Genomic DNA, 127996 nt, shown 5'->3' with positions numbered 1-127996 from the left:
GAAGTGAGACCCTACAGAGGCGATGGGGTGACACGAAAGTCATTTTGCAGTGTAAAGAGTGCAGATGCTGATGGTTTCCTGGGCTTTTTTGGGATCCTGTTGGGAAAGCACGCTGCTGGCACTGGGGACATAGCAGAGAAGGCATTAGGGAGAGAGCAGAGATACCTGGAAGGTCAAGGTGAAAGCATTACTTTTGCCTTCCACTCACCTCTCAGGATGCATGTGCACAGATGCCACTATAAGAGGGAGTAAATGCACCCAGATCTGCATGTCTGGACCCTGTTCTGGGGACAGTGCTTTGCAGGTCTAACACAGCAAGTGTGTAGTGTAAGTGCTTTGGGGCAGAGTTTAGGACAAGCTGATACGGATATTATCAGAATTGAAAGTCTATTCAAGGGGGGAAGATGGACATTTGCCATTAAATGCTCTCTGGTGCTCAGGAGTGGATTTATCTGGTGTCTCTCCACAGCCAGATGTCCACAGCACATGGTAACATCCGCATCCATGACCATAAAGACACACACACACACTTTACTATATTTATATATGTCACCTCCAAAATAGCACATTCTCCTATAGATGGGCAGACATCCTATAAATGGAGAACTTGCAGGGGCTTTTAGCAATTGCTGGCAAGCAGTTCATTCCCATGAACGAGTTGACATGATCGCTTCCACTTACAGCCTCTAACCCCTTGAAAAGAACCAGAAGGGAAAGAAGGATTAGTCTGGAGGTTTACTGCCTCTCCATCCCAGTTCCTTACAGACCTATGAGGGAGAAAATGAGGATAAAGGCAGTTTAAGCACACATGCATACACACACACATAAATGCCCAAACTGGCTTATTTACTTGCTGCATCTGATCTGGCACTGAGATATACCCTAGAAGATGCTATAGGGAAGTCTTGAGCTCTGCTGTGCTGCATTCAGGCAAAATGTTTGTTTCTCACCTAAGGTAGAGCCCCCTTTTCATTTAGCATCTTGCATCAGAAGAAGTGATGCCAAGACTAGACCCTGAGGCTGTTCATGTAGAGCTTCATTGAGAGTAGACAGGATTGTCTTTGCTGGCAGGGGAGGAAGGACAGTGCTGTATAGAGGATGACCTGAGCATCTAAAATTGTGCATTCCTCTTTGATTCTCTTTATCTCCAAACTCTCCAAGCTTGGAAGAATGGGCTCAGACCTTCAGGAGGTAAATCTGGTCTGATCCCACTCACTTCTCTGGGCCCACAGTGGTGTGACCAGCTGAGGGTATGGCCCTGTTTCTCCAGCTCTACCAAGCATGCCATTCCCAAAGCCCACATGCCTTGGTTATCCAGCAGCTCTCACCTCATTGCACTGGCTTTGTGTCACTAACATCATCATCAGACCTCGCTGCTTCAACAGACCAAGGGATGAGGATGGTGAACATCAGCTTGAGTGTCAATAGACTCTTGCGAGTCCTATTTCAGGGGGAAGGAAGGTCCCTGTCAGCCTGAGCTGGACTGCAGTTGGGTTGCATTCCTATTGTTTACAGTGTGTATATAAGTGTACATTTTCTTTAGCAGACATTGGGATTTTTTATGTCTAGAGTTTTATTTTTCATCCCCAGATGTATTTATTAGCCAGCATCTTTCTGTTTTGTGATTCAAGTCCTGTCAGATTGATGTAAGCTCTATGAACCAGAATGCACATATTTTTGTTCGTTTGTACCAAATACATGCACAAACCTGTCTAAAACCTTGCCATGAGTTGTGGCTGTGTCTTATTTTTACAACAGAGGTTGTGGGGGATGAGGGAGGAAGGGAGAGAAACCTGCAAATTATCCAATATTGGTTTTTCTTAAAGACTTTTCACAAGGACAATTGTTCCTACATGCAAGAACTTATGGTCAGAATACAACAGAAGAGGACACTTTCAGCTTTATGCTGTACAGGGATGAAGGGATAAAGCCACAACATATCTCAGATGCTTTTTGGAGCAGGAGGAATCTGAATGCAGCCATGAGCAAGAAGGCAGAGAGAGGGGAAGCTTGTTGTGTAGCTGGTGGTCTGAAACAAGCTCTTGTGAAAGAATTTCCATGAAAGTAAGGTTTTTAATTGAAAACTGAGATTTTAACTCTTTGAACATCTCATCTTCCTTCTAACGTTAACATCTGAGCATCACTCACAAAACCACTACTCATGGTGAAATGGAAATAACATTTCCTACTCACCCATCTCACTCTAAGTGATTCACAAGACATAGCCTGATGGCACCTCTAGATACAGGCACTGGTGTCTCAGGACTGGGTGTCATGGAAAGGACTCAGAGTGGAAAGCCCAAAAGGGAGAATGGCAAAAGAAGACAGATCACCTCTAAGATGTTAAAACAATGTCATAAACTGCTTTAAGTAAGGGGAGAAACAGAGCTCTGGAAACATCCAACAAGTACCCCATGAATACCTCTTTGCAAAACAAACGACACACACAGCCCAAGCATGGCTCATCCTTCAGGGATGGCTCCAGGCAGAGGCAAAACGAGCACCATATACAACTACAAATACCAGCTCCAGGGAAGATGATTGTCATGACTTCACCCTGCATTTTGTAATGCTCGTATGTGGCTGAGTCAGACTGATGCTGAGGAAGGGGGATGGATGCTGTGTTCCCTGGTGGGCCTGCAGCAAAGGATGCCTCTGACAAATGCTGCTCTTGTAAAAGGGATTTCTTTCCCTCCCATATCACTGTCAAGCCAGGCTGCTGCCTTGCTTGGATGCCATGAGGAAAGCCCCAGGTGCTTTGCTGTTGAATTCTCCAAGGGTATGATTAGAAAGACCCATGCCATGGTCACAAGGACTGAATGAGCCTTTGGAGCAACATGGGCACGTTGCTCTTGGCATCCCTCCTTGTCCCAGGTTTAATGCATGAGAACATTGTATGGCCTGAGCTATGCAGACAGGATGAGGGGCCATGGCTACACAGTTCTGGTGTCTGTCAGACCCTGGGCTGGTGCTGGTCTGACTCAATCCCACCTCACAGCAGCCCTCAAAACCCCATGTGTCTGTTAATGCACCCATCCAACCTGGCCTTGAGCACTGCCAGGGATGGGGCAGCCACAGCTTCCCTGGGCACCCTGTGCCAGTGCCTCAGCACCCTCCTGTAATATATGTATTTATAATAATATGTATGTTTATGGTACATATCTGAGACAGGAAAGGGAAAGGCAAAGGGGAAAACCATAGCCAATATAATATAGAAACATTGGATCAGTAAAATGGAGAATGGAAGAGATGGAGAATTACCTTGAAAATATCTTTGCATCTCTGAATAGATTGATGACGTAGATGTGATTTGGCTGCTGTTTGCTTTTCTGATCAGCCCAGGTCAAAAATGATAGAATGGACTTAGAAAGGGTTCAGAAAAGGCTGACGAAGATGACCGAAGATACAGGAGAGTTTCCATCCAAAGAACAATTAAATCAAAGGGCACTTTCCTGGAACATAGATGGCTGTAAAAGAACACAATGGAAGTCTATAAAATCTGGATTGTCAGGGAGAAGACAAGCAGTGGATGATCATTCAGTTTCTCATAATACAAGAGGAAATGACATCAAATCCAATTATCAAAATGAACAAAGTGAGGTAATTCTTCACACAGCACACATTGAAAGGGCCCAATGAGATACTACATCTGCCAAAAGTCTATAGGGGTTGGAACAGCAATTAGGTGCCTTCATGACTGAAAGTTCTATATCATCTCTGAGTGCCTGAGGCAACAGTTCTCAGATGGGAGAATATTCCAGGGGATAGTCCACTCTAGGCTTTTTCTTTACTTCTATTCCTTCATGACGTTTCCATCATCAGAGAGCAGGGACTCAGATAGAAGGAACCAGGCTTTGTACTCGTACAGACCTTTGCACACCCTTCATCTTCATGCTGGGTAGCCCATCCATGCCACAGCTACATCATTCAGTTCTCTGCCCATAGGCTAAAAATCAGGAAATCATAGAATCATAGAATAGTTTGGGCTGGAAAGGACCTTAAGGTCATCCAGTTCCAACTATGCCATGGGCAGGGGTGCCTCACACTAGACCATGTCACCCAAGACTCTACACAGACAGCCCAAGGTTAGTCTCCAATGTGTATTAAATGAACGAGTTCACACCATTCTGCCATCATTATGTGTCAATTCCTGCTACTGAACACCACTCATCAATTGAAAACCATCTCCTCAACAGACTGACTTTTAAGATCTTTCCATAGCAACCTGGGAGCTGCCCAGAGATTTCTCAAGAAACTTCAGTCATCTTGTGCAAAGGTTTAATTTCTTTTCCACATTCAGACATCTAAACGTCCCTCCATAGAGACACACAACATTAATGGTGACTTTAAGGCCGCTGACAAGTAGGTTTGCTTTTCCTAGGTACCTTTAGAGGGATTCAGCTCACAGACTGGGACATCTCCATTCCAATAAGGTATCCATGTATGAGCCAGATATTTAAACATCATCATGGAGTTCTAGAACAAAAGAACACTGTTCCCTGATTATAGCTGTTTCATGCTATTTGAGTCATCCTAGGCTATCCAAGACATCTGCACATGGCCAGGAACCTCTTGTGCAAAATTTACTCAGGAATATGACAGAAAGACCTATCTGTATACTGGGAGCAGAAGTAAATGTTGGGCAAAGAACAAGCAGGAAGTGAAGGTCTGATCCCCCCTTTTCCCTAGGGAAAAAAGGACACGGGATATCTACTGTGGTTGAATAGATCATCAAAAGTTAGATCAAGGCTTGACTTGCAGGAAGGACCCCACCACTCAGTCCCTCCAGCATCCTGGGAGACAGAGTCCTGCCAAGAGCGTGGGGAGATGAAGTCAGAGTCAGTGACCTATCCTGAAGTCCCATGGGGCCAGAAAGAAAAGGGTTTATAGCAAAATGTCCAGTTCTGTTCAGTTCAATAAACCAAACTTAGCCAGCTGTAAAGGCTTCCTGTGTGCCATGCTGGTGGATAACGGATGTCTTGGGGTTTGAAGGGCAGGGTGTAGGCATCAAAAATAATTTTAATGCATTTTCTGGAAACATTATTTTGCATTTATTATGCCCAGCTCTCCAGTTGAATTTTCACAACAGTCCCAATCAGGACATTTCACACAGTTTGGAGATTGCTGGGCTTTCTGAGCTTCTTTCCCTTCAAAAAGGCTGAGGCAAGGAAGGGGCTTTGGCCATGACAGGTCCAGTTGACCAGTGCTAAGTGTCTCACTAAGACATTAAGGAAAGTATTTGGGTATTTCAGAATCAAAGCCCATTCCACCTCCTGTGATGAATATTTTCTCTCTAGATGGAAAAGTAAAATCTCTTAAGGGCTATACTTATTTTAGTTATTATACTTATCTATATATACATATATTCAGAATAATATATTTTATATAGATAAATAATATAATATATATTAGATATAACTGTATATAGTGTATATGTTCTAATATCTAACAGTATCTGAAGGGGCCTACAAGGATGCTGGGGAGGGACTCTTCATCAGGGACTGTAGCGATTGGCCAAGGGGTGATGGGGTCAAACTGAAACAGGGGAAGTTCAGGTTAGATACAAGGAAGAAGTTCTCCCCTGCAAGGGTGGTGAGGCACTGGCACAGGGTGCCCCAGGAAGTGGTAAATGCTTCATCCCTGGCAGTGTTCAAGGCCAGGTTGGACAGAGCCTTCGGCGACGTGGTTTAGTGTGAGGTGTCCCTGCCCATGGCAGGGGGTTGGAACTGGATGATCTTAAGGTCCTTTCCAACCCTAACCATGCTGTGGTTCTATGATTCTATGAATATATATATTCATAAATCTCATTGAAATCTGACCATAACAAAGTAGCAGCATCACTGCTCAGAGAGCCGGTATTGCCTGTTCAAACCTTTCTGCTCTTTCCTAGCAGAGCTGTGGTTGTTTTAAAGCCTGACAGAATAGCACATGGATCAGAAATCTGAGTTATGCTACAGCAGGAGGGTGTTCTTGGAAAGTGAAGGTTCCCAAAGCCTCATCCACAGCCAAGAGGCTTCAGGTGGCATGGTTAGAAGTGGAATACCACTGCAAGAGCCTTTCTCCTTGTCAATAGAGGCTTTCCAGTTCCAGAATTTCCCAAAAGTTGTTTGAAATACAGAAACCTGATAAGAACCCAAGACAGAACAAGGGATGATGGGTTCAAACTGAAATAGGGGAAGGTCAGGGTAGATATAAAGAAGAAGTTGTTTACTGTAAGGGTGGTGAGGCACCATGGAAGTAATAAATGCCCCATCCCCAGCAGTGTTCAAGGCCAGGTTGGACAGAGCCTTGGGTGCCATGGTTTAGTGTGAGGTGTCCCTGCCCATGGCAGGGGGGTTGGAACTGGATGATCTTAAGGTCCTTTCCAACCCAAACCATTCTGTGATTGCATGAAAAGACCCCCAAAGCCCCAAAACCAAGCATACACCAATTAAAGCAATCAAAGCAAAACTCCAGTTACATCGAGTCATTCCCAAAAGCTCTTTGCCATTTACAAGTTGCCTTGACAGATTGGAACTTCACAAATCCTTGAAAACATGGGAATGCCCTTGGGTAACCTTTGTTTTTTATCACACAAGATAGTTTTATGGATTTAAAAGGTTTGCTACTTTGACAGCACTAATATTAATCCGCGAGTAAATTGCCACTGGTTTATGCATGTTTATTACTACAGCCTGCAAGAGATGATTCACAGCAGAAATCCAATTTAACTGTGATTGCTGCAGTGCTTTCATTTCTAGCCTGTTTTAGACTTGCAAGTTTAAATGACTTCTCAAAGCTTTATGCTATAGGGGGTTTGGCAGGGTATAAATATGGGTTTATGCAAGTGAATATTCATCTATATGCATTAATAGGTACGGCTATGTAGATCTATAAAGATACACATATAAATATGCATAAATTTTATCCTTCAAATACTTTTTTGTGCTCTCTCTTGTTGTCTGTGGTTAACTTCATACCCAGGCTGTGTCCCATGTCCTCCGGAGCCAGAAGCTACTACCCCAAAGCTCACATGAGGAGTGCAGGTGCTGAACGACTTTATGGTGATGCAGAAATCAATAATGAGTCATCTAATATTCCATTACTGAAATCAGGTACCCAGAACGGATGTGGCCTTCCCATCACTGGTGTTCAGGCAAATATTTACCTTAGGCACCATTTTGGATACAGTACTGAAACAGAATGCATCCTGCTGCAGGTGATCGGGTAGTTTCAGCCTTCTGAGGCTCCATGGAATCATAGAAGAGTTTAAGTTGGAACAGACCTTAAGATCATCCAGTTCCAACCCCCACCACCTCCAGCTTCTCAAACCAGGCAAGGATGAATAATTGTGCTAACAAACTGCCTGTAAAAAGGAACAAATATTCCCCTGCTGATTCATTTGCTAGTAGACATGGTTTAGCTTTTCTTTCCAGTCTCCAATTTCTCCTATTAGCCTGTAAATGATCATCATAGCAGCCTTCCAAAGTCTGAAGGGGCCTACAAGGATGCTGGAGAGGGACTCTTCATCAGGGCCTGTAGGGACAGGCCAAGGGGAATGGCTTGAACCTGCCCGAGGGGAGACTGAGCTGAGCTCTTAGGCAGAAGCTCTTCCCTGGGAGGGTGCTGAGGCGCTGGCACAGGGTGCCCAGAGAAGCTGTGGCTGCCCCATCCCTGGCAGTGCTCAAGGCCAGGTTGGACACAGGGGCTTGGAGCAAGCTGCTCCAGTGGAAGGTGTCCCTGCCTGTGGCAGAGGGCTGGGATAGGATGGGCTTTAAGGTCCCTTCCAACCCAAACCAGGCTGGGATTCTATGTTCTTTCCTCTGGCACAGTGCTATTTCTGACAGCCTCACATGCTTCAGCTGAGCCCCTCGCTCTTGCAGAGCACACCTACAGCAGTGACATCTTGGGATCTGGTTCAGCAGGTCTGTCATTCAAGGACAAGGAAATCCACTGGCAAGAAGGTGAGATTGGGCAAACCGACATTAAAAGCAGAGTGAGCACAGGGAGTATTTAACACATGGAGCAAATGTTCTCCAAGATGTGAGGAGTTCCTGAAGTGCAGAACTTGGGAGAGATGAAAAGAGAGAATTACTTTATAATGCATGATCTGGCTCAGGGAGAAGTAATGGGATCGATGTAAAAGTTTGCCCTCGTGCCCTGCTTGGACAGGAGGTCAGCCAAAATTATCAAAATATGCTGTCTGTCCTTAAAAATAAGTGGTTCTGTTCTGCCTGACTTGGCAAGTCCTGATGAGCTTAAAATACTGCCCAAAGGGTGTACCTGGTTTGCTGAAAGGAGAAAACACAGTGTGTTGAATTGAAGGAACATGAATGGGAAACGACCTCTTGTCTCTTCTCTTCTCTTCTCTTCTCTTCTCTTCTCTTCTCTTCTCTTCTCTTCTCTTCTCTTCTCTTCTCTTTTCTCTTTTCTCTTTTCTCTTTTCTCTTTTCTCTTTTCTCTTTTCTCTTTTCTCTTTTCTCTTTTCTCTTTTCTCTTTTCTCTTTTCTCTTCCCTTCCCTTCCCTTCCCTTCCCTTCCCTTCCCTTCCCTTCCCTTCCCTTCCCTTCCCTTCCCTTCCCTTCTCTTCTCTTTTCTCTTCTCTTCCCCTTCTCTTCTCTTCCCCTTCTCTTCCCCTTCTCTTCTCTTCCCCTTCTCTTCTCTTCGTCTCCTCTCTTCTCTCCTCTCCTCTCTTCTCTTCCTCTTCTCTCCTCTCCTCCTCTCTCTTCTCTCCTCTCCTCTCCTCTCCTCTCCTCTCCTCTCCTCTCCTCTCCTCTCCTCTCCTCTCCCTCCTCCCTCTCCTCTCCTCCTCTCCTATCCTCTCTTCTCTTCTCTCCTCTTATCCTCTCCTCTCCTCTTCTCTCCTCTCCTCTTCTCTCAGTAATGTTTTATTCCTTACTTTATTATTAGCATCCTTTTCCTTGCATTACGTGTTTCTACCAAGGGCCCCTGCAGTCATTTTTAGCCAGTGGAAATTGGCCAGACAAGTCGTTTTTTCACTCTTTTCACATTTAGCTATTTGTTTTGGAGGGATATTTTACCTGACTGACAGCCTGAGAGGTCTCTCTTTGTCCTCTCTTTAAGCCAAGGAATTGGATAGTGGCATGCAGGGCATGTAGAGACGTGGTCAGCAATGGGCATCAGATTGCTGGATTCTTCTAATTCCCTTCTTATCCCATGTCTATTTTCAGCCTCCAAGATACCCTCTGGCATTCACTTCTGCCAGTCATAGACGGGCTGCTCAGTGCTTCTCCACTCGTGACCTCCGACATGAGATGAATCACTGTTGCTGCCTGATAGTTATAGATGGGTGTAATTTCACTGTTTATACCATCATGTCCTCCCTCACCACCTCTTTTCTGATGAAGGAGTCCTATCCTGTTCAGTCTATCAGAAAATGATCCAGATCTCTTGATGCTCCCCTTCCTTTTCCAGGTCTATCACATCCTTTTTGAGAGTGTGTGGCCAAAGTTAACCTGACTATTTCTCTTGTAGTTACACCATGGATACCACTGGGTGCATACCATCATCACGCAGAGAGCATACTGATATTTTCCTTTATTTTCAATTATTTTCCTAGTAATTCCTAACATTTTATTGGCCTTTTTGACCACTGCTGAGCACATTCCTGCTATTCACATAGATTCAGCATCTCTTTCCTGAATCCTGATGGCTTCTGTTTTGAGTTCATGACCCCCTATGCATAGTTTTTTCCTCATCTACATGTTTTTGCATTCATCAGTATTAAATTCACCACCTGCTCATCCAATATCATGACATCTCATCAACAAATACTCACATTAAGCATTAGCACTGACTGCTCTGGATAATGAAGGTTTGACAGCAAAGTGTCACCAGCCTATTTACACCTTTTCCCAGATCCTTTTTGGAATACAGTGACCCAGCACCAGAATTGCATTAAAGAAATTCACAATAAACTGCCTTCATTGTGAGAAACGACTGTTTGATCACACTTCTTTGGCTTTTTCCCTGTTCATTCTGTGAGGGTGCTGAGGCGCTGGCACAGGGTGCCCAGAGAAGCTGTGGCTGCCCCATCCCTGGCAGTGCTCAAGGCCAGGTTGGACACAGGGGCTTGGAGCAAGCTGCTCCAGTGGAAGGGGTCCCTGCCTGTGGCAGGGGTTGGAGCTGGAGGAGCTTTAAGGTCATTTCCAACCCAGAACATCTGGGATTCCATGGTTCTATTCCACTCATTATTAAACCATAGGAATTTTTACCTTATCCCCTAAAATCTTAGAGAGATGGGAAGTTTATCAGAATAGACTGCTGATAACAGACACAAGACTAAACACTATATAACACTTCATAAAAGAAGGCAATATTGACTGCATGGGAGAGAGACGAGGAAGAGGAATGGGTGATATCACTGGAGGGGAATGTGCAAAAGCCACTAGTGCGTGGATGCTGTGTACAGTATGTGCCGCATGCCAATGTCACCAGAGCAAACACGTTTTTCCATGGGAGCAATGGACAGTCTAAGAGCAAAAGTCAATGTGACAGGGAACTGCAAAGGAAAAGGGTCATGCATTGGTTTTAAGCAAGAAAATTATGCTTGTGCCATTGTATTCCCAAAAATACTGTTAGCAGCAGAGAAATAAATAAGTCCTGAGCATTGAAGAGATGCAAGTCAGGCTTTGCATGAATTAGTTTATTCATATTAATAATTCAGGTAAATATGAGATAACAAAATCCGTAATAGCAACAGGTTAGAAATGCCTAATGCAGCTTAAAAATATTCCAACCCTTAGGACTCTTTAGGAGGTAATATCCAATGGGGAGATCAGGCACCAAAACAACTGAAACAGTACTTGGAAGTATCTCCAAATGCAACTGGAATCTCAGTTGAGTGCAGAACACAGACAAAGCTTTCCTGCTCTATAGCTTACTATGAGAGAGGCTGAAAGAGGAGCTGGATGAACCTCTTGCTTTGAAAGTCTTGGATCAAGCAGAGCAGTCAGAATGTCACCAGTAGTTGAAAGGAAAAGGGGAAAAAAGTAAAAAGAGAGAAAAAAAGTGACCTTTGAACATGAATAATTAATCAAGGAAAGGAAGAGTTAAACGAGTATTGTGGTTCCTCATCCAGGGCAAACATTGATCCCGAGGCATCAGCAGATGTCTAGGAGATGTCCTTGGGATCCATCAGTTAGGGGAGGGCTGTGAATTCACTGCCCTGCAAAGGGACCTAAACAACAGAGACCAGGGGAGGCCACAGTAGTGGTCTGGGGTCTGGAGCAAGCACACAAGAAGATGCTGAGGGACCTGGGTTCATCCGGCCTAGAGCAAAGAAAGGGTTTAGGTTGCTCTGCTCTAATGGGGTTGCAGAGAAGACAAAGCCAGGTTCTCTTTGGAGGATGCAAATTCCTCTACAGCGATAGCATCCATTCCTCTTCCCTTTTCCATAGCATCAATATCCCATTAGATACCAAGTAAAAAAAGTACACTCTAAGTAGAGTGCATCCCTGGACCATGATCCAGGAAGGCTGTGCAGCCTCCATCCTTGGAGAGACTTGAAACTAGGCTGAAGAAGACCCTGAGCAACCTTGAGATTAACCCAACGCTGACCAAAGGGCTGAAACAGAGACTTCCAACCTTGGTTATTCCTCAAGATTCTGCAGAAAACAGATCCCATACGTGTAAGGTTTCCAGCTGTCCCTGTCAGGAGATGCTTTTTTGGTAGGCTCCCATTTGTGCTGGGTTAAATTCCACTGAGGAACACCAGCCTGTTTTCCATGGCATGCAGAACACAGAGCTTTATAGCAGTCATTTTGTTCAGGAGAGGAGCAACAGAAGGATGTGATTAGAGGCTCTGAACAGCCTTAGAAGAAACAGCTCTTATCAGGCTCCAGAGTAACCATAGGGACACCCCTCAAACAGCCTCAGAGTTGGCTGGGCACAATTTTTAAAGACATCTCATTGGGAAACATTGAATATCCAGAATATTGAAAACATCATAAAACCTAAAAATGCTGGTTCGGGTTGGTTTGTACCAAGGGGAAAACACAGCCCTTGTTGTTTCATTTCAGATGTGCTCTGAACATGGGCACACCCTGCGCTCCCATGTTGCTCATCATCTTTAATGACCTAAGTTTTCATCACCCCGCCTTTGTTCTGACTGATTACAGCTCTTCATTACATCTGTCCTGTCATCAGAAGGGCCAGCAACAAAAGGGACACTGAGGTCAAGCCATGTACTTCCAAGGGAAATCCTTTTCCCATCCTGACACCCCAGGTTTTACCAGTTAAGTCTCATAAAGGGGGGTACTGGGAGAGAGGAGAGGAGGCAGCGATGCACAGCACAAGCTGGTTGTGACCCATATCTCCAGGACACCCCACATGGGTGACAGCCAACATCTCCCAGAGCTCATGCTTCTAAGCTTAGCAGAGCCTGGGAGTCATTTGGTGGCATAAATAGTATTTACCCAGATAACAGAGAAACTTAACCAAAAAAGCCAGTTTTTGCTGAACTCACTCCAAAAGTTGTGTAACTATCATCAGTCAGGCAAAAATTGCTGATGACTGGAAGTGAAATTTGCCATTAAAAGGGGAAAATAAATGGGCTGTACTCACAGGAGTCACTTTTATGCTGATACATCTTCATCAGCCCTCCCCAGGGAATATGCGCAAGGGTCTTACTCTTTGCCACTGAAGTTTATGATAAAAGAGCTTTCATTTTCTTTATGTACACAGCAATTCAGAGAAAAAACTCGTTTTCTCCCCCTTTTTGTTCTCTGTGACTTCTCATTCTTTTCCTTTTGGGAAGTGTTGCTTTCAAGCAAAGCAGAGGTATCTGCTCCGCTGTAGAAAGGCAGAGGTTGGCTCAGGTGGGTACCACACCTCCATCTGCCTTGTCCCTGGTCACCTGTGACTGGGGTGACACTGGTTGTGCCTCGCTGCTGAAATGCACAACTCCATTTTTCATGGCTTTCTTCTCTTCATCCTCCTCCTTAATGACTCTGAGCAAAGAAGAAGAAAGTTGCAGTTACTGGAGAGCTGTTATTCTCACATAAAACAGTTCTGGTTTAATAGGGTTGAGTGCAAGATGCACCTAACTTCAAAACTCCTTGTTCTACAGTGGCAAAATCAACTCCAAAGGAAATAGACATAAATCCTACAGTTGTTCTGACCTGCTTGGGGGGTTGCCTTGAGCATTCCCGTGTTGGAGTCCACTGATCCAGCAGCTGATCTCTCCTAATGCTCTGCATCTCTTAGTTGTGGCTGGCTCAGATCCCCTTCTAACCAGGAGCGCTATGAACCCCATCAGCATCAATCCTCCTCTCTCTACCTCAATCTTGACTGTGGTCAGAGTACCCTTGATTCATGCAGGGATTGGGAAAACCTCCCCACTCCCAAACCCCCTTCCCCACCATGTCATTTAACTGTCCCCTCCACCATAGCAAAGACATCTGCTCCAGGGCACCATCCCTCCCTAAAGACCACATTAATGACCTGGAATTTGTTCAACCTTGAGAGATTTATGGTCTCCTTGTACCACAGCCCAAACAACCCATGGACAGCTTGGATGAGCATGGAAACAGCCACCCTTCCAAGTGCTAAAGGTGTGTGCGATCCCCTGACAGAGGTGATCCCACTGGGATTCGTAGGTCCAATGAGGCCTTCTGGGATCCTTCCTAACATGGGCATCACCCTTGGTGATGGACTCCCCATCATCACCATGCACATTGGGTATGTTTCCAGCTCAAGAGCAAAGATGTCCGAGCATCTCTGCTCTTTGCCCTGGCACAGAGTTGGGATGAAACCAGAAGATACAGCAGTGCCAGGACCTGGAAAGCTGTCTTGTGTCTCTATTGGACACAGATGTCTCTCAAGGGCCTGCTGAAGACCTAATGTGACATGGACTTCAGAAAAAGCCACCAGATTAAGCCGGAACTGCTGCGTTCCCTGCCAAATACGTGTGAGGGATTTCAACATTTTGATTGCACCCACATAGAATCATGGAATATTCATGTTGGAAAGGACCCATCAGGATCATCGAGTCCAACTCCCTGCCCAAATCCATCAGTGAAGGAAGCTAAATAATCACACATGAAGGGACAAAATCAAGAGCAGATCCACCACTAAGCGCCTACACCAGAAAGAAAGAGCCAACAAAGTGCATTTTTATCCCTCTGGGAATGACTTTAAACATGCAGAGAAGCTGTTTCTTACGGTTGTTCCTATCAGAGGTTCTGATTTTCTGGAAGAGGGACGCTGTTTATGGCCAAGCATTTAAAAATGGAGTGTCTATGGCTCTTCTATGGCTTTGCAGCTTTCAGAAGCAAACAGGCTGGATCAAGGAGACATAGAGATCCATAGGGGTTGCTGCCATCAGTGTTTGGAAGCTGTGAGACACCAAATCCCAGCACTCCTGTGCTCTCCAGCATCCTGTGACCCCAGGAAGTCTGCATTATTTCATGTGTGTTCACAAAATACCCCCTTATTTGTGTTGTAAATAACACAAATGCTTTTAGTCTCTCTGTGTGAGTTGTATCTAAGCCCTGGATTCCAGTTACCAAATCTGGGTGACTTTGCCATTACTTGAGGACGACACATTGATTTTTATGTGAAAGCAACATCAGTATGAGTCAGCATCTCAGCATTTATGAAACACACTCTTCTGCTGGCTTTCTTCACTGCAACTATAGAGTGGAAAGAGGTTTCGATTGAACTGTCTGTCCTGATACAGAGGTGTCACTCTTGACCAATGTGCTGAGTTTGGTTAGGATAGAGTTAATTTCCTTCACTGTAGCTGGTGTGGGGCTCTGGTTTGGATTTCCAAGGGATGCTCTATAGCATACAACATCATGCTCAGCATATAAAGCTGGGGAAGAAGGAGGAAGGGGGGTACATTGGGAGTGATGGTGTTTGTCTTCCTAAGTCACCATTGCTCATGATGGATCCTTGCTGTGCTGGGTACGCCTGACCGCCCGCCTGCAATGGGAAGTGTTGAATGAACTCCTTGGTTTGCTCTCTTTGTGCACAGCCTTTACCAGTTCAACTGGCTCCACCCCAACCCATCAGTTCTCTCACTTTTACCCTTCCCATCTTTACCCTCTCCCCCATCCCAGAGTAATGGGGCAGTGTAAGTGAGCAGCTATGTTGAGCTCAGCTCCAAGCTGGGGTTAAACCACAATAACCAGGCACAGGTTATCTTTATCCGAGAACCCCATCCAGCTCAGGCTTTGCTTTATCTGGAGCATTGTGTGCAGTTCTGGTGTCCTCAACATAAAAAAGGATATGGAGCTGTAGGAACAAGCACAGAGGAGGCCACGAGGATGCTCAGGGGCTGGAGCAGCTCCTGTATGGAGACAGGCTGAGAAAGTTGGGGCTGTTCAGCCTGGAGAAGAGAAGGCTGCGTGGAGACCTCAGAGCAGCTTCCAGTATCTGAAGGGGGCCTATAGGGATGCTGGGGAGGGATTCTTCATTAGGGACTGTAGTGATAGGACAAAGGGTGATGGGTTTAACTGAAACGGGAAGTTTAGATTGGATATAAGGAGGAAATTCTTTCCTGTGAGGGTGGTGAAGCACTGGAATGGGTTGCCCAGGGAGGTTGTGAATGCTCCATCCCTGGCAGTGTTCAAGGCCAGGTTGGACAGAGCCTTGGGTGCCATGGTTTAGTGTGAGGTGTCCCTGCCCATGGCAGGGGGGTTGGAACTGGATGATCTTAAGGTCCTTTCCAACCCTAACTGTTCTATGATTCTATGATTCTATCTCTCCTCTCTTCTGTGCTAGTTTGCATTTTACGGCTGCTTAATTTCCTCTGTCATGGTGATGCTAACTCCCATAGCTTGCCTAGGTATCCCTGAAGCTCCTCTTTGCCCTTGACTACTTGCATTAGTGCTGTGTCATCAATGGATTCACCTGCCTCTATCTCCAAGCCACCTATCAGCACATTAACCAGCACAGCACACATGGGACTAAGCACTGAACTGTGACCTTGTGCCATAATCGACCATTTAATCCTCTTTGCTTCTCCTCAAATAACTGTAGACCCATGGCAATAGTTTCCATCTCATCCCATGACCCCTGAGCTGCTGGGCCCATGCTCTGTCAAGAGCTGAATCCCTGAAACATCATTATCCTGCTTTTAAATATGATTTCCAACTCATTTCCCCAGGACATGTGTAGGGAGCGATGACCTCTAATTCTCCCAGTCTCACCTTAAGGCTCTTTGAATACAAATGTAACCTTCCCTATATCCCATCCCTGCTTCCTTTCCTTAAAATTCAATCAAATCCTATTTAAATTGCTTAAAAATGCCTGCCCAGACAATGCTGACCTTAGGAAAGGCCTCCTGAGATAATCCGGAGATGTTTGAAGCTCACGGCTGGGTTTCTCTCTGATGGTCTAAAGGCAGGTCTACAGGGCAGATGTGTGACATGCCCACTTCATCGACATTTAACCCCAAAATAAGAGCCAAGAGTGAGCCAGCTCATCCCAGAAACCATGCTGGAGCATTAGTCTAGAGCAACGCTCCTACATTATCTTACTGTTTGGTCTGTCTTTCCCCTTACCCACAGAGAAACGCCTTTGGTGTCCCCTGGAATGATTTGCCACATCCATCCCAACCCATACCCTTTAGCACAAGGGAACTACCCCAACCCAGGATGAACTGAGGTGGGTGGCTTTAGGATGAGAACACATCTCAGTTCCCCTCAGGGCAGCAGCGATGGGCAATGAGCCTCACTTGGCTCATCAAAGCTCCTTCTCTCCCACTGCTGCCTTTCCCAGTGGAAGCGTTTGTCCTGGAGCAGGCACGGCTGCAGTGATGCTACCGCAAAGCAAAGGCATGAGACAGTGCACGGCTGGAGGGAGGAGGGTGGGCAGTGCAGGGCTGGAGCTGGCGTGGGGAGGGAGGCTCATGGACAATGAGTTCAGGGAGCCCTGAGGAGTTCAAGGTCAGGCAGACACTTTAAAGCCCACTGTGTGGGATAGACGCTGCTTAGGAGAGGCCTGGGAGTGAGGGTCATGGCAATGATATATGCACATACATATACACACACGCGTATATACATATATACACACACATATCTAAATATCAAATTATCCAAACACATAATTATATAAATATATATGAAATAAAACAAATATTGATTAAAATATAAAGAAATATATATTAAAATATAAAGATACATATAAAATACATAAGTTTATATGAAGAGAGGCTGAGAAAGTTGGGATTGTTCAGCCTGGAGAAGAGAAGGCTGCGTGGAGACCTCATAGCAGCCTTCCAGTATCTGAAGGGAGCCTATAGGGATGCTGGGGAGGGACTCTTCATTAGGGACTGTAGTGACAGGACAAGTGGTAACAGGTTCAAACTGAAACAGGGGAAGTTTAGATTGGATATAAGGAGGAAGTTCTTTACTGTGAGGGTGGTGAGGCACTGGAATGGGTTGCCCAGGGAGGTTGTGAATGCTCCATCTCAGGTGTCCCTGCCCATGGCAGGGGGGTTGGAATGAGATGATGCTCAGGTCCTTTCCAACCCGAACTATTCTATGAGTCTGATTCTATATGAATATATTGGGGCTTTATATGTGTATATATATACATAATACATATTTAATATATATATGCATCAAGATGTTTTAGTTCAAGGAAATCCAACTGTGACTCAGCTGCAGTGATAAATGTGTGCAGGCCCAGATAACTTTAAGGGCATTTTACCCACATCCACCCTTTCCACCCACCTCTGACCTGTCTTTATCTATTCCACCCCTCTTCCTACCCTGCTGCTTCTTATTCATGCACAGATTACCAGAGAGGACAGTTCAGCTGAAGACGGGCACCCCATAGCAGCTCTCTCATAGAGTCAGGCTTTGTGCAGCGTTCCAAATGCAGCTTTTCCCCCTAAAAATGTGGCTCTATGAGATGCAGGCCAGAAATTGGTCTGCCCAAAGGAGCTGCTCCTTGCCACACACAAAACAGCAACCGCATTGCCTCCAGATGTGACTCAGGCAGAGGACACGGTCAGCCTAAAATGAATCCTCGTGTTACAGGTAAAAGCTGTCATTCCTCTGTCCTGATTGTGCTGAAAGCCTGGCCCATTTAGAGTCAATTGTGGCAATAGGCAGCCTGATGGTCCTATTGTTTGGGGATGGGAAAGTTTTGTGCTGTTTAACAGTTATAGGAGAAGGGTTTCCTTGGGCTCAGCGTCACCAAATGACCCAGCGCTTCCCAGGAGCCCCATTGAAGGCAGCTACATGGGGGTTAAATCAGTGTTTGAATTGAAAGTGCAACAGGAATTGGAGGAACAAACCTTTGTTTCTTCGTTTGTAAGATGTAAAAAGGATGCTCTGCTTGGGAGGGGGGAGAGGATGCACAAATGTTCCTGTTGGTGTATACATGAGTCCTGGCCCTGCAATGAAGGTGATGGGCCTGGGCATAGAAGGAAGCTATCAGGATCTGACAGAGCCTTGACGTGTGATGGATGAGCAGGATGGGTGCAGCCCCATGCACAGGGACCAACACACATCATTGTGTGTGCCCAGCTCATGACAGTGGCAGCCGTGTGTCATGCTCAGACATGTGATGGGACATTCCTGAAAGGCAGGATCTGAGCGCAGCTCCTGTAGGATACAGCCCCTTCCTTCCCCATGATGGATGGGGCAGCCACAGCTTCTCTGGGCACCCTGTGCCAGCGCCTCAGCACCCTCACAGGGAAGAGCTTCTGCCTAAGAGCTCAGCTCAGGCTCCCCTCGGGCAGGTTCAAGCCATTCCCCTTGGCCTGTCCCTATGGATATGCCCAGGTTAGGAAGGAGCAGGCAGGTATGGTCCAGATCAGAGCAGGCAGCAATATGGGAGTGAACAGGAGCACAGCTTCTGCTCTTCCCTTCCTACCACAGAAAAACACAATGGTCGTCATCACAAAAAGAGGTACAAATTCCACCCGTTCACCTAGGATACAGCACCATAACCAGGAGTCAGCAGGCTGCTGCACATAGTATGAGCAATAGCAAGTCCAGCTGTTACCAAGGTGGTCTGAACATCCCCGGGTCAGGGAGAAAGCATCAGTTTGGGCTTTGAAGCTGCTTAAGTGTGAGCAGTAAACTGAGGGCTTCCTGCCGTGCTCTGAACGCAGGGAGCGGGCAGGGAGGAGGCTTTGCCCTGAATTCCTGGAGACCGAAGGCCCTCAGCTGGTGAGCCCCAGCACAGCGCTGCTGCAGGCATCCCGCTCCCATCGCAGGCTGCGGGCCCGCTCCGTGCTAAGCTGCCACCTCCTGCATCCTCCCCTCAGCATCCACCAGCGCCTCCCGCGATCCTGGTGCCCCTCCTGCTGCCCAGAGAGGGGAGACTGAGCTGAGCTCTTAGGCAGAAGCTCTTCCCTGTGAGGGTGCTGAGGCGCTGGCACAGGGTGCCCAGAGAAGCTGTGGCTGCCCCATCGCTGGCAGTGTTCAAGGCCAGGTTGGACATAGGGGCTTGGAGCAAGCTGCTCCAGTGGAAGGGGTCCCTGCCCGTGGCAGGGGTTGGAGCTGGAGGAGCTTTAAGGCCCCTTCAACCCAAACCAGGCTGGGATCCTGTGGATGTTTTAAGTTAACATTTGAATGCCACAAGATGGCAGCAAAAAATCACCTTTCCCTGCTCTGCCTTCTGTTCGCTCCCCTGACCTCATGCTATGGAGAAGTCAGCAAACACCCAACCCCACCAGAGCCAGGACCCACTCTTCATCACTTCACCATCTGCAATGACAGCGTCCACTCCTTGCAAGTCCTTTTGCTGTTGGTCCATCATGCACCCGAGCACTCTAATACCTCCTGAGTGACTCTAAGCCTGGTTTGGACACTCAGAGACCCCTCATTCCACCCCGCAGCATTGAGGTGCTGGAGGAGCCCAGTTTGATGTGCTGTGGGGTGTGAGTCACTGCAGGTGAGGCAACCAAAGGCCAAGGGCATTACTGTGCATGGGCATTACTGTGCAGGACTTCTCAGCATCATAGCATCAACCAGGTTGGAAAAGACCTTTAGCATCATCGAGTCCAACCATTACCCCAGTGCTAAGTCCACTGCTAAGCCATGCAGATCAGCCCTGAGGACACCCCAGGAAAGCTGCAGTTCTCACCATAATGGGTTTTGCCTTCTTTTTCCCAATTTTCCACCCTTATGCAGGAAAAAAATCCTCCAAAAGGGGATTTGGGGGCTCAGAAAGAGGAGGTGAAGGCTGCAGCGAGCCCTGAGCAGCCGCATATACATGAGAGCAGAGGCATACACATGAGGCAAGGCAGTGACATGGTGTGGTCCCACACAGGGGTTCACACCACCCCCTCCCACTGCAACAGAAGCTTTGAGCACCCCAACTGCTCAAACAACCCCTTCTGAACTGCTCCTTGCCACCGAGTTCGAGGATCAGCAGGGAATGGGCAGACTGGGGCAGATGTGCACATCCCTCCATGGCACCATCACCTGTGGGGCTTTGGAGACATCTCCACCAGTACCCTGCCCTTCCCACCACTGCAGTCCCAACCTCTAATTACTGCTGGGAAAGCAGAACCCAGGAATCCCAGTGGAATGGACCTCAAGGATCATCTCATCCAACCTTTCCAGGCAAAGCATCACCTACACTGGATGCCCCAGCACCCTGTGCAGCCCAGTCTTAACAGTGTCCAACGTTGGGGACTCACCACTTCCCTGAGGAGATTATTCCAATGGTTGTCCTCACTGGGAAGCATTTTCCTCTTGTGTCCAGCTGGAATCTCCCCAGGAGGAACTTGTGCTCATCACCCCCCATCTTTTCTATGGGACTCCAAAGGCAGTCTCCATTGTCTCTGTAGCCACCCTTTAGATACAGAACAGCATTTATTAGGTCTCTCTTACCATCGCAGCACCACGTCTGTTTTGTGCCAGCCTTCATCCTGATGATGTTCCCAATGGATGCTCTGGAGACATGCTGCAGGCTTTGGAGAAGGGAGAGCAGGGACCGCTCCCAGAGGCTGTCATAGAGCCCTGTGGTGATGCCACCTCTCCTCCTCACATACTCACAGTGGCCTCTGCTGCTGATTTTAAGCATCCCTTAGCAAACAATTGCTAAATTTAGGGCACCTGTGAGAAACAGGAGCCTCATGTAAAGGCTGAGTTGGTGGTGATGGAGGCAGAGGTGGAATTGTTCTGCAAGGCTGAGCCTGAGACACCAGGCAAAGGTGGGTCCATAGAACTGGATGCTAAGAGCAGCACATCACCACCCATGGGGTGAGTGTTGCTCATGGGGTGTACACCAGGACCCAGAGCTGAGAAGCCACAGAGAGAAAACCCTGCATGAAAAGCCATGGTCCAAGGACATTTGACTCTGAGTGTCTGAGGTGCATCAACTGAGTGAGCACTGACATAGATCCCTCCTTAGCGAACCCAGGCACCACCATCATACTGCCTGCTCAGAGCAGAAATAGGAGCTTTGAAACCCTGGTTACCAGCACAGCAGTTGTCTGGGATATATCCCATGACAAAGAAGCCATAGGAGAAAGCAACCCTTTGGCTTGCCCTTATAGGCCCAAAAGGTTTGGTTTCCTCCTGTGCTTCCACTCTACAATAGATCTGGCTGCTGGGACATCAACTCTGGCCACGGGCAGGGGCACCTTCCACTAGAGCAGGTTGCTCCAAGCCTCATCCAACCTGGCACATATGGCAGTGCACAAGGCCAAGAGCTTGTTGTTGTTGGTCCCTTCCAACCCCAACCTTTCCAGGATCCTATCACCCAGAGAAGCACGCTCTGCGATTGCTGTGGCTGCTGAAGTGGGCAGTGCCTAGGAGGCAGAAGGAGTTATCCAAAGCTTTCTCTCTCATCCCACACAGCTCAGGGGCTCCCACCCTGATGGTGTGGGAAGTCTGTGAGTTTCCCAACTCCTCCTCAGGACACATTGGAAATCGGCTGCCATTGGGCTTATGGTTTATCAGAGGAACATATGTCTTAGGAAATAGGTGCCTACATAACCAGGGAACTCTTTGAAGGAGGCAAACCCTGCACACACACACACATGTGCTTCAGTGACTAACACTACAAGTTAGCTTCAGGAAGCCTATTTGGGTCAATGGGGAATTCTGCCACTAAACCAAGGTGCGGTGTGAACACAGCACACGAGGGGTTCCCATTTAACACAGTCCCATCAGTGTTGCATTAAGCAGTGCTCTGTGGTCCAGAGCACCCTGCTGGAACAGGGTAACTTCAGCTCTGAGTGATTCTGTCATGCAAACACCATTTATGTGATGGAGTTCAAGGCCAGGTTGGACACAGGGGTTTGGACCAAGCTGCTCTAGTGGAAGGTGTTCCTGCCTGTGGCAGGGGGCTGGAGCTGGATGAGCTTAAGGTCCTTTCCAACCCAAACCATTCTATGATCTCAATTCATTCACCCCAAGATAATTTTCAATGATTTTTCCTGTTAATTTCCCCTTTTTCATCCATTTTATTCATAGCCACTTTTTCAAGCACCTCTGAAGGCATTTTCAAGCAGTTCTCAGCCACTGCAAGTGGCATCACTGCCAGAGATGCTCTTCAGATGAAGATGTCCTCTCCAGCACACACGAGGAGCTGGAAGGCTCATGAACAGACCTTGACAAGTATTCCTTACCTTTGGCACTGGTGTTTAGTCCTCTTGTGGTTCGTCAGCATTGAATATGGCCAAAACATGGATGAGAAGCTGCTTCCACTCAAGCAAAGGAAGTGAGGACATCAACTAAATGAGCATTCACTGTCCCCTCAGTGTCCCCCAGCCTTTCCCTTTACTGCAGATATAGTTTAATGTAAGAATGAACCTTGCTGATAAACCAAGCACATTTACACATATCTAGGTCCAACCTAGGCCAACAAAGGAAGGAACACTGGGATACACAGTGTGTATGAGAGGTTCTGGGCTGTTATCTCCTCCCAGACAAAGTAGAAATCCTTTTAGTGTGAGATGCAGCATCCCACAGGGAAATTGAGCTTTCCAAGCTATATCCTAAGGTCTCAACTCTTCAGGGATAACCCAGCTTCTATTTGGACTAAGAATAAATGAGGGATACCTGCGTTTAGGCAGTTTCAACTGAAGGCCATGTCAGGTACTACAGGTAGGCTCCATGGAAACGTATACCCACATGTAGTATGACTGAGTCCAGCTTTCACATTCCTTCAGAATTCCTTACTAATGGGAATGGTTTTGATCTCCCTGTGGAAACTTCAATATCAGTGGTGATGTTGGACCTTCTTTTCTGGAAATAGGGGGTGAAAACCTCACCTGTTTCGGGTACTGATGTCCAAAAGATGGAGTTTCATCACAGAGGCAGTTCAAGAAGGCTGCTTCATGACTCTCCTTCTTGCCCACACCACACTGCATGCTTTCTCCACTTGGATTAGCTGCCCCAATTCCAGTGTAGAGTCCACTACAGCTCTATCTGCATTACCAAGGCAGTTTGGGGCTTTACTTTGCACTTTGATCTTGTGCATAGACATGAACACTCCTTCCACAATGTGGCTGTGGCTCAAGGATGGCTGGAATTTGATGTTCCCTTTAGAGACCGCACCAGCTCCCAGAGAAGCTCTCCTGGTTTAGCTTCCTTAGAGAAGCTTAATTCCCGCACACCCAAACCATGCTGTGACCCAAATCAAGCTTTAAAAAGCAGGAATGACTGGGGCACTCCCTTCAAATCCAAGATACTATCCCAGACCAGACAGGGACACTGTTTCCGATGCCATTTTCATCAAGGCTGTTTTATCTCTCTGCTTTGCAGCGCTGTGATTCCTTTGACAACTTTCCATGGATTGAGAGAGCCCAGAGGGAAGATAAATTCCTCCATGAAATCATAAGCAGGCTTCCTGAAGCACAAAGGCCCACAGGAGCTGACAGGCAGGTGACACACAGAGTTATAGATAGCGTGAGACACATTTCTGTGCTAATCTGGACAAGGGAAATGACTGTGGCTTTAAGGTAGAATTCTTGGTGTGAACCAAGATCAAGCAGAACATTGAGTACCCACATTTACCTTAAGATTCTCCTACTCCAAATGTTCTAGGAAAGGAGAAAATCCCTATTATTATAATGGGTGAAAGAGTTGCAAGTCACTGAGTGAAGGGTCCAGGAAGTATCAAAGCAACCAGTGTTTTTATAACATTTATTTTAGTATAGAAGGCACTTACAATACAGAAAGAAAACAAAAAGTAAACTAGGATAGGCACCAAAAGTGAAGTTAGAATTCAAATGACAAAGAAACGGTTTACCAGACAAAAGGAGCACCCTTCCCTGTTAACAATAGAGCACACGGAATGAAGCTATTGATGACTAACTCTTTAAACAGATAGGACTTTAATAGAAAAAGATAAAGGCTGTTCTACTGAAATTAAAAAGGAATCCCTCCACACCTGCACAAGGGATTGGGAGGAGGTGGTGGTGGTGGTCACAAACATGGGGCTTTTTAGCTCCGGCACTGCAGGAGGTCCTGGTACATCTCGATGAGGTGAGCGGCCTCTCTCTGCCCAGAAAGCACAGCACCGTGGGTAGTGGAATAGTACTTCCTGTGAGTGGCCTCCCCTGAAAACATCACCTGCATTGGCTGCAGAGGGGAAGAGAAGCAGAAAGCTCAGCAGTGCCCGTGGGAAAGCTAGAAGGAGACAAAACTTTAGTGTCCTCCTACGTCCCCATGAGCTGATGGTGGTGTTTTTAGAGCGCTGGCTCCTGACATCCCAACAGGGTGCACTACGAGCACAGCGCACCTCTACCTATGTCATAGAACACAGAACACTTCAGGTTGGAAGGGAGCTTAAAGCTCATCCAGTCCCAACCCCTGTCATGGGCAGGGACCCCTTCCACTGGAGCAGCTTGCTCCAAGCCCCTGTGTCCAACCTGGCCTTGAGCACTGCCAGGGATGGGGCAGCCACAGCTTCTCTGGGCACCCTGTGCCAGCGCCTCAGCACCCTCACAGGGAAGAGCTTCTGCCTAAGAGCTCAGCTCAGTCTCCCCTCGGGCAGGTTCAAGCCATTCCCCTTGCCCTGTCCCTACAGGCTAATGGTTATTAAAGAGAGAGATCACAATTCCAAAGCCACATGGATGACTGCTCTTGATAATTCCAGAGATACAGGAATCCCTGAGATGTTGGCATTCCAAACAATTAAAGAGGTAAAATCCTACACACATCATTTGGCCAAATATTACAAACCTGAAAAACACATTATTGGAGGCCTAACCAGAGACTGTCTCTTTTGCCCTCCCTCCCTGAGAACCCACCACCCAACACCATGTTACCCTTATTGCCACAGAACTCATTTGGGCCATACTTACAGTAGTTTTGGAGCTTTCAGCATAAGGCAGTGGTTTAGCAAGTTTCTCTACATCAGCCCCACTAGACCCAACTTGGGTGTAAGAGTAGGATCCCCGGAAGTAGGGATTGCTGCCCCAGGAGGACCGCAGGATCCGGCGAGGTTTCGGAATGTTTGGATTCCCTGGGTGGAAAGCAGAAGACAAGAACTAAGACCATGGCCAGAAGAAAACACAGCAATGCCTGTGCAACGTGTGGGTGGCATGATTTCAGCCTGGTTTATTGAGAATACAACCTAGCAGAGCCTGCAGGCTACAGGGAAGAGGCTCTAAACCAGACCTCTTTCCTATTACTAAGGATCTATACAACAGAAACAGCATCCCTTTAACTGTCTTCCACTATGGGGAAGATTATTAGCCTGGTGAGAAGTGTGCCTCCAAAGAGGAACAGAGATAAGGGGTGTTAGAAGGCAAATCCTCATATGCAGGGGGACAGGAAAAGGTGTCAGGAAGTTCTCAGAACCTGTATTATTTACTCCAATTGCTACACACTTTCACCCCCAAATGAACCTAAAATCCAACAAACCCATTCTGTGCAACACCCATGGCACAGAAATAAGGCTTTTGAGGCTGGAAGGGGGATTTCAAGATTGCTGGAGGATTTCCACTGCTAAGAGGATGGAGGACCTAGAGGCAAGCGGCACTGGAGCGCATCAGTGGTAGAGCCACTGTCTCCATCCCAAAGAGTACAGGAGCAACCTCACATATCCAGGCAAGGCTCAGCTACTTGGGTCAAGCCTAAGTCTTCTTCACTGAAAGGGTTGTCAAGCATTGGAACAGGCTACCCAGGGCAGTAGTGGAGTCACCGTCCCTGGAGGTACTTAGAAGACGTGAAGATGTAGTGCTTTGGGGCATGGTTTAGTGGTGGCCTTGGCAGTGCTGGGGTAGTGGTTGGACTCGATGATCTTCAAGGCCTTTTCCAACCTAAGTGAATGTGATTCTATGACTGTAAGAGACTGTCAGCACAAGAAACAAGAGTACTGAGACATGTTTGCATCTTGCACAGCCCATGCGCCAGCTTCAGAGCCTGACTGTAACCCTTCAGCACGCTATGAAGGTGATCCAAATTCCCTCACAGCTTGGAGAGGGAGACACCCAAGTGTAAGGACTCGTCAGGCACTACATCACTTACTTCTGCTCCACAACTATTTAGTCATGCCTTCAATTCCTTAAAACCAGGAGCAAGTTACTCCTCTGGGTCAGCTACTGCTTTCAGGAACATCCTGTCTCAACCACAACTATGAAGCCCAAGGCTGAAGCAGAGCAAAGGCACCTGGATGACTCGCCAAAGAACACTGTGAACACTGTGTAACCACTAACCCCAGCTCAAAATAGCAGTGGCACAGACCAGCAAATAAATACACCCTGCAAACAAAACACATCCTACAACTGAATGCTGTTTCAGGAATAACAACTTAGCATAACAAAGGCTCTAAATACACTCCTGCAAAGATCTTCAAAGCCTGGGATGGAAGTGAAAAGCCCAAGGGAGTGTGAGAACAAGGAGCTCTCAGATGTGGCAAGGAAGTAAGTTATCACGTTTTAGTTTGAAGGGCTGTGGGAAAGCCCAGGAGAACACACCATGAAAGCTGTCAGATAACAGCACCAACCAGGGACGAAGCAGTCATCCATCACATCCCATTGCATGACACAAAACCAACCGCACAAGGATGTCTTTGCACATAAAAGGAGTCTCTGCCGTGGGCTGGTGGGGCCTCTTCTGTGGCTGGTGCTTGTTCTCATGTTCCTCTGTTAAGGAACCCAGAAGATTTTCAATACAGAAGCCAACAAGATGTTGGTAAAAAGGGGATTAATTAGGAACTCACAGTGCTACAAGCAATGAGATGAGGGCTTGTCAGCCTGTAAGGCCACAGATCTGCTAAAAGACTGGTATTCGTTAACAAAAGGGGTTTGTGGAGTCATTACCCAATCAACAGTTGTATAAATCCAGCTATCTTTAGTATCTACCTATAATAAAATCAGCTCACAGATCTAGACACCCAAATCCAGTTGCCTACCTGAGAGAAGGGTATCTAAGATCCCATCAAGGCAAAGAGAGATATGTGGTTCTATACACGCATTAGTGCCTCCTGTCACTAGAGAGACATTAGGGTAGCCCAGGCATCCCATGGGCTGGTAGATGTGATGCAGAACCTAACAGAGAGCCATTCCCCTCTAGAGAAATAGCTGGGGTATGGGGAGGACAACTACTGCCTTCTAACATTTGAGCTCAGCCAACAGAGAGCAGAGCAAGGCTTGTAATCGTGCACAGACAGCCCATTAGGTCAGATTTAGAGGACACCAGTTTTCAGCTGTGAAAAGCAGCAGCTGTCAATGGTCCTTAGGTCAGAACAATCCTCAGAGCTTTCCACAGCAAAGCCAGATCCACAACACTGACCTGCCTGTGAAATGTAAGTCACCTCTCAGTGGGAGTCTAAAGAATGGATTTAACATCTTTTGAAGCCAAAGCAAAGGCTTCCATGAGCAATGGACTAGAAGAACAGAGCTGAAGATGGGAACCCACCTGGTAATGCATTAATTCTTTAATAGAAGAAGAAGAAATAAGAGCCTGGGGGAGTTTAGACGCAGAACACGGAAGCTACAAAAGGAGAAGTGAACATTGAAAGGTTCATACTACCTGCTTTCAGTACTGAATATAAGGCTCTCTTTAGACTTCATGGAAAAAGCTGATTCAGAAGATGTCAGAGCACCAAGCAAGGTGTGGAAGATCTGAACTGCCTTATGGAAGAGTCTTTCTTTCCAGTCAGCTTAGAACCCTAGGAGAACTGGTTTCCCAACACAGCTGACTTACATAAAGTTGGGTACCGGGAAATGGTTCAAAAGCTGGGTTTGAAGCCAGAAGGTTGCTTTGTGTACCCCCCAGCCATCCCCTGGCTGGACTAACCCAGATGAGTGGAGAAGACATTAGGTGCATGGAAAGCTTCTGTTATTTCAGCCTTCCTGCCACTTGGCCCAGGTTAGCCAAGTACTGCTTCTTCTATGAGCCTGCTAGGGAAGACAGGAGCAAGGGCAACAAGGGTAAACCCAGGCACCTTAGCAAGGCCATCCTGGAAGATCTATGGAAGGATTTTCTATAAACTAACAAGTTTTGGGGGGCAGAAAGTGGAACGTGTTGTGTAATGGGTGCTCCAAGAACAGGTTTTCTTCTCACAGTTTCGAGGCCACCTCTCAGCCTATGCACAAAATGATTATTGCAGGGCAAGGCCTTGGGAAGTTCAGTCTGGAATTCTCCAGGGTTAGATAACCCAGGATTAGCAGAGGGCTGAGGCAGAGCCCAAAGTGTTGCTGTGTCTGATGGACAGTGATCAGGTGCAGCATCAGCTGGAACAGCAACTGCAGCACATGCCCATGACCCGGTGCCAACACATTTCTATCCTCGGAGGAAGAGAGGAACATCCAACACATGCAAACAATAACAACAATGAAGAAGCCCAAAAAGGAAGAAGGAGATTATGTTCCATCTGCCACAGAGCCACCCAAAGAGCCAAATTCCCACTAATTAATCAAGATGGCTTAAAAAAACAAAGGTCTTGAGCAAGAAGAGCTGCACAAACCAAGTTGTTTATATGTTCTGGGAGACGTCAGCACTGAAACAACTTGGCCTTGAAGAGAGGAGCCTCCTGTTCTGCCTGTGTGGAGCAGTTGGGCTGCTGAGGTCAGGAGGAGAGAGGTATGTACGGACAGTGCAACATGACGTAGGGATACCCAACACCACTGAAAACAAACAGAAGCTGCCCAGATCCAGCATTCATTGTTTTCATTCTACTTGTCTGTGGGCTGCAGAAGAGCCACAGGTTCATCATCCAACACTGAATAAGCTGAAACATGATTCAGTTTTGGTCACTGCATTGAGGTTTCTGAACCTAGTGCCTATCCTATGGATTCTGAAGGGAGTAATAAAACCTTTGTTGGCAGTAGCCAGCCACGTAGGTAGTCCTTAGCTTTCAGAGCCCCTTCTCTAGATCTTCATGTTGCATTCAGCAAATGGTCTGTAAGGACAGAGGAAAGCTACACTTGTGAAGGGAAACTTCTCCAGTAGACAAGAAGTAAGGCTGGAAACCCACTGAGTATCGAGATTTGGTTAACACGAGGCAGCAGGCAGGTATAAATAGCTTAATCACAGGACTCGTCTCTAGAATAGCTTCAAATGCATCTAATCTTGGAGGATGCTGCTCTTATAATTGCTTTTAACTATATGTAAGTTCAAAGTCCTTATTTCCAGGCTGAGTCAACCACTGTTTCTTTCAGCACTGCTGACAGTTGTGCTTGTACAGTGCCTTCCATAAGGGGATCTCAAAGACTCTGCAGATACAAAAAGCCCTTTCCATGGGAAGATGTGCAACTCTAGGGCAGTGACTGGAAGCAAACTAAGGCCCAGCATTAGTACCTTTAGTGATTTCATCTTGGATTTTCTCAGTATAAGACACCTAAGATCTGCCTTGCTCCAACTGCTGCCCTTAACGTGATGCCTGCCCAGTGAATGTGAAACCTGTGAAGTCCAGAAGGTTTAAGTGAGGTAACCAGAATATGGGAACTCTTAAGATCAATGGATTCTTTGAGATTTAGGCTAGAGAGATTTCCATACAGCCTCGGGTTCAATGGAAGTCAGGGATGTGATTCAACCACCACATCTCAGCTGATCTAAATAGGTTCAACTCCGCTGGCTCTGAAAGTGCTGCTTTCCACCCCTGAGATCACCCTCAGGAGTACTGAGCCTGACAGCTCCAGCTGCTGAAGAGTTACTTGTGATTAAACAGAGCAGAGGATGTGGAATCCTCAAGCACTTCTGCCCCCCACTTCCTGAGCTGGTTATCAGCCCCTCTATAAATAGCTTTCAGGCACACCCGAGCAGGAGGGATGCTGGAAGCAACAAACACAGCCCATTCAAAGGGATACAGAATGCCAAAGAACTAAAAATGACCTGCGTGCATTTCCTTCCTAGCGGCTATTCAACACCCCGGCCCCATCTCCCTCCCTTCTCCACTCACCACAGGAACCAGAGCATGGCTGACCTGTGAATTTACGTAGCATTTCGGTGCAGGTTTCTGCCACAGTTTCATCATCACACTTCTCCATGATCAGTGCCTCCTCTCCACAGATCCAGCCACTCAGGACATGGCCATACCTCTCCGGTGGGTAGAGTACATCGAAGCTGCAGATCTTCTTGTACCACAGCTCCTCAGGGTAAGTCAAGCTCTCACTCTCTGCCTCATCTTCCCAGACAAACTGGATGCTGTTGCATTCAGAGCTCCAGAAAGGCTCTTCAAACTCCAGGAATATCTTGTCAGTCGTATTGATTCCCAGTTTCTCAATGGCCATCACCTTCTCCTCAGGCAAGCGGGGATGAAACAGGCTTTCATGGCGCTTCTTCAAGACTCCCAGGGACACGGTCACAATGACGTGGTCAGCTGGGATGAACTCACAGTCCTCGCACTCTACGAAGACATTGGAGCCCTTGTCCTCCTCGGGGAGGTCACTGTTGTGGTCAGCCACCCTCTCGATCTCCTTGCTGACCGACTGGTTCCAGTGGATGCACTTGACTGGCTTGCGGAGCTGAATGACAGACTCGGGGATGGAGCGGGCCAGGAGCTCCACGATTTTAATGAAACCACAAGGAATGATGTGATGAGCTCCAGGGATTTCGGTCCATTCCCCAAATTCACTGAGCGACACTTCATCCATGCTGTGGGAGCTGCTCTCGCAACTCTCTACCTGAGGGAAAAGCAACACAAAAGCAACGTTGCCACAGAGTACCTCATTTTGCCTCAGCACAGCATCACAAGGAACACAGAGCTGCTGCTGGAAGTCCTGAATCCCACTCTTAAACCACATTACGCAGAGAAGAGATCCAGAGCAGCCCTATGGAGAAGGACTTGGGGATGTTGGTCGATGAGAAAATGAACATGAGCCGGCTTCAGTGTGCGCTTGCAGCCCAGAAAGCAACCGTGTCCTGGGCTGCATCAAAGGGAGCGTGACCAGCAGGTCAAAGGAGGTGATCCTGCCCCTCTACTCTGCTCTCGTGAGACCTCACTTGGAGCATTGTGTGCAGTTCTGGTGTCCTCAACATACAAAGGACATGGAACTGTTGGAACAAGTCCAGAGGAGGCCACGAGGATGATCAGGGGCTGGAGCACCTCCTGTATGAAGATCGGCTGAGAAAGTTGGGGCTGTTCAACCTGGAGAAGAGAAGGCTGCGTGGAGACCTCAGAGCAGCCTTCCAGTATCTGAAGGGGGCCTATAGGGATGCTGGGGAGGGACTCTTCATTAGGGACTGTAGTGACAGGACAAGGGGTTAAAACTGAAACAGGCTATGTTTAGACTGGATATAAGGAAGAAGTTCTTCCCTGTGAGGGTGGTGAGGCACTGGAATGGGTTGCCCAGGGGAGCTGTGAATGCTCCATCCCTGGCAGTGTTCAAGGCCAGGTTGGACGAAGCCCTGGGTGCCATGGTTTAGTGTGAGGTGTCCCTGCTCATGGCAGGGGCGTTGGAACTTGATGATGTTAAGGTCCGTTCCAACCCTAACTATTCTATGATTCTATGATTATTTTTGCTACTAAAGGAGTGTTTAGCCATAGGACCTGACACAATCAATCCTCAGCCTTCTTTCCAACCAGAGAAAGCATTTTGTCATGGTAAGAAGCTGCATCAGCTTCGGTTGCATTGGCCAAGGTTGCATCATCCAGAATTCAGAGATGATGTCTTTGCTTCTGCATGATTTGTGGTTAAAGCTCTGACTGTTTTCTATCATCTAAACCCCACTTCACTGGCTGGAGACTGGCCTCTTGGTGCTCCTACAACACAGGCTGGAGCTGTGTTAATCAGACGCTGTTTCCAGTGTTAATAAATGTTCCCATGAGGAGACATGGAAAACTTCTGGCAGCTATTCCTGCTGTCTGCAACTTTCAGCACGCTGTCATACAGCAATCAGCAAGCAAACAATCTGCCAGAGGCGAGAGGACCCAACGCAGAGGGAACTGAAGGAGACAGAAAAGGGAAATGCCAAGATACGAGAGATCCGTGTTTGATACACTTGATGTGATTACCAAAGCTTTAGATTCAGGACTTGTTGGTTAATGCTTGCAGGAGTATCAGGCATAGCTGCAGCTTCCAACAGTCCCTGGAACAAAGGCAGGATGTTTGGCCTGTCCTGTGATAAGTTTCTAATGATAATACTGATGCTTGGGACACAGTGATCTTAAAATCTTTAAATCACCAGTCATGATGATTTGCACGCTCCAATTCTTTAAGCATTTTAACCTTAGATTACATTACATTACGTTACAATACAATTCCTTGCCTTCCCCTTTGGCCAATTTTCCAGGCCTTTTCACACTTTAATGACCACGTTTTGGAAGCCTGGCAAGCTTAGACCCCTCTCCCTGTGGAGCGTCTTGGTGCAGGGCAGGAATCTCTGTGCTGGGCTAAGCAAACAAGTCAGAGCTGTTCTCAGGAGTTCACAGGCTGTCACTGTAGTGACAAATAGGGGTTGCCCCTTCCTGGGGTTGCCTTCCTGGGGTTTGTAGTGACAAATAGGGGTTGCCCCCCCTGTCTCCAGGCACAGCTCTTGGGCCATATCCCTTCTTGAAGACCTATTCTCTGAATCTGCTGTGGTTCCACCCCATCTGATGGCTGAGCAAGCACTCACAGCACTCCCCCAAGGTCATTTTGGTTGGTCCACTGCACAAACCCTGCACCTTGGGTCTTGCAACAGGCCACTCATCCCACCTGGATGCTCCAACAGGACACTCCACATGCTGAACACAACAAACAGTGGTTGCTATTTGGTTCTTTCAACCACGAAGGACAAAAGCCAGGAAGAAAATCAGGGAACTACCAAGACCATACTTTGCCTGAGACACCAGTTAATCCTCATGCTCTCAGCAGCTCCAATCTGATAGTCTTAAACACCAGAAGCTTTGTTCTCAGGTATTTACACATAAGAAGGGATTTCCCATGCCTGCAGAAAAGTCTCTGGCTGTGGCGACCTGTAGCAACCACAGAAGAAACCACCAGGAAAACCAGAGCTATACCAGACTAACATCATCTGCATGGGTGATGCTCCGTGGATAACACAATCACTAGTCTATGTGGCAGCTGTGGAGACCCACAGGCTCTTGGGTTAGACACTGAGATACCAGAACAGCACTCAGGATGCCTGAATTCAAATCTCAGCTTTATCACAACCCCCTGTGAGGCTCTTTAGATCTTTCTCTTTATTTCAGCTTCCTACCTGTATGTAGTGAATATCACACACTTCCCCACATCACAGCATGCTCCTTGCCTCCCCTGCCTCATTTCATAAACCTTTAAGTCATTATAATTGAAATAGGAATGACTGTTACACTTTACTTGTGGAGTGCTTGATGGAGCATTAAGTCCTCATCCCACAGAGATCTCATTTAGGCCAAAGCATCAAGGAGATAAAAAGAACTAGGGAAGCTGTGAGGAAAAATGATTACGACACGGGCTGATACAATAGACCTTTGATTTTATTGCTTTACTTTCAAAACACTTTCTAGGGATTCCTTCAGCAAATTACCAGTATCAAAGTTACATTTCTTCTGGCTTCTGAGATATGGACAGATGTGGAAAGGAATGAAAAACACTCAGGAAGGATTATGGGGTCCCTGGTGTAAGGCACAAGACATTACTAAAAGAACCTGACAGTCAAGTTAGCTTCAGATAGTAAGAAAACATTAAATCACACCAGAAAATTTAACAGGGCCTAGGAAAGCCCCTTCTATGTAGAAAGCTGGAAGTTTAAGGTAAGGAGATAAAAGAATAAAGGTATTATATCTTGCAGGACACTCTGCATATGCCTCATGAGGAAAAGATGTCCATATAAACACAACTTGCCCCAGCTGCAAGAGACAAAAGCGATTCCCCAGTGGTGGGCAAGGCTTAGCAAGGTGTCTGAGGTTCAAGAACTGTCTGTTCTTAGTTACAACAAAACATGCACACACACATACCTTAAGGTACTGCTGGATCATGGCTAGTTTCAGCCTCTTGACGGCCTCTGTGTCATCCGGGTCGGCCTTGACGCGCTTGCGCACTACGTCCCGTGTGAAGACACCCACACTGTTCTGGCTCTCAGCGTTGACTGGTTTACCTCGCTGGAAGAACTCCTGAGTCAGGTTATAGACCTGCCAGAGACAGGGCACACAAAGATGGACAACACAATTCACAGCAGAACCCAAGCAGGATGTTTTTTCCTCCATCCAAACCCAGCACATTCTTCACCTCCTCTTGCCAACTCTAATAGCGCACTCTTGCCACAACACCATGTCAAGCTGCACCCACAGCTATGGTGATAAGGCAGGAAGCAACATTTCCCTGCAGGCAAAGATAACCACCCTTACTCACCTGCAATAGCCCAGTTACTATTATTAAGTTACTATTAACTTACTATGAGCTATTTTTTAACTCAAGCATGTCCATCCTATCACTTGTAGAACACCAACTGACACCTCCATTCCATTCCCAGTAGCTAAACCATGTTGTTCAACCAAATGTTTAGATGCTGCAGTTGCATTTGCAAGGCAAGTTAAGTGCAGACTGCAGAGCAGCTCTGCAGAACAGCTTTGTGCAATTTTGGGCTCTGCTGAACAGTATCACAGCCACCAGTCTCCATCCAAAGCCTACTGGGAGTGAACTCAAGTAGTATGAGCCATGTGCTTCCTCGCATCTGACAACAAAGCACCAGCTCTTCTCACAGCTCAATGTCTCAGATGCAATCCTAGCCCATACGTTTGACTGCTCTAACTTGGAACCAGCCCCTCCACCCTCTCCATTATTTAGGAATAATACCCAGGGACCCACCAGGAGTTCAGTTTTATAGCTGCTTTTTCTCTTGTCCACTGAAAATTAGGAAGCAACTCACACAGGCTTAGCAAAGGAATGCATGTATGCACACAGGTTTTACTTGTTGAGTAAAAGGTACAGATCCATGGAAAACAATGACATGTCCCACCAGTCTGAGAAGGGCCCACAAGGAAAATCCCCTTCTAAGAAATCAATGCTCTTTGAAGATCTTCCTGACATATTTTTAACCCCCGTTTTCCACCCTAAAAGCTACTTAAAAGCAAGAAAACCACCATCCACCTTGACCATCTGCTTGTGGCTGTCTGAAGTAATCACTGTTTCTGCCTGTGATATCACCAGAGGAACCCGAGATGGAATCACGGCCTTTCACTTCCATGGAAAAACTCTGAGGAATCTTTTAACACAGGAAAGCTTTTAAAAGATGCCTCTCAGAAGCACAACTCATGCCATTAGTGACCAGAATGAGTCAACTTCTCATTTATATCATGGCACTCGGGTGCACGGTACTCTTTGTACAAAGAGAGAAGCAATATCCCTGCTTGGTGAGTTTTTCCTATCAAAGATGGTTTGATTACAGCTTATGATCCTTTTTGTCAAGACAGGTTAGTTGGACATACTGAGTTCAACTCAAAAGTAAATGCCTGGTAGGAAGCTGTGGGAGCCTCTCCTTCAAATGCTCCTAGGGCTTCCCATTCTCTGCTGATACGGATAATCCACCACAGGTTAGTTTCTTCCTGCTCTGATGCTTCCCAAAAGCCTGATTTTCTCTTGGGTTTTGGCAATAACATGAATTTGAGGAGGCAAAAGAGAGGGATGATGAGGAAAGTAGGTGGTGAGGAAAAATGCATGGCAGTGGTAGGAGTAAGATGAAGCAGGTCTGTAAGGGAAGGACGAAGGTGAGTAGAAAGGGACAAGTAAGGGATGAAGAGGAAATTGAAGAAGAAAATAAGTGAAACAATGAAAAAAAAGGGGGAAACTACAAAACCAGGTAAGTAATCACAAGGAAAATGAACAGAAGCGGTGAACAGAATTGCAGACACTGACTGGGCCACAGCCTTTCCAAGGAGATTTCCAGACAAGAAAGGTGGAGACCAATGCCCTGCATGAAAGGAAGGCCTTCAGCAAAGGAAAGGACGTAGAACCTTCTCTGTTCTCCAGTGCCAAGAGCTCTTTGGCAGTTTTAATATCTCACAGTTCTCAGGTCCACCAATTTATGAGGCTCAAACCACTTGCTGCAGGCACAAGGTGCATAGACCCTTGCGTCAGCACAATGCAGCTCAGCTTCCATAAGCTGACTGCATGCTATAAGCAGATAACAAATTCACAAGACAAGCATAGCTGTGTTAAAATCCAGCTCCCATTTGGCAACAGGTTAAGTGAGCCTTTTGGTTTTATTAACCACTGTATTCTCCATTGCCCAACAGAGGAAAAGAGCAGAAATGCAGAGTTATCCATGCTGTAAACATCAGGTAAAGCCTTTCCTACGTATGTCATCCCATTGATCAGCCAGCAGGTTAAGTATAATCACCATTAGGATTTAGTATTTTCTCTCAGAATCCCTGTCACTTCATTACATTTCTCTTCTTGGGGGTGCTGAACCATCTGATGAGGAACAGAAGGCAAAGCTGTTGTAGGCAAGAAGCAGAAGGAGAAACAACAGCAAGTCCTACATTAAGAGATGCATTGGCATAATGAAAGAATCAAAAAGACACTCCATATGTATTAATATACACACACAGCAAACACATCCTATGTAAGAAACTGTGGGAAAGGTTCACTGGAAGCCTTGATTTAAAGTAGGTTTCCAATGAAGCAGAATTGCACTGTCTGGAGCTGGAGTTACCTAGACTTTCCTTCCCTAGGTGGGAAACTGCTCACTAACAGAAACCATCATCGTGCCTATGGACCATCTGTGAAGTCACTGGAAACAGCATTTGTGAGATCTGAAAACACATTCTCCTTCCATCATTTCATCATGATGTGATGACAAAAGGGATCCCAAGAGTGCTCAAGTGGGCTTTATCTCAATGATCCTGCTGAAAGTAGCATTGAGAATGACCTGCAAGATAGTGCTGATCTTCCAGTTAACCTTGCAAATACCCATACATCCAAACTGAGAGCACTGTGCCCATCAGCAAGGAGACCTGCACCATGTACAGCCCTGACTCATCTCCCTTTTCTAGTATCACAGACCTGACACAAGAAGGAAGGAAAAAAAGGACAGACCCCATCACCTCCCAACTGCCACCACTGGAAAACACATCCAAGCACAATGATCTGATTGGTTCTCACCTTAAAGCTCCTCTGGGTTTGGGCAGAACTACTGGCCTTAGAAGCCTCTCTGAAAGAACTACCCACAGAAGCAAAAGGCACAGAACACCTCAAATGACTATTCATTCCAAGCAGATTTCCCTCCCTCATTCTGAGGGTTCACATACAAGCCTATAGGGAACTGGGACTGAATGTCAGAAATTCAAAGGAGTTAATCGCATCCTTCATCTTCTTTCTGACCAACTTCGGGGCATCCCACAACCAGGCTGTCTGCAGAGAACACAGGTTCCATCCGCATTATCCTCTCCGTTACCTACAGGCTTCCACCTGCAACGTCTTTACGACATACGTGCTCCTCCACCATGGGACGAGGCAGGCTCTTAGGAAGAGCAAATCTAAATAAAGCAGTTTCTCAGCACTGAAGGAGACCAGGAAAGCACATCCCAATCCACACTCCTTCCTGTCAGCGCCGCTGACGAGCCACAGCATTGTCTTTTTCACACTTGGCTTAAAAACTGCAGTGACTTAATCCCCGGTCAGTACAAAAGCCCTGTTGGAGATAGGTCCATGCTGTTACCAGGCCAGACATCTGTCAGTGCAATAGAGGGACAGGGAAGGGACAGTGACACTCGGTGGCCCTTTGGTCCTGCTTTGGATGATAACACAAGGCACTGGAGCTTAATTGGGGATGGCACAAAGCCCAGCACAGGGTGGGGGTGAGAAGGGTGGAAAACTTTGTCATTCTTTGGCTGCATCCCTGCCCCAGAAGCTGTGCAAGCACACAGGGGAAAGCTGATTGTTCAAGGGAGGGTTCCTGTGAAACAGGTCTTTAGGGACCACATCCTTACTGGAAAGCCCAAATAAAAATAGGAAGGTTTTGTGTATCAGGCTGGGTGATGGACTTTGACATTCCTGGGTAGGGAAAGCAGGGGGACTTTTCACTGCATTTAACTTACCAAGCTCACCACTTCCCTCCCACACTTCACTAATACCTGGGAGTTGGCTTTAAATACCTCTTTGGAGGGAGACATGAGGACTTAGCAGGGACAGAAGAGCAACCCTGAGATGGATCATCCCTATTCACATTTTCCCAGTAGTTATCTGCACACACAGACACTGATGTCTGTGCAGATGTTACCCTCAAAGATAACATTTCCATCACTTTGAGGGTTGTGCATATATGGTGTAAGCAGGCAGAGGGTCAAATCCTCCCCCAGCCCCAGAATGGTTTGGGTGGGAAGGGATCTTAAAGCTCGTCCAGTTCCATGGAACACCTTCCACTAGAGCAGCTTGCTCCAAGCCCCTGTGTCCAACCTGGCTTTGAACACTGCCAGGGATGGGGCAGCCACAGCCTCTCTGGGCATTCCCCCAGTTATCCCAGCAGGAGTGATGAGGAGCATGGGAAGAATATGAATACATGGCATGAACATCACAGTAGAACCTTCCAGTGCTGGTGCTCTCTTCCTTTGAGAGACTAACTAAATGAACCAGTGGTGACCCTGATCAGTGCCAGCCCCACACAGTACGCAGCCTAAGGATCATCTTAAAACAGCAGTGGATGGAGAGCTGCCCTGCCAACAGAAGGCTCAATGCTTTCTCATACTGCATCACTTGCCAACGTGTGGTTGGAAACCCAGGTAGCAGCTCTGCAGGACTGGAGACCTTCTTTACAGGCACTGCTCAGTTTGCTGGTGCTCTCATATGGAGAAGGAACAGTCACCTCATACACAAGCTCTTGATAGATCTTGACTGACTTCAGTGCAGTGCAACAGCCTCTTGTAGGGCACTTCCTGCTACAGAAAAGAAAAGCTGAACACTTATAGTGCTCAGCTTCCATGTAACCAAATAAAGGCTCCTGTGAGGCATCCCTACAGCTATTAACATTCAGGCTACTGCAAACAAAAAGAAGCCAAACTTGAAGTAGAAGAAGCAGCCAAAAATGATTGGACACATGCCTGGAAAAAGCACAAGGACTCCAAATGAACCAGAGAGGCAAAGAGATGGAGGTACTGGGGAGCTCTGCCTTTCACACCAGGAAAACTCAGCACACATTGAGACCTCTCCTGGCTCCAGCATCAGCAACTCCATGTACCCAAGTGAAACACAAAAGGGAGACCGTCTGCACTTGGCACTCACTGAATGTGGTGTCCAGATGACAAAATAAGTGGGGCTAGAAACAGACTGAAGACTAAATTCTTACTGTTACTGCCCAGCATTCATTTCATCTCCAGTTAAAGAAAGAGCATTGGCCAGCTAGGGTGAAATATGAAATGACAGAATGGACTCAATGAAAATGCAAGAAGAAATGCTGGGGAAGTGGAGGACAACAAAACACAAACCAAAAATGCACCAGGCAGACTCAGCCTGTGTGGAAAGAAACATTCCCTGCACTTTATGCCAGAGGAAAATGGCCCCAAAGCCACATGTGCCTGCAGCACATGCTCCTGACCAGTACCCATGGGTACTTGTGCTTCATACAGTCATTTTGAACTGGAGATGTTCAGGAGATCATGTAGCTCACCCTAATCCCAACTTTTCTTATGCAGCACAGGGAAGAAACTACCACCGTTTGTTTCGATCAATAAAGACGGTCCAATCTGACACCCCAAAGAGGTTGGGACAAGAAGCTCAACTGCTCTTGCAACCAGCACCCTTGGAAGGTAGACAGTGAAAGCACCTCCTAACAACTTAGGAATTGGCTGATGTCTTCTTCTTGGCTTAAGATGTCCCTTACATATCTTTTACGACAGAGAGTAGTTGTAGACATCTTTACAACCCATAAATGTGAAAGCCTTTTCTATCTCCTACTGATAAAGATAACCAATGATAAGCTAATAGCGTGTTGAGTAAAGAAGATTAATTTTCAATGTGGTGTTCTCTCCTGTCACTGGCTCCCCCTTTTCTCTTGCTTTAAAAAAAAGGGTAGATTTACCCAATCCATAATTTCTCAAACACTGGGCACCTTGTTATAGCCTTTATCGCACCAGTTGTACCTCAAAGCTACTTAGCTCTCATCTTTGTGTCCCCATTTCAGTCTACTTGCCTCTACACCTTCCCTTTGTTGGAGATTTCCCTACCCTCTTTGAGGCAGGATGCTCACCAAGCAGCACATGCAACTTGGTGGTGTTCCATTTACATAAGTAATGCTGCCCACTGCAGTATTTTCACTTACTCCTTCTCTCCTCTTTACTCTCAGTTGCAGTTCATCTTGCTCCATACAGCCTGGAGAAGAGAAGGCTGTGTGGAGACCTCAGAGCAGCCTTCCAGTAACTGAAGGGAGGCTATACGGATGCTGGGGAGGGACTCTTCATTAGGGACTGTAGTGACAGGACAAGGGGTAACGGGTTAAAAGTGAAACAGGGGATGTTTAGGTTGGATATAAGGAAGAAGTTCTTTACTGTGAGGGTGCTGAGGCACTGGAATGGGTTGCCCAGGGAGGTTGTGAATGCTCCATCTCAGGTGTCCCTGCCCATGGCAGGAGGGTTGGAACTGGATGATCTTAAGGTCCATTCCAACCCTAACTATTCTATGATTCTATATCTCCCTGGCTTTATCTGGTTCTGTCTTCAATCAGATGTTCAGATGAATTCTCTCCACCTTTGTCCAAGACGAATTCCCTCCCTGCCATGGGTTGCTAAATTCCTTCTATAATGAGGTTTCTTCAAAATTCCTATAAGCCTTCTCCCAAAGCGGAATGATTTTGTGCCATTCCATCACAGACTGCAGTTCAGAGACCCTGGACAGCATCAAAAGTCTTTTCAAACAAACAAAAAAAGCCATTTCTGCTCCCTATTCAATTCTTGGTAACCCTTTACAGGCTACAGTGACATTTTGGTGGCTTTCCAAATGCTCATAGGCATATTTTTAAACATAAAGTATGCAAGAGTAACCTGAATCTAGGGTGTGCTTAGCCAAGCATTAGATATTGGTGAAGTTCCAACCCTAACTATTCTGTGATTCTATGATTCTAAGTTCACACTCTGATGAAAATCTAAAGGTTTTAGGCATGACTACAGCATGATGAAAAATTCCAGTGTTTTGCTCTATTTTATACCAGCTTTAGAACCAAACAACATTATAACCAACTGAGAGATCACATTACCTGGAGGACTAAACATTCTGCATTGACCCCCTACAGGTACTTCATAAGTGACATGAATAAAAGGTAGGAAACAGTCATCATGGAATTATGGCATGGTTTGGGTTGGAAGGGACCTCAAAGCCCATCCAGCTCCAACCCCTGCCACGGGCAGGGACCCCTTCCACTGGAGCAGCTTGCTCCAAGCCCCTGTGTCCAACCTGGCCTTGAACACTGCCAGGGATGGGGCAGCCACAGCTTCTCTGGGCACCCTGTGCCAGCGCCTCAGCACCCTCACAGGGAAGAGCTTCTGCATAAGAGCTCAGCTCAGTCTCCCCTCGGGCAGGTTCAAGCCATTCCCCTTGGCCTGTCCCTACAGGCCCTTGTCCAAAGCCCCTCTCCAGGTTTGCAGCCCCTTTAGGCACTGGGAGCTACTCTAAGGTTAATTGTAATTAACTTTGGCAAGCCTGTTTCCACCACTCCACTAAAGCCAAATCTTCCTAGTGGAAGCAGAGAGAACTAATACCAGCCTTTCACATGTGTTTAACACTCAAATCAGTAAGAAACCCCATGTTCCCTCTGAAAGAACTACCAGCATGACAGCAGCAGAGCCGAGCTACATGAAAGTAAATTTGGCCCTTTTTGCCTAATATCGGCTCATTGCTTTTTAAGCAGAGGTTAATCTTTCCACCCCCATGCATTTTAATTTCCATCTTGCCAGCTTCTATTTAGTATTTTTAGGTTCTGTGCTTGTATTTGTTTGGTTTTCTTTTTCCATTTGGCTCTTCTGTCACATTCTGAAGCCCTTATCTACACTGAACTGAAGAGGACATCACTGAATGTTGATCAGAAGAAGTTAAAACAACCTTAAACTGAAGCCCACACTGGCCTGAATCTACCAGAAAACATGTTCCTTTCCTTCTGATGCAACTAAACTTGCAGTTCCTCTGACACAGCACTGCCTTTGGCACACTTCACAGCACACTATGGTATTTATAACATCAATAACATGTCAGAGGGCTACAATATTTAGCTGGTTGTTGCTAAGGATTTGCGTTCTACTTTGTTTAGCAAGTTGATCCCTCCTCTGCTCTTCTAATTGAGTAGCAACTTTCTAGAGTAAATGACTGGATCTCCTCAGCAATAGTTGTTGGAAGTGATTAAGCTGATGACAAATGTGGAAAGACTGTTCTTCCTAACAACAGTTAATCCCATATCACAATCACATGGGGTACAGTTAAGCAGATGAGAGCAAACTAAGTGTGGATTAAAGGCATTGCTGGTTTTCTACCTTTGGCCAGTACCTGGAACATTGTAACTCTCAAGGATTCCTACTGTTTCAGGTGAATCTACAACCTGACAAAGCAGTTGAACACCAACCTCGTTGTATAAATCACTGAATTCTTCAACCACATCTTTCGGGATCCTTTGCCCGTTGTTGGTAAGGTGATAAGCCACCCCATTCTTGGAGTAAAGACTGATCCGGCCAACACTCCTCTCGCCATCAGTGGTCTCTTCAAGTAAACCATTGTCTTCTGCTAGATGATAGACTGGGTTTCCATGTGAACCATGAATCCACGTAGCTCCCAGTTCAAAAGTGGCGTGCCCTGCAGGAGAGTAAAGCAAGCAAAGCAGTTAGTGAAGCCCAGCTGCCTGAAAGATGGTTACACTCAACCCTGGATGTACCAGTGCAATAGCAGATCGATTGCCCAAGGACAACACAAGTTTGAACGTCATTTGAGTGAGCTTCCTCTGTTAGACACGTCTAACACATGAAGTGTTCTTCACACCTTTCCTTCAGGATACATGTCCAGGTAGTGCTAGAAGGATGGGATGTTTTCAATAAAGATACATCACAGTGACACATCTCTGATACTTAAGGCAGAATCCAGAATCTCCTACTTCCCAGTGCTTAGCGTGGTCATTGCTAACTGCTTTATCCTTGCTACTTGGCCTTTCTAAATCATCTTCTCCAAACCTGCACTTAAGAACATGATCAGACAGCAGAGGATTAACTGATCATGTTGCAGCACAAGCCCTGTACTAATGGGAAGGAAAAGAAACCTCACTGCACTGCTGCAAAAAGGACATACAAGAATATTTACATAAATACTACAGTTGTAGGGAAAAGAACAGAGTACCTAAAGACTTCAAACACTATTCAAGAGGAGGGGATGGATACCAGGACACAGGAAGAAAAGCATCTACAGCAGGGAGATGTAGGAAAATTTGGGTTGTGCATCATGGCCTGCACACTGACCTTTGTCCTGTGATTAAAAATGGATGTAATTTACAAGTATACCTCAGATTAACGTCAATGCAAAAATGCATTTCCATTCCCCATATGAGGAAATAGGTTCTATTTTATTATTTACACCTTTGAAAATTTAAATCAGGTTCTTTGGAAAGATGCACTGTCAGGATGAACACCAAAGGCATTTAGCTTTCATCACCTACACTCTCTGCCTGCAAAACACAGGCAGTTTGGTCAGCCCCACTCTCTCCCTTTGGGCAAGTAAGGATAGGACAAGGGGCACAGCTTTATCCTGCCCAAAGAGGGGAGATTGAGATGAGCTCTTAGGCAGAAGCTCTTCCCTGTGAGGGTGCTGAGGCGCTGGCACAGGGTGCCCAGAGAAGCTGTGGCTGCCCCATCCCTGGCAGTGCTCAAGGCCAGGTTGTACAGGGAGATGCTCAGGAGCACAAAGGAGGTGCTAAAACTAAGCCTGGGTCATGTCCTCCACCTATAGTTTCCATCCACAGTTTTCATCATCCAAAGCTGATTTCAAGTCTACCAAAGCTGAGCTCTCCCAGCATCCCAGCCAGCACCACACTGTGCCGCTCACTGCCCAGGTATGTGAATCCCTGATTATAGTTAATAGGATCCTGCTTGATGAAGAAAGGATCATGCAGTTACCAGTCATCACATACTGCTTAACATGTAAATACATGCTCAAGCAGAACGACACTGCAGCACTCTGCTGTAATGCAGTCAAGTAATGGATGAGAGCTCCAGGATATGCTGCTCTGAGACACTGCCTCCAAGGGAAGTTCAATGTGTCTTGTTTTTCAAGCACACAACCACCTCCCCATTAAGGAACACACTCATTTCCCTTCAAATTATGCATTATAGGTCAGGGGAGCACAAGAATTCTACGTGTCCCTAAAACAAGGCATGTGCTTCAGAGCAAACAGCATTGAGTGTGTGCATTTAAGGTACCACAAACTCCACTACACTCCCACTGCACCCAGCCCAGTGGAAACAACTGCTGTACCCTGGCAGCCAAAGGTACAGAGCTCATAAATACTGCATTTGGCAGCCACTTGTTAATGCAATCCTCCTGTGAGTCCTCACATGCCAGATCAGCAGCAGCAATACTGCTTTATGTCAACTTGCTCTCCTTCTCTATCTATGGGGCACCTGAGCTTTGGAAGTAAGAAATCTTCCTCTCACTGTCTTGGTGCTTGGTAACAACCATGCTGAGTTCCAAGTTCTCCTGTTTTCAGTGTGGAATATAAGCAAATAGCAATAAATTAGGACTAGTCATTCTTAGCTGTGAGACTTAGAAGCTCACTATCATTGCTAGCAAGCAGATAAGCCACTTGTACCTGGTGTAAGTTACACGCTGAATTATTGAAGTGTAAAACTAAATAACACCTTTTAAAATAGAGATAACTAATTTACTTTCAGGGCCTTAAAAGGCTTTGGTCTCAATGCAAATCTACTTCTAATGAATCCTTCAATACAACAAGGAATGGAAAAAGCCCTGCTTCCTGTTAATCCTCACTGAGATACAAACAGCAGTCAAAGCAGGCCTATGCACAACAATATACCATGCCAGCAGTTTTCCAAAGGAACACAGAGATTGTGTGTCAGGACTTGGGAATTTTCCCATTTCACTTTGCAGCCCTGACTAACCCTTGAACATCCTGTCATGAAATATCATGGATACAGGTGTTTTAGCTCATGCACAAGAAACACACTTAGAACCCACAAACACACGAACCCTCTGGCTCACCTGAGCTAGAAATGATGAAGCAAACCTCTGAAAATCCAAACTATTCCCTGTGCTGAGTGGATCCAGTTGGAACTGAAGGAGCTTTAAGGTCCTTTCCAACCTAAACCACCCTGTGATTCTGAGTCTTGTAACTAATAGGGTTTGCACCAGGGCTCTGCACCCCTAAACCAGTGCTGCCACAACTGGGCTGGTAGCACAAGGAGATGCTCTGTGCAGCTGAGGGGAACTCCTGTTCCCTGCAAGACATAGCATGGCTCAGTGAGAGTGAAAAAGCCAAGATGCAACCCTGAGAAGGTGCTACCATAGCTCTGGTTGAAGATTTAAGTCAGTTCTTTAGTCAAATGTGCAGACAGGGGAATGGCCAGAAAGGTTTAACATTTAAATGTTTAATGTTTAAGTTTAATCTTTGGGGGTTGGAACTGGATGATCCTGAGGTCCTTTCCAACCCTAACTGTTCTATGATTCTGAATGACATTTAGACAGGCTGGGTTTGTTCAGCCCGGATAAGAGAAGGGTCATGGAGACCTTGTCACCATGCTCCAGTATTTAAAGGGTGGCTACAAAGAAAATGGAGAATCCCTTTCTACAAGGAGTCCCATGGAAAGGACAAGGGGTTATTGATACAAGTTACTGCTGGGGAGATTCCAACTGGACACAGGAGGAAAGTGTTTCCTAATGAGAACAATCAGCCATTGGAATATTCTTCCCAGGGAAGTGGTGACTCCCCAACATTGGACACTGTTAAGACTGGGCTGCACAGGGTGCTGGGACATCTAAGTCTAGGTCACGCCTTGCCTAGAAAGGTTGGATTGGACGATCCTTGAGGTCTCTTCCAACCTGGGACTCTAGTATCCCAGAGAAGCAGATCAAAACGGTTCTATGTTGAAGACCTGGAAGAACCACTTCTATAAAAAGGATTTTGTAAGCTTTAGTGAGAAATGAGCAGGTAGCACAGAACACAGCACAGGACCGTGCTGCCCTTTTTGCCCTTACACCAGGGAACAAGGAAGTTCTGAGCCTGTGCTGCTTGTGTAGATCACCAGCCAGAGCTTCAAGACTGTTTAACTAAAGGACACGTGAAGCTGTGAAGCACACAAGGGGCCAGAACACAGACCTACCCTGAGAGAGAACTGCAGTCCATACCCACAGTGTAACTGGCAGTTTGTAGAGGATGTATTCTGCTCTTGTGAGACCTCACCTGGAGCACTGTGTACAGTTCTGGTGTCCTCAACATAAAAAGGACATGGAACTGTTGGAACAAGTCCAGAGGAGGCCACAAGGATGATCAGGGGCTGGAGCACCTCCTGTATGAAGATCGGCTGAGAAAGTTGGGGCTGTTCAGCCTGGAGAAGCTGCATGGAGACCTCAGAGCAGCCTTCCAGTATCTGAAGGGGGCCTATAGGGATGCTGAGGATGGACTCTTCATTAGGGACTGTAGTGATAGGACAAGGGGTAAGGGGTTAAAACTTAAACAGGGGAAGTTTAGATTGGATATAAGGAGGAAATTCTTTCCTGTTAGGGTAGTGAGGCACTGGAATGGGTTGTCCAGGGAGGTTGTGAATGCTCCATCCCTGGCAGTGTTCAAGGCCAGGCTGGACGAGGCCTTGGGTGATATGGTTTAGTGTGAGGTGTCCCTGCCCATGGCAGGAGGGTTGGAACTTGATGATCTTAAGGTCCTTTCCAACCCTAACTATTCTATGATTCTATGATTCTATAAGACAGATGGGAAAGACATTAAAAGATCAAGACTTTGGATTCCAGTCCTTTGCTCTGCAAATCGCATCTACAAACTGCCATAACTCCACCAGGCTGCTCTTGCCTCATGCTAGTTCAGAAACAGGAGGTATATTCCCAGCAAAGACATGAGTTACACGTGAGGCTGTGCAAAGATGAGAGAATTGGTCTCAATACCCCTACAACAACACTATTTCCACAGATGCACTCACAACACCATTTATTCCTCCCTCAAGATTCCCGGTCTTTAACACTTCCCTCCTCCTGCAGACACGATCCAGGATATTTTTAATCCAGTGTATTGTGAGTAAAGGACACACTTCCCATTCCAATCTCCATGCCAAGTCTCGGCAGCATGGAAAGTGCCCTATCCAAACCCTGGAGATTAGATTTGTCCGACTGCCTTCCTATTCACTTCCCTTCTGCAAGTTCATAGGACACTGCTGTTTATTACTGAGTAAAACAGGGTCAGTGATGCAAGCACCTACACATAAATAGAAAGGAGGGCAGCAAGAGGCCAGAGTTAACAACACAGAGAGTGGGATCAGAAACAGAAGTAGGTAATTGAAATCAGGAAGGCAACTCAGTACAAGTGAAGAGCTTTTTGCCTCCTGCAGAGAAGAGACAGGCAATGCCCTTCTAGATAGCAGGGAAAGTCTCCTTGAGTACAACTTTTGTCCCAGTAGTTTTACATTTAGAGATTTGACAAACCCAACTGATACTGGATTAAAATATCCAGTGTCTGCACCTTTATTACATGCCCAGAGAGGAAGCTCCAGAGGTAGGAAAGCTGCAAATCAGGATGAAAGGGTACATTGAAGAGGTTTTTCCAGCAGCCTGATTCACAGTGGGTGGTGCCCTACACACTAAATTAGTCCTAGGGAAATGAATGGGGCTATTTGTGAAACAGAATAGCCTGAAGCTTGTCCCTGTGGAAGTGATAGAAGTCAGAGAACCAGCCCTTCACCAGCCAGATTCACTGATGGCTCTTCATCAAGTCAAGCTCAAAACCATTGGTGGAAACTGTCTCAATACAGTTAATCACAGATCTGTTAAACGGAGCACTCCCTGTACCACTGATAAGTCACTGACAGCTTTATTTCATAGGGTTTGGAGCAGCCCTCCCTCCAAAGAGATACACAAACTGAAGGGATGCACAAACCTCCAAAGAGATGCACAGCCCAGGTTCACCACCGACCTCCAAAAGCACCAACATCCCACCTCCACCAACCTTCTTCCAGCTGGAAAAGCACACTCCTAAAGTGACATTAACCTCATGACAGCACTAAACCCTGTGAGCAGAGCAAAGCAAACCCCCCCAGGGCTCCCCAAAGGCTGCTCTTACCAAGTTTCACACTCTGCACGCGGCCTCCGATGCGGTCAGTCGCCTCAAGGACAGTTACATCCGTGAAGCCGCTTTCCAGGAGCGCTTTGGCTGCTGAGAGGCCTGCAAGCCCAGCACCAATGATCACTATTCGAGGCTGTCGCTTTCTCCGTAGGCCACTACTGAGAGGATCATCCGTGCTGTCTGCAGATATGTCACAACTTTGCATGCCGTCCAAGCTCTCTTTCTAAGGAACCTGAAGGGGAAGAAGCAAACAAGGGCTTTGTTCAGGGCAAAAACTTCTCCTCTGCAGTTCAAAATCAAAGAAGTGGAGCAGAAAAGAAAGGAAACGTGTGAATTAAACCCAGCTGTCAAAGTGGGATGCATAAGGATAACTGAGGTCAAATAGGGATGCAACAACATTTTAGACTGGAGCAACAGCACTGGAGACTCCAGACATCTCCACCCTCTTGTACCATGTAGACTATTTGAGGAGAAGTCAAAGGATTTTCTACCTCCCATCTCTTTATATAACCTCCAAAAGTGGCAATTTTGTGGTAAAGACAAAGACAAAGCAAACCACGTGCCCAGTGCTCACAAGTCCCACAACACAGAGATGAAGCTTCACATTGCCTCTGTGGCAACCACAAAGCATAAGCTGCAGATCAGATAACTAGGGGACTAAGTAAAGAGGATTTAGCTCAAAGCATGGAGATCAGAGATCAAACCAGCCATTATAGAAATGGTACAGATAGAAATGTTTCAACTGATGAAAGCCAACAAGAGCCAGCTCAAAAACTCAGCCACGGGAGGTAACCCCTGTCCTGCCACATCAGGATCAGCCTCAGTCTTTGATGAAAAGTGCTTCAAACCCATACCAGCCCTCCCTATTCCAATTCCATGTCCCCCTACCCAATGTGTCCAACTGCTATTCCAAGCAGTATCCTATTGTTCATGTACATCCTTAGCTCTCAGGTCCCATCGCATCATTTAAGGTCATGGCCTGAGCCCATGGTTAAGGTTAAACCTTCATCAGGGACCAGCACTGTAGGAAGTCTTTATATAGAGAATCACAAAATCAACCAGGTTGGAAGAGACCTCTAGGATCATCAAGTCCAACCATTCCCAGCTCTGCCAAGGCCACCACTGACCCATGGCACTGAGGCCTCGTCTCCACGCTGTGTGAACACTTGCAGGGCCGGTGCCTGCAGCCCTGCCCTGGGCAGCCTGTTCCAATGCCTGAGCACCCTCTGGGGCAGGAATTGTTCCTCAGCTCCATCTAAACCTGCCCTGGTGCAGCTTGAGGCCGGTTCCTCTTGTCCCATCCCTTGTTCCTTGGGAGCAGAGCCCAGCCCCTCCTGGCTCCATCCTCCTGTCAGGCAGTTGGAGGCAGCCATCAGGTCCCCCCTGAGCCTTCTCTTCTCCAGACTGAACCCCCCAGGTCCCTCAGCCCTTCCCCATCACACTTGGGCTCCAGGCCCTGCACCAGCTCCGCTGCCCTTCTCTGGCTCCGCTCCAGCCCCTCAATGTCTCTCTTGCAGTGATGGGCCCTGTAACTAACTCTGCTCTTGCCAGCACAGTTCCAACTGCCACTGAATAACACAAGTGACACTGAGCCAGCTCTGGCTGCAGTTGAGATATAAACTTCTACCTGCAATTGCATCAGTCATCTCACTGTTTTCATCTCCTGACCAACACATCTCAGCTAGCAGATCCTTGTCATAGGGAGCCAGACATTAGCGTTTGGAGAGTTATTTCCAAGCTCAAGTCAAACACGTCAAGCATCTGACACTTTCTAGTCCATGGGGAAAGAGTCACAACTCTTATCAGCTTGACAAGCAGAAAAGCTGTGAGCAGCCAAACCCAGGCACTGGTCTTCTGAGCAGCTGGATTTAAAAGCAATACAACAAGAGGTAGGAGTGAATGATTTCCTCCCTGTTCCAAAAGAAATAGTAAAGATCTGGAGCAGGCAGAGAGGTGGAGGATGCAAAGCTTCCTCCCTATAGCAAGCTGGTCAAGTTTCCAGCTGGAGACAACTCAAGACTTGCCTCTACCTGGCTTTGATGCTGATTCATTCCTATTATGGACTTTGCTTGAGCCCTGTCCATCACTGGTCCTTTACCTCCCCTTTCCAAGCTTGTCCATTTATTGTCTGTTAATCTAACAAGTTAAGAAATGATTTTTCTCTGGGTTCAGATCTTTAATACGAGCCCCAAATATTGGGATCTTGCTATTCGGTGCTTCAGGGAAGTCCACACCAGGATATGAAGGGTAAAGCAGCACAGTTATTAACTGGTACCTAGGAAATGCCACATTAAGTCCTACTGAAGAGCCTGGGGTTGGTCCAAAGATGAATGACCCTCTTCTGGCAGTACCAGCTTCCAGCAGTAAGGGATCCAATATGGATGCTGTAAGGTAGTACTAATGTCTGGACCTATGAGCCTAAGCAGCCCATGGACTTCTCCCCCATACATTTGCCGACTCCTTTCTGAATCCCCCTGTACTTTTGGCCTTCACAACCATTTTTGGTGAGAAGCTCCACAGTCTGTTACCCTAATGCAAACATTAATGTTCTTTTGGTGGTTTCAACACTGCTATGTGATGAAAATTGAGGATATCCCCCAAAACTATGGCAGAAGAAACACTGAATACTCATTCCCTGTTCATATTCTCTGTGGTGCTAAGGACTTTCATATATGATCCTAGTCATCTCTGTTTCAGGAAGAAATAAATCTTAACCTGGTTAGTCCTTTGTGAGCCATTACAAACCCACAGCTGAAATGGCTCTTACAATCATAGCATGGTTAGGGTTAGAAATGACCTTCAGATCATCTAGTTCATCTCTTCAGGACTTATTACAACCCACAGACATTCTATAGCACTCCCCACTTCTCAGCCAGTCTCCAGGAAACACATTGATCCATGTATTTTAATTGTCACGATAAAGAAACATCTTTTCTGCCATCTATATCCTATAGAATGGAATTGGTTTAGCTCAGCTCCTTAAGCAAAGCTTTCCAAATCCTGGCTTCAGCGAGCTTGTGTGAATTCTTCACATGAAAGCTTCAGTTTCTTGTCCTCCCCTCCTGTTTCAGTGTTTTAATACTGGATTAGGTGGCTCATCCAGACAGATGAGACAATGCCAGGGTATTCTGTGTGTACAGAATCCTGGTTTAGAAACCACCCTTCATTAGCCAACAACCTGCACTGTACAATCAGCAGGGGAAGGCAATTAAAACTGAGCAAGAGCTTTCCAACCAGGATCCATGCTCCATGTGGAAAGAACAGATGAGATAACTATACGAATCCCCACTACACTTGATTTCAGTATCAATTATACACCCTGTTAGGCTTGTAAGACAAGCACATAAAACACATTAGATGCAATGCTCTGCCTTAATACTTGCCAAGCCACCAGCCAGGGTCTAAGCCAGTATTACCGGGTCCTCTAACACACACCCAGTTTGGCTTTTGACTTTTTGATTGCCAAAAAAGGGTTGCTTCTTCTTTTTTGAAAGACTGTGTGAGTTGTTCCACAGTGAATCTCCCTGAGGCTGTGATTCGACTTTAGGTCCAAGAGCTAAATCACAGCAGTGCTAAAAGTACAACTTCCCTCCCCTTTGTCTTGCTTACAACTTTCATGTGAGACAACTGACAGGCACTGGTGGTCAAAGCCAGGCTGGACAGAGCCTTGGGTGCCATGGTTTAGTGTGAGGTGTCCCTACCCATGGCAGGGGGGTTGGAACTGGGTGGGTCGGAGCAATCCCAGGCACAGCTACAGGCTGGGCAGAGAAGAGATTCAGAGCAGCCCAAGGAGAAGGACTTGGGGGTGCTGGGCGATGAGAAAATGAACATGAGCCGGCTTCAGTGTGCACTTGCAGCCCAGAAAGCAACCGTATCCTGGGCTGCATCAAAAGGAGTGTGACCAGCAGGGCAAAGGAGGTGATCCTGCCCCTTTACACTGCTCTTGTGAGACCTCACTTGCAGTACTGTGTACAGTTCTGATGACCTCAACATAAAAAGGACATGGATCTGTTGGAACAAGTCCAGAGGAGGCCACGAGAATGATCAGGGGACTGGAGCACCTCCCTCCCGAGGTTGAGAGGGGCTGAGAGAGTTGGGGCTGTTCAGCCTGGAGAAGAGAAGGCTGCGTGGAGACCTCAGAGCAGCCTTCCAGTATCTGAAGGGGGCCTATAGGGATGCTGGGGAGGCACTCTTCATTAGGGACTGCAGTGATAGGACAAGGGGTAACGAGTTCAAACGTAAACAGGGGAAGTTTAGATTGGATATAAGGAAGAAGCTCTTTTCTGTTAGGGTGGTGAGGCACTGGAATGGGTTGCCCAGGGAGGTTGTGAATGCTCCATCCTTGGTGGTGTTCAAGGCCAGGTTGGACAGAGCCTTGGGTGCCATGGTTTAGTGTGAGGTGTCCCTGCCCATGGCAGGGGGGTTGGAACTTGATGATCTTAAGGTCCTTTCCAACCCTAACTATTCTACGATTCTGTGGTTACCCACAAGAAAGATATACCCAAATACATGTTCTTTCTGTCTTAAAAATATAGCTTTGAGCCTCTTACCTCTTGTGCATCAGTGTCTCATTATATTTTAATCACTTCTTCCAGATCTGCTCCCTTTTCTCCGTCTTTATCACCACCCTGCCCTTGACTGCTCTTCATTCATCCCTTCTCACTACTCTTCATTCCCTTGATTCAAAAAATACCTCTAAAAAGTCCTTCAAAACCACCTTGCCCAAAAAAAACCCTGAGCATAACAGGTTTCCAACAGACAAATCTTTGCAGAGATATATTTTCTATGATGGGCATCATTCTACCAACCCAGAATCATGGGTTTCCATTCCTGGCATTTGTACTCTTCAATCCTATGAGTTCCCCATCCCTTCCTCTCTGCTGATTTTAGTTATGCTCCAAAGGATATGGCTCTTTTCATCAGCATCTGTGAACAGGACTTAACCCCAGCACTACCTTGGCAATAACTGAGAAATGATGTTGAATAGACTCTTGTGTTTCAACCTATTAATAGAGATATATTCTGCACATATTCCTTTATATAGAGTGCCTTTACTTATGTCAGTGGCAACCTAGAAACAGCATGAATGCAAGTGCTACCCTACCCTTCCCTACCTTTAATCCAGCAGAAACAGTAATAAAGCTCGTCCACTTCATGGTATTTTCCTCTCATTTTGTCAACAAAGCCTTGCAGGGCACAAGGAAGAAGCCAGAGAATTAAGGCAGCTCACAGCTCCTCTCTGCATTACAATACTCTCAGACCAGGCTATTCTTTGAGGACCTTAAGGAAAAGGTCACCAAGGCTCCAGCAACTTAAAAATACAAAACCAAAATAAACAAGACCATTTCTCAAGGAAATCTGCTATTCTTAGCTCAACCACTCTTGTAGTACTATCCTTTGTGATGACACAAAGACTTAGAGAAGGCAACATACTGAAAACAATGCTTGCCTGGGTAAAGGCTTGTCTAGTTTGATTGGGGTTTGCCTGGAGTTTTTTCCACCAGGCCTGGCATGTCTTACAAAAAAGCATCCTTCCTCACCCCTTGGGCTTCATATCACACTCTGGATTACCTTATAGCCAGAAGCCATGGCTGTGAGTTCCCACTATTCAACAGACCACAACCATGGTCATGTCTGATGTGACCCACCTTCACCCCAATTCATCACAGAATCACAGACTGGTTTGGGTTGGAAGGGACTATCCAGTTCCACCCCTCTGGCAATGGTCATCCCTTCAGGGTAATCTCTCAGACAGGCTGAGAGAGCTGGGCTGGGGCAGCCTGGAGAAGAGAAGGCTCCTGAAGGGGAGACCTTAGAGCAGCTCCAGTGCCTAAAGGGGCTGCAGGAAAGCTGGGGAGGGGCTTGGGACAAGGGCCTGTAGGGACAGGATAAGGGGAATGGTTTGAACCTGCCCGAGGGGAGACTGAGCTGAGCTCTGAGGCAGAAGCTCTTCCCTGTGAGGGTGCTGAGGCGCTGGCACAGGGTGCCCAGAGAAGCTGTGGCTGCCCCATCCCTGGCAGTGTTCAAGGCCAGGTTGGACACAGGGGCTTGGAGCAAGCTGCTCCAGTGGAAGGGGTCCCTGCCTGTGGCAGGGGTTGGAGCTGGAGGAGCTTTAATCTCCCAACACAAACCAGCCTATGATTCCCATGCCTTCATTCATGCTGTGCAGTGGTATCAAAGCAACCAGCTTCATTCCTTGCAGATGAAACTAAACTAGAAGATGCACTCCAGGACAACCAAAACGCATGCCGTCCAGTAAGGAGTATTCATTATGGGACCAGAACACAGCAAGTCCAACTTGGAGGCTCCAGGGACTCACAATTGCAGTCTGGGAACCTCAGAACTCTTTCACTTGACATATCACCTCATAATAGCATGACATACTGATCTAGAAAAGGCTTTTTACACCCAAAATGAGGTTGAGGCTGAGATAAGGTTGAGGTTTGTAACCTTATCTAGGTGTTCCTGCTGCAGCAGGGGGATTGGACTAGATGATCTTCTGAGGTCCCTTCCAATCTCTAGCATACTGTGATACTGTGAGACGAGCTGCACCTCCAGAAGAGGCTGTATTTCCACATGCTCTTCTGAGTCTCCTGTACAAGATCCCAGTTTTCTTTCCTAACCACACTGTTTGCCTGAATGCTTTAGTCCTTGTGCAGAGTGCTGAGTTGACATTCTTCACATCAACAGCCAGCCTGGAGGGTAAGAAATGCATCAACACAATCACCCTGCTGACCACACAGACCAAGCAGCTCCAGCATGAACCAGCCAGAAGTCACCAGGATCACTTTATTCCCTCTAGGTTTTCAATTGATAGGGATTACTCACCACCCTTAACCAGAAACCTAAACAATACTGTGCGTGCTTGAAAGGAACTGAGGCAAAAAGAAGCCTTAATTTCAGCTGAAAGACTAAATGGAAGCACAAGAAATAAACACACTACTCTCTTATAATTGTTTTAAGAGTGCTATTCAAGATACTATCAACACATGAAGGGGCACTGCACACACATGTGTTTATAACGCAGGTTTGGCATCACAGCCTCTGAGTGTTTGCAAACAGGGAGTCCTTGACACCAAAGATTAATTCAGTCTAAGCAGAGACAAAGGGAGATTGAGCAACCAAGGGCAGAAGCTGGAAGAATTCAGAGCAGAAATGTCTATTTTTAACAGTGGCACCAACCAGCTGTTGAAATGCTTCTCACTACGCACAGAGAGGATGCTGCTTGAAGCCTTTAAATCAGGATCCAATCTCTCATGGACATTTATGAGTCCCCAGGAGACTGGGCTGTGGTGGTGGGAATGCTCCTGACTATCTGATGGACATGGGCAGATTTTCACAATAGGACTTTGTGGCCTTTGCACCTACCATGATGCAGATCTGCCTGTGAGCACACGTGGTATTATCATAGTGTCTCAAGTCTCTACACAGTGCTCTAGGGATGGAGCACAATAGATGTAATTATATCTGAGACTTGGGGGTGTTGGTCAATGAGAAGCTCCCCATGACCTGGCTTCAGTGAGCGCTTGAGCCCAGAACCCCCCCATGTGCTGGGGGCACCCCCAGAGAGTGAGCAGCAGCTCAGGGAGGGGATCCTGCCCCTCTGCTGTGCTCTGGGGAGACCCCCCCTGCAGCCCTGATCCAGCTCTGGGGCAGCAGCACAAGAGGGACGTGGAGCTGTTGGAGCGAGGCCAGAGGAGGCCATGGAGATGCTGCGAGGGCTGGAGCAGCTCTGCTCTGGAGCCAGGCTGAGAGAGCTGGGCTGGGGCAGCCTGGAGAAGAGAAGGCTCCTGAAGGGGAGACCTTAGAGCAGCTCCAGTGCCTAAAGGGGCTGCAGGAAAGCTGGAGAGGGGCTTGGGACAAGGGCCTGTAAGGGCAGGCCAAGGGGAATGGCTGGAACCTGCCCGAGAGGGGAGACTGAGCTGAGCTCTTAGGCAGAAGCTCTTCCCTGTGAGGTGCTGAGGCGCTGGCACAGGGTGCCCAGAGAGGCTGTGGCTGCCCCATCCCTGGCAGAGCTCAAGGCCAGGTTGGACACAGGGGCTTGGAGCAAGCTGCTCCAGTGGAAGGGGTCCCTGCCCGTGGCAGGGGTTGGAGCTGGAGGAGGTTTAAGCTACCTTCCAACATAAACCACTCTGGGATTCTCTTATTTCATCCACTGCATACAGCAGATGAAAGCACTGTCAGTAGAACCCATATGCAAAAGCTCCACACCAGAAAGGCAATTTACTTAGCAGATGTAAAGACACTCCAGTGCTCAGGTCATTACCTCATTACTCAGTCTGGCACTACTTGTACTAGTGCACAGCTGCAATGAGTAACCTTTAGCTGAGCAACTGCAGCAACAACAGTTTCAATCATCATCTCTAATGCACTTTTCTTCTTCAGCTGAGGAGGATTATTTGAGCTGGAGCAATTTTACCTCCTTTAACACCTTTGCTGGCTTCAGACTCGGGCTGTCCACTGAGCACAGGGCAGAGCAGATCCTATCTCTGAGTAGATACAGAAGTGAAGAGGAAGGGGATGTCTGTCACCAGTGCCTCCGAGTGCTGTGCTTCTCTCCAGCTCCTGGCACAACAAACAAGCATTTTGTAACTTCTCCCTCTTTCCCCTTTTCATCAGCCTTCTCGGAAGCAAGCACATTAATTCTTCTTGTTGTTACTTCAAGATGCTCTTTCCAAGCTCTCCAGGGTGTACACATGTCAAATATGTCTCTTTTCATCCTTGTCTACCTCCTTTTTAACCCAGCAGGTCGCACTCCAAAATCCTTTCCAGCATCCCTATTTCCACCAGCACGGGTTAAGCACGGACACCCTTTCCACAGAAGGCAGGAGTGTTACTAATGGAACTAAGTGCTCCACGTCAGTCAGTGAGTGAACCAAACCTGCAGTTATAAAGTGCCTTTGTGCAGTAGCTGTGCAAACACCAGCAAGGTTTATGGCATCAGAAGCAGACACACCTCATTTACTCAGCTACCTGGAAAGCTGCAGGAGCAGGATAATGGTCTGAATCCATCTATGCACATACCAGGGCCCTTCCCAAGCTTATAAATGTGTCAGTGACAGCACACGCACCAGTGAGATCAAGGTTAACCAGTGCTGTGCCTTGTGGGAACTCGCCTTCAGTGGCTGGGATGCCACCTGGAGAGTGGCTTCTCATCCTTATCCTCATGTTTAGGCTTTATCCAACTTTATCCTTTAGTCTGAACAGGTTTGGCAGCTGGATGTGGGAAACCGGAACATGTCACTCAGCCCCACACCAGTCTTGCTGCCCTCTTTTGCAGGCATGGGCAGGCAGCAGGTCTTGGTGGTGGTGACCTGTTCTGACAGCTCACAGACAGCCCCTGAAATTATCTACTCCATCCTGGTTCAAGGAGGGCCATCACCAGCATGGTCTCCATGAATGCAGTGTTTTACAGTACTTAAGTAAGATAGATCCCAAATCCCTGCTTTTCCCATCAGTGTGATGTCATTCCCTTGCTCCTTATCACCTCTTCATGCTTTACCAGAGCCAGGACCCTTACCAACACCGCATGGGGACAGGACAATTCTCCCTGGACCACAAGAGGTTTTGAGTGGGGCATCTCCATCACCTCTGCAGCACCCTCTCTACTGCATCCCACACCACCAGTACAACCCAGTTATCCCATGTGCCACACCTTTGCCCACCAGCCCTGATGACAGAGAGATGACCATGCTCACCTTGCTCATCATGCCCCATTCCTGGCAGAGTTCAAGGCCAGGTTGGAGACAGGGGCTTGGAGCAAGCTGCTCCAGTGGAAGGGGTCAGAACTGGAGGAGCTTTAAGGTCCCTTCCAACCCAAACCAGCCTGTGATGTTTTGCCTTCTTACACCCATATCCCTGCACCACAATGTTTGGTTCACAAGCGATCCATTAACACATCAAGCAGCTCCATAACCCTCCTCCACATTCCCAAGTCATCAAAAACATGCTAACTGGGAAAAAAAAACTCTGTCCTTTTGAATGTTTAGAGGAGATTAAAACAAAAACACAACAAAAAAGGGGGTGCTTTTGATGAGGAAACCACTGCACATTTACGGCAGCGATCCAAGTTGGTTTAATGCCTGCAAACATCCCTCGAGTCAAATGAACTTGTTCAAAGCTGATTCGCACCAAGGGCACTTTTTCAACTGGGTAGTTGTTGACAAGTAGAATATATTCAACAAGCCCCAAGCATCTTGGCACAGAGTATAAAGACTTCCTATTCTGAGTTGGGTCTTTTAAAAGCTAACATACGGGTTGAGCAGGTTGCCTGCCACGGGGCACATCCATACAGTGCTTGGCACTAACAGAACGCAAGGATATCCAAAAAAGAAACCAAAGAACATCATGCCAAGATCACAGGGGATGAATCACCCCATTTCAAACTGATAGAATGCACCATTATGTGGTTTTCAAGTCCTCATCCGAGGGAAGCGAAAATGAATCAAAATAATTGGTTGATTCTCAAGTGTGTTCCTCTACCATGAAAATCATACAGTCATAGAATGGTTTGGGGTGGAAATGACCTCCTAAGGTCATCTAGTCTGAGCTCCCTGCAATGAGCAGGGGAAGTCTCTCCCCATCTTTCTTATAGGCCCCTCTGAAGTACTAAAAGGCCTCACTGGAGGCTTCTCCAGGCTGGTCCAGAGCAGCTCTCTCAGTCTGTCTCCACAGATTCCCTGCATGATTTTTGCATCCCTCCTCTGGACCCTCTTCAACAGGTCCATATCTTCCCCGTACTGAAGCAACAACTTTGTCATCCTGCTGGCATACACCTTGGCCAGTGGGTCAGCATCTTGATTCGCAGTGTAAAATTACAGACTAAGATGATTTCCTTCACCACCAGAAGCTCCCATGGAAGTGCTGGGAGGCAGCCACCATCCCCATGTGATTCCAAGAGGAATGGGCTGAGAATGAAGTCGAAGGCCTTTCACAAACACACAGCAAGGCCACCCTTGGTAAAATCATGGTCAGACTGAGCTTTTGGGACAGTCTTGGAGGCACCAAGTCTCTTCTTTGCCCTTTTTATTCTGGTCACACAAAGCTGGTTAGTTCTGCTGTGGAGACAATGACTTCCCTGGGCCATGCAGTCTGGACTATGGAGCTTCTCCATGCCCATGCAGCTAGTTGAGATCAGACCACTGTCATGCTGTGGTTCATTGTGCCAGAGGCTACAGCATTACACAGGACACAGTTAAAGGGAGTTTCAGAGCAGTGACAAAGAGCAGAGCTTTGGCATGTTCCTTGCACAACAGAGGAGCAAATCCAGTAAATCTGTTGCTCTACACATCCCCCGAAGACAGGGCATGCATATGTTGTAGCATCCCCTTTGATTTGGAAGGTTACAGAGATAGGTAGAAGGGCCCACACGTAGAAGGCATCCCACAATATCTATCTATTCCAACACCCGGGGCAACTTACACTGCCAGAACATTCCTCTACTGCACCAGAAGAAGCTGGAGAGAACAGGGACACCAGGGTGGTGTTCACCCTGCTGCAGAGAATGGGATATTCATACCTTAACCCTGGTGACAGAGATTGTGATCCAGCCAAAAGTACTAACACTTTTGGTTCCCACATTATACTGACCGTCACAGACTTGAGAGTCCAGAGGAGGCCATGGAGATGCTGCGAGGGCTGGAGCAGCTCTGCTCTGGAGCCAGGCTGAGAGAGCTGGGCTGGGGCAGCCTGGAGAAGAGAAGGCTCCTGAAGGGGAGACCTTAGAGCAGCTCCAGTGCTAAAGGGGCTGCAGGAAAGCTGGAGAGGGGCTTGGGACAAGGGCCTGTAGGGACAGGCCAAGGGGAATGGCTTGAACCTGCCCGAGGGGAGACTGAGCTGAGCTCTTAGGCAGAAGCTCTTCCTTCCATTAGCTCAGGCACAGAGCTGTTGCAGACCCAAGCTGGCCTGCTTTCCCCTGGGTCTTTGCAAGCTTTCCAAGCTCTGGTTGCCCCCAGGGTGGGAATCTTCCCCTTATTCCCAGCTCCTCACTCACATTCAGTATTGGGAGATACCTGTCGAGTTTCTCATGAAAGCAAAGCTTTCAGGACTGTAAAAGGAAGGAGATACAGACAGTAAACTATGGGGGAAAAAGAAGAGGTTATGAACTGAAAACACCAGCATAATGGCTAGAACAATGCTGCAAACAAGCTTCCTGCAGAACTTGTGTTCTGATTGCCAAAAAGAGCTGTACCCTGTCCCATCTGCATAACTGGGTGATCTTATCTTCACTACCCTCCTTCTTGCTCCAATTGTTTGGGCAACTTAATGGATAAAAGCAGCTGAATTAAATAGGATCCATGCCCATGTTTGCACAACTCTGAAGACAATCAGGTCTCAGTCAAATAAACACTGGGATCCATATTACATTTGGGAATTCTCTGTGGTTTGGGGTTTTAAATTCACTGCAGCATGCTTTGGGAGCAAAGTTCCAACAGGCATCTTTTCTTCTCCCATCTTCTGGAATAGGAGGGTGAGACAGGGAATGGATCCACATGCAGAGAGGCTCAGTACTGCTTCCAAGGCAATGTGTACATGAGGAGCATTTCAGGACACACCATATGAGACACGCTAGCCCGAAAGCAATTAGTTTTTCCTCACCACTTCTTAGAAGCCAGACCTAACAAACTGCCCTGAAATAGCAGTACCACTCTCTAAATAGCATCAGTTCTCTCTTTGAAAGCAACACCCATACTGAATCTTTGATTTCAAGCCATGCCCGAGCACTTCCCACATCTTCACCATTCAAGCCACAGGGAAAATCCTTAAAGACAACAGAAACATTAAGGGATGAGAAGCACAATTAGAAGAGCTGAACACCACATGGATTTACTCCCACAGTCACTGGGTTGGCTTCAGCCTGGAACAGACCAGACAGGACTCCAGGAAAAGGATATAGCAGAAGTATTAGGTTGCCCAGAGAAGCTGTGGCTGCCCCATCCCTGGCAGTGCTCAAGGCCAGGTTGGACACAGGGGCTTGGAGCAAGCTGCTCCAGTGGAAGGGGTCCCTGCCTGTGGCAGGGGTTGGAGCTGGAGGAGCTTTAAGGTACTATCCAACCCATTCTGTGACTCTTATGATCCATTCTATGTCTCTCCAGGAGGAGCTGTGTTGAGGGGACTTCTCCTGGATCCCTGCTTTCCACATTAAAGGCAAACCACATGCTCCAGCCTTAAGGCAGCAGACACATAACCAGGGCACATTGCAATACACACACCTTTCTCATCCCACTGTCTGCACAAACACCTTACACCTTAGACAAGAGCCCAAGGCAGGGGAATTCAGCTTGGGAAGCATGTCCTTAGATCTCTTTGGAGTCTGGATCATGGTTGGCAGACTGGCTTTCTAAGCCTTTTACCCACCAGAAGCTCTTCTTGAAGGAGACAGATGTTTGCCCCAAGGTGCTTAAGGTACAGTGTTATATATACCTTCTCCTAACTGAGCACTGTCTGCATTCAGGTCATCTACAGAGATACCTAGAGTGTATCAGCAACTGCTACAAACAACATCTTATACAGGGAGACCATGTATAGGATACCCTTACATATATATACATACATATATATATATATATATACACACACACCCATATATACATATGTATAAAAATATAATACCCCTGCTGTAAGGCAATAGAAGCAATTCACTGTGCTGAGTGATCCTCCTCCTCCTCAGTGCTAGGGACACAGAGGCACAGAAAGGAGAACAGAAATAGCTCATGAAAAGAGAAGGGTGGGAGAGGATGGAGATGAAAACACAATGGTGACACCTTCAGCTTTGTTTCTCCCTTGTTGCAACCTTCAAAACAAAGCCCAAGGAGCTTTTGTCTGGAGATTCCAACATAAAACCTCCTCCAGTTGACTTCTTGTGCTTTGAGGTTGCTAAGAACAGCGTGGAGTGCCACAGGATGCACACTACTGATGGACTATCACTTCTGCAAGGTGCCTTTCACTCCTCCTCAATGCAAAACCATCTCTTCTCTGTGACAATCAAGCCATTTTACTGAAACAAAGGGATGTTCACTTTGCACTGCTCCTCTTCAGGAAACTGTCTCCAACAGCTTCACAGGATGGAGATAAAACATTGCTCGGAAAGAGAAAAATTAAATAGCACAGGCTGAAAAGGGGGAAAAAAAGAGAGAGATTTTATATCTAAGAGATTCTTCACAGAGCAGGCAAACCTGCCACGTGGTAAACAGCAGAAAGGAGGAACTGGGACCGTGGTGATTTATCTGCTCTTCCACAGCCTTCCCATGTGACTGGCAGTAAAAGAATGACAACTCTATCCATAAGTCGCTAAAAATAGAGCACAATTGTGATGTGCTGCACGAAATGAGCTCCCATCTAAACACATCATTCTTTATCCTTTCAGTACTTCAGCTTCACCATATGTAGAGCAGCATTTGCACCTACCTGTGCCAGAAAAACAGACTGATTAATGCCCTCAGCTGAAAAGGAATCAGTGTGAAGTATTAGATACCCACCAGGACTGAGCTATGGGGAAGAAAGAAGAGATAAGGAAGTAAACCTGAACTCACTGCTTGCATCCATCCTATGCATGCTGAAATCCATAGAGCAAGAAAAATGTCACTTCTAAATATAGCAGACACCTCAGTTATTGTATGATGCTTCAAAAGCAACAGAGATAAAGTGAAGTTTATAGGACAACCATTTAAACATAAAAGAGAGCAAAGACTCACTGAGCAAAGTCTTTTCTGAATTCCCTTCCTGTTTGGACAGATTGATCCACTTCTTTTTCCCCTGCAAGCACAAGGGTCTGTCCTGCACTGAATGGAAAGGCTTTTTTTTTCTGGGATAACTTCCAGGTTAAAGAGAAAGGACTTACACTTGAATGAAGGATAGGCTGTGTATTTGGACAATGTGTTGTGAAAACTTGGGAAGGAAGCAAAGCCTCCTCCAGTGAAAAAGGGACTCAATTAACATTCTCCAACCAGGCTTCCTAGCGAAAGGACAGGACTTGCTGGGGGACATGTGATGTGAAACTTGTTCTCCTCCTCACAATGGCCCTTTCTGAAACACAGGCCACCGGGTTTTGACAGACACAAGGGTCTTTGCACAGCTTTCCAATGGGCTGCTTGCCACAGTCAATGCCTTGACTCCAGACAGAAGATGTCAAGTGTAAGGCCTAGGACTTGGGCTCAGGCAACTTAAAACAGTGCTTAAAGACCCTAATGGAGGCCTGGAGTGACACATTCACCCTGTGAACACAGTGGATCCATGCTCAGCCACAACCTCAAGATGAATCCTCCCCAAGAGCCAAGAAGCATCACAGATCTCTCCACCTTATCTTAAGCCCCATCTGGTCTGGGGCTTAAAACACATTGTAAAAAGACACTAATGCTCAACCAAGCAGTGTTCGTGAGCTTGATCTGCAGCAGGCAGTGACAAGACCACCACAAAGGTGGTCTTGGTTTTGAAAAGCAATCTCAAGTGCATGTCTAGCTATCACCCACATGGGAGGAGGAAAACAACCTCCACCATTATCTCTTTCCAGTTAAAGGGAAAAAAAGGCCACTGGAAATTTAATGTGTCCTTTTATTTCTGACTTCCCTTATCAACTGCATATGACAGAGCATTCTCCACCCTTTAATACAGGTCCATGTCTAGCCCAACTCAAAGCTGATGATGGATTGACTATGGGAGGTTACTTCAATACACAGCAGATTGGGATGGAAGATAAAAGTATTATCAATTGCTATTATATATATATATACACACACATATTGCTACAGCAAGCACAAAACCATCACCTCATTTAACACCTTGAGGACACCATCTGTAACAGAGCACTCTCTGCATGCCTCAAACTGAAATGTGACCAAGGCACACAGCAACAAACAGGAACACTTACCTGGAGCTACCCACCACCAGTGCCTCAGCTAGGAGGACAGGCTTGCTTTTTAGTGAAAACAAGGACACGGACCCTTTCCAGAGCCTGTCCCAGTGATTTAGATGCTGAATGTGAACTACCCTTTGAAAAAAACAGGATTTTCCCTGCTGGCCTTGCTCTTAGTTCAGGTACTAACTCAGGTGTGGGTAGACTATAGAATCAAACTGGTTTGATAGCTTCCCTGGGCACCCTGTGCCAGCACCTCAGCATCCTCACAGGGAAGACCTTCTGCCTAAGAGCTCATCTCAGTCTCCCCTTTGGCAGGTTAAAGCCATTCCCCTTGGCCTGGCCCTACAGGCCTTTGTAATAACCCATAAAAACTCTTCTGCATGCAACAGGTATTCACTAGTTCATCTAAAATAAATTGGTGGCTTGGAAGTTTGTCTACACTGAAATGGACCAAACCAGCTCCCCTGCAGTCTTTTCTCATCATCCAATATAAAAGTGATTTAAGGGGTTTTGTTATTTAATCAGATTTTCCATGGGAAAGTCAGCATGCTTTAAATTCACACCCCACTTTACATTGGAATCAGTTCCTCCCATGGACTCTTAACCCTTGCTGGCCTCAAAATCACAGATATCAAGACAGAAAGCATCAGAGAATCCTCTAAACTTCCCATATAAATGAGCTGCTCAGTGACAAACACACTTAATAGAGTTTACATTTACTTAAGACACTTAAAGATTAAGAGGTCTACTACTGTCTTTGCTTACTACTACAGCCAGATGTTGGACAGCATGACAAGCTGAAGATGCTTTTTAGATGAGGTAAGCAGGCTCTAAGTGAAAGACCCAAGAGGCCAAATGTTGGGCTCAACTTGAGCCTTGTGCCAAACCCCTCCATCAATCCCAAGGGACCCCACACAACATTCACATAGGGTATGTTTCATGTAGACACCCATTACCTTGAGCTAAAGATCCCCTTGGCAGAGGCAGCTTTTGTACCCAGCAGTGTCCCTTGCTGATACCTTCTCCTGAGAATATAATGGGTGTAGACAACTCATAAACTGTGGATTTGAACACATGGCTGTCAATAAATAAGGTGGCTGCTGAGAAAACCCATCTGCAAGAGTCTGACTTGGTCTTCATGAGGTCTTTGGAAAGAGTCAGTCCCCTCCAAATGTTTTAAGATGGGTAAATGGAGTAACTGCATCTTCCCAGGACAGAAAGAGGAGGGTATTTCAATAGTCATAGAATGGTTTGGGTGGGAAAGGACCTGAAGATCACTCAGTTCCAAACAGCTTCTTCTTTCCATGTACAGAACTGGTCACACCAAGCCCTGTGCAAGCTTTGTGATCCTGTCCGCTGGGCATCCTCACTCTACTGGAAACAAGCTTTGGGATTAGGAACCTACTGCAAAATCCAGGTGTAACACACACAGGATGTCCCTGTCTGCAGTATCGTAGAATGGCTTGGGTTGGAAGGGAGCGTAAAGCTCCTCCAGCTCCAATCCCTGCCATGGGCAGGGACACCTTTCACTAGAGCAGCTTGCTCCAAGCTCCATCCAACCTGGCCTTGAAGACTGCCAGAGATGGAACATTCACCACTTCTCTGAACAACCTGTTCTAGTGCCTCAGCACCCTCACAGGGAAGAACTGCCTTATATCTAACCTGAATTTCCCCTGTTTAAATTTAAACCCATCACCCCTTTTCCTATCACTATAGCCCCATGCTAGATTTAAAACCAGGGATAAAGTTATCCTGCATGTTCTATTAAAAGACACCTCTGGAAGATTTACCCACTAGAAAAAAACTACTTGTAAAAGTGGAATTGCCTGGCTAACATGGGCAAAGCCTGAAAGTGCTGCAGATCCCTGCTCTGGGACTCAGGATTAGTGTAAATGCTGCAGACATAGACCCTTTGTCTCAGAAAGTTCCTGAAGTGATGAGGACACGGCACCGTATTTACACCGCTGCACATCATCTGTGTCCATTTGTCACCAAGCACATCTTCCCCTCCCTGCTCCAAAGCAGATTAAGCTTAATCTACTTATGTAGTTGTGAAGCGTACTGCCTATTATCCACTTAGACAGCTAACAAGATCTGAGTAACAGCACGTAGGCACCGATAACCGCTGCCTGATACCTGGTACAGATTAGACACGTTCTTTGTCTTCCAGCCCTTGCAGGAGAAGGGGTTGGGATTCGTTCAAAGGCTGTTCTGAAGGCTGGATCCAGGTAATTGATTAATATTGTTTGGGACCCATAAACACATCACGTTTGTTTCCTCTTGATCTCCTGGTGCTGTCCTATCGCAACTGTCCCGTTATGAAACTCCTGATAGACCTGGTGTGCATTGAAACCCTCAGTGGGGACAGGGGCAGCTCCCACCACCTTTCAAACCCCTTCTAGCTCCCAGATCCTATGGAACAATAAAGGATGCATGTATCAGCAGGAAATGGAACATATGCCTGCCCAGAAGTGATAAAGCTATTCAGAAATGCAATCTTTATTAGCTCTGACACTGTTCCATATCACATTTCCATAAGATCCAGCTAAGAAAACAAACTAGATGTAATCAGCATCAAGTGGCTGCTTGACAACATAGTTCCTGGAACATATTATCAAGGGTTTCTTATCTAACTGGGAGAGCACTGAAAGCGGGTGCAGCCAGGCAGAAGAGCTGTGCAATATTTCCATTGCCAGTATGGATGACAGACTGGAATGTATGGCCAGGAATCCATCAGATGATTCAGCTGGGAGGATCTGCAGTGCTATGGTGTTCAGGTTTACATTTCCAAATGAACTTGATACACTGATCCAACATCAACAAGAGGGAATAGTTAAGAAAGAGAAGTCACAGGTACAAGTGCAAAAATGGGGAGCAATTTCCTATAGGGACTCCAAAAAAAGCTCTGCTATTTTAGAGGGTCAAGGTATAATTGTGAGGTTCAATATCCCACAGCTGCATAAAGGCAAACTCAGCCTGCAGGGATGAGTTGAACACTGAGGCTTTAGCATCTGTTTTAAGCACACATTGCTTAAAAACAAGCTAATGGCCATCAGTGTGGCTGGAAAGAGCAAGAGTCCATGGGTTTATCAATACACTGGGCTATACAGAGGACAAGAGCCAAGAGCCTGGGGAAGCGGCTCCTCTTCTTAGCACCAAGGAGGTTGTACTTGGAGCACCATCCAGTTTAGCTGCACTCCCAAGAACACACTGACAACTGGACAGTTTAGTAGAGCACTGCTAAGGTGGTCTGGTCATTGGAATACATGATGGAAAAGAAGAGAATGAGGGAATGGGGTTTGTGTAACTTGGAGAAGTAGAGGTTAGTGGAGGATTTAATCCCTGTTTTCAACTACCTAACTGGGGCATTACAGAGAAGATAGAGCCAGACACTTCTTCAGTGAATAGGAAGAGAAGGACAGAAGCACTAGGCTTAATTCACGGCAAGGGAAATGCTTACCATAGAATGGTTTGCATGAGAAGGGAGCATAAAGGTCACCCAGCTCCAACCCCTGCCACAGGCAGGGACCCCTTCCACTGGAGCAGCTTGCTCCAAGCCCCTGTGTCCAACCTGGCCTTGAGCACTGCCTTGAGGGATGGGGCAGCCACAGCTTCTCTGGGCACCCTGTGCCAGTGCCTCAGCACCCTCACAGGGAAGAGCTTCTTGCTTACATCTAACCTCAATCTCCCCTCTTTCAGCTTAAAATCACACAAGGGGATAACATTCCTCACGGTGAGAACATAAGCATGTTTAAGCATGGCATAAACCTGCCACACAGCCTGGAAAAGGTCTGAAACATGATCAGAAGCATTCATAAGAAACCTGCCTTTGATTCTGGCCCTGCTTAGAGCAGGAGGTCAAACAAGAGCTCCAGATATCCCATGCAAACCATATTACTCTTCAGTTCTAAGACACTGTTATCTAGAAAACCTGAGGAAGGGATTCTGCCCAGTAACCTACAGCACTCTATACCTGTTCAGTGATAACAAGTACTTTAGACTCAAAAGCTGCCAATAAAATACTTTCCACATGACTAGAGATCCCTGTAGCTGTAATTAAGGGAGAAAAAAATGCAAGCAACACTAAAGCTTTCACTGCTGTTTGAAATAAGAGAAACTGGAGATTCACATCACACAAGTTTTCATACCAAAGCTCTGCAAGGCAACTGAGAGGGATTCAAAGGAGATACATGCTGATAGTTCAAACACAATCCAGACTGCTCCTCCCTACCTGCTCTTCCCACCACAGTAAACACGAGTCCATGCCAAGAGGTGTTTCAAACCTGTCCAGACCAGCCTTCATTTTGGTGCTAGCTTCTCCAGTTGTCACAGGACAAAGGCTCTCTGTATGCAGACGTGCCTATCACACGCACTTCCCACTCTCTCCCACAGAAGGGGTGTAAGAGGTGTTAATAGATCTGCAGGAAATGCCTGTAATAACACAAACAAGTGGGGTTTTTCTTCCCCAAGATAAAGTGATGTACTTCAATACAGTTCAAATTAAACTTTCCCCAAATATCCTGTAAAATGACCCCTCTAAAACCTGCCAACACAGAAAACAGGGTACAAGAAGGTCAGTGAATGCAAACTGGTGCTTTGTGCAACATGGACACCTATTCACCTGGAAGCCGCAGTTCCCAAATTCACTGCACCCACAAGACCAGCAGCAGTCACATCAGTCCCCATCACTGCACAGCCATTTGGGATAATCTTCCTGAAATTACAACAATCAAACAACAATCACCTTCAAGCAAACGGCCAAATGCTCTTCTAATGCTGGGTGGGTTGTCACTCAGTTTATTTTAGCACGTAATGTTTCTAATGCTTACCTTCTGCATTTTCTATCCTGTTTTATGTTTAAATGCAACCTCTCCTCTCAGAATCAGCTTCACCAGCTTCAGGAACGCAGGAATAACTGTATCCTTCACAGAAACAAGTAGCAGTATGTACAATCAGACGCACAGAGCATACCCAGTGCAGGGAGGCAGAAGGTCACTTGTGAACCACAGCTGGAAGGTCAGCTCAGGAAAGCACAACTGCCCAAGCAGGTCCTGGGGAAAGCCTTGGGGAGAGCAGCTCGCAAAGACCTTCACCTTGTTCTGTTCTGGAACAGCCTGGGAAGATCCATAACACATCCCTGTGGGAAAGGGCTCCTGAAGAGCACGTGCCTTGTTTTTATGGAGGATAAAGAGACAGAGACTTAATGAAACCTGCCAGGACAAACACACTGTGTTGGTGTCAGGAAGAGAAGAAGTGTATCCATCGTACCTCAAAGTCAGTCATACAGTTGTGTCTGTGAGCTCAGTAGAGGAAGGTACCAGATGGAGCACTGCAGGCAAGTCTGGGGCTCTGCAGCTCAAGAGAGCCCTGAGGAGAAGGACTTGGGGTGTTGGGTGAGGACAAGCTCCCCATGACCCAACATTAGTGTGTGCTTGAGCCCAGAACCCCCCTGTGCTGAGTGCACCCCCAGAGCGTGAGCAGCAGCTCAGGGAGGGGATCCTGCCCCTCTGCTGTGCTCTGGGGAGACCCCCCCTGCAGCCCTGATCCAGCTCTGGGGCAGCAGCACAAGAGGGACGTGGAGCTGTTGGAGCGAGGCCAGAGGAGGCCATGGAGATGCTGTGAAGGCTGGAGCAGCTCTGCTCTGGAGCCAGGCTGAGAGAGCTGGGCTGGGGCAGCCTGGAGAAGAGAAGGCTCCTGAAGGGGAGACCTTAGAGCAGCTCCAGTGCCTAAAGGGGCTGCAGGAAAGCTGGAGAGGGGCTTGGGACAAGGGCCTGGAGGGGCAGGCCAAGGGGAATGGCTTGAACCTGCCCAAGGGGAGACTGAGCTGAGCTCTTAGGCAGAAGCTCTTCCCTGTGAGGGTGCTGGGGCGCTGGCACAGGGTGCCCAGAGAAGCTGTGGCTGCCCCATCCCTGGCAGTGTTCAAGGCCAGGTTGGACACAGGGGCTTGGAGCAAGCTGCTCCAGTGGAAGGGGTCCCTGCCTGTGGCAGGGGCTGGAGCTGGGTGAGCTTTAAGGTCCCTTCCAACACAAACTACTCTAGGATTCTATCACGGACAGGGCCCAAGCATTCCCTAATTCTGCTGCAGAGCACTGAACCACACTCTCTGTACAGTAACAAAAGGACAAGGGGTCAGCAATTTTCAAGTGCAGCACAAGAAATGGAAGTCAGAAACTAGGAAAATCCTGGTAATGTTAAGAACAATAAAGGACTTCACAGGCTCACCCACGGAGGTGGGGATAGTCCATCATTGGAGGCTTTTAACAGCTGTGTTGGGCAAATACCTGCTGGGAAAGGTCAGATAGAGCTGACCCAGTCTTGGGGCAGGAGGTCACATTAGACAGTTTATGAAGGACCCTTCTGGCCTTGCTTGTAACAGGAACATGACACAGAACATCTCAGGAGCAGCTCCAGAGAACAGAAGCTTCCCGAGTACTTCTGTAACCTGCCAGAGCAATGCTGTAAGATCCATCCACACAGAGATGGCACAACCAACCAGCCTGGCAAAACAGGAGCTCCCCAGCACAGCTTCCCACTGGGACAGTCCCTCTCACGTCCCACAGCACAGGGATGGCTGTGAACAGGAGCCCACCTGCACTTTCACTCCCATTTTACCTCCTTCACATCTCACCCTGCAGCCTCTCTCTCTTTAGTTCCCTTCAGGCCTTTCTTCTGTTCCTGCCTGGAACATTTTCATGTGTAAGATCCTCAGAAGTGGATCCCTTTCATGTCCTGGGGAAGCCCTGAGCAAAACGCCTGTGCTTCTCTAAGAACAAAGCTTGCAGATCCAGACTCCCACCTCCCCTCCAGCTCTGCCTGTCCCGCTGCTCCACCGGGAGCTAAACTCCTCATGCACAAAAGCCAAGTTAGCATCGACCAAGGCCTGCAGCCTCTCCAAGCGCTTCCGACCACCTTGCCCAGGTGCTGAGAGCAAAGCTGACTTTATGCAGTGCTCTCTTTAAAACCTGGGAGCCCTTCCTAACAATCCCTATCCCCCAGGGGGCCAGCCACACTCCGGAATCCCACACCAAGGGGATCAGGGAATAGAAAGGGTAATGACCCAGTGCTTAACTCTGAAGGCCAGGGTCACATTCAGCCCTTTGTCAAGCTCTCTTTCAAGTCCAGACAGAGGCACCAGATACTATTGTATAGCTGGAGCAACGGTGTGACTATAAAGGGGACATTTCATTTAGCTACTACACATTTAGTTTACTACGGTACTGGAAGCTGTGTGCTTCTGTAAGCACCAAGGGTACACAGTGTTCTACAAGTTCAGACCATCCAAGCAGCAGAGTGTAAACTGCAAGCCCCAAATACTAACCTTTATCTCTGGGTTGACACTTGACCTATCAGCTTCAGCAGCAAAGGGGTGTTAGGAGCTTCTGCTTCTTTGTGTGCCCCCCCACAGTTCCTCCTGGCTCATCCTTGTGAATCTCCTTGCTCTCAGTCACGTCTGTCCATGGAATGCATTGATTCTATGGAAGCACACAGCGAGCAAGGTGACAGAAGTGGTGCAAGGCAGAAACACCCACTTGTGTGTGTATGTCTGTGTGGCTTTTTAAGTACACATCCAGAGGCATAGTTTTGTAATCCCAGGAAACTTAGATCCAAGATCACACTGTCCTTAAGAAGGGCAGCCCCGGCTGTGTGTGGAGTGCTGACAGCAGCAGCCACGGGACCAGGCAGGGCTTGGATCCAACTGAAAAATAACCCTATGAAAGCAAGTAATAATGTGCTGCAAGAGCGTGGGCTGCGTGATCAAGATCGCTCACTCACACTCACACCACAGCATACATGAGAATAGGACAAACCTTCTCACCAGAAGCCTAAGCCACCCGTAAAGCTGTGCCCCAGCACGGGTGAGGAGTTACGCAAGAGAGGAAACAGCAGGCAGAGATAGGATGGAATAGGGAAAATATCTCACCGTTTCACTGCTGAAGCCAATGTATTGCAAAGAGATGCTCCTTCCAGCTCCCCAGGCTTTCCAAAAGGATATAGGACTTTGAGGAGTTCAACCAAAGGCTTACCAGACAGGCTAATGGTGCACATCTGCCTGGCAGTAACAGAATCCCAGCCTGGTTTGGGTTGGAAGGGAGCTTAAAGCTTCTCCAGCTCCAACCCCTGCAATGGGCAGGGACCCCTTCCACTGGAGCAGCTTGCTCCAAGCCCCTGTGTCCAACCTGGCCTTGAACACTGCCAGGGATGGGGCAGCCACAGCTTCTCTGGGCACCCTGTGCCAGCGCCTCAGCACCCTCACAGGGAAGAGCTTCTGCCTAAGAGCTCAGCTCAGTCTCCCCTGGGGCAGGTTCAAGCCATTCCCCTTGGCCTGTCCCTACAGGGCCTTGTCCCAAGCCCCTCTCCAGCTTTCCTGCAGCCCCTTTAGGCACTGGAGCTGCTCTAAGGTCTCCCCTTAAGGACCTTTCCCTTCTCCAGGTTGAACCAGCCCGGCTCTGTCCCTGTCAGTGCTCTGGGATCACAACTGTGACCAATTCCAAAACAGAAAATCCCGTCGGAAGAAGACTGCAGATCAAAGCAGGAGGTTACACCTACATCCTGGAACACGCATGCCCATGGGACGGAAGACCTTTCAATTCAGTTTCAGACTAAATGCATGTCTGTCCAACAGAAACTTGGGGTTAATGTGCTCCAAATCTGTGCAATCTCTCTGGGAGAAAAACCATTCCCCACCTGCCAATCAATCAATTGAATAGCGGTCTTATGAAGGCAAAGAAACTCCATTCTATGCAATTCCCAGTTTAGGGACAGGCCAGGACTACCTGCTTAGCTTGCCGCAAGGTATTTTCTGGATCCATTAACTCAAGGTAGCTCAGGTAGGTACTTCAGAGCAGAAATGATCCAAATCAACGTGTTTTTCTTCCCCTCTCTCCTCAGTGTGCAAACACCACCATATCCTGTCCAATACTTCAGTCATTCCAAGCATGCCACAACCTACGCTGTGAAATGCCACCCAGCTAAACCTAGAGGAGGCACTACAGAAGAGGCTGGCTTTATGCAGAGGAATGAATGATGAAGAAATGAATAACTCTCCATTCTTCAGGAGTTACCCACCTCCATTTAGTTCTCTGCTTCATCAGCCAGGAAACCAAATACTGTCTTATGCTTTAAAAGGTAGTTCCTGCCTTTGAACTCAGGAGGCACAACCCCAGATTTTAGTGACATTTTTAAGCCATTATAAAGACTTTTCAGCCCTTTAAACAGAAAGAAATGCAAGTGCCCAAACCCAAAGGTTCCCCCTAAGCTTTATTGTCTTTATTTATGTCAGTTCAGGTCTCTCATAGCTGAGAATCTGCCTCTCTTACTGCGACCTCTATGCTGTCACTGGTCTGCTATGGGGCCTCCAGCTCTCTCCCTCCATCCTCCTACATCAGGAGTGAGATAAATGTGGTCTCAGAGGACGATGTGGAAAAGAGCTATGAAGAGGAATATGTGTCACCCAACGCCCTGTGTAAATCACTACTCGAGGGCTGCAAATCTGTTCCCCTCAGGCCCTGGGAGCTCCAGCCACCACAGTTTGGAGCTATTTGAGAGCACTAACAATAGCTGTCTTGTTTTACTGAGACTTAAAGCATGGCCTCTTAGCAGAGAACTACCCTGAAATAGCTCAGGGATCAAACTCCAGTGTGAGCAGCAGGGAGGGGCTTTCTGACCCCTCCTGCACTACATTCCTGCTGATGAGCTTAACTCACGGCCTTGAGAGCAGCCCAGGAGTTCCCTCAGTGCCAAATCCATCCTGGCAGCCTCCTGTTCCTGGGCCCAGGATGCCACAGAAGAGAAACTCCAGTGGCCACAAGGACAAAACACATAAATTGCACTTAAAAGCAAGGACACGGTTAAAACTCACTAAAGCAACACCACGTTTTAGAAATCTACTGCACTTGAAGATCTCCAGCGGGAAAGGTCAGTAATGTATTCCAGTGCCCAAAGGGGCTACAAGAAACCTGGAGAGGGGCTTGGGACAAGGGCCTGTAGGGACAGGCCAAGGGGAATGGCTTGAACCTGCCCGAGGGGAGACTGAGCTGAGCTCTTAGGCAGAAGCTCTTCCCTGTGAGGGTGCTGAGGCGCTGGCACAGGGTGCCCAGAGAAGCTGTGGCTGCCCCATCCCTGGCAGTGCTCAAGGCCAGGTTGGACACAGGGGCTTGGAGCAAGCTGCTCCAGTGGAAGGGGTCCGTGCCCGTGGCAGGGGTTGGAGCTGGAGGAGCTTTAAGGTCCCTTCCAACCCAACCCACTGTGGGATTCTAGGATATACAGTGCATCTCCCAAAGCAGAGTCTGTGCCATGCTGCTGTCAGGCTCAGCCTGTGAACAGGTTGTTATAAAAGCCCTGAAGAAACCACTGCCACACCAACCAATGAGATCCTAGTTGTATGTGTCAAGCTTAACCTCAGGAGGCTTTATTACAGGCTCTAAGAGGTACAGGGAGGAGCTGAACCCCACAAGCTCCCCAAAACATGTTCAGAGCTGTACACAGACACCAACACAGGACCTCAAACTTGGGTTCTTACAAAGCCACTCTCCAGAGCATCACATGGAACCACTGCACCACAGCAACACGCTCTTCAGGTGCCACAACGCACCTGAACTGGAGTCTATGCAGGTGCCACAACGCACTCTAACTGGAATCACCACAATGATTTTATTTTCCAAGTAGTTCATATTCCCACCCATACTATTTCTGGAATTTTTTCTTACAATAAAAAGAAACCACGGAAACATTAGATTTAAAAAACAAGCAAAGATTTGGAACCAATTTCCATGGCGACTACTCTAAACTCAAGCAGCATTACTATGCATACATGTGCCCTCTACACAGAGCATGCTACACTTGGACACATCAAAGACAACACATTAAAAGCCAGTGAGAATGGAGCACACCATCAAGGTAGCTGAAAGTGTTCCATGTTCCTTCAACAGGAACGCCACAAGGGTGGTAACATGGTCTGGAAACATGTTAAACATGCAGTTGTTAAATACTCACTTCTTAGGAGTCCGTAACGCAAAGGATCAGTTGAATTTATTAGTATTTTATATGGTTATGCTGCTATTCCCTCACCACAGACCTGGCAGCACACTTGGTGTGCAAGAGGATCTGAGCCCCAGCTTCCACCAGCTAGGATACAGCACCTGGCTCACCACTGTAGTGGGATACTACCCCTCTCCCCCATCACTGCTGTGCTATAGATTAGTTTTTCCAGCCAAGCAGAGCAGGAGAGATCCTTAAGCCAGAGGTTTAGCCTCTGCCTTGAGAAGAGTTCAAATCCACTCTTCACCCACTTCACTTCCAAGGAGCAACCTTTATACTTCTTTATCATTTACCAACCTAACACAATGCTTTAGCTCACCAACAGAGCTAAAAAGAATCAGTTATTTAGTTTCCATAGACTTGACTTTATTAACTCCTGGAGAGGACTAATGTCGGCCACTGGGAAAGGGTATTTCTACATTTTTCCATTTTCTGGTCTGTTAATTATGGTTCCTGAGAGAAGGAGACAGCAGTTTGCTTTGTGAAATACATCAGGCTGTATTTTACTGTTTGTCAAAGGCACAGAGAAAATAGCTTCTTTTTTATATAACCCAGTCATACAAAGTAAGTAAATCCACATACTTCAGAAGCCAGCATGGCTGTTCTCCTCAGACCCTCATTTAGGCCAGCAGGAAATTAGTTGGGAGAATCTCAGATTTCATTAAAGGGCTTATTTTTCTGTGGGATGACAGTCACAGAAAACACGAAGCAATGGAACTAGGGTTGAGGCAGCTACACTTTGAGAGTCACAGACTGGTTTGGGTTGGAAGGGACCTTAAAGCCCATCCAGCTCCAACCCCTGCCACAGGCAGGGACCCCTTCCACTGGAGCAGCTTGCTCCAAGCCCCTGTGTCCAACCTGGCCTTGAACACTGCCAGCTATGGGGCAGCCACAGCTTCTCTAGGCACCCTGTGCCAGCGCCTCAGCACCCTCACAGGGAAGAGCTTCTGCCTAAGAGCTCAGCTCAGTCTCCCTTCAGGCAGGGTAGAAACCCCTTCTGTAGCAGGAACACACTGTCTGCAGGAACACCCCTCCAAGGTTCTGAGGACGAGCAGGAGACCGCTACCTTTTGAGGATGGAGGATTGTGAAAGACCCAACTGACACTGCTTGCCTGAGGTGGAGACCTGTAAAAGAGCACCATCACACCTTTTAGACCAAAATGTCCCGTAGGGAGCCCCTAAAGCATTAAGCTCCTATTTGTGAGGAATGTTAGTGATTTGACAGAGCTTTCCCAACTCCATCGTAACCCATCCATCCCCACAAACTCAGTTGCGATTCCCCCACCCCAGGAAAAGGCTGTGTTTCAAAGACACTTTGAGCACATTTTGGTGTGAGACACACAACAGAGCCTTCAAAGGAAGGCCTGAGAGGGCAACGCATTGAGTGCCTTCAGCAACAGCAGGGATGAGCAGAAGGGATCCCAGGACACGAGTGCTGCGCTTGTGGTGTCCCAATCCACTCCACTGTTCCAAATAAGGGTGGCACAACGCAGTACAGCTGCTCCAAAGGACTGAGAAGGATAAGCAGCAACAGTGCCATCAGCCAGAATGTTCAGGACTCAAACACCCAGACCTCTGTGCCTATCTCCACACACAGTTTGGCCACTATACCAGCTAGATGCTCCTCTAAACCTAGTTACTCAGTTAAACATTGCAGCAGCAGCAGCACAACGATTTGGATGCAGGAACTGAGTCAGACCCAAGAGTGTTGGTGTTTTGCCAGCTCAGTAGCCATCCTAATCAGTTTCCCAGTCCAGCTACCCACTCCATGACCAGGGTACAAGGGAAAGGCAGAACTGGGTGGTTTAGAGGCAAAGCCAGCTGAAACTACAGACCTTGCTGCTCACTGCAATGCACCGTACATCTGTTCCACAGCAGTGCCATAAAAGATTAGTAAGTGCTAGGAAAGGGAAAAGGGGCTCGGAGAGCAAAATGTTATCACTAAGTCAATAAAACAACAGTTGTTCCAGGCTGAAAACACAGAGCATTCTTGCACAACACGCAGAAAACACTGCTAGGCTGATTCCTCATCCTCCGCTAAACCTGTCTGGTAACTGGGCACAGGACCGTGCTGTAGAGGCTAAAGGAAAAGTGGATCAACAGGGTGAGCTGAGGACAGAGCTCCGAGCTCCATTGTGCAGGCTCGCAGCGTAGAGTCGCATCAGCTTATACATATGGTTTCACTTTCATGTAAAGCTCGTGTTTACATCTAATGTGCAGGGCAATTACAGCTGGTCCCAGCCGTGGACTGGAGACAGCACGCCTATACACCCCGCAAAGGGTATTTAGGGGCGGTCAGAGAGTAAGGAAATCAGCTGTATTCCTATGGCTGAGGAGACTGGAAAGCTTCATTTTGAGGTCAGGTTTGGTAACCGGCAATTGCCCCTTGTGCGTTTTGCTACCCCAGGTCCAATCCCTCACCCAGTGCGGGGGTTTTAAAGGCAGTTCTGGAGGAGTCAATGGATGCGCCTGGAAGCACGGGATGGGGCCGAGCTGCCAAAGCCCCCGGGACTGTAACAGCGTGGTATAAACAAGCAGCACCAACACCCGAACCACCCGCGAGGCTTCCCGGCTCCGCAATTCCCATCCCGCCTCCCGGGCCAGGTTAGGGGCACTTTTCCCTACTTGAACCTTTCTTCACGGCACCGCCTGCAAACGCTGAGGCGATACCCTGATAGAAACACCTGGGAGACGGGAAAGCACAACCCGCAGCAGCCGGACACATCGCCCTGCACCGAGGTGCTGGTCCTTCCCCCCCCCCCCCCATGGCTAGCCCCATCCTCCCGCTGTCCACCTGAGCTCGCCATGGGCTCTCGGAGCCGAGCAACGCGGTTCAGCGCGGTCCTGAGGTGATGGATGAACCCGGGGGCATGGGATGGGGCACAAACACCCCCCATGGCGCCCGCCCGCTGCTCCCCGCAGCGCAGGAGCCCTCCTCGGCCGTACCCTGGGGGGAGCCGAGGTGGCCGCCGGCCTCTCCATGCCGACGGGGGGCCGGGGCGCGGCAGGTGCCGCCGAGGAGAACCGGGGAGGAGCCCTCGCTGTGCCCGGCGATGGAGGGGAGAACCCCGGCAGCGGGGCCGCCGCGTTCCCCCGTCCCCTCCCGCCTCGTACCTCTCTCTGCGGTGGCCGGAGGGGACGGGGTCTGGCCGCCCGCCCGGCTCGCCTCAGCGCCTCGCTGCCCTCCCTCCCTGCGCGGCTCCCGGCGCGGCTGCGGCGGCTGCTGGCACTGCGGGGACAGAACCAGCGCCGGCCTGTTTTCCAGCCGCCTCCCCTTCGGCCCGCCCCGGCTCCGCCTCAAGGATCCCCGCCTCCTCCTCCTGCTCCTCCTCCTCCTCCTCCTGCGGCCGCTTCGGGCCTGCGGGGTGGCGGAGAGCCTGCCCCCGGCGGTGCTGGGGCCTGACCGGGCAAGGGGTGGCTACGGCGGGCCCCGAAGCGGCGGAGGCCCCGGGGGGTGAAGCCTCGTCCGCTCCTTTAGGGCAGGCGTGGAAGGGGAGGGCATTGGGGATGTCAGGGTTAGCCCGCAGTGCCCCTCGGACATGATAAATATAAATAAACACTGATAAGTACATTAAATACTAGTAGATAGTAATAAATTCGATTAAATACAAATAAATACTGGCTAAATGCTAAGAAATTGATTAAATACTGATAAGTTACCAATATAATAATACCAATTTTTATATTACCAATGGTACTAAATACTATTATATACCAATGGTACTAATAAATACCAATAAATATTGATAATACTAAGAAATACCAATATATTAAATGCTAATAAAGACCGATAACTGAACACTAAGGAATAAATACTGATATATTACATTGAATACTAATAAATACTGAGAAAGAAAGTGGAGAGGGGCTTGGGACAAGGGCCTGTAGGGCCAGGCCAAGGGGAATGGCTTGAACCTGCCCGAGGGGAGACTGAGCTGAGCTCTTAGGCAGAAGCTCTTCCCTGTGAGGGTGCTGAGGCGCTGGCACAGGGTGCCCAGAGAAGCTGTGGCTGCCCCATCCCTGGCAGTGTTCAAGGCCAGGTTGGACACAGGGGCTTGGAGCAAGCTGCTCTAGTGGAAGGGGTCCCTGCCCGTGGCAGGGGTTGGAGCTGGAGGGGATTTAAGGTCCCTTCCAACCCAAACCAGGCTGTGTTCCTATGAAATACGTCTGGGTTCCGAGCCTCTGGCAATGACGACCTCTCCCAAAGGCAGGGAAAAGCAAAACCAGAACTCGTTACAAGTTGGGAGCCAGCGTTCAGAGCCCTAAAGCAGAGGGAACAGGTTCTCCTGCTTCTCAGTTTGATGCCTTTCCCACAGCTGCAGGGTAAAAGTCTTGTCCAAGCAGCAGCCCCATGAGCAGTGTGTTTTCTGAACTGTATACTGTTTCCAAACCAAGGTTTGCGACAAGGAGGGAGCAACATAAAACACACAGGATGAGGACCCACTCCAAACCACTGGGACGTGTCCCCCAGCCTTCCCAGTCAACACCAGCTGGAATTGCTTTTGCATGTCTGGAGAAACGACTGTGCCTGTCATCGGAATAACTGGTGCCTGCACGTTGCCTTCAAGCGCTTTCAGGTTACACAACCCACGCTCAGCTGCATGCCCGAGGTTCTCACCTGCACTGCTGGGGTGAGGCTGCTGAGCCAGCCAAAACATCTGGAGACAAGAGTGAGACCAAGGTGTGTGTGTGGGGGGGTGTTGGTTTTCCCCGCGTCAAGCACATGCTAAATGATAACTGTGCAGACTTTTCCATTTCAGATATACCGTGTCTGCAGGCTGCTTTCTTCCAGACCTGGCTGCCCTTTCCTGCTGGATTCAATACCTGCAAAGCACCTCTGCAAAGCACTGCAAAGTATGCAGATGATGAAGCCATGGTAGGATTCATGTAGTAGTCCAGCTCTGGAGGCAACAGCACAAGAGGGACGTGGAGCTGTTGGAGCGAGGCCAGAGGAGGCCATGGAGATGCTGCGAGGGCTGGAGCAGCTCTGCTCTGGAGCCAGGCTGAGAGAGCTGGGCTGGGGCAGCCTGGAGAAGAGAAGGCTCCTGAAGGGGAGACCTTAGAGCAGCTCCAGTGCCTAAAGGGGCTGCAGGAAAGCTGGAGAGGGGCTTGGGACAAGGGCCTGTAGGGACAGGCCAAGGGGAATGGCTTGAACCTGCCCGAGGGGAGACTGAGCTGAGCTCTTAGGCAGAAGCTCTTCCCTGTGAGGGTGCTGAGGCGCTGGCACAGGGTGCCCAGAGAAGCTGTGGCTGCCCCATCCCTGGCAGTGTTCAAGGCCAGGTTGGACACAGGGGCTTGGAGCAAGCTGCTCCAGTGGAAGGGGTCCCTGCCCGTGGCAGGGGTTGGAGCTGGAGGAGCTTTAAGATCCCTTCCAACACAAACCACTATGTTTGAAACATGGTTCCCAATCCTGCACGTCATAAGGATGGCTGTTCCCATCCAGCATACTGCAGGACCCAGCCAGCAATGCTGGGCAAAGCTGGGCATGGTGAAGTGCCAACAGGGAAGAAGCAGAAACTGTGCCCTGTCACACATGCCCCACGGTCTTAGCTCAGGGTCTCCACCAAGCCTACAGATGGAATCAGAGCTTTGCAAATTAAAGGACTTCAGGGAAAAGAGCCATATCCCTTGTAAACCAGCTGTATCTGGAAAGACAGGAGTTGGCATTGAGGTTGGTTATGTTGGCTGGGATGAGCAACCTTTCCCACTGGACCAGACAGAGTCTGGGATGCTGAGGAAATAGGTTCAGTTTGATGGTGCAACTTGGAAGTACCTATCTGGAGGGGATGGATGGGAATCTGGGATTTCCTGCCTGTATTCCTCAGCATCTCACAGAGCAATACCTGCCCCTGGGGCTGCCTCTAATCGAGGCCATGTCTGTCCGTAGCCAAAGAGGAGCCACGGTGAATTACAGACTGGTGCTCCCTGTTCCCACAGTGAAGCTGACCCGTGAGAGATGCTAGTCATCCAGCAGCTGGGAAAGCTGGAGAGCCAATTCCTACTGAATGGCACTTCTATTTCCTCCGTAGCAAATAAACAACAGTGCTCCAGGACTGCACTGACTCCCTGCTCGCTTGGCTGCAGTTTGAAGGGTTTGAACTAAATCTAGAAAGCTCTGAGTAACTGGGGTCCCCTGGGCTCTACCCTCTTTCTGCAGTTTAAATTTGGCAACAGAGCCCAGCCAGCCCAAAGGCATCCTTGCAAGGCGTTTGGAGGCTGCAGAGAAATGCAATTACCTGTGGGAGAATAAAGCTGAAATATATCACAAGCACATGTTTAATGCAGTGTTCAGTGCATTAAGAAGGAGGAAATGACAGTAAGGCTGATGTGGGTGCTGTACTTGGAGAGTAGTTGCAAGGAAATGCAATTAAATCCTAAAATGAGCACTTTTTGTGCCTCTGACGCTTGTTTTGTTGGCTTGTGGTCCGTGAAGAGCTGGCCTTCACGGTGAATAGAGCATCCTTCTGGGAAGAAGCCATGAATGACAGGTTTATGAATGAAATACAAAGTGAATGATAAAAGTCAGAGAGCATAACCTAAAAGCTGGGGGGAAAGATGTCCTTGTGCAGCCCACCTGAGAAGATTGCCACGAGCTGCAAGGCAGAGATGAAACCAGCATGAAGAGAAAGGGTATCATTGCTTGGAGGATCTCTTTCTGAAGGGGCTGTTGTGTTTATTGCACTACAGCAAGATCTCCCAGGGCCAGACAGAAATAGCTCACACACATTCAAGTGGGGAAGGGAGGCTAGTAAACAAGTCAGGAGAGCTCATGGTGGGCACAAGGAGGGCAGAAGGGTACAGTCACACTGTATGAAGCTGGACTTATGCATTGGGGGGCTTGACAAAGGGATCTATTGGATGGATTGATCCTTCTTTCTGCCAAGCAAAATAATGATTTAAAGCCGTAAAGTGACTGTCCTCTAGATTCCTAATGACCAACATAATGCCCCATTCCTAGGAGTGTCACACACAGCCTAACATGAAGGGGTTTTTATAGGAAAATAAGGATCCAGCTGCCTGGAAAAGAGAGCAGGAATGGGAATGAAAACCAGGCAGTGTGCAGTGCCCCTCCATGCTCCAAAACACCCCATTCCTGACATCCAGTACCAAAAGGCTTTGCCTCTTACCGTTCTCATGCAGCGGTTTTCATCCTCAGAGTTAAAAACACTGGTAAAAGAGCAGTGATCCACGTGAAGTCAGCAGTCCTTCAGTGCAGAGCCATCTGATACAAGCTGCAGGGTGAGCTGTGCTTTACAGACTGCCCGCTCCTGCTCAGGTTCGGAGCTGGCGTGAACAGCGTGTCTGCAGCCAAAAGGCCTCTTTGAATGTCAGCAGGCTGGCACACGCTCAGAGCTTTGGGGGAGCTGCTCACACACTGGTATCTAGCAGAACCCATGTCAAGGTAAAATTGAAATCAAAAGCAAACACAAGCTATGAAGCTTAGTAGAAGGGTTTTCATTGAATCACAGAATGGTTTGTGTTGGAAGGGAGCTTACAGCTCATCCAGCTCCAACCCCTGCCACAGACAGGGACACCTTCCACTGGAGCAGCTTGCTTTAAGCCCCTGTGTCCAACCTGGCCTTGAGCACTGCCAGGGATGGGGCAGCCACAGCTTCTCTGGGCACCCTGTGCCAGCGCCTCAGCACCCTCATAATGAAGACTTTTTTGCCTAATATTTAACCTAAATCTCCCCTCTTTCACCTTACAATCATTCCCCTTGTCCTATCACTACAGGCCCTTATCAAATGTCCCTCTCCAGGTTTCTTGTAGCCCCTTTAGGCACTGAAGCTGCTCTAAGGTCTCCCCTGATTTTCTAACCCAGGAATCACTATCATAAGGGCATCCGAGTGCTGATTTTGGCTCGTGCTCTGGGCTGGGTGACACACAACACCAGAGCCACTCGTGTTACCCCGAGCAGTACACTAAGTACAGTTTGGGAATACCAGTGTCAAGTCATTCCATTCCAACAGCTCCAAACGGCCCAGCTGACTTTTCCATCCTCCACACTGTTTGTTTACTAGAGAGTGACTAATTCGTTTTACCTACAAGGCAGAAAAGCAAACGTACGACGAGGGCTCAGCTATAATGCTGTGTCACCAGCCCATCCCTGCATCATATGGAATCTCCATGATTTACTCGCCCACTTGAGAAGCCCTCCATCAGTCAAACAAAACCATACATTCCCAGGAGGAAAAGCGAAACCACAACCGGTGCAGGAGGGAGAAAACTGACATAAACCTAGAACAAAGATAGAACTGCAAGTCCTATCTGAAGCAAAACTACTGATAGTAAACACAGTGAGAAAGGGCAAAGATCAAACAGGATCACTTCTTGTAAGTGTTTTCCCCCTTTTCCTCCCAATCCCATGACCATAAGGCAACAAAAGGTTTCACCAAAGGGAAACTGAAAGCCCAGCAGCCTCCCTTTGAACGTGTACTCAGGCTACAGGTGGTTTCAAAAGGCACTTCAAGGAGTCTGCCCTTTGACTAAAAGGCCTTGTGACCTCCCATGCATGCCAGTGGCGCTGCAGTAACTCATAGGAATGAGTAATAACGATATTTGCGATTCAATCATCATTTGTTAAGCTGCCTGACAGGGAGATCTATCATAAATATTACCCTGTCACGATAACCAATGGAGATACAGAGCCCGCATCCAGCTCACCTTTCTGGTCAGAAATGAAACAAGCCCAGGTGAAATTCCCCTCATGGGTTGTTTCTTCCTTATTCCTTTCTAGGAAGGTGATTTCCAGAATGATGCAGCTCAATGTCCCAAGATAATAGCTTCTAATAGCTTATATTTAATAGCTTCTAATGTCCTGAGAGCTACAGGCTTTAACACTTCCCCATGTGGATTCCTGGAAGGATGCAGCTGCTGCGAGAAGTATCCAATCTCAGCAATGGAAAAACTGAAGCTCCCTGTGGAAGATCCATTGCACTCCTCAATAAATTGTTGCAGGGAGCATGCACACGGAGTGCCTGAGACGTGTCGCTATTCCTAGCTTGTATCTGTCAAGCTTCAAGTCCCAAATACTTGTTCTTGCCTTCTTATTCTTCTTAAAGAATATTTATTCTTTACCTTGTTCTTGCCTTCTCTCAGCTAAATTTAAACATCCATGATTCCATTTCTGCAAGCTCACATAGCTGAGGTACCCCTTTGGTTCCATTCGGATTAGGAGTATTGGATTAGGACGGGCAGGGAGCAGGTTCAAAGATAGCACTGTCTCATACACAGACACACATCTGTGTGCTGGCAGGGATTGTCCTGTCCTGCAGCTGGGATATCTCCCAGTGCCTCCTTGTACACAGCATCTGGGTGGTTTGGGAAGGAGCTTGGATAACTGTAGTGCCTTACATGGGCTGTGCGAATGCTGCAAGACTCTGGGATATATGGTGCAACAGCATGAGTGGGTACAGCCAAAGCTGCTGTCTGTCCGTACTGGAGGACAGAAAGTGCACAGGAGGGAATTCCTTCCTGGACCTTCATCCCTGCCATCGTCAGGTGGGCAAGGCTATGAGTGCATGGATCCTGCTTTGGCTTTTCATGCTTTTATTGCCCTCTTTTCCCTTGCAGTGTCTCTCAAAAACCCTGGAGAAGGTCCTCTTCAGGAGAGAACAGGAGGGGCGGCAGTACCTGGCCACAGCACAAAGCAGAAGCCTTGGGAAAAGGGTTAAAAAAGAAAGAGGAAGAGAAATTGGGCTGGCAAAGAACTGCAGAACTGTGCTGGGAACTGTGTGAGAACACAGGCCTGCTGCCTCCGCAAGTGGAAGAACAAGACTCCTCTCTCAGCTCCCAGTTATTTTCTGCTCAGGGACTCCATGAGATAGACGTGGTTCCTTTGTGTTTGGTAACCTTCTATGGATCTTGTTTTCATGAGCTTGTCCACTCTACCTGTGTAAATACTGATGACCCCAATACCCTGCAGCAGGGAGTTCCACCAAGGAATCATATCAATGACATCCTTTGATTTAATTGGAGCTTCTTACCTTCATTTGATGCCCACATGTTCTTATATTGGAAGAACTGATATGTCTGCAAGCAGCCTTCCAGTATCTGAAGGGGGCTACAAGGATGCTGGAGAGAGACTCTTCAACAGGGATTGTAGCAATAGGACAAGGGGTGATGGGTTCAAACTGAAACAGGGGAAGTTCAGATTGGAGATAAGGAGAAGCTCTTCCCTGTGAGGGTGCTGAGGCGCTGGCACAGGGTGCCCAGAGAAGCTGTGGCTGCCCCATCCCTGGCAGTGCTCAAGGCCAGGTTGGACACAGGGGCTTGGAGCAAGCTGCTCCAGTGGAAGGGGTCCCTGCCCGTGGCAGGGGTTGGAGCTGGGTGAGCTTTAAGCTCCCTTCAACCCAAACCATTCTATGATTCTATGATAAGTTATCTCCAGGAGAGACAGACCTAGCTCACCAAATGTACCTTCTTACAAAAGCAGTTACAGACCTTTCCTCCACTTTGCCACCATTTCAGCATAGGTTGCATGAAACCACAATCACTTCAACTATTCTGAGCACAAAGACTCCAGGAAATGAAAAATTGCCAGGTGCAAAGGACCAGGGTTGAATGTGGAAATCTGGGAGGAGGCTTGCCGATGACAGAGCCGCAGCTCCTGCCTTATCTCCCTGCAGGCGGCAGAGGAAAGAACAAGCAACAGCAACCACAATGAGAACAGTGGCAAAATCCAAGCTAGTCCTACGAGTCTTGTTTGAATCCCTAGCACTGGCCAGGGGACAGCAGTAATTCCAGCTGATAGATCTCTCTTCCAGCCAATGTCTTGCTCATTTGGAATTTCCCCCATTAAAGGCCAAGGGTTGATACCTGCAAAGGCCAGGGAATGGCTCCAAGAGCATCCAGTCTCAGCAGCCCTGACTGCCTTCGCTCTGGTCACTGATACCCACAGATGGCTGATCCCAGTCTGCAGCCATTCTCACTGACCAAAACAGCCCCGTTGTTCTCTATGCTCCGCTCTCTGTCAGTGCCTGTCTCTAGCTCCTAGTGATGCTGAGTTCATGAGCCATCCAGTACAGAGGCTGCCTTTGTGTTGTGCACGTGTACAGTGCCATGGGCTATGAGCCATCCTGGTACTGCATCTCCTAAAAATAGCTCACCCCACAGATAACCTGCATCCTCTAAAAGTCACAGGTCTTGAAGGTAAGCCCTTATATGAAACAAAATGAGAAGCAAACACACTCCGTGGGTGAAGGCAAAAGCACTGAAGGAATAGAGTATAATAAAGAATACAGGCTCGGCACACTCACAGGCAGCAGAGGAAACCAGTGCCAAGGGGCCCAGGGAGCAAGTATTATGTATAACCTGCACACAGACATAATGTGACAACTGCTGAGCCATGGGGTTTGGTTTTTACAGGCAGCCTCCGTGTTCTGTGCATGCAGATCCAGCACCGCTAGCAAAAGTAACCCAAAAGAATAGGATCCAAAAGGATCCATCTGAATAGCCTGAAAAAGCACTCAAATTCAGCCCTTTCTTTACATATTTTGGCTACAAAACATAGCCAGAGAGCATTTTATCCTTTCACAACATGCAGCATACCCATTTAATCTTTCACATTTCACTTTAATAACAGGGGAGTCGAGCGAGCTCGACTGATGGGCTGGTTCCCAGGGAAACATGAGCAACTTATTTCTCTTAAATAGCAGGCACAAATGTTTCCTGCGCTAAAGCCTGCAGCCTACTGTGACATTCAGATCTCTAGGATATAATCCCTAAAGGACAGAATGCCTGGATCTGAGGTGGGGATAGAGAAAGGCAGCAGCACACGATGCCTGGTGATGGGCAGTAGCACCCAAATTACTCCTGTGGAAGCAGATCCTTTGTCTTAATTCCCAAAGGAAAAGCAAAACAAATGGAAGGAGGGAATTGGGAATAGAAAGACATCAAAACGTTAATCAAAGAGGGGGTTGGCTGCTTGGTGTTGCTGGGACACACTAAGAGCATATAAGCAGCCACACTGCTCGAGCCCATGGAAGCAGCTTTGGTGGGTGTATATAAGGGTGGGAAGGGACCTGGAGAAGAAAATGAAAGGCAAAGCTGAGCATCCCCATAAGGTGCTCTCTGATAGCGTTCAGGGCACCTCAAAACCTGAGGTTACCTACACAGAGACCTGCGGAGATCGGGCTCCTGCTGCATGCGGCGAAGGATGCTATTCCCCACTCCCATCACACGCCATGAGCTGTGGTAGCTTTGGTGGCTAAACTCATTTGGGTCCTGCAGTTTCGAGTGAATAAGATGAAGGGGGTGACAGAGAACACCAGTGCCCATGAGCAGATCAAACACAGAGCATGCTTCTCCCCAAAACTCTCCCTGCCTCCTCTATATTCAGCTCAAGGGATGTCTTGAGCCTGATGGGATTTGTCTACTTAGTAAATCCCAGCAGATCTCTCTTCCATTTGCCCATTTACCTTTGGAACCTTCTTGTATCCACAATATCCTTCAGCAAGAAGTTTATAGCTCAGCTACCCATTGCATGAGGACCCACCTCCATGGGTTAGATTGGTGTCTCTATCCCCCTAACTTCATTCGCTAGCCACTAGCTCTTGTAGTGACGAGACACTAGACATCTTTGCCACCCCATTTGTGGTTTTCCAGACCTCCTTCATGTGCTCCTTCAGTATCTAGGCCCACATTCTGCTTCCACCTATCTCATCTGAGCCAATATTCAAGTGGGGTTTAGGTGATAATTTGGCCTCAGGACAATTTCCACCCCTCCTCACACAATTTGCTCTTTTGTTAAATAGAAAAGAAACGTAAAACTTCTCTTTTCCTCAGTAGCTTTAGGATTCAGAAGCAAAGACAAAGGCAATGCTGTAGCAGTTCTGTGTGCCAAAGCTTCCAGGTGCCCAATGTCCTGTTACTGAACAACCAGCCTGCAAACACCATCCCTGCCTTTGCTCTGCCAGCTGAAACCGCAGGTCGCTCTGCACCCAACCACCACCATGGAGCAGAGCCTCACAAGGGGGTGATATTCAAGGAGCAAAACGCCCCTTCCATCCTACAAAGGGTACCCAAACCAGACCTGCAGTTCTTTACTGAATTGATGGGGTTTTTTGTTCACCAAGGGACGTTTTGTATGAAAAGGGTTCTGTCCGTGCAAGTGACTAAGCTCAACAAACAGCATCAGTGATTCATCACTCCCAAGTGTCCCAGCAGTGGCTGGTGACCTGTGTTGTGCTATGTCTCTTCCTCATCCACATTCAGCCTTAACAAATGACATCAGGAGTGTGATTCAGCCGGTAGGACCATGGGCTGCAAGTCTCCTGTTTGGATGCTTATTCCCAATTTCCGTTCCCCAGCCAGGTTTTCCTCCCCTGTTAACTCCCCATGCAAGGACAGGCTCTTGCTGCACATCTGAATGGTGTCCAGCACAGTGGGATCTCTAAGTTGGGCTGTAATTCAACCACCAAAGTGCCTGTATTCACTCAAACAGAGTTCAAACCATGTCCCTGAACTTCTATGGATACACATTAATAAACAGGTTACCAAAAGGAAATTAAATGGGCAACCATTGAAGGTAAAGGATGATTCTTCATGGAATTACTTGCTCACAGATACACATCCTGGGTCATTACATATCCCGAGTCATATATACCAGTCCAGCTCCAACTGGAAACTTCTTAGCAGGTCATTAAACCAAGACTAAATAGGAGGTGAGGCAGATTAATGTGATCTGAGAAATGGTGAGAGTCCGTTAAAAAAGTCATTGCTCTTCTCTGCATCCAAACCAAATACCCAACTATTCAAACACCCAAATACCCAACAGCTCTCCAAGCCCTAAGGTTTCAGCTTTGTTGGAATCTTGCAGACCATTTCCACACAAAGTTGTGCCAATTGTGATCCTACACAGCTAAAACATAAAGCTTCAAAAGTAAGAGCTGCTTTTGGATGAAACAAGCACATTATGTCCAGTTGTCTTCCTAAAAACAAGAGGGGTTTAGTGACTGCCACTGGACTTCAAGGCTGCTGTGATATTCCTGCTAACGAAGAGTTGTACAAGACACAGAACAGACCCAATGTGGAAAGGTGCTTAATTCATGTACAATTATTCCCTATTCCCATCCAGATAATGGAATTAATCTCATCAGAGTCCATCACAGCTAAAGCCCAGCCTGTGGACCAGAAGCCCACTACAATCCTCTCCAAACACTGCCAGGTTTCTTATCTCCCAACATCCCTTTTCCCCCTCTGCCGCTCAGTCCTATCACTGTTTATACAGTTGCAAAGGCACTGTGATATACAGCAGAATAATGCTATATAAGTGCAGAAATAGATGTAACATTAAACTGCTTTTCAGCTTGAAGACCCCTAAAAGCTAGTGGAAGATCAGCTCCCTCTTGCGCCTAGTTCAGCCTACAGCCCATGGTTCTCAGTTACCTTCTACTTGGTGATGGAGCTGGATCAGAGCTGGTCCCTTTAAATCCTTTTGCTGTGCTTGCACAAGTGGAAAACAGCTCCTATAAAAAAAAGAGAAGGAAAAGAAATCCTTTCTGTTTGCCAAGCCGTGTGTAGAGATGATGAATCACTGAATGGCAGCCACGTGGCAGCAAAAGTAGCAGGAAGTGTCTTGCGTTTGACCTTTATTTATAGTGGCAAGAGCATTTAGCAGCATATAGTAACAAGGATCTGATTGTCCTTGCTCACCAAGAAACATCGGATCAATGGCCTGCATAATATGGTTATTCCATTAAAAGAAAATAGTAATATCTGGGTAATAGTTTCTGCCTGGAGGAGCTCTGGGGAAGCCCTTTCAGTCTGCTGCCATTGCGTGTTTGGGAGGAAGAGGCCTTCATCGAACAGGGATAGGACAACAGGGAATGGTTTTAAGCTGAAAAAGGGCAGAATTAGATGAGCTCTTAGGCAGAAGCTCTTCCCTGTGAGGGTGCTGAGGCGCTGGCACAGGGTGCCCAGAGAAGCTGTGGCTGCCCCATCCCTGGCAGTGTTCAAGGCCAGGTTGGACACAGGGGCTTGGAGCAAGCTGCTCCAGTGGAAGGGGTCCCTGCCCGTGGCAGGGGTTGGAGCTGGAGGAGCTTTAAGGTCCCTTCCAACCCGAACCAGGGTGGGATTGTGCGATTCTCTGGAGGTTTTCCTCTGGGAACCCAGTGGAATGAGGTACTCAAAATCAAGGCTGTCGACTCATCTCTTGGCACACGTCTCTTGTTCAATCTACACCCCTGTTTCACAGAACGCAGCTGTGCATTCAGGAAGCAACAAAGGGCTGGACCCTGTCCTTGCTGTACACAGGTTATTTGATAGATATGTTTATTTTTTACTAAATCCCTCACATCTGAGAGCATTACTTGAAGACAAAGCACCTCTGGGCTGTTGTCCAGTGGGGAGCCTGGACATGCATTTGAATTATGCCTGGTTGTTCCTTCTACGCAAGAGAACATTTGGTACCTTTTCTGATTAAGAACCAAGTCATAGAATCATAGGATCATAGAATAGTTAGGGTTGGAAAGGACCTTAAGATCATCCAGTTCCAACCCCCGTGCCACGGGCAGGGACACCTCACACTAAACCATGGCACCCAAGGCTCTGTCCAACCTGGCCACCAGATAACGGTGAGTTAACAGCTCCCTGCATTATGAGTAGAGTCTTTATTTCCCCCATCCTCTTTGCCCCTGGACTGTGAGATAGTGCCACACTAGGGAGTTAAATCTGCTCTCAGAAAGGTCTGGTGCAGTGGAAGGAGACCTGCGTGGCCATGGGTAAGGGTGAAGGTGAGAAACAAGGCTGAGGTGTTCCCTATGTAAAGTCAATGCAACCCAAGCAATGGCCATGCTTCTAGCACAAACATCTAAGAGCGACACACTGGGTCACACAACAAGGTATGGAGAGGTGCATGTTGGAACACATCAGAAGCACCCCAGCATATCCAGCCGTGTGCCACCATGCTGGGCATCCCTCCTTCACCTTATTTTAATTAACACTCTTCTAATGAGGTGTAGGCCTCCATTCTGCTTTAGACATCACTCAGGGATGCAGGAGCAGCAACTTCTGCCACTGGGTCTCCCTGTCCGGTCAGACCAACTCATCAAGATACTGAACACTTGATGGTCAAATGCCACTGATTCCTGGGTTAGTTGTTGGCCACTCCCAGAGGTGGCATTTAGCTGCAAGATCAGGCCTTTAATCACACTGTCCTTGGTGGATTCCATTGTTCCCCTCAGATTCCTTTGAGGCTCTTCACCACACTTCTCCTCCTCCTGCTCTGTCTGATTTAAAACCATGCTGATCCCCACGTCTGGTTCTCCAGGACAAGGCTGGACCCTTGCAGAGCTCCAATCACTGCCCATCACACTCAGCTCTTCCCTGGAAGTCCCCTACCCATGTCCCCAGCAGTGCACTGGAAGGAGTCACCCTGTACATCAGGCACACTCCTGTCTGCCTCCAGACAAGCCCCAGCATCATCTGGATCTCACCCAGCCTGTCTGAGGGCTCCATCTATGACTCCATGGCAGGTCCACACCACAACTGCATTCTTGGAAAGGGAGCACGCACCCTGACGTTGGGATCCTGCCACAACCACGCTTGACATCACCTTTCCCCATGTCCACACTGACACGCAAGAGGTTGTGAAAGCCTCTTTGGCACGTTTCAACACTGGGGAGGAGACTGCTCTGCAAACCCAGGCGTGTGAGGAGCAGATGTGTCATGTCTCCAGAAGAGCAGGGTCAGAGGACAGGGCAGTCTGCTTAGCACAGCATCCAATGTGGAGCCACAAAGCAAAACAAGCAAAGCAATGAAAGCCATAGTCCCGTACGGATGGAGTCAAAGGACCAGGTGCAGAGCTGGCTTGGCAGCACCAGGACGTGGTCCAAAGACATCCCTGGCTGTCTGCACGGGGGATTGCTATCCATTACACAATCCCTCTTCCCTGCAGGACTCCAGGAAGCAGCTGGGAGCAGTCACCCCTCAACCCACACAGTGCCAGCAGAGCCGAGCTCCTTATGGACTTCCATCCTCAAATGACTTCAGCATCCCTGCGGGAGGTGAGTCCTGGAGCTGGTTGCAGACCTCTGCAGCTATGGACAACGCATGACTCTTACTTCTGGTGGTAACTGTGGTCATGTCACAAGCAGGGCAGAGTCTGGATGCCAGCATTCAAAGGTGCCAGGAAACATGTCATTTCTGAGCTGACGCCTCTTACAGCCACCCGAGGTGGTTCAAGGACAAGGGACATTGCCAGCTCACACCTTGTCATCAGGAGTGTCCTGATCTTTGTATCTCTCCTAAACCCCATCCTTCCAATTGCTCAACTAAGGGGAAAACCCAGGTTTTATGATGCCACTTGCACACCAGAATCCCTTGAATTTACCAGCCTCCAGCCTGGTGGAGTGTGAAGGACTGGCTTACACATGTGTGTGAGCTGGATGCGCTTGGAGCTTCCCTGCAATTCCTCAAGGAACACATGAATTTCAAGCAGGAACATTTGTTGTTTCCACAGGGTAGGCTTCTGGTTAGCTAAGGGGGTGCTTCATTAACAGGGAACATTAACATCTCCTTCTATGAAGCAGTAGGATCTCAGAGGGGTTTGGAAGCTAACAGAGGATCTGGAGGGCAGTTATCACCAGGTCTCTGCTCTGCTGAGCAATATCCAAAGGAGAGGCTCTCAGCTGGGGAGAGCTACTACAGACCCTACACAGGAGGCGAAAGGGAGACAACCCTGCAGCTTCCTTCCTCCAGTCATAGGTAAAGACTGTGCATCCTTTCCTAACACATTCAGACTCACCCTGCAGGGACAGGAAAAGAAGGGCAGCAAGAATGGGCAGTTCAATATACAACAGAGCGGATAATGCCCAATGATTCCACATGGATTTGTGCCTTGTGATCCCACTGTGGTACAAGTTGACTGCAAGCTTTGTATCTGTGACTCTTCTGCCATGAGAGGTGGACAAACACTTCAAGAGGAGTTGAAGTAGAGAAGGTCACAGATAATTCCATACATGTGTAGTGTGCTCACAGAAATTATCCCCTTAGGAGAGCAAGATGAAGCTCCCTCCATGGAAGCCATCCATGGATACAAGCTCAGTAGAGAGGGGGAGGCAGAAGCAGGGGTAGAAAGCCAGAACCCTTAGCCAGGAGTGACAGGTTATTCAGGTCTGGGATGAGGTTACACCCAAGACATGGGATGGACAGCATGACACAGTCATGTTTCCTAACACCACCCCATCCCAGGCCTGCTTCACTCCATGCAGACCCAGTCAGGCTGCTTGGGGATCTTCCAGGGAAGCGTTTTTCCCGTCAGAATGTGCAGATTTGTGGAACATAGAACAATCCACACAAAACACATTGCATTTGGTGACCCTGTGATGGAGCACAGGCAGGGAGAGGTTTCCAAGACACGTTTCCACCAGGAACCGGACTGCCAGTCTATGTGATGGTGCGAGGAGCTCCTTACAAACCAACCTGTCCATACTTCCAGGGAGCCAGGTCTGTAGATTTGCCATCAGGATCCCAGGTTGATGATTTGCCTTGGGTGATATGGTCTAATGTGAGGTGTCCCTGCCTGTGGCAGGGGGTTGGAACTGGATCCTTTAAGGTCCTTTCCAACCCAAACCAGTGATGATTCTATGATTCAATGAGCTTAAAGCTTATACAGAGTCTCTCCTTTAGCTCCTAGGCAAATACTGGGATAAGCTGAGCAGCTCATGGCCCTGGGGCAAGTCCAATCCCTACTCACATTATCACTGCAGGACTGTCCTTTGTGGAGCTCTGCAGCAGCCCAAGGAGCCATCCACCCGAATGACCTCAATAGACTTAAATGTGTTTGGATTGCTTGAGGTTCCTTTTACCCCTAGAAATCCCTGCAGCCACCATCTGGAACCAGCACAGAAAGCAGCTTGAAACAGCAGCTTGAAAGCTGGCTCAAATCACGGCAGCTCCAGTCCTCATTGCTGCGCGCTGGGGCCCACGTCTGAGTCTGGAAGCACTCGGATTTGGCACGGCTTCAGACAAAACTCTTATGAGATTTCCATTTGGAAGGGGAAAACCGTATTTCTGCAGCCAGTGAGGACATAAATGAAATATAACCTTCCAAGGAATTTCTGGTGCTGGCTACACTCGTGCTCTGACAGCCCAGAACCCTTCAATCTTATCCGCTAGCCATACCTTGAGACATGTCTTCTTCCACGTCTCTTCCCTTGAGACATATGATCCCACCAAAGCTACACTTCTAACATGCTATAAATCCATTGTTTTCCTGATCTCAGGGCCAAGGATTAGCAATTCTGGTCACAATTTAATGCATACCTATGAAGCATAGCTGAGGGGACAGAGACCTGCAACCACAAGCTGTGGGAAGCCCAAGATCCCATCTCAATCTCCCCTCTGGCAGGTTAAAGCCATTCCCCCTGTTCTGTCCCTGTCCAGGCCCTTGTCCAAAGCCCCTCTCCAGGTTTCTTGTTGGCGTTTCCTTTGCATTGGAGAACATGTTCAGTAACATCATCCTGCAGAGTTTTGACTGCAAACCCCACAGGGAAGCTGAGCCAGGCATATCAAAACCCCCCTACAGAACAGTTATGGCCATACAGCTCAGTTATGTCTGATATCCCGAGCTGACTCTTCAGGAGTCAGGGATCCCCAAGGGAGGAAGGAGCCCAGCTCCCTGCACCAAACAAAGAACAGACTTTCTCCTGATGTGGAGACTGGCAAAGGATTTTCATAGGCTTGGAAGAGCATCTGGTGCCAATGGGCAAAGGGTGTTGCATGTGCAGATTAAACCACAGAGGATTGGTGTTGCCTCGCAGCGAGGGCATGCTCAGAGCTTCTCCCATAGGATAAAGGGTTGGTGCCTCAAAAGAGTAGAAGTGAATGGAGATGGGACAAAGGAGTGGAACAGAGTCCAGGAGAGCCAGGCCTGCTCCTCCTGCTGCTGTTGCTGGAGGGGAAGGAATTGCCAACAGAGCTGGCTGTCACTTCCCTTCTTTCTCCCCCTCCAAATCACTTGGTTGCTGTGCCGGATAAGAGCTCATGCTTGAATAGGCTGGTGACCCAGTTTAAGAGGCCCAGGAGGGACACAGCAGCGTTTCAGATTTTAGGTTAGTCAGAACAAGAGAACAATCAAAACCAGTAAAGGAGCATTAAAGGAGCAATGGGACACGAGGTGAAATCTGCTGGTTTGGGATGCCATCCCGGAAGCTGTGACTACTGTGGGTTACTCACTCCCACATATTCTGCTTTTGCTAATGGATCAGGGAATCCTGAGCAGTGATGCCATTATGGCTATGTTGTGTCTGTATCCATCTCTAAACCAAAACCAGGCTACTTGCTGGGGAGGGAATCAGTGACCATTCCCACTCTCCCCCTGGAAAATGCCCTTCACACTCACTGCTCCCACTGCAAGACAACACACAGAAACCCCCAAACAAAGCCAATTACTCTGTTTCAGCCCCTCTTTGCAACCAAGGGCCTTACAGGTCAGTTATCCATATGGCCAGCCACATCTGTTCAGTGTAAGTACTTCCTCAAGGGCTTCGACCTTCTCATCTCACTCTGTAAAACAAGGCCTTTTCATTACAAAAGGTCAAAGAGATCCTTCATGCCCCTTGAACAAGCTACACATGGCAGTGGGGTTGGAGCTTGATGATCTTGAGGTCCTTTCCAACCCTAACTATTCCATGATTCTATGATTCTGTGATCTAACTGACTTGGACCACCTCTGTAGGACCAAAGTCACCCTCTCCAGGAAGCAGTTTCTGGTCTCCAGGCTAAATGCTGTGGGCTCTTGTCTACGCTGTTTGCCTGGAACAGATTGACCGCATCCATCCTGAACTGTGTTTGCTGCGAGCATCTTTTGGGTCCCCTGGTCCTTTTGTGCACAAAATGAAATGAATCTTCTTAATTTTCAGTTCAAAGACCTTGCAAAGGCTGTATCATAACCCACCAGGGTGATGTCCAAGGTGTTGTGTAGAATGCCCTGAGACAAAACTGTTGGCATATGGGCATGGCAGATGGCCTAAGACATGCTAGGATGGTGCTAGAGGAGACTGTATAGCTTGGACAGAGCCAGTTTACAACTTGAATGCTTTAAGCCCTGATAGCCTAAAGAAGGGTGGTGGCAAAGTATATGCAGTGAAGTCACATACTACCCGCAGGCACAGGTTCCTCAGCCCCAGCAGGCTGACAAACAGGGGCCAGGACAGCAATTCCCTATGATCGGGTTATTACAGAATCATAGAATCATGGAATAGTTCGGGTTGGAAAGGACCTTAAGATCATCAAGTTCCAACGCTCCTGCCATGGGCAGGGACACCTCACACTAAACCATGGCACCCAAGGCTCTGTCCAACCTGGCCTTGAACACTGCCAGGGATGGAGCATTCACAACCTCCCTGGGCAACCCATTCCAGTGCCTCACCACCCTAACAGGAAAGAATTTCCTCATTATATCCAATCTAAACTTCCCCTGTTTCAGTTTTAACCCATTACCCCTTGTCCTGTCACTACAGTCCCTAATGAAGAGTCCATCCCCAGCATCCCTATAGGCCCCCTTCAGATACTGGAAGCTGCTCTGAGGTCTCCACGCAGCCTTCTCTTCTCCAGGCAGAACAGCCCCAACTTTCTCAGCCTATCTTCATACAGGAGGTGCTCCAGTCCCCTGATCATTCTCATGGCCTCCTCTGGACTTGTTCCAACAGTTCTGTGTCCTTTTGATGTTGAGGACACCAGAACTGCACACAGTGCTCCAGGTGAGGTCTCACGAGAGCAGAATAAAGGGGCAGGATCACCTCCTTCAACCTGCTGGTCACGCTCCTTTTGATGCAGCCCAGGATACGGTTGCTTTCTGGGCTGCAAGCGCACACTGAAGCCGGCTCATGTTCATTTTCTCATTCTGTCAGTGCCCATTATAACCTGCAGCTCACAGTCATCACCATCTCAGTGTGGTGTTGGTGTCTCTCCAGGGATCAGTTCCCAACCCCTAGGGCAGCCTCAGTAGCTACATCTACTGCTGGGACATCAACCCCAAGCCTGGCTGCCCCAGAGGTCCTGGCAATGCACACACATAGGGCACATACACGCTCTACACACCATTACTTGTCCTGTCACCATGTGGAGTGGAGCTATACGTGGTCTGCTAAACAGTTGGGCATCTGCTCCTCACCTCTTCTGCAAGCCAAACCATTCCCTCCTGCACAGGGGTAAAGCCTCAGCCTATGCTCTGAGCTTGGGCAGCATTTAGATTCCATACCTGACTTTGGTATGGCCAAAAGTAAGGGAAATTAATCCCAATGGAAAGTCTTTGCATGTAAGTATGAAATACATACCACCAAGTACCATTTCTACCTTCTTCTTTATGCATATTCACCCTTTGCTGAAGCCTTTCTGCTGCCTTCTGTATAGGACCTGTTCAGCTTTATATCATGTCAGCATAAGCCCAGAGATTCAGGTTAAGGTTTGGAAGGGTCAGGGAAAGCGTCATGTTTGGATTGGCTTTGGTTAGTTAGACCTGGGGATGCTGAATGGTTCCAAAGACCTTCTGGGTCAACAGAAGGAGCAGAATACACAGCCCAGCAAGACTCATCCCCTTTGTGCCATGGATCAGAGAGCAGTCACATATTGTGAGGCTGCCCTGGGGAGGCTTTTCCTGGCAGGTATCATCAAACAGATCATAGATCACAGAATAGTTAAGAGCGAGATTATGTCTCTTTGCCCAAAGACACTTATGAAGCAGCTGATGAAAATGGAAATGACTGAAGAAGGCCAAATGGTACCATCTGCCTTGGCAGAGCCTGGCAGGACTTGGGGTGGTGCAGTCTGGCTTCTCCTACGATGTGAGAACAAACCCTTCTCTAGTCTCTTGACAGAAAACAAGGGGAAATGAGCATCCTCCAGCTCCATCTCAGTCCAGCTGGATTTGTGAGGACTCAGTCTCGAATTCTTTTGCAACCCTGGATAGATGTGCACGTGCACACAGGTACACACATATACCCACACAGTCACACACAGATGCCTGTGGTGTTCAGATCTCCCTTAGGCACCAAAGCAGAGCACACATTTTGAGCACAGTGCATAGCAAAGGTGAGAACTGCAAACCATGACAGCCTTTGGACCACATTTCAGAGCAAATCAGAGCCCTTCCCACCCTCCACAGACCTCTCTTGTCAATCTGGCTTCTTGTTTTGGTACCCAATAGGAAAATGTGGCCCCATCAGAAGAAGTGGATCATTTCAACCCTTCAGCCTGCAGAGCATTGACCAAGCAGCACAACTAAACCACAGTAAAATCAAGGGGTGGTTTAACTCTTGATGTGAGAGCTAAACCAGCCTCAGGTGCCTTCTCAGTGCAATTTGACAGGATGCATTGTAGATGCTATAGAGAAGCCAAGTTACGATCGCAGTGCTGGATCCTGGACTCCCAAGTCTTCCGTTCATGGTGCCCATCTCTCAGTAAAGCAGAACAAACTCCAGTCTAAAAGAATCAGATATAAGGCAGAAGCTCTTCCCTGTGAGGGTGCTGAGGCGCTGGCACAGGGTGCCCAGAGAAGCTGTGGCTGCCCCATCCCTGGCAGTGTTCAAGGCCAGGTTGGACACAGGGGCTTGGAGCAAGCTGCTCCAGTGGAAGGGGTCCCTGCCTGTGGCAGGGGTTGGAATTGGATGAGCTTTAAGGTCCCTTCCAACCCAAACCATTCCATGATTCACAGGGTCAGGCCTCCTCCTACAAAGGCTCCTGGGATCTCAACTTTAAAACACATTATGTGCTGCACTGTTTGTTGCAGTCTGCAGCTATTCAAAACCTCTGTCTGTTATTAGCCCATGAAGTTCATGCCTCTGAATCCCAATGATGTCCTTTAGCTCAGGAGAGGCTAATGAACACCACATGTGCACAGGCAGCCCTGCCTCAAAGGTTAATGGGTTGGGAACTTGAAGGGGTTTCAGATCTGAGCAGCAGAGGAGACATCTCAAGACTTTGGGGTAGAAATGCTGCCTTTTAGCTCTTGGGAGGGTAACTGCTGGACCCAAATGTTTCATTGTCAGCCCATGAGACAGGAGGCCTCCACTGATATGGAGCTGCTGTGTCCAGTGGAGTGCTTGGGACTGGTCTCTACATGTAAGAAACACCTTTAGTGTTGCTCAGTTGTGGCTTCCCTGTTGATGCTCTGATGGTTGGCCTTGATCATCTTAAAGGTCTTTTCCAACCTAGTTGATTCTATGATGCTATGGTTGTTAGAGGCAGAACAGAGACTCACTGCGCCCAATGGGATGATGTGGATGATATGGACACCAAGGACTGAGAAAAACACTTCTTGCCTTCTAAATTCCAGCCTCATCTCAAGCCTTCAGACCCTCAGCTGGGAATGTGTGAGAGCTGTCACAGCAACCAGGCTCTGCATGGGGAAACTCAACTGCCTGCAGCATCCCTGGCTCTTTCTTTGCCTCGATAGGTAGCCGAAGGGAAGGTGCTATGCCTTTAGAGGTCACCAAGTTGAACTGGGCTACCATGGAGAGCACACAGCATAGTTCATAGACTCATAGAATCAACCATGTTGGAAAAGACCTTCAAGATCATCAAGTCCAACCTTTACCCCAGCACTGCCAAGCCCACCACTAACCCATGGCACTACCAGCTTCCTTTGGTCACATCCACAAATGAGGGTGGCAGTTTCCATCCCTGCTCTTTCCCCCATATTCCCCACTGAGAAACCAGTTTTACAAGGAGACCAGAGCTTACCTCAAGTCCTCATTCTTCTTGACCAAAGCACAAGGCCTGTTTGAAGACACTTGAAGTTAGAGATCACCACAACCACTCTTAAAACCCATCTCACTTGCTCATGGCGTTGTGCAAACACCAACGTGCTGTGTGTCTGGTTCACAGCACCAAGTCCTTGCAGATAAACCTGCTGAAGGTATTGCTGCTTCATCCTTCCCCACCCATCACCACACACTGCAACTGCCTCAACCTCTTAGTTGCAGCCAGCACAGCTTTCAAACCACCCATGTCTGCTGTTGCTTTCATAGGATCATGGAATCAACCAGGTTGGAAAAGCCCATCCAATCCAACCATTCCCCAGCACTGCCAAGGCCACCACTGACCCATGGCACTGAGGCCTCATCTCCACGCTGTGTGAACACCCCCAGGGCCGGTGCCTGCAGCCCTGCCCTGGGCAGCCTGTTCCAATGCCTGAGCACCCTCTGGGGCAGGAATTGTTCCTCAGCTCCATCTAAACCTGCCCTGGTGCAGCTTGAGGCTGCTTTGTTGGTGTTTACCAGCTCCCATAACTGCATCTCTGCCTGGCTGTACAGGCAGAAGACAGAGAGGAGATGGCATGGACAGAACTGGAGATGGGCAATGGGAAAGGAGTGCATATTTATGATGCACGAGTGCTTAGGCACTCAGGCTAAGCAAACAGGAGGGCATGAACGTGCCTTCAGGTCCCAAAGGTATCTTTGGGTCTGATCTGCCTGATGCTTCTGGCCCACACAAGGCTGAGAAGGAAGGCAACAATGTCTTCTCTTACAGGCCCCAGCTATAAAGCAAGCACATGCTCAAAACTACAACCAGAGGAATGACAAAGCTGGGTCTAAGCCTTGCTGAGATCACTCTTGTGGATGAGGATTGGGAGCACAATGAAATGTCCATCACAGCCAGCCCTGCTGCAGGTGACCCAACGCTCATGTAGACACACTGAATCCTATTGATACTGTGATTGCTCCCACTGAGCCCAGAGAGCCCCACTATAAGTGAGCCATGGCTGCTCTGCAAAGTCAGGCTAAAACAAGCACCTTGACATGGTAGTAGAAGGTTTGGAGAGCACGGTGAGCATGGAATATGAAGCACACAGGGATGGAGAAGCCATTTTATATATGGTCTTTATGGAAGGGATTTACCCCTGTAAAAAAGCCTCTGTAGTAACTGATCTCAGCATCATGTTCACAGGAGAAACTGAGACCTAAAAAGTCCTAGGGGCCCTAACCTACCATCAAGTATACAGGTAGAAAATATGGGGCCTTCAGAACAGCCATCCAAGTCCATTAATCCCAATGACTTGTCTTTGGCCATGGCCAAGGGTAGATGTCTACACGAGTGAGAATGCAGCCAATACCTTGAGTTACTTCCCAAACCCTCCAGTCAGGTTCCAACAATGCATGGCTTCCTGTGCCACAGTGGGTGTTTTCATACTTAATTACCCATAGGGAATTTTTCTCCCATGAATTCATCTGGTTGCTTTATGAACCCCCCCATCAGTTTTCACCATCTGCAACATCCTGTTGCAAGGAGTTCCACGGATTAATTATACACTGGGAGAAGAAACACCTCCTCTTGTTTGCTCTGGACTTGCAGTTTCTGGTTTCACCTGATGTCCTGTAATCCTTGGACAGATATGGATGGCAAACACACTCTCTCTGTCCACCCTTCCCATGCCACTCTGTGATTTATAGCCCTCTGTCATCACCCTGTTCATACGCCTCCCTTCCAGCCTGATGACTCCTCATCTACCCAATGATATGGGAGCCACTACAGAGCATCTTGGTGTCCTGAGTATTTTCCAGCTTTACATTCACTTGCCTTTAGAGGCCAGGGATCCATGTTCCAGATACCACCTAAAAGAGACCACAAGCAGCTGAGGTCCCATTCCATGAGCTGTGTACCCCATGTGGGGCATGGTTGCTCCAAGCACCCGTGTCCAATCTGGCCTTGAGCACTGCCAGGGATGGGGCAGCCACAGCTTCTCTGGGCACCCTGTGCCAGCGCCTCAGCACCCTCACAGGGAAGAGCTTCTGCCTAAGAGCTCAGCTCAGTCTCCCCTCGGGCAGGTTCAAGCCATTCCCCTTGGCCTGTCCCTACAGGCCCTTGTCCCAAGCCCCTCTCCAGGTTTCCTGCAGCCCCTTTAGGCACTGGAGCTGCTCTAAGGTCTCCCCTTCAGGAGCCTTCTCTTCTCCAGGCTGCCCCAGCCCAGCTCTCTCAGCCTGGCTCCAGAGCAGAGCTGCTCCAGCCCTCGCAGCATCTCCATGGCCTCCTCTGGCCTCGCTCCAACAGCTCCACGTCCCTCTTGTGCTGCTGCCCCAGAGCTGGATCAGGGCTGCAGGGGGGGTCTCCCCAGAGCACAGCAGAGGGGCAGGATCCCCTCCCTGAGCTGCTGCTCACGCTCTGGGGGTGCACCCAGCACAAGGGAGGGGGGGTTCTGGGCTGAAGCGCTCACTGAAGCTGGATCATGGGGAGCTTCTCCTCACCCAACACCCCCAAGTGCTGCCCCTCAGGGCTGTTTTCAATCCATTCTCCACCCAAGCTGTAGCTGTGCCCGCACTGTAGGTGCAGGACCTTTCTGTGAATGGAAGCCAGAGGATGGCTGACATGGCAAGCAGAGATCTCTGAGCGCTGGTACCCTCCACGAGCCTCTCCCTACTCCCTTCCTGCCTGTGTTGCACAGGAGCTGTGGAGCTGCTGAGGAAGCGATGCCTGCCCTGCTCCGAGCAGGGCACAGCTCATCTCACCCGTGCTCCCTGGGCACACATCCATACCTGATATCTGCCTGATGCCTGCTGAGGCAGCAGAGGTAGGAACCGGCCCCGGAGGGCCAGGCTCATTCTGCACACAGTGACACACAAGGAGCCTCCCGCAGCCAAGGCAGGAGGCCCTGGGGAAGCGCTGCTGAGTGCGTTACTCCTTGGGAAGCCTGGGGAAGTGGGACGTGCAAGGGGACTTGTGGGGCGTTTTCTGCCTCTGAGCAACGAAATCACAAACCTGCAGGGCCGGTGTGAGACCGTTCCACCCCTCTCATAGAGCCCCAGCCTGGTTTGGGTTGGAAGGGAGCTTAAAGCTCATCCAGTTCCAACCCCCTGCCACGGGCAGGGACACCTTCCACTAGAGCAGCTTGCTCCAAGCCCCATCCAAAGCCCATCTCCCTGCTGTTTTGTTATCGGAGCATCCAAAGAGGCGATGAGAGCACAGAGCTGCAGTGTGTTCAAGGACGTACAACACCAACAGCCCTTCCTATGAACACAGCTAAGCCCTTAGGAGGCTCGAACTGAGCTACAGCATCACCAGCAGGTCCTGTTTGAGAGCAGTTGGTGCTGGCTGGCAGTAGCAGCCTGCCTGCCATGCGAACAGCCATCTGCCTCCCCAGCACCTACGTGTCCTTCCTAGGCCTGTCTGGGATACCCATTGGAGCCAGACTCAGTTCTGCTCATAGCACGACTCCAGCAAAAGAGATGTTTAAATTAGAGACACTTCCTAAGTCCAGGTTCATTCATATTCATGTTTATGCAAATCCCTTAAGGCCAGGACTCAATATATGGTCCTAGACTGCCTGTAGACACCAACGTGAGTGGAATGAGTATAAAGAAGAAAAAGGATAAGTCTGGGTCTTCCCAAACCTTCAATTTTGTAGCCATCACAGCACTGTGAATCATAGAACCCTTGAATCCCAGACTGGAGGGGACCTCAAAGATCATCTGGTCCAACCTTTCCAGGCAAAGCATGGCCTAGACTGGATGTCCCAGCGCCCTGTCCAGCCCAATCTTAACAGTGTCCAATGCTGGGGAATCACCACTTCCCTGGGGATATTATTCCAATGGTTGTTCTCATTGGGAAACATTTTCCTCTTGTATCCACTTGGAATCTCCCCAGCAGTAACTTGTGGTGTATTAAGATACTTGAAGGAGAACAAGGGCTGCAGAAGGCTGCAGACTCAGCCATCAGCCACACATCCATGTAGTGATGAAGGTACCAGATGCCAAGGGATGTGTATGAGACCCGAAGCTGTGCAGAGGGCTGGGAAGGACACAGCACACAAAGCATCAGCAGGGCTTTGACACGACACAGTTTCCAGGCACTGGGATAAGATGAATGTGAGCAGGAGGGGACAAATTCACTGTGTCAGCACACGCAGTGGTGTCCTCAGGCTCCAAGGAAAGACACCAAGTCAGCACAGGAGGAACGAATTAGCTATGCTGGGCACAACCCAAAAGCCTTGAGGTCTTGTCAGACATGAGCCAAGGTTTTAGTGAAGACATGAGCTGGGCCTTGGCATAGAGCATGCACAGAAGTGGCAATCGCATGAAGCTGGAGGGGGAATCAGAGCCAAGGGAGAGTTGTTTCAGATGGGAGAGATTAAAACGTGTTTGGGCTGCGAGGAGGGGAAACAGAAGCTGGTGGAAGGGTAAGCAAAAAAGAGAGCCAAAGCAGAAGGGAGCATCAGGTGACGGAGCGAGGAGGATGGAGAGGACAGTCCAGGCAGGAAAGGGGCTGCTAAAGGGAAAGGAACAAGTGTGTTCTTTGCCAAAGCCTCTTTGGAAGAGAACAGAGAGCTCCTGCTCAGAGCCAAAGCAGGGAGGAGGGGAGGATGAAGGGGGAAATCAGCTTTAGCACGAGGTATCCCGCAGCAGGAGAGCAGAGGAGGGGAAGTGGAGGCTGGAAGGGGTTTCCTAAGGGACCTGTGGTGAGCTGCAGAGAGCCAGGCACTGAGGAGAGGATGTGCTGTGTCCCTTTTCAGCCATAGTCCATACCATGCCTCAGCCCAGGGCCGCTTCCAGCCAAGGAATTCCTTATGCAATGTATTCCCAGGTAACAATACAAGTCCTGCCACCAGCACCTGCAATAACAGGAGGGGTGGAGGACTCATTATGTTCTGTGACAGTACTGTGGCTTTCAAGCAATAACCCAGAAAGCCAATGTTTGCATTGGCCTGGGTGTGAAGTCAGGTCATGATGCAAGGAGGTAAACACTGGGGCTTACAAAACTGGTATTGCAGTTGTGGATCATAGAATCATGGAATCCAAGGGTGGAGGAGACCTTCAGGATCATCTGGTCCAACCTTTCCAGGCACAGCATGACCTTGACTAGATGGCCCAGCCCAGTCTTAACAGTGTCCAGCACGGGGGAGATTATTCCAATGGCTGCTTGTTCTCACTGGGGAAATGTTCCTCTTGTGTCCAGTTGGAACGTCCCCAGGTGCAATTTGTGCCCATCACCCCTTCTATATTGCATTGGTAACCCTATCTTGATAGGATTAGGAGGGTCATGGCAAGTAGCCATGACATTACTGCCTATCCATCAACAATGAATAGGTTGGGTATCTACCCATGGATATCCATGGATAAGTAGCCATGATATTACTGCCTATCCACCAACCATGGATAGGCTGGGTATCTATCCATGGATATCCATAGATAAGTAGCCATGACATTACTGCCTATCCACCAACCATGGATAGGTTGGGTATCTATCCATGGATATCCATGGATAAGTAGCCATGACATTACTGCCTATCCATCAACCATGGATAGGTTGGGTATCTATCCATGGATATCCATAGATAAGTAGCCATGACATTACTGCCTATCCACCAGCCATGGATAGGTTGGGTATCTATCCATGGATATCCATAGATAAGTAGCCATGACATTACTGCCTATCCACCAACCATGGATAGGCTGGGTATATATCCATGGATAAGTAGCCATGATATTACTGCCTATCCACCAACCATGGATAGGTTGGGCATCTATCCATGGATATACATAGATAAGTAGCCATGACATTACTGCCTATCCACCAACCATGGACAGGTTGGGTATCTATCCATGGATAAGTAGCCATGACATTACTGCCTATCCACCAACCATGGATAGGTTGGGTATCTATCCATGGATATCCATGGATAAGTAGCCATGACATTACTGCCTATCCACCAGCCATGGATAGGTTGGGTATCTATCCATGGATATCCATAGATAAGTAGCCATGACATTACTGCCTATCCACCAACCATGGATAGGTTGGGTATCTATCCATGGATATCCATGGATAAGTAGCCATGACATTACTGCCTATCCACCAACCATAGATAGGTTGGGTATCTATCCATGGACATCTATGGATAAGTAGCCATGACATTACTGCCTATCCAACAACCATGGACAGGTTGGGTATCTATCCATGGATATCCATGGATAAGTAGCCATGACATTAATGCCGATCCATCAGCCATCAGAGCATACAAAACCTCATTCAGACCAGAAACGTTGTACCTGAGCAGATCACATACCCAAAGCCAGATGTCAGCACAGAGCTGCCCCATGAAGACGCTGTCTCCAAGGCCAGCACCAGCTATGACATGGCCACCCTCTAGTGGCCACCACTCCTCTCACTGGGACTCCCCCTCTACATGAACATCCATGGCTTGTTCCTCCTTGGTAAGAGATTAACTCAGGCACACAAAGAAACCATTGTGGAGCATCCTGCTCCCCACTGCCAACCATTTGCAGCTGCATTGCAAAGAGTCCACCAACTGGGTGTTAGAATGCAGTAGAAAACATAGAGATCAAGGTGCCCACAATGATCACATCACATCACTGCAGTCCAATGGAATATCAGAGGGCTGGAGCAGCTCTGCTCTGAAGCCAGGCTGAGAGAGCTGGACTGGGTCAGCCTGGAGAAGAGAAGGCTCAGAACAAGCTGCTCAGGAACAAGAGCTCCTGCCCTTCCCTTCCTTGGGATAATGGATAATGGCCATATAAAACATTACATCTCTCTCTCTGGGGTCTGTGAGGGCACCCTGGGCAGCCCATGGAACCATATCCATGAGTACTTTAAGGCTTCACATCACAATGCACACTGGCCTCCAGGATGCCACAATGGTTGCCTGGTGGGGTGCAAGTGAAGAACTGCTGGGTCCGGACCATAATCTAAAGCCAATCAACCATGAAAAGAAGTGTCAATGTGTCTAAACACAATAACCTGCAGGGATGCTGAAGAACAAACCCATTCTGCTTCTGTGTGACCAGGCAAAGGAGAACCAGAACACGAATGGGAAGTGGAAAGGAAGTGAATGACCCAATGGGTGACAAGGAACCCAGATTTCTTGCATCATGCAGGATTCAGTCCTGTTCAGAATGCTGTGGGGTTTGATCCCTCCTTCACCAGCAGTCTCCTCAGGGACGAGTTATTGCACAAGGCAGCCCAGCCATCCCTGTGGTCACCATTGTGATCTCACTCTAATAGCTAACAAGTGACCGAAACACAACCAAAGCAAGGAAGGTGAAGGGATCATCTCCTGGATTTCCTGAGACTGAAGGTGTTTGTCCTTCCAGCTTCACTCAATGAGCCCCGGTCCTGGAGCTGTAGGAGACACAGACTAGGTAGTCCTCATCCACACCCTTCAGACCACTCGTGAGTTCCTAGACCTCTCTTGTGTCCTCCCACAGCTGAGAAGTCCCTACCTGGCTGATCCTCATGGGAATGTCATCCACACCTCTTTGCTGCTCTTCTCTGGACCTTTCCCAGCGCCAGCTCCTCTGGTACAGGGACCTTTATCCATGGTGCAGCACAGAGCCATTGTGACGTTTTCCGTGTTCTCAATTCCATGTCCTGAGATCCTGGCACCTCGCCCGTGCTGGAGACTGCTTCCCCCAAGAGTCAATGTATCTGAGCAGGAGAGGCATGGAGAAGGAGACTCAGTGGATGAGAATGTGCCTCTGAGGGAGAGACAAGGAGGATGGAGATGGAGAGGCTTAAACCATCCTCCCTCCAGCCCACATAGGCTCATTGGAAGGGGTAAATGAGCGTGGCCACATCTCCATTGCAATGAGACAGGCCAACAGCAAGACATCAAGGACCTGTCAGGAGCTTGGGGAGCTACTGACAGCGCAGGGGAGGGCAGGAAAGTGCTTGAACACACACAGAGATGCTCAGGGACATGCGTGTGATGAAACACAAGCTGTGGTGAGCATCCAGTGTAAGCTTATGGCTTTAGAAGTGGCTTGCTTATCCAAGAGGAGCAGAAAAGCAAGAGATCAATTCCTGTGTTATTCTTCCTTGGGAAAAACCCTCTGGATATCAGCTTCCACCTTCACTTCTCCGTGATGCTGTACTTGGGACAAGCACCATCACAGCCAGCCCTTGGCTCTGCCAAGTGATGGGGGCACGGGGATGAGCTTGTCCCTGCGATGACCAGGGCTGTTTCTGTCCTCTATCCCCTTACCAGGAGCTGTTGCTGATCTTCCCTGCTCACATCCCCTTTGTCTTGTGGGCTGATGAAGCTGATTTGGGATCACGTGTTGCTTAGCAACATTCATTATCCCTGACAACATCCAAGTTTACTCCGGCTGTCAAAAGGAACCAGAATGAAGCAAGATCCCCCCGCCCAAGCTCTGGCATAGAGAACTTACATCCACTGCTACCCTCTCAGCACACAGATATCATAAGGACAGCCCATGGTCCTTGTCTTTCCCCTCCATCCATTGTCCAAAGCCCTTTTGTCTCTACCAGGGCAGGTCCCAAATCTCATTTCTGCCCAGTGAAGCTAACAGAGATGCCAACACCAGGCTCACCTGATGGGTGAAAAGAGGCTTTGGACCAGGGAGCAGCATCTCTCTTCTGGGCTGTTTCCATCTTACACACAGCTGTGGGATGTTCAGAGCCACTGACTCCAACAATACACCATACACAAACCCATCCTATAGGGAGGATGTTACCTGTCATACCTCCTGCTGCTGGTGGTTGCACAATAGAAAGCCAAAAGTGCATTCAGGCATTGGCATCTCCTGGGACAATAATGAAGGGATGCAGCTTGTGAATGAGCTGGGAGATCGTCCTCAATGCACTGACAGTATGGACCATGATGGGGAGGAAAAAGCCTCTTGCTGATGTGTCAGCATGTCAATGATTCCTCTCCTTCAGGACTTGGGGTGGTCAACGTCTTTTTGCATCAGGAATGAGGTCCTGGCATAGATGCCAACCCCAGTAGCATTAGGTGTCTATCCAGAACCTAGAGGAAGGACTCAGCTACCTAAATGTAGGTATCCCACCCACCTCTCTGGAAATGCATCCTGTGCCATACCTGCCAACCCTTGCAGATGTCCAGGGCATTGAAGAGCATCTCTCAATGGACCTCAAGTGTCTCCACTGGGACAACTGAATTTAGCCAGAGGTGTCCAAGGGCCTGTTATGGTTGACAGAGTTTTGATCAAGGGACCCTAGAGAGTTGTTCACCTCCATAGAAAGTGCCTATATGTGGTCAGGTGAATTACCTATAGATGTCATTGCCTATATTGGCAAGAGACACAATGTGGTTGCTAAAACATAGATGTCCTGTGTTACCTGAGACTTTCTGTGGTATCTGGGACATCCTACAGGGATGTGGCACAGGCTCTTCAAGGATGGAGATATGGCCATGGAACCAGTGGATGGAGGGTTATGTAAACCAGAGATATGCCACTAAGGAGACCCGGGTATCTAAATCAGAACTGGAAACCTGTGTTTAGGCAACTGAGGTGCATCCATCCCATAAAGAGCACAGAACAACCGGTTTGGCTGTCCTAGCTCTGGGCTGAGAGAACACTGGCATCCAGGATGCCGATTCAGCAGGTTCCTGACAATGCTAGCTTCCCTTCCCAAGGAACAGGCTTCACCCACGGAGGCAGGGAATGCTGATAGCTCTGTTCTCCAGCCCTGCGCTGAACAAAAGCTGTGTTAGAGCCCGTTCCAGCAAGGAGGCACAGAGTAACAAACTGCCTGAGAAAATGCAAGGAATTTCCTGGCATGATCCACTCTTACAAGCTGGAAACTCGAATCCCTGCATTGCTGGCTAAGATGGGATGTAAAATCATGTATAAGCAGCACCAGCACCAACGAGCAGTGCTGGAGGGTGGTGATGCCTGGCATCAGAGATGTGCTCAGAGGGGGTTTCTGAGGGAGTTTCCTAGGGAGGAACCAAGGTGATGGAGAAGGGAAGATACTGAAGTGGTGGCTGTGGGCTATGAGGAGCTTGCTTTGTAGTAGAGAGCAGAGCAAAAGCCACAGTGCTGGGTGAAACACTGCTTTGGATGGTAGGGTTTCTGTGTGTTAATGCTCCTCTGGAGGTAAAGGCAAGTTGTAACCTCTGTTTCGTAACAAAGGAGAAAGCAAAGACTTCAAGGACAAGCAAGAGGAAGAGCATGGACTACAGAATGACACTTTCTCCTTGACCTGGCCATGAGGACGAGCTGATGTTCATCTCTTGCTGATCCCTCCCCCTTGCTGATGTTCTTCTGGCTAAAAATCAAAGCATTCAAGAAGAGTTCCTGGAGGTGCATCCAGGACTTCCTGAAGGTGGCCACAAAACATGGGTGAAGGCCAAAATCTCCTCCTGAGCAGAAAGGGAAATGCAGGCAATGTGCAAAATCCCTCTTAATGCTGTGGTCCCACAATCCAGGGGACATCGCCCCATAGCTTCATCCCTGTGCGGGACCCAGGCAGCATCCCCAGGGCATGGAGGTGAGCTGAAAACCTCACGTGGTTTTGGAGCTGGTGAGCCCTTACCACTCAATGAGCCCCTTGGGGCTGCTGTGTCCTGTATCTGAGCTACATCAGGTTGTGTCTCCCTCGTGGTCCTAATGGTCTGCTGACCTGATGTTACTGCTGGTTGCAGTCTGGCATAGATGAGCAGCCTGAGCTCCTGGCTGTCAGCATCCCTCTGGATCAGGGTTTGAACAGGGCATCAGCATCATCATAGAGAGGGAGAGGACCTGATTTTAGGGCTGCATGAATTGGTGAAACAGGCATCACCCCAGTGAGGCAGCAATAAGGGTAAAAGGAAACTGAGGCACAACTAAGCTGTGCTTCCCAAGGAGAGGATCCTAATCCCATGCTTTCCTCCAAAGAACCCATGCTCCCTGGCAGATGAGGATGGCACGTACAGCAGTAGGTAGTTCCCAAACCACGGTTAGGCTCTGGAGTCATTCTGGCGGAGCCCAGATCCATATGAACGGCTCAGATGCAAGGTTTCTGTGCTGGAACTGAACGTGGATGAACAGCTTGGCTTCAGCTTGCAAACTGAGCCAAAGCCCTAATAGGAGGAAGCTGAGCAGACTCCAGGATGTCCTCCCATCCACTTCTCCCTATTTGCTGCAGCAAAAAGAAACAGGGATGAGTTGGACTGGGACGTGCCCTGATTACCCTGCTCTGGAAAACGCTTTGCCACTGTCGCTTCCTGCCCACCTACAACCAGTGGCTTCAGTGTCTGTGTTCTTGGCACAGCCCGATGGACCCAGGAGCTAAGGAAACACGCAGAGGGCTCGAATGAGTAGCAGCCCTGTGTTTGGGCTGAATAGCAAAAGGAGCTTGTGTGGGTTTCCCTTTCAGAGGCAGCAGAGAAAAGGTTTTGTTGCGACTCCCGGGCCAGAAGCACTGGGGAGTCTTGGATGCTGATCCCTGTGCTTGTTTGTGCCTATTTCTCTCCATTATTTACTCTTTAACTGCTCTAAAGCCAGAAGCAGCTCAGAGCTATTGCAGAGGGGACTCACGCTGGGCCCAGCAAGGAGAGGTTGGGGACTGTTGCTGGGATTGGGGCCCCTCCAGGAGCTGAACACCTTCCCATGTAGAACACCATTGCTATGGGAATGGTCCTGTGCTGTAGCCCCTGTCCTGGCCCTGACAGGGTGCTAAGAGGGTCTTCTTCCAGCCCAAACACAGCGGGAGGAAAAGAGGCAGAGACAAGAGTGTGAATGGAGCTGTAGCCACTGGAGATGTACCCCATGTCCTGCCCCTCTGCCCTCACACCATCACATCATCCCACAGCTCCTGTGTCCTCTTCAATTCCCCCAAGCATCCCAGCATCATTCCCTGTGATGGGAAAGACACGCTCCCTCCCAGCTAGCTCTGACCTTAATCTGGCACCTCATCATCTATCTCATCCTTGGACCTGGATGCAGTTTCCCACAGATCAGAGATCCGTAGGCTCGATGGTTGGAACTCGCTTTCCCTTGGAGAGAGGACACAACACATTGCTTGGAAACAGCCATGCCACCAAAATTCACCTCCTCAGGGGACCAGCACCATGGGAAGCTACGTCTGCAATGGCCTGGTGCTGGCTGGCACACCTCCCTTGGTGCCTTCTGAGTGCATTCTATGACCACATCTCAACAGCATGAGGCACACATGAAAGAAGAGATGAAGAAGATCCTCAGCCGTGCATGGTCTTCTCCAACCTTAAGGTATCAGCCATAAATTGAACCTGCAAAGGGGCCATCATGGATTGGAGACTGCAGCAATCACAGTGCCCATGGAGAGCACATGCTTTTGGCTGAGCCACCTTTGTGCCCATTCTTGGTACACATCCTCCAGACCATGCATTCCTCCCATCAGCCAGAGACCACATGGGAGAGCACCTTGATTTCTGCTATTAAAGTCTATCAGGTGCTTGGAAATATAGATATCAACTTATTCGTGGTAAGCTGCAAAGCAGGGAGCTCCAGGAAGGCTTTGTATGACACTGATGGGATGGATGCATCCTGAAGGAGGAGGAGCAAAAAGAAGGAGAAAGTGGAATGGAAGAGGACAAGGATAAAAATTACTCAATGAGTATTAGTTTAATAGGAAGGACCTCAGTCTTTGGGTAGATATAAAGCTGTTGGAAGGGCTTGGCAGGATTTTTGTGCCTCACATATATATACTGCACTCATAGGTGCCAACTAATTAGATGAGACAGCCTGAAACGCCAGACACTCGGGATGAAGCAGCATAAGCAAAACCCGTCTGTATGAAGAGGAAATTAACATTTATGAATAATTCAGACCAAACACACAAGTCCCAACTAAGCCAAATCTCACAGAGGGAAATACGGATCTAAGATGGGGGTTTTTATGAGTGAACTTGGAGTTAAGTTCAACTTTGGAGCTGCAGACATGTGAATTATAGCGGCTGGGCATCCTCCCTCCCTGCCTCGTGCCTGCATTGGATGTGCTGCATCTTTAGAGATGGAGACACGTGGATTCAGCCATGTAAGGAGGAAGCCACTGTCTGCTGGCTGCCGTTACCGCACTCATCACATGTCCCTGGGGATGTTCCTCTTCCTGCTCCTGGAAACCCAACCTCATCCAGGCGAGGCTCCAGCCAAGGGAACGTCCTGGCCCCGGCTCTGTGGTCACCAGGGTTGACATCAGGATAACTCCATTGGTGTCCAGGGAGCGCCTCCCGCTCCGCACGTGTGTAACCAGGAGGGAGGTGACCCCAGCGTGCTCCTGGAGCTGGAAGTCTCCTTGGAGAGGGCTCAGAATCTCAGCCCGCAGCACCGAGGATGTGCTTGCTGCCTGCAGGGCCTCACGTCGGCTCCTCTGGATGATGCAGCCCACAGGAGGACATGGAGGGAGACCATCCTGCCCTGGCAGTGAGGGGGAACCTTTCCTGCACGTAGACATGTTTATGCATCACCTTCCATTGCCTTGTCTGCTTTATGCCCACAGGGTCATAGCTCAGCACATAAAAAGCCCATTCCCTCACTGGCTCTTGCAGACTGTAGAATCCCAGACTGGTTTGGGTTGAAGGGACCTTAAAGCTCCTCCAGCTCCAACCCCTGCCATGGGCAGGGACCCCTTCCACTGGAGCAGCTTGCTCCAAGCCCCTGTGTCCAACCTGGCCTTGAGCACTGCCAGGGATGGGGCAGCCACAGCTTCTCTGGGCACCCTGTGCCAGCGCCTCAGCACCCTCACAGGGAAGAATTCCTTCCTTATATCCAACCTGCACTTCCCCTGCTCCAGTTTCCCTGTTTAAGCACTTGGGATTTCTCCACCTGGAGGCACTGGAGTATTTCTCGCCCATCCATCAGGAGAGCCCTTCACCCACTCTCAAGCCAAGCTCTGGCATAACCCTAAGAGATGTCATTACCCTAAGAGATGTCGTTACCCTAAGGGATGTCGTTACCCCAAGGGATGTCGTTACCCTAAGGGATGTCTCTCCCAGCTCTCCCTGGAGTTCACATATCCCAAGATGACAGCACAGATGCTTCAGACACCATGGATGGAAGGATGGGACCCCCAGGCTCATTGCAGGGTACCCAGTTTCCTAGTCCAATCCCTCCCTGGCAGCACAGTGCACCTCTCCTCGGGATGCTGGGCATGGGAGGGGGACGTTGGCACCCCTGGGTTGCCCAGCTGGAATGGGGAAGTTCTGCAGTGCCTCAGAGAGGTCTGGTCCCTTTCCCTGTAATCACAGTTTGCAATGATAACCAATGTCAAACCCCGTTTGAACACTGAGTGCTTCAAAAAGAGCCATTGCTGCAGCAGAGGGAATATGCTCCTGCCTTCCTCTCCCCTCCACACAGGGAAAATCTCTGTCTTCCTACTCAGTCCCTTAAGGAAGAAGGAGAAGGGGGAAGGGAAGCAAATCTCAGCGCCAGGCTCATGCATTTTCACCCATCAGAAAGCAATTTTGGGTGATTACAGAGCTTTCTATTCTGGTCTGCAATTGCAAGTTTAGTAGTTAAGAGCACACCACTAACTTTGAATTGTGACTGCATTAGGAGAAGCACTCAAGCCTCATCATCTCCTGAGTAAGACACTTAAGGAAACATCCACAGCAGTTATAAGTTCTGAGGGACCTCTGCCTGAGCCATGAACGAATGTGCTTATGGTGGGGATAAGAGAGGAGATGGGGAATGGGATGATGAAGCTTCCAGCACAGACAGAGGCAGCGTAGCAGCAAATCACAGACATGCTCATGGAGGAGGTTCATGAGACATCGATCTGCTTCCACTGTTAGAGCCCAGGAAAGGAATCCAGTTCAAGCACATGAAAAGCCTTGTCTGAAAGCACAGACATTGTGAAAGGTGCGCAGGAAACAGCACAGGCAGGAGCTGGATGGAGGCTTCCATGAGCGTTCATCGCACAGCAAGATCCATGCTGGGAACCTCTTTGCCAAGCCACGTTCCCTCCCCTGGGAGATGGGGCAGCAGGATACATCACAGGGTACCCAAGCCACTCGGTGATTCTAAGGCACAAGGTGTAACAGCCACATCAGGGGATGCAACCAAGGGGATGGCCTTGCTGCCTATGGGAGCTCCAGCAACCCCTGAGCATCTCCAGCAGGCACAGAATCATAGAACAGTTAGGGTTGGAAAGGACCTTAAGATCATCCAGTTCCAACCCCCCTGCCATAGGCAGGGGCAGCTCACATTAAACCATGGTACCCAAGGCTCTGTCCAACCTGGCCTTGGCCACCACCAGGGATGGAGCATTCACAGCTTCCCTGAGCAACCCATTCCAGTGCCTCACCACCCTCACAGGAAAGAATTTCCTCCTTATATCCAATCTAAACTTCCCCTGTTTCAGTTTTAACCCATTACCCCTTGTCCTGTCACTACAGTCCCTAATGAAGAGTCCATCCCCAGCATCCCTATAGGCCCCCTTCAGATACTGGAAGCTGCTCTGAGGTCTCCACGCAGCCTTCTCTTCTCCAGGCTGAACAGCCCCAACTTTCTCAGCCTATCTCCATACAGGAGGTGCTCCAGCCCCTGATCATCCTCGTGGCCTCCTCTGGACTTGTTCCAACAGTTCCATGTCCTTTTTATGTTGAGGACACCAGAACTGCACACAATGCTCCAGGTGAGGTCTCCCGAGAGCAGAATAAAGGGGCAGGATCACCTCCTTCGACCTGCTGGTCACGCTCCTTTTGATGCAGCCCAGGATACGGTTGCTTTCTGGGCTGCAAGCGCACACTGAAGCCGGCTCATGTTCATTTTCTCATCGACCAGCACCCCCAGTAGAATCACAGACTCATAGACAGGTTGGTTTGGGTTGGGAGGGAGCTTAAAGCTCATCCAGTTCCAATCCCCATGAGGCAAGGACAGATTTAGACCCAAATCCTCAAGTACCTGGTGTCCCCTGACCAATGCCTGTTTGTTCAATGCCCATAAACCTGAACAGACGAACAGTGAGTACTAAACATTAACCAAGATCACTCAGATTTACAGCAGAAGCAGGGGTCTGTGTTTTGTTCTTCCCGAGCCATAAACATCTTCCCCAGTTGTGGCGCAATCCTTGCCCTCTGTAATTCCAGATAAGTGATTAAAGGGAAACAGAACAAGAATAAAATCAAAGCAGATTTCAGTGATGTGAAATTACAGCTGCTGTCAACATCTGCTCTGAGAAAGGGGGAGAGACAGACTGGAAAAGATGCTGCTTGCAAAGAAGGGGGCATCTTCAGCTTGAATGTGCTTTCAGTGAAGTAGAACAAAAGCCCAGCCTAGAGGAACTTAAGCAACCTTCTCCTTTACAGAGACAAAACCCACTTGCTGGGAGACCCAGCTAATGTGGGCTGGTGGGGTTGGATTCCCCATGGGGGGTCCAGAACGTTGCTTCACCCAGACCCAAGAAGCTAAATAAGGCAGAAACAAAATCACTTCCCATGTCTAATGCTCCTTTAACAAGCCCTGGTTTATCCCTAATGCTGGTAGTGCAGCTCCAAGGTTGCCCTGCGGTGGGACACCGTGGGATCATGGAAGGGTTTGGGTTGGAGGGGACTTTAAAGCTCCTCCAGCTCCAACCCCTGCCACAGGCAGGGACCCCTTCCACTGGAGCAGCTTGCTCCAAGCCCCTGTGTCCAACCTGGCCTTGAGCACTGCCAGGGATGGGGCAGCCACAGCTTCTCTGGGCACCCTGTGCCAGCGCCTCAGCACCCTCACAGTAAAGAACTTCTTCCCTATACCCAATCTAAACTTCCCCTGTTTCAGTTTTAACCCATTACCCCTTGTCCTGTCACTACAGTCCCTAATGAAGAGTCCCTCCCCAGCATCCCTATAGGACCCCTTCAGATACTGAAAGCTGCTCTGAGGTCTCCACGCAGCCTTCTCTTCTCCAGGCTGAACAGCCCCAACTCTCTCAGCCTGTCTTCATACAGGAGGTGCTCCAGGCCCTGAGCATCCTCGTGGCCTCCTCTGGCCTTGCTCCAGCAGCTCCACGTCCTTCTTACACTGAGGACACCAGCCCTGGGATGGGCTTTATTTACCCAGCACAGGCTGTGCTGACGCACTTGCACTGATGGAGCACAGCCCAGCGTTTGCTGCCTTCAAGCCGCTCCTGGATCAGACTCCACAACCCCTCCGCCAGCACCCGGATTTATCTGCAGGGACACAAGGTCATTTTCCAGGTCCCCACAGCAGCAGGGTGCAGTGTTTCCAGGCCAGCTCCCGCTCAGTGAACAGGAACACTGTTTAATGCAATGACATCCAACCATCCACTGGCCGAGCAGCTCCCTCTGCTGCTGCTTCTTCCCACTTGACCCAAAGTACATCGGCAGGGAGGAGAAGCCACCAGAAGCAGCTGATGCATTTGGCACATCCCTTGGCTGGCAAGGTACAGTGTTGGGGATTAAGGGGTCACTTGGCTCCCTGTAAGTGCCTGGTGACACACAGCACACTCCGGGATACTTTGAACATCTGCATATGGCCCAGGTGCTGTAGGACACCCACCGCAGCAGAGCATAGGGCACCTCCAACAGACCATGGATGCTGGACCAGACTGAGCCCCGCTATCCATGGGAACAGATTTCCCACTGATTCAAGTTCTTGGTTTATTTTCCATCCTTGCAGGGCTGTTTTTGTTCAAAAGGTGAGGGTTCTGCACCAAGACCAAACAAATGCCCATGGCAGGGGGCTGGAACTAGATGTTCCTAAGGTCCTTCCCAAGCCCAACTGTTCTATGATCCTATGAAACGCTTTCACCAAGTGCAGGAAGGTCATCAGAGACCCTCACTGATGCTCCCTTGCTGTCCCTATGTTCACCTCCCTCAGTGGGACAACACCCAGAGCAGATAAGCAGCAATCATGGGCAGGGGGTACCACAGCAGCCTTATCCTGGTTTATTTTGAAGGAGTCACTGTGACCACTGCACGCTACCTTCATAGCACCACAGAATGGCTTGGGTTGGAAGGGACCTTAAGGTCCAACCCCCTGCCACTGGAGCAGCTTGCTCCAAGCCCCTGTTTCCAACCTGGCCTTGAACACTGCCAGGGAAGGGGCAGCCACAGCTTCTCTGGGTGCCACAACTGCCATAGGGATGGCAATCCTACAGCCACCCCTTGTCCCCCAATCCCCCAGGATGCTTAGCAGGAGATCATGGTTTGAAGAGCATAGGGGTGAAATCACCTCCAACTCTGATCCACACATGGGGAAACTGAGGCACGCAATGGCTGGGATGGCATGTGATTGCTTAGTGATTTAGTGGTAAACTGGGAATGTCATGCCCAGGCTCTGCCATGAGGATGAAGCTGCTATAGGGGGGTGGGAGTGTGGTTGGGTTCAATACATGTGTAGAAGTGAGTGGAGTGATGCCTGCTCCCTTGTCAGCCCTTAATTCTCCTGCAGGGACCAGCAGCAATGACACCATGAGGTAGAGATACAATAGGGGTGCCCTATCCATCCATCCATCACACACATGGAGGAACAACCACATTCCAGGAACCCAACAGATACCGGACATGGCCATGTCCAGGTCATCTCCCATCCATGGCCAGGTTGGACCTGATAACTTCAGGCTGTTTGAAGCAGTGACCCAGGGGTGAATGGCAGTGAGGTTTATCTTATCTCCAAAGGTTCCTTTTGACAAGGGTGGCCGCCCTGGAAAGAAAACAGCTCCCATCCTGTCCTAGAGCATCCATGGATAATCAGCTCCCGGTGGGAGCGGGACAGCAAAGCCTTTGCTAATAGGTGGTCATTTTTCTCCCCTTTCTGCTGCTGATCCCCACCTCTGCCAGCTCAGGTGGTGTCTGGCAACCCCACATCTCCAAGGGGCAGCAATGCAAGTGCAGGTGTGACAAACCAGCTTGGATCAATAGAAGCCATTGAGATGTGTGCTCCATCTGAGCTGCGGTGTAAACCCAGGGCTGTAAAGCCCAGAGGAGGCCATGGAGATGCTGCGAGGGCTGGAGCAGCTCTGCTCTGGAGCCAGGCTGAGAGAGCTGGGCTGGGGCAGCCTGGAGAAGAGAAGGCTCCTCAAGGGGAGACCTTAGAGCAGCTCCAGTGCCTAAAGGGGCCCTGTCCCAGTGTCAGGGAACTGGATGAGCTTTAAGGTCCCTTCCAACCCAAACCATGCAGTGGTTCCATGGCACAGGTAAAGAGACAACACAGCAGAAGCTGTGCAGCCTCCCCGAACAAGGGTGAAGCAGTGCAGGAGAGCAGCCCAGGGAAGGAAGGAGGAAGCACCCGCTTTGAAAGCAGCATCCTCCTGGTTGCTTTCCCTCTTGGCAGGCCCAGGAACCCCTCTTTGATGCCATGGAGCCATGTTCCTCTGCTGGAACCCCAGATGGAGGAACGTTTGCTGGCAGCTCACAGAGCAATGAGAGCCCCAGACCTGCCTGTGCGGGCCTGCCCGACCTGGCCCCACTCCATCGGAGGACCAGGAGGAGGATTCAGATGGCAAATGGAGGTGACCCCATGGGCTGCAGGCACTGCAGGCATCTGAGCTTGTATGGATGAGCTTCCAGCTCAACCATCACCTGCATCCACCAGGACACCAAAGGGAAAGGAGTCTGTGGAAAGGAGAGGAGGAGAGCCAGCAGAGTGGGAATGAGACACAGTGACCAGATGGGTATTTCCAAGTGCTTGCCCAGCCCTGATGCTACCAGGGCCCTTCTCCATCTCCTCACGTCAATGACAGTGACAAAGACTTGCTTCAGAGGATATTCCAGCTCCAGAAGGAAGCATTCTGGGAGATGATACCAAATGGGAAAGGAAGAATGATTGAAGCAAGTGCAAAACCACCAGAGAGCTTCCTACAAGGCAGCTTCATGGTCCTGGGTGCTGCAGAGAGCCAGAGGAGCAGAGATTCAGGATGATGAGGGCAAAGCAAGATCTGCTCTGCACAGCAACCACAGAGGTGAAGAAAAGTGCCAATTTTAGGATGTTCCACTTATCCTGAGGGCTCTCATCTGCTGGAGGCATCTGATCTTACGGGCATCATGTAGCTACTAGCTTCTCATCTTTCTCATCCATTGGAACCAGTGATGGTGAAGCACAAGGTCACCCTCCACCAGCAGAGCTTGGAAGAGGAAGGAATGGGTGAGAAAACTCAACCTCTGCATTTCACACCATGGCCATTGCAGCAGCTCCTGCCTGGAACCGTAGCAACTAGTCGGGATCACTTATCTGTGGGCTCTGCCTGCTCTTCAGTGGAGTAATTCGATGATGTCAATCCCATAACCCTGGCAATGGCTTAAGAGGAGTCATAAATCACTGGCAGGCAGTCAATCGCTGGAGCTAATAGCTGAGACAAGGACTACATTGTTCTAAAATGAAGCAGAAATTACCAGAGACAAAACAATCTATTCTTCCCCATTGCTTTCTGCTGCTGCTGTTGACAGGAGAGCGATCCTGAAAGAGATTTGCTATGAAATCACTGTTTCCCTCTCAACTGGGCAGGGGAGGGAGATTAAAGCAGCTCTTAAGGTAATTCCAAATGTAAGGTTTTAGGTTATTCAGAAGGAAGGTTTGTAATAGAAGAGGTAAAAGTCATCCTTGTTTCTCCCATCACTTTGCAGCCTTGTGCCAGCTTTCACCCAAGGATGCTGTAAATGCAGCAGGATGCTGAACCTCCTGCAGCCCCTTCTCTCCTGAAGCACGGAGTTGCCCCTCTTCCAAAGGAATACAATAGGATGCTTCTCTTCCAAGTACATACGTGTACAAAACACATTGAATCAGCTTCCTCCTGCTTTGAAGCCTAATGGGGCTGACAGAGAGTTTACAGCCTGGGAATGGCTTTGGAAATCACCGTTTTCCACGATGGGAAGGTGAAGGTTGCTTTGCTATTGCAGCAGCACACGCAACCCTCTCCAGCAATGAGAGTGCACAGATCTGGTGTAGGTGTCCATGAATCCCCCTCAAACTTGGGCCAAAATTCCTCCAAGAAATTGCTTCTCAATGAAGCAATTCCCTCCCACCTCTCCATATCATGCTGGATGTGATGGATCGGCTGTGCTTCCCTTCTTTCCCAAGCTAAGAAGTCCTGACCTATCTGCCCACTCCTCTTCTAGAAGCTCTTTGCCATCTTCATGGGGCTATAGGGATGTGAGATACCTGACAAAGAACCTGCAAGAGGCCCGTGTGCTTCCAGATCACAACCAGAGGACAGATGGAATACCCCAGGTCACATCAAACAGCACTTGGTACTTATGCTTCGGTAGCTGGAAAGAGCTGGATGGGATGGGGATCATAAAGATAAGCCAAAGGGAAGAAGGATGGTGGGAGCATAGCACTGGGTTAATTCCTAATGGATCTGTTCTAAAATCTAGATGGACTGCTCGCCATAGTTCATACAATGGTTCGGGTTTGAAGGGACCTTAAAGCTCACCCAGTTCCAACCCCCTGTTGGTCTCATCCTCTCCTGCAAACAATCCCTCTATCAAAGCAAAATAAAGCCAAGGACCACCTAACTTGGCACATCAGGACAGCCCCACCTCTCTGAAGCCAGACAGCTTGTAAGCAGGACATCACTGATAACAGACGTACAAGGAGCTTGTCCCTCCAACCCAACTCCATGGCTGTTGGGCAGTGACCAAACATGGAGCTGCACAAAGCCAAGGAAATTCCACCAGGGAAATAATGGGAAGTTTCTCCTCACCCTGAGCCATTTGTGATTGTCTCCCATATTTTCCCACTATGGATCCCTGGCTAACGGCAGAGGCACAGACCTGCTGGGCTAAGTGAGCCTGAAGCCAGCACGGGAGAGCGAGCAGCATTCCCTGTTCCCAGCCCTCAGCCGGAACCGCGGTCGAGGGGGTCAGTCTAAAATAAAAGGTTTCATGGTGTGAACTTCCCCTAGGAAGCAAGTTTTCCCCTGGAAAGAACAGCAAAGTGTGCGTGGGGCAGGAGCCAGCGGCTCCTTGGGGCTGCCTGAGCAGGAAAGGGAGATGCTTTGATTTATTCTAGGTGTGAAACTTGGCCAGGGAAGCTTGCCAGCTGTTTGTATTGGCTCCCCCTCGTCACCAGGCTGTGCTTCCAGTGGGAACACTGCGGCTTCAAGCCGGCCTCTTAATATCCATAAGGAGGAGAAGAGGGGATGGCCAGCAACAAGGTCTGGCTTACCAGGGGTGAGGTTGGTGGGAGGGATCAAGTTAGAAACATGGAATGGTTTGGGTTGGAAGGGACCTTAAATCCCATCCAGCTCCAACCCCTGCCATGGGCAGGGACCCCTTCCACTGGAGCAGCTTGCTCCAAGCCCCTGTGTCCAACCTGGCCTTGAGCACTGCCAGGGATGGGGCAGCCACAGCTTCTCTGGGCACCCTGTGCCAGCGCCTCAGCACCCTCACAAGGAAGAGCTTCTGCCTCATCTCCAACCTGAACTTCCCCTGTTTCAGTTTGACCCCATCACCCCTTGCCCTAGCGCTACAGTCCCTGATGGAAGAGTCCCTCTCCAGCATCCTTGCAGGCTCCCAAGGGATGAGCACTGGGAAGTATGGAAAAAGCAGAGAGGAAAAAGAGGCAAAAGGAAAGAAATAGACTGCCAGGATTTAGAGGCTATAGGAAAGCAGAGCAGGAACAACATTCTTCACCCTTTCCTTTATCCCACATATCAGAAGCCGTAAGGACAAAGCAACACAAGCAGAGCGTGGAGGTGATGCTATTGGGCCACTCGCTTTGATGAGACCTATGCAAAAAGATACAGGGAACAGTTAAACCAGCAGAAGTTGTGCCTTCAGACCATAGAGGGGAAGGAAGCCCTTTGCATTCATGGAAGCACAAGTACTGAGCCAAAGAGGGGCGAGAACACAATCTCCTTGCTCCCCCATTGCCTACACAGATGTACCGTGGCTGGGTTTGTTGGCAACGAGCATCACCATCAGTGCGAGGGGTGTGAAACGGAGCTTCCTCTGTTTGCTTTAAGCCTGCTGCCAGGCTATCACAGGACATTCCAGTTCCTGTAGCCTGGAGAGGCCGTTGGCCACCCAGAAGCACAAAGGCTTGATCTCGATCAGCCCCATCTGTGGGAAGCTGTTGTGTTGCAGTTGACCAGAGGCCGGTCACCCAATGCCTTAAATCAGATCTGGCTTCTCACGCCCTGTTGTAGGTGTTTGCTTTGATCTGCTCCACTGGGAAAGTTATCCCGAAGTGCTGGTGATAAGTCCAAGGGAATCAAGAAGGAAGCTGGAGATGGGCTTTGGATAAAGGCCTGTAGGGACAACGCGTATGAGAACACTGTGTTTGGGAGGAAAACTGGGCAATATGGGGCTAAGTGTGGTTAAAAACCCCACCAGGAACTTGAGCTGCTTTGAGGCTGGGGGGATTTTGCCCCTTCAGGGCAGTTTTCAGCTGTGATATTTAATCTCCCATTTTCTTTGCTGTCAAACTTCGTGTCTGAGTTTGAGATTAACGCCTACAAACCACCACCATCCATCACCCTGAACCATGCACTACGGCATGCTCAAACAGGGCTCATTGGAAGCAGCGTTTAAGCTCTTGGTCAGGAGCTCTGGTCTGAAGATGAGGTTGATGCAGGTGGACAGGCAGCTCTGGCCTGGGGATGTAGCTGGTGATGAGGGAGCAGCTCTGGCTCCCGTGGGTGATCTAAGAGCAGATCCAGCTTTTGCCAACGGGACCCCCATGAGGACGCTGGCTTGGGAATGCCATAGTGCAAATTATAGTGATGGAAGCTCACAAGGAAGGTGAAGCATTTTGATTTGTAGGGAAGTGCTTTCCACAGCCAGCTCCTCCTGCCTCTTTCCCTTTCTTGGTGTAGATACAGACTGGTGAGGATTCCCAGGAGCCCTGTACACAGAGAATCAGGGAGACATTTGTGTTGGAAGGGACCTTAAAGCTCCTCCAGCTCCAACCCCTGCCATGGGCAGGGACCCTTTCCACTGGAGCAGCTTGCTCCAAGCCCCTGTGTCCAACCTGGCCTTGAACACTGCCAGGGATGGGGCAGCCACAGCTTCTCTGGGCACCCTGTGCCAGCGCCTCAGCACCCTCACAGGGAAGAGCTTCTGCCTAAGAGCTCAGCTCAGTCTCCCCTCGGGCAGGTTCAAGCCATTCCCCTTGGCCTGGCCCTACAGGCCCTTGTCCCAAGCCCCTCTCCAGCTTTCCTGCAGCCCCTTTAGGCACTGGAGCTGCTCTAAGGTCTCCCCTTCAGGAGCCTTCTCTTCTCCAGGCTGCCCCAGCCCAGCTCTCTCAGCCTGGCTCCAGAGCAGAGCTGCTCCAGCCCTCGCAGCATCTCCATGGCCTCCTCTGGCCTCGCTCCAACAGCTCCACATCCCTCTTGTGCTGCTGCCCCAGAGCTGGATCAGGGCTGCAGGGGGGTTATGGATCAGATCTCCCTTTCCCGGCTGAAGCACTCTGCAGGGCTCTCATTGCTGGCACTGCCTTTTCCCGTACCTGTTGGATCAGGTCCTTCTGCCTCACAGGTGCCAGTGAAATCCCCAAGTTATTGCCTCTGGATGAGCTGTTGCTGGCAGCGCTTTGACACGTGTGTTGGGTATGGAGGAAGCCTGTGCTGAGCACTGCCTGCATGTGGGGCTTTAGCTGGAGACTGGGATTTAACTCCTGCCTCCTGGATGGGCTCCTCACCTGTACTGGGAGTGGGCTGGAAAGCCAGGGCATGGTGCACTGCTCTCTTCCCTCTTCGAGCTCTACCTAATTCTTCCTTTTCTTGGGCAACTAGTGGCATCTGGTGGGGTTTTATCTCCTGGTTGTGTTCCTTCATAGCTCTAATGCAGAGGGACAATAAGATTGCTATGGGCCACAGCAGGCTTTGGTGCTGAGTGTTGTGTTGGGTCTGGAGCTCTTCCCCGTGCATCCTGAGTAAGGGATCCTAGGAAAAGCTCAGTGTCTCAATCTCTGCTCTTCTGTGCCTGTTTCTTGTCCTCTATTACTCCTGTTGTAATCATTTTTGTTGTTTTCTAAGGGATGTGGCCATTTTCTCAGGAAAAAGCAGCACTGCAGGAGGGAACTGACACAGGCTGTTTGTGTAAGGTAGTGCCCGTTGGTCCAGAAAGACCCATCTCCTGGGATAAACAGCTCCTATCTGCCTCCACAGATGTTTGGGTTGGGAACTGCTCTTTGGACAGGAAACATGGAGTCACAGACTGGTTTGTGTTGGAAGGGAGCTTAAACTCACCCAGCTCCAACCCCTGCCACGGGCAGGGACCCCTTCCACTGGAGCAGCTTGCTCCAAGCCCCTGTGTCCAACCTGGCCTTGAGCACTGCCAGGGATGGGGCAGCCACAGCTTCCCTGGGTAAATAATTCCATAGTGAAGTCTACAGGGAGTTAGGGATGGGACTGGTTTCCATGTGAGGTCTTTCCAACGCTGAGCCCTGGCATGCTCTGAGGCCCATGCGTGGTGTCTGGGGATTCATTGCCACCAGTCTAAAAACCCCATTTCAAACACAGGGTGTTTGTTTTCCCAGCAAAGCCAGCACCGGGAATTCACCTGGATGTGATGTGATGTTGGTGCAGCTGGTGCAGAGGCTGTTTGTGGGGAATGTTGATCCTGGATAAGACATGATCCAGACAAAACACGGCTCGCACCCAGCGCTGACACAAGACTTGTGCTGGAGCAGTGGATGGGGTGCAGAGCTCTTGGGTGCAGGTGGAGAGGCTCCTCTGAAAGCTGGCCCCTGGCTTTGAAAACAGGCTCCTGGGGGCATCCGAGGCTCCTCCACTGCCTCCCATCCCTGGCAGTGCTCAAGGCCAGGTTGGACACAGGGGCTTGGAGCAAGCTGCTCCAGTGGAAGGGGTCCCTGCCCGTGGCAGGGGTTGGAGCTGGATGGGCTTTAATGTCCCTTCCAACACAAACCATTCTGTAGTCCTATAATTAAGGTAATGCAAAGGTCACAAGAGACCCAATAAGGAGAAAGTCAGTTGTATTTTAGGTGCCCTAGAGTTAAAAAACCAACTGGGAGTCACACTCCAGAAACCAACATTGCTGATTGTGGCTCAAAGGAGCCAAGAGCCGGTTTCTCTCCCAGAGGGAATTATCTGGGCTCTGCCAGAGGCAGCGGGTCTGCTGTATGGAATACAGTGGCCTCTGACTCGCACAGCACAGGGGATTTCCAGAGATGAAAAGCTCCCTGCTTTCTTTGAGGATTATCCCCTGCCAGCAGCTTCCCTTCATCCCTGGTTTCATCCCGACACCTTCACTGCGCTCCTTTGATCTCCTCCTCCGCAATGACACCATGGATGGCTTCAATGCAGGGTTCACCCTTCTGATGTCTGCACAAGCAGCAGCTGCTGCACCTCACAGCCCTCATGCTTCAGGGCAGAGGAAGCCCATCACCAGCTTTGTCCTTGCCATCTCAGCTGGTGAGGCCTGAGGTCACAAGCACATTGCATCCTGAAGCCAACAGCTCTGCAGGGAGAGTTGACATCCCATCCATTGCCACTCCTGCACCTTGCAGATCCTCAACGCAGCGGTATCCCTGCTCCTTGTAGGCTCTGTATGTGTTGTGAATGCTCCATCCCTGGCAGTGTTGAAGGCCAGGTTGGACGAAGCCTTGGGTGCCCTGGTTTAGTGTGAGGTGTCCCTGCCCACGGCAGGGGGTTGGAACTTGATGATCTTAAGGTCCTTTCCAACCCTAACTATTCTATGTGATGGGTTTTGCCCTGTGGAAGTCCAGCCTGCAAGAGCAGCATGGATCTCCATCACCCAAGGGCACCTCTTGTTTTAGAGACAAAGGTTAATGCTCAAGCTGAACCCATCCCTTCTGCCTGCAGGATGCTGGGGGGTGATACAGGATGCTGCCTGCATCAGCTACATTGGAAGAGCCCTTTCAGCTCCTCCAGTCCAGCCATGCCCACCACTGCCAAGGCCACCACTGACCCATGGCACTGAGGCCTCGTCTCCATGCTGTGTGAACACTTGCAGGGCGGTGCCTGCAGCCCTGCCCTGGGCAGCCTGTTCCAATGCCTGAGCACCCTCTGGGGCAGGAATTGTTCCTCAGCTCCATCTAAACCTGCCCTGGTGCAGCTTGAGGCCGGTTCCTCTTGTCCCATCCCTTGTTCCTTGGGAGCAGGGACCAGCCTGTCAACACCTAACTCAGTGCTCACACCAACAGCTTTGGGTTGAGCTGTGCCACTTAGCCCCAGAGCAGGCTGAATCCCACTGGGCTGGCTTACACTGCAAACCCTGAACTGAAACCATCACCTTGGGGAGCCCCGGGGACACCCACAAGCAGTGCCATGGCACTGGTGACAGGAGGATGGCCCCAGTTCAGCTTTGGGAAGACAGCTGCCGAGTCACAGTCCTTCTAATCCCACCCCGTAGAGCAAGGTCTTCTGGCCAGCTCCATTGGCTCTTCTCTTGCTTTAGGACCCAATGAGCCACACAGCTCTTGGTCACAGAGCAGACCAGGCAGATAGATTTTACAACGCTTGGGATGATGGAGCAGAATGATGACCTTAATAGGATCCTGAGAAGAAGACAAGAGAGGTTAGGAAACAATCTCAGCTACAAGGAGCAAGATGGGATGGCCCCCAACGTGAGAGGGACGTGGAGCTGTTGGAGCGAGGCCAGAGGAGGCCATGGAGATGCTGCGAGGGCTGGAGCAGCTCTGCTCTGGAGCCAGGCTGAGAGAGCTGGGCTGGGGCAGCCTGGAGAAGCAAGGTCAACCTTGCCCCAGCCAAACACCCTGTGGAGGCCTAGGGTAGCCTCAAGCATCTCAAACAGGAGCACAAGTACCTTGAGACATCCAACCTCTGCCTGCTGATACCGGCACCCATTGGCATCCCAGTCCGTGAGACAAATCCCATGCATAGCTTCTGATTCCCACATGCAGATGCTAAGAGACCTGCTTGTAGCCAGCAAGCAAGGACCAGGGGATGCTGTAGGCTCTCATGCTTCTTCAAGGCTTCCGTAAGTTCAAG

The 127996-nt window shown here is 48.8% G+C and overlaps 1 protein-coding gene across 3 annotated transcripts; it reads right to left on the bottom strand.

Annotated features, from left to right (window-relative positions):
• Window positions 1-24047: 24047 nt before the first annotated feature.
• Window positions 24048-82663, bottom strand: SMOX (spermine oxidase). 3 transcript variants are annotated; one of them, XM_061351984.1, is made up of 7 exons: window positions 82571-82663; window positions 48551-48785; window positions 42836-43062; window positions 34254-34427; window positions 30273-30996; window positions 25228-25388; window positions 24048-24502 (listed from the first exon to the last, which is right to left on the bottom strand). In XM_061351984.1, exons 2-7 carry the CDS (start codon window positions 48756-48758, stop codon window positions 24365-24367), a joined length of 1632 nt encoding a protein of 543 aa, XP_061207968.1. In that variant the 5' UTR covers window positions 48759-48785; window positions 82571-82663; the 3' UTR covers window positions 24048-24364. The 3 variants fall into 3 exon arrangements, with proteins under 3 accessions (XP_061207968.1, XP_061207967.1, XP_061207969.1); XM_061351983.1 differs by lacking the exon at window positions 82571-82663 and adding an exon at window positions 78558-78714; XM_061351985.1 differs by lacking the exon at window positions 82571-82663 and adding an exon at window positions 78558-78714 and having other exon boundaries at window positions 30297-30996.
• Between the last annotated feature and the right edge of the window lie 45333 nt (window positions 82664-127996).

The sequence above is a fragment of the Neopsephotus bourkii genome, unplaced genomic scaffold (assembly GCF_033783945.1).
Source record: "Neopsephotus bourkii isolate Nb327-2 ecotype Australia unplaced genomic scaffold, CSIRO-AGI_Nbou_v1 NB_616, whole genome shotgun sequence".
Taxonomy (NCBI): domain Eukaryota; kingdom Metazoa; phylum Chordata; class Aves; order Psittaciformes; family Psittacidae; genus Neopsephotus; species Neopsephotus bourkii.
This window is presented reverse-complemented; position numbering and strand designations above follow the sequence as displayed.

Coding starts and splice junctions, on each gene's coding strand:
- SMOX (XM_061351984.1), bottom strand. CDS start 48,758: ATGCAAAGTTGTGACATATCTGCAGACAGCACGGATGATCCTCTCAGT. Junction 43,063..48,550: donor CGTGCAGAGTGTGAAACTTG/GTAAGAGCAGCC, acceptor ACTCTCCTGCAG/GGCACGCCACTTTTGAACTG. Junction 34,428..42,835: donor TCAGTGATTTATACAACGAG/GTTGGTGTTCAA, acceptor TGTCTCTGGCAG/GTCTATAACCTGACTCAGGA.